This window comes from Carcharodon carcharias, chromosome 14 (assembly GCF_017639515.1).
Source record: "Carcharodon carcharias isolate sCarCar2 chromosome 14, sCarCar2.pri, whole genome shotgun sequence".
Classification (NCBI taxonomy): Eukaryota; Metazoa; Chordata; class Chondrichthyes; order Lamniformes; family Lamnidae; genus Carcharodon; species Carcharodon carcharias.
Window position 1 is genome coordinate 15,262,772 of NC_054480.1, and position 144,179 is coordinate 15,406,950.

At 44.9% G+C, this 144,179-nt stretch overlaps 1 protein-coding gene and 1 pseudogene across 1 annotated transcript; one reads left to right on the forward strand and one right to left on the reverse strand.

Moving 5' to 3' along the window:
* Nucleotides 1–48,699: 48,699 nt before the first annotated feature.
* slc52a3 (solute carrier family 52 member 3) lies at nt 48,700–103,157 on the reverse strand. Its single transcript, XM_041204470.1, has 3 exons — nt 102,088–103,157; nt 65,764–65,887; nt 48,700–48,912 (listed from the first exon to the last, which is right to left on the reverse strand). The coding sequence occupies exons 1-3, from the start codon at nt 103,155–103,157 to the stop codon at nt 48,700–48,702; spliced, it is 1,407 nt and encodes a 468-aa protein (XP_041060404.1).
* Nucleotides 103,158–142,683: 39,526 nt separating this feature from the next.
* LOC121287271 lies at nt 142,684–143,118 on the forward strand (annotated as a pseudogene).
* The last annotated feature ends 1,061 nt before the right edge of the window (nt 143,119–144,179 follow it).

The window sequence follows — 144,179 nt, forward strand, 5'->3', positions numbered from 1 at the left end:
TTTGGCACTGCAGAACAAAAACATCCAAAAACATGTTTGACTGCATTGATGATGAGACTGCACACACCAGAAAACAGCACACTAAGCAGAAAAAATCAGAGCTTTTCCGGCACTAAATCCAGGCCTTTTTCAAAGCCAACACAACGTAAACTATGAGCAGATGGAATAAGGATTTTTTTTTTTACTCTTTTACTGTCTGTTTCTTTTTATTTTGCATTTGAATCTGAAAACCAGAAAGTATCACATTGAAATGTTTTGTGGGCATATTGGGTTTCACAGAGATGCATTCATGTGGCAAATTGGGCCTTCTCAGCTATCAAGAAGCTCTGCTTAACCCAAATTTCAAAGCAGCTCTCCTGGGATTTGACTCATCAAGACTTCACTGTCTTTGAATAAATTTGAATCTGTCCTTGTTTGGCTCTACTCTAATTCAGAGATCATTCAGTGGTGAAAGCTTGCCCCTTAGCTAGGCTGGGGCATGCCACAAAAGGTTGAGAAAGGTGAGATCCAGGAAATTATAGCAAAAATACAGTCATTGCTGGAAATCTGAAATAAAAACAGCAAGTGCTGGAAATACTCAGCAGGTTCGGCAGCATCTGCGGAGAGAGAAACAGAGTTAATGTTTCAAGTCAAGGACCTCTCTTTGACTTGAAATGTTAACTCTTTTTCTCTATGCACAGATGCTGCCAACTTGCTCAGTGATTCCGGCATTTTCTATTTTTATTCCAGGAAATTATAGACCTGTTGGTCCAACATTTGCAATGGAAAGTTATTGGAATCAGTAATTAAGGCAAAGGTGACTGAACATTCAGCGGAAGCCAACAAGACTGAACTGAGAGAGCGAGCATGGATTTGTAACAGATAGGTGATATCTAACAAAAGTAATTGAATATTTTGAGGAAACAACTAAGGTAATAGACAAGGGAAACTCCACTGATGTAGTTTATATGGACTTCCAAAAAGTACACTTTTCAATATGGTTCCACATAAGAGGCTGTCAGCTAAAATTAAAATTCATAGAATTAAAAGCAGATTATTGGCTTTGTTATGACATAGGTGAGGCAGTAGAAGGTAGAGAGTATAAATAATAGGCATGTACTCAAATTGGAAATGACTAGTGGTATCATACAATGATCTGTGTTGGGGCCTCAACTATTCACGATATTTATTAATGACTTAGATAACACATATTCAAGTTTCCCTTTGATACAAATATAGGTGCCATAGTAAGTACTGTAAATGGAAGCGAAAAAATTACAGTGACATTCAGAGCTTGGGGCTGTATTTTCGTGGAGTCAGGGAGACTCCCCGGAATTTTAAAATGGCAGGTGGGACCCAATTCCAGGAATCCCGACCCCATTCCTGGTGCCACCAATTTCGTCAGTGTCGGATAAGGATGCAAGGTGGTGTGAGTCGTAAGCCCACACCCTGCACTCCCAACCTCACCGGTTCGATAGCGGGCATAGGCGTCTTCCAGACTCTCACAATTTTCATGGAGTCGGGCCAGCTTTTCAGGAGTCATGGTTCATGACCCATCACAGGTGGCATGGCCCATAGCCTGGATGAGGGAACCTTTTGAAAGGTAAGCTCAAATGGTCTTACTCATGCCAACATATGCCCCTCCACCCACCCGCAATAGCCTTTCACGCTCTTCATGAAATCTATGGCCCATTCACCCAGTCTGCCCTCTGTACAAAACCAATGAACCCTACTGTTAGAATGGCATGTGTGGGAAAGCTTAAAATAAGTCATTTATACATAGCTTCTATTAAAAAAAACTGTTGTTAACTACATAAAGCTGCAAATAGATCTAAGAGAAAGAGCTGTCAAGCAAACAATCTTTTCCCTCCTGTGAGGCTGCCTCAACAGATTAATGAAAGTCTGGGCTGTCAGCCAAGAATGCATAATGAGGCTTGAATGAGAGCCCAGATTTCCATTAGTCTGTAGAAACAGCTGCACCAAGGAAAAGCATTGCGTGATTGACAGCTTTTATGCTTAGCTCAATTTTTAAAATTGCTCAATGTTTACTGACACAAGAGAAAGAGGTTTGTTGTTTTTGCTGTTGGTATCTTAAAGGTCTGGATGGTTGGCACTTTTATGAGGCTTTAGTAAAAGTAGTTTTTTTAAAGAAAGTTATCAATGACTTTTTTAAAGCTTTTCCACACATGTCATTGTTACTATAGGGTTCATTGGCTCTGTGCAGAGCTTATACTGGCTGAATGGACATGGAGTGCCATAGGTCAGCATGGTGAGCATGGGGGCCATTGGGGTGGTGGAGGGGCATGAGATGACATGTATGGGGCATGAGGAATGTGTGGAGGAGTGAGGGGGTATGAGGGCTAGAGGGTCTAATGTTAAATAAAGCAAGCAGAATGAAGTCCCAGAGCACCAAAACCAGCATGCCTTGGCACTTGGCAGCTCCTGTGGCTGCCTCCAAACTATTTCCTGGGGTGGTGGGCCTGACTCCTATGAACAAATGCCTCTCCACTTGCTGCCTCTGTGAGCGCTTTCTCCAGAGGTGGGCATGCTAAGCCGGGAAATTTCCCAACTCCTGCCTCTAGGATGAAAATGCAGCCCTAAATGAGGGGAAGAAAAGTGTCAGCTGCAGCTTGGTTGGTAACACCATAACCTCCTGAGTCAGTAGGTTGTGGGATCAAGTCCCATTTAATTACTAAGCGTAAAAGCCTAAGCAAACGCTCCAGTGTAATACAGAGGGAGAGCTGCACTGTCAGAGGTGCTGTCTTTCCAATGGGATGCTAAACCAAGACCGTGTCTGCCCCCTCAGGTAAAAGATCCCATGGCAGTATTTTTAAGAAGAGCAGGGGAGTTATCCTGGTGTGCTGACCAATATTTAACCCACAACCAACATCACCAAAACAGACTAGCTGATAGTTATCACTTGCTCTTTGTAGGGTTTGCCGAAAACCTCCTTGCAATATTTCCTAAATTACAACAGGAGACAACTTCTTTAATTGGTATTATGGGTTTGCACTCTGGAAATAAGTCGGAAATAACCCCCATTGGATCAAACCTACTCCATTTTCAAATGGAAGAAACTGCACTTACTTATAAATTATGATGTCACATGCACTCTGCCCGAAGGTGGCTTCTTAGCTCATTGCCAGCTGATGCTTCATCCTGAACCATGCTCTTGGCAGTACGTGTCAGTGCTGGCCTGCCATTGCCTTCTACTCTCAGGGGCAGGGTGAGGGGGCAGGTTCCAAGTCTACCTCAGCCAGAATAGAAATCGAGCCCACGCTGTTGGCGTTATCTTAAACCGTGTGCTAGCCACCTCGCCGACGTAACTCAACCAACCTCAAAAATTTAGGATAACCTTTTAAAATAAATAATTTGTTCAGAAGGGTGATATTTCTTGGAGGGAATGGAAACTTAGTAACATTTTTGGAGAGCAGCGGAGCTTTGCAAGTGCTCAAATGTACAGTCTTCAGAATGCACTTATTTTCATTTCTTGATATTTGGGGTTTCTGTGCTTGTTTTATTACCCACTGATCAAGGAGGCAGTGTAGGCTCCATCAGAGATGTCATGGCTAAAACCCTGAAGGATTAGAAACTCCATCTCAGTTTGAACTGATGCACCTGCTGCTGATGTTATCAGTTAAGTCCATCTGCACCAGTTGAATATTTGATAAGTGAATATTTAAAGCTAAACAGGGACCACGGCTTTCCTTTAAAAAGCACAAAAACGCTCACTGCGTAGATTAGAGCGGAACATTTTCCTTGCTGTGTCGAAATTAATGGCATGAGGTTGCACTGTGATATTAGTGAAATGTGATAACACCTTTGTTGACAGTATACAAAAGAATTGGATAGGAATGCATTAATGTGTCAATCATTACTGTTGCAAAGTCACAGGTCCCATCATACTGACTCAATACTGAAGAACTCTATCCACGACCCAAGGTTACTGCAGTCACTTATAGAACACTTAAGTGACCTCATTTGAAATAAGCTGACTCAGAAAAATTCACCCATCGACCCAAGCCTTTTGGTATCTTGATCTCAATACCAGCCTAGACACAGGGCTGTCAGGGAAACTTAGTGGAATCTTTCTAAATGTTATCCATTAACTGCAACCACCAGAGCCTCCTGAATGTCTGGAGAAAAACTGAAACATTTGTAATAGAATGTTCTCTGGTGCACAGGCTGCAAGGTTATTAGATGCAAAACTGAAGTTGGCCAGTGCTACCATAAAGACATAAGAAATAGGAGCAAGAGAATGCCAGTCGGCCTTTTCAACCCACTCTGTCATTTAATAAGATCATGACTGATCTTCTACCTCTGTTAACGTTTTCGCACACCACCCCCCTATTGATTAATTCCCTTAGGATCCAAAAATCTGTCAGCGTCTCTCTTGAACATACTCAACAACTGAACGTCCACAGCCCTCCAGGGTAGAGAATTCCAAAGGTTCACCTCTGAGTGAAGAAATTTCTCCTCATCTCAGTGTCAATTGGCCTCGTTCTGCAACTTTGTCCCTTAGTTCTAGATTTCCCAGCCAAGGTGAACATCCTGCAGCATCTACCCTGTCAAGCCTCACAAGGATTTTACATACCTCAATGAGATCACCTCTCATTCTTCTAACTTCTGTGGAATATAGGGCTAGTTAAGGAGATAGACTGTTGTTCACTAATGTCTCATTAAGGCCGGGGAGAGGAAGGTGCACAAACACTTTGGCCAGTGATCAAGGTGGAGGGGGTGGGGCTGGGCTCAAGCAATGCCTCTTGCAACCTAGCAGCAGAAGAAAGAGGGGAATAAATTTAAAATGAATGTGGCCAATGGTGCTGGGGAACAGAAATCTCTGAAACACAGGAAGTCTGAGTGTTTGATGAACTGATCACAGGGATAATTGACTCCGGGGCTGGATGTATAAATGCATGTTGAAATTGGGACATAATGGAAAACTATGCCATTGTCGGGGTGCATGCGGGTGATGGGGGAGGGGGTGAATGCAACTGCTGACCGTGCTTGACCAGGAGGGCCACAGAAAGTCACCCAACACACCCACCACATGATTCGTAATGGCGATTCATATCCTGAACTGTAAATGCTTTCAGATATATTAATCCATAACTCACATTACAGTGCTGCAATTATATGTTTAACCTGGACCACACAAAAACAACTTTGTTCTCAACTGTTGACGAAGCAGAAGCTTTTTCTTTTTGCCATTTGCATGTCCTCTTCTCCACAGGTCAAAGATTTACCTTTCCTTAGTATTCCTATTTGGGGTATTAATGGAATGGTAGAGTTTGGGAAATTGGGCAGTAATTCTCACTGGATTTATGCCTTGCCCTTGACATCAAGGCTGCATTTGACTGAGTGTGGCATCAAGGAGCCCTAGCAAAACTGGAGTGAATGGCAATCAGGGGGGAAGCTCTCCGCTGCTTGGAGTCATACCTAGCACAAAGGAAGATAGTTGTGGTTGTTGTTGGTCAATCGTCTCAGCTCCACGACATCACTGCAGGAGTTCCGCTGGGTAGTGTCCTAGGCCCAACCATCTTCAACTGCTTCAGCAATGACCTTCCTTCCATCCGAAGACCAGAAGTAGGGATGTTCGCTGATGATTGCACTATGTTCAGCACCATTTGCAACTCCTCAGAAACTAAAACAGTCCATGTCCAAATGCAGCAAGACCTGGACAATATCCAGGCTTGAGCTGATAAGTGGCAAGTAACATTCATGCCACACAAGTGTCAGGCAATGACCATCTCCAACAAGAGAGAATCTAACCATCACCACTTGACATTCAAAGGTATTACCATCATTGAATCCCCCACTATCAACATCCTGAGGGTTACCATTGACCAGAAATGGAACTGGGCTAGCCATATAAATACTGTGGGTGCAAGAGCAGGTCAGAGTCTAGGAATTCTGTGATGAGTAACTCATCTCCTGACTCCCCAAAACCTGTCCACCATCTACAAAGCACAAGTCAGGAGTGTGATGGAATACTCCCCATTTGCCTGGATGAGTGCAGCTCCCACAGCACTCAAGAAACTTGACACCATCCAGAACATAGCAGCCCACTTGATTGGCACCACATCCACAAACATTCACTCCCTCCACCACCGACACACAATGGCAGTAGTGTGTACCGTCTAAAAGATGCACTGCAAAAATTCACCAAGGCTCCTTAGACAGCACCTTCCTAAGCCAGGCTAATGCCATCTAGAAGGGCAAGGGCAGCAGCTCGATGGGAACACCACCATCTGGAAGTTCCTCTCCAAGCCATTCACCATCCTAACTTGGGAATATATCGCCATTCCTTCACTGTCACTGGGTCAAAATCCTGGAACTCCCTTCCTAATAGCACTGTGGGTGTACCTACACCACATGGACTGCAGCATTTCAAGAAGGCAGCTCACCACCACCTTCTCAAGGGCAACTAGAGATGGGCAATAAATGCTGGTCCAGCCAGCGAAGCCCAGATTCCATGAATTATTTTTTTTAAAACTCCAAATGACCCCAAAAGGTTAAAAGCTTAAAACAGATAATAATTATGTCCATAAAAAGTAGGAAGAAAACAGCCCACAGCTGTTTTCCATTAAGATCCACCTCATTGATAGCACTTTCCTTAAGCCCATTAAAAAAGTGTTCACATAATTAACAATGCAATCCTGATCAAAAAATTGAGAAATTGTGAGGTAGATGTAATTTCGTAATTAATAGTGGTTTGGTAACAGAACTTGACCATTTCTGAAAAAAGAGACATGTTGGAGCTTTTCATCTTGCACTCATCAGGACACTCTACAAGAATACCAATATAAGGGAAAAAACAACATTTTATATTGTATGTGAAGAGGGTGTTGATTGGTTGGCAAGTGGTCTCTGATTGGTAGAGGCGTTGCCATGGAGAATGTACCAGTGATGGTGACTAACTGCTCCTGTTTCAGCTAAACAAAATAAGTGACAGCCATTCGCTGACTCATTCCTCAGGGCAATGCCTTGACCAATCAAACAATCAGGTTTAAATTTCAAACAATGCTTGGCAGTTAATTGTCAGTCACTGTCACTGGTGCATTCTCTATGGCAATGCCGCTACCAATCAGAATCCACTTGTTAACCAATCAGCAGTGTCTTCACATTCAGTATAAGTTGTTGTTTTACCCTTATATTGGTACTCTTGCGAAGTGTCCTGATGAGTGCAAGATGAAAAGCTTTGACATGTCTCTTTTTTCAGAAATTTAATTAGTAGTAATAAATTTTGGATATCTAATTGGGCTCACAGGTTGTTGCAAGATTTTATTTGAGCTTGCAAAGACAATTGGATTTCATAAATATCATTTGCCGTCTGCACAGCTTGGTTGTACGCATGGGGCATGGTATCCATGGTAGAATATCTCATGTGCTGCACCTTTAAAGGATTGCTCCTTGCAGTTAAAGCAAAACTGCATTTTGGAATTTTCCACAGTTACCCAGGGCTAGCAGTTGGGATTGACAGTAAGGAGGGATTGGAGCTTTGAGAATTCAATTCAGCAGATCTTACATCTTACTCCACGAGCTGCTCTAAAGGAGAATTGCCCACTTCGTAGCTAAGAGGCATCTTCTGCTAAGGACCAATGTTAAAGATGCCTGGATGGAGGTGGCCAATGGAGTAATATAATATCTCACATGCCCAAGCAGCGATGAGGGCAGATTGCCATGGGGCTGCTGCATGTTCCCCTTATTTGCAAAAGGTTTGCCCCCTGTTGACCTGAAACTGCTGCCCAGGGGGGAGGGGGCTCATGCAGGGAGGGGGGGAGGTCTCCCCGGAGTCCCCGGGCTCAGATGTGGCGGGGTGGGGGGGGGGGGGGGTGTGCAGAGATGTTGGACTTCTCCGGGATTCACGGTGACTCTTACAACGTGTGGCACTCCTGCCCTGCTCCTTTTTCGCACTCTTGCAGCTAAGCAAACTGTGTAGACTTGCGGAGACCCCTCCCCCGCCCCATTCATTGCTCATTTAACTCATCAACATGAGGCATCAGGGCGATGAAGAACACAATAAGTTCCAGACATGGGTTCAAATCTCACCACAGCAGCTGATGGAATTTAAATTCAGTTAGTACAATTTGGAATGGAAAGCTGGTCTCGGTAATGGTGACCACAAATCTATCATTGGCTTTCACAAAAAACACATCTGGTTCACTAATGTCCTTTAGGGAAGGAAATCTGCCACCACTACCTGGTCTGGCCTGCATGTGACTCCAGACCCACTGCAATGCGGTTGACTCTTAACTGCCCTTTGAAATGTCCTAGCAAGCAAATCAGTTCAAGGGCAATTAAGGATGGGCAACAAATGCTGGCCTCACCAGCGATGCCCACATCCCGTGAAAGAATTTTTTAAAAAATCACCCCTTTCTTTTTTTGGTTGAGACATTGTGGCATCTTAAAGGGAACATCCTCCTGAAAATAAGTGACCTGCAAACAATTTTCTTCTGAACTGATCTAAAGAGGCCGGAAAACAGGAGGAGCACCAGAGCCCATGACCTCTCTCACGGACCCTGCGTCTCACGCGCCCGCAGTTTTAAACTGAAAGGTAAGGAGACAAAGATCTAGCAGACAGGACAAGCTGTGAGATGCCCCACCCCAGCAAATTCTGGTCCAAGGTTTCACTGCAAAATTCACTGCCAGCCAACTATAACGTTATTTAATTCGGCAACAGTAAACCAGGAAGGGGCATTTTTAATGAGCAATTTTGAGCTATGCAGATTGCTCTGATACACCAGTGTTGAAGAAGACTGTGGGGGCTCAAAATTAGGTTGAAAATAAAAACACACCTCCCACTCCACAGTTACCATTAAATTATAGGCCTCCTTTTATTTTTAACTTTCATGGGGTTATATGTTGGTTTATTTTCAGCACCTGTCTCTTATTCTCCCAGCTTCACAGTGGGAGCTATGAATCAGGACAATGAAAGGGAGCTGGGACTGAATTAACTATCGAGAGGGTTACAGTGCCTGTAATAATTTAAAGATGAAGCTGAGTGTTACATCAGGTTGCCAACTCTCCAGGATTGCTCTGGAGTCTCCAGGAATTAAAGATTCATGTCCTGGACTCTGCTGTGCACAACATTCAGAAGAAGATTCACTGGGACACTAAAAAGAAACAGTTTTCCTTCAACAGTCTTATTTATTATTGCTGAAAAGAGAGACATCTTCTCAAAGCTTTTCATCTTGCACTCATCAGGACAAATGCAAGAATGCCAAATTTCAAATCATCACATTTTATACCACAGGAGAATAGAGTGCTGATTCTATGGCAAAGTGATTAGCAAGGTGATAGCTATGGGGAACAATAGATTTCCCAAACTTCCTGGTAATTTAGAAATGCACAAGGCTTGAACATATTCCTTACGTTTGCAGAGAATGGATCCCTGCACATGAATGTATATCACTTCGAGCAAGCATAAATGAACCACATTGCAAGCTCGATTGATTATCTTAAATTGGTTTTTAGCCTAGCTGCTGGCACACTCAGGATTACTCAGCAGGTGATGTCAAGTCGTACGATCACATCTAACAGTAGACATTTTGTTTTGGGGTTTGCTAACGCAGGCAGGTTGAGTACAGTCTGTACTCTGCCTGTCATGAACAACCAAGGAAACACGCTGATCATCAGTCAAACTCATGGGGCAGAATTTCCTGCCTGTCGGGCAGGCCGGTAGGGAGCGGGCATGGGTGGGCGTGGAGCTGATCGCCACTGGCAATTGGCTGCATGCCGCCATTTTATATGGGCGAGCCAATTAAGGCCCGCCCAGTGTGACGCACAGCCGGCAGCACTCAGTGCTGCCTGTGCAGGTTGGGGGAGGAGGGTGAGTTGGGGCCTGCACTCTTTTGCACATGCGTGTGAAAGAGCACAGAAATCTCCCTGAGGCACAGAGCTGCCTCAGGGAGTTTAAGTTCATATTGAAAGTGTTAAATAAAGAAATATTTAAATTGTTTAGACATGAGTTGGGACATGTTTATGAATTGTGAAAAGAATTTTTATTTATTTAATAAAATCTTCAGGAATTACGCAAAGGCCACTTAGGCTCTTCACCTGCCCGCCAACCTTAAGCTTGGACGAGCTGAGTTGATAATTACTTTGATTGCTTTTTTTAATGGCCTCAATAGGCCTTTGACAATTCGGCATGCGCACAGCCACTTCCGGTGCGCTTCCACTGAACAAAACATCTGAATGATGCACGGTGATGTCAGGAACTATGCCCGACGTCGCCACTCATAATTTTACACGTTGGCGTGCTGGTCCCGCCCCCACATGCCGATGTGAAAATTCTGGCCATAATGTGGCTTATTTATGCTTGCTAGAAGCAACATGCATCCATATGCAAGGAGCCATTCTCGATCAACAAAAGGAATATCCTCAAGCCTTATGCCTTTTTGAATAATCCAGGAGCTTGGGGAGCCTATAGTTCCTCTTGCTTTCCCCATGGCATCACTTTGGCCAATCTGAGTAGACTTGCAAACCAATGAGCACCCTTTTCTCCTGTAGTATAAATTGTTGTGATTGTTTGAAATTTGGCATTCTTGCATTTGTCTTATTGAGTGCAAGATGAAAATCTTCGACAACAAGTTTCTCTTTTCAACAATATTCAAGTTTAATTTATTAGTTGCTAAAGTATCAGAGATTGGGGGAAAAGGGCAATTTCACTGAGGGAGCAGTTGTTGACAAGGGGCCATGTGATGAAACTTCCAGGAATATATCCAACCATAGTTGGCAACCAAATGACTACAATAATAACTTTCATTGAAATATTGAATACCAAATCAAATTCACTGGCTTGTAAGGAAGTACTGGAGCGCAGGTATACGCTCAGCCTCATTTCAAAGAGAAGTAGTTTCAGCTGTGTGCTGATGGGAAAAGTGACAGTAAAACTCTCGTGTTGGGTCCAACGCAGATCATACTAATAACAAGTGGGCCAGGAATTTCCAGTCCCACTGTGTTGGGACCCAGTGCGGGGGGGATGCAGCGGGCAAGCCAAAAATCCATTGACTTTCGGCAGGACCGCTAGACCCTACTGGAGGGCAGGGCCTGAGAATCCTGGCCATGGTGTGAGATCCCATCCACTCCACAAGTTGTCTTGTAGTTGTATAGCTACTATCATGTTGTCAGCCAGATGTTATGGAGGTTTCTAAAACTTAATAGGTAATATTTTAACATTAGGCGAGGACACTCCTGCCCACACTCTCCAAGAATAAAAATCTGACCATAACCACTGGTCCCATTTGTTCAGTCAGCACTTATTGGCAAGTCATTTTCACCTCCTCTAGACCCATCTTTTGCTTCTTTTATTGCCCTATTACCACTTCCTTTTGCCTTGCATCATCACCTCTTTTGTCATCTCTCTGGCCTGCCATTCATTCAGATTTTCCCTTTTGTTCTTTCCTCTTCTCCTCCTCTCTCCACCCCAGCCACCCCCGTCCCCAACTCGAACACTTTCCCTTGCGCTGCTCTTGTTTAAAATCTGCTACTCTCTAAGCTTTTCCCGTTCTAACGAAAAGCCACTGACCTGAAATGTTAACTCTCTTTTTTTTAAATTCATTCACAGGATGTGGGCTTCATTGGCTGGGCCAGCATTTATTGCCCATGACTAGTTGCCCTTGGGAAAGTGGTGGTGAGCTGCCTTCTTGAACCACTGCAGTCCATGTGGTGTAGGTACACCCACTGTGCTGTTGGGAAGGGAGTTCCAGGATTTTGACCCAGCGGCAGTGTAGGAACGGCGATATATTTCTAAGTCAGAATGGTGAGTGACTTGGAGGGGAAATTCCAGGTGGCGGTGTTCCCTTCTATCTGCTGCCCTTGTCCTTCTAGGTGGCATTGGTCGTGAGTTTGGAAGGTGCTGTCTAAGGAGCCTTGGTGAATTCCTGCAGTGCATCTTGTAGACAATACACACTGCTGCTACTGTGCTTCAGTGGTGGAGGGAGTGAATGTTTGTGGATGTGGTGCCAATCAAGTGGGCTGCTATGTTCTGGATGGTGTCAAATTTCTTGAGTGTTGTGGGAGCTGCACTCATCCAGACAAATAGGGAGTATTCCATCACACTCCTGACTTGTGCTTTGTAGATGGTGGACAAGCTTTGGGAGTCAGGAGGTGAGTCACTCATTGCGCGATTCCTAGACTCTGACCTGCTCTTATAGCCACAGTATTTATATGGCTAGGATTTCTGGTCAATGGTAACTCCCAGGGTGTTGATTGTGAGGGATTCAGTGATGGTAATGCCATTGAATGTCAAGGATCAATGGTTAGATTCTCTTTTGCTGGAGATGGTCATTGCCTGGCACTTGTGTGGCACGAATGTTACTTGCCACTTGTCAACCCAAGCCTGGATATGGACTACTTCAGTAGCTGAGGAGTCACAAATGGTGCTGAACATTGTGTAATCATCAGCGAACATCCCCACTTCCGACCTAATGATAGAAGGAAGGTCATAAACGAAGCAGCTGAAAATTGTTGGGCTGAGGACACTACCTGAGGTACTCCAGCTATGATGTCCTGGAGCTGAGATGACTGACCTCCAACAACCACAACTATCTTCCTTTGTGCTAGATATGACTCCAACCAGTGGAGAGTTTTCCCCTGATTCCCATTGACTCTAGTTTTGCTAGGGCTCTTTGATGCCACACTCGGTCAAATGCAGCCTTGATGTCAAGGGCAGTCACTCTCACCTCATCTTGGGAGTTCAGCTCTTTTGTCCACGTTTGAACCAAGGCTGTAATGAGGTCAGGAGCTGAGTGGCCCTGGTGGAACACAATCTGTGCATCAGTGAGCAGGTTATTGCTAAGCAAGTGCCACTTGATAGCACTGCTGATGACCCCTTCCATTACTTTACTGAAGACCGAGAGTAGACTGATGGGGTGATATTTGGCCGGGTTGGATTTGTCCTGCTTTGTGTGTACAGGACATATCTGAGCAATTTTTCACATTGCTGGGTTGATGCCAGTGTTGTAGCTGTACTGGAACAGCTTAGCTAAGGGGGTAGCAAGTTCTAGAGCTCAAGTCTTCAGTACTATTGTCAGGGTCCTTAGCCTTTGCAGTATCCAGTGCCTTCAGCCGTTTCTTGATATCGTGTGGAGTGAATCGAGTTGGCTGAAGACTAGCATCTGTGATGCTGGGGCCCTCCAGAAGAGGCCGAGGTGGATCATCCACTTGGCACTTCTGGCTGAAGATTGTAGCAAATGCTTTATCTTTTGCACTGATGTTCTGGGCTCCTCCATCATTGAGGATGGAGATATTTGTGAAGCCGCCTGCTGCAGTGAATTGTTTAATTGTCCGTCACCATTCACGACTGGATGTGGCAGGACTGCAGCGCTTAGATCTGATCCGTCGGTTGTGGGATCGCTTAGCTCTGTCTATCACTTGTTGCTTATGCTCTTTGGCATGCAAGTTTGGCCCAAATGCTGCCTGGCTTACTAAGTGTTTCTAGCACTTTCTGTTTTTATTTGACATAAAAATCCAGCTGTTGGATGAGTGGGCCATGAAGAGAGTTCAAAGCAGATAACAGCAGATCTCTGTTCCATATGACTCTTCTTCTGAGTCTCTGAAGAAGAGTCATACGGACTCGAAACATTCACTCTGTTTCTCACTCCACAGATGAGGTCTTCGAATATTTTCCGTTTTTATTTCAGATTTCCAGCATCCGCAGTATCTTGCTTTTATTATGATGGCAGATTTCTGTTGTCCTGTTCACCCCACTTCTATGCTCGCTGACCTACATTGACTTCCACAATCGCCTCCATTTTAAAATTCTCATCCTCATATTAAAATCTCCCCATGGCCTTACCAACCCCCTCTCTATCAAGCGTTACCACCCAAGGTGAATCCCTGCATTCCTCCAACTTTGCCAATTTTTCTACAATTGTGGCTACAATTCAAACGTACTTCATTGGCTTTAAACCACTTTGGGGTGTCATGAGATCATGAAAGGCGCTTTAGAAATGCAAATCTTTCTTTTCTTTTCTGGCCCATCTGATTTTAATCACTCCATCATTGGCAGACGTGCTTCAGCCGTAAACTCTGGAATTACCTCCCTAAACCTCTTGATGGGACTTTGGTGAAATTGTTAGCCTTTCTACCTCTCTCTCTTATTCCTTAAGATGCACTTTAAAACCTAACCTCTTTGACTGGGCTCACGGGCACCTGTCTGAATGTTTCTTTATGTGTCTCAGTGTCTGAGCTTCTGTGAAATGCCAAGGGGCACTTTTACTGTGTTAAGGTGCTATATAAATGAAGGCAGTTGTCACTCCATTGCAATGCCAGCAGGACGGTTGTGAAGCAATATCCATCCTTGTTAAACATACAAGGCAGCTGGCAGAGAATTGATGGCTGCCAGTCTAATTGCAGTGTCAATTGCTTTTACATTTTCATAACTGCCTATGACTACAAGCAAAAAAGCTTGTAGTCATAGGCAGTTATGAAAATGTAAAAGGGCCTCTTCAGGCAGTGTTCAAATGCAAGTGAGTAGCTCCGGCAGACATCAGAATTTTCCCATATGTGCAACGTGCGGTTAGGATTCTAAATTCCACACTCCAAGTGGATTTTCCAGGAGCTCAGCCATGCTGCGCTGGCGCAGTTATACAGTCCCAACAGCCTGGACATTCTTGCCATAAGGCTGCGCTCTGATGCTCAACAGCCAAGTCCAGTTAAGGGAACTTTAAAGGTGAGCAGGTGGGTCACTTAAAGGGAATCAAGCCCATTTCCCTTTGCTGCCTATGGTCTGTTTGCACGCACTTCTGTATGATTACCCTGATCCCTTTCCTTGTTGTCTCCCCCACCCCTCGCACCTCCTCCCCAACCCCCAACCCTGCCCCCACACCCCCCCCCCACCCCCCATCCCCCACACACATACACACAGCTGTTGAGGACAGCAATCCATTGTCCCGGTTGCAGTGAAGTGTAAAATTGGGGTATTGAGCGAATTCACTCCAGAGACCTGTCATCCTTTACCGAGAACAGATAGGTCTTGACAGTCACAGTGTTAAAATTAACTGCTGTGATAGGACATGACTATTATGCTGTTCATCAAAAATATAAAAAAAAAATCGCAATGAACATCATGCCAAGCGTGTCAGGAAACCACCACTTGCCATTTATTATGAGTTGGTAGAATGGGCTGATAGACAGAACTACCCAAGACACAAAGAGATAAAAGCTTCAGGACGCTTCAGTTCAATATCGGTGGAATTGTTAGCTCTGTATACAGCTGATGCCATCTCATTTCATTTCCATAGAGGGAGAAAGAGAAAAGTCAACAAATGCCTCTTTCCCTTTGATAGTCTAGAGGGATCCAAATAGGAAGATATACACATCAATTGCTGAATTTGGCATCTAAATGCGGCACTCTACCCTACACAGAAACTGTTCCTTTATTGTCCTTGTCACTAGAAAGTTATCCAAGTTGTTACTCTCAATTGCCCACAGGTTATATTGTTGCACAGGATGCTTTCCTCTGGGGCCCAGGGTATGTATTTCTGATGGGAAGGGTTTGGAAACAAGCTGATGGGCAAGGTGATTGGGCCGGGAATTTCCTCCGCCGGTGGAAATCGACGGATGTGTGTCGGAAGCCCCGTTTATGCACAGGATTTACGCCGCGCTGCCGGTGAGGCTGTGGGAACGGCTCGGGTGAAATTCCCAGCAACTGTTTTCAGCCTGATTCCAGGAAAATGGATAAATCCGGAATTTGCCGGGACAGCACATCCCAATTAGTTAGACTTCTCCGTTGTCGCAAGCTGCTGGAAATGTGAGGCGATATGGGAAGTTCGTGAACGGCGGGATCAACAATCTATTTCCTTAACCAATGAGATTGAAGGATCGAGAATCAATAGAACAATGGAAAATGAAAGAGGGTGAGTTGGAGATGAATTAGGGAAAAATTGAGAAGTAGAGAGGGAATGAAAGATCACATGAGAGAAAAAAAGTGGAAAGGAAAATATTTAAAATGTAAAAACTCATCAAGAATAAATTACTAGCTGTAGGAAGGAGACTGTGGTTTTAATTGTTCCTTTTTCTGGGCCGGAGAGGTTGAGTGGAATGGCAGGAACATAAATCTCAAAATTGAAAGGGTCCTTACGCTGTTAAATGCTAGCCACTAAGTTTCTGCGGCAAGTTTCATTGGCAATGAATGCATGAACACAGCAATTCTTGCAACTTACAGAGAGGTTGATGAAAAACACGCATTTCCACAAAGCTAGCAGCAGAAGGGCACAAATTTCCCAGCAATCTGTGGAACTTTGCAACTGACGGAGCAGCTCGTCATCAACAGAAAATGGCACAAAATGTAATTGATGGGCCTTGTCCAGATCGGTTAGAGATCAGGCAAATTTTTTTTTAAACTGTAATTCCTTAAATATTGCTGAAAAGAGAGGCATGCAGCCGAAGCTTTTCATCTTGCACTCATCAGGACAAACACAAGAATGCCAAATTTCAAACAATCACAATAAATTATACTACCTGAGGAAAGGGTACTGATTGGTTAGCAGAGCAATAGTCAAGTTCTACACTATCAAGTAACTGTTTGTGATTCCTTCAGTAAAGTAGAATGTATTTTCTGTATCTCCCATGGAAAAATTAGATGTCGCTTGCTCTTAACAGATTTCTCACGCTTTTATTTAGGCGTAACACAGTAACCTGCTTGGCCTGGATTTTCTGTTGGAGATGGGAACAGGAGCTGAAAAGCTTTGAAAACAGCATTCCCAGATGGCGTGTCAGTGCCCTGATGCCGCCAGGAGTTTTGGTAATTTTCAAAGCGAGGACGAGGTGGTGGAGTTGGGAAACCACTCACCCCCAATTAATGGCCTGTTAAGTTCCTTGAGGGAGCTTGTTAATGGGCCAGGGAGGACCAGAAAGTGATTTTCAAATCAAGAATCACCAAACCCAAACAGTCTGGTGCACATTAGTGCACACTGTTGGGTTCAATGTGGAGAGCAGTTAAGTTTTTTTTTGATGATGAGAGATTTTTGGCATGAGGGGATTTTGTTCTGGATCAGGCACAATACCTTTTAGTTAACCATTTGACCATTTTTCTGCACAGTGAGGCTTCTGGCTCTCCGAGGTGCTGCTTCCTCTCTCCTGCAAGGCAACATCAGGCCCTAGCATGGCTGCAGTTAGCCTTTTCAGGTCATGCTCGGCAGGCAGCTCCTACCTCTTGGTAATGGTAAGCACCAGTCATTGGACGCCAAGCTCACTGCCAGCCTAACTGGGTCATGTATATTTGAAGATTGTGCTGCATGAGCTACGCAGAAGTGGCCCTGGGTCAGGACCGGGAAATCATTGAGCAATCAAGTTCCTGACCCCGGGTTGAAAATCAAGGCCCTCAATTGTGATGGACACACCACTTGCAGCATTTTTCATATATGAATTATAGATTGAGATTTTCAGGTAAAGGGCCATGCTAGACAATCAAGGTTAGAAAGAGAAGATGTGGTATATCAATAAATAGTGGTTAAGTAACACAAAGATTACATTAAAAATATTAGAAATTGTAGGACTAAGGGAAGTAGAAAACCCTTAAAAATTAAAAGTTACAAATAATACCGGTATAGTTCTCGATATTCAAATACCTGAGAGATTCAGACAAGGAAGAGTTAAAAAGGTCTCCTAGTCTGTCCCAAAGGCCCAGTGCATGAATGCGCGTTGGATATGGCATAAAACACACTAAGCTGAAAGATCCCAGGCTTGTTCCTGTGAGGGAGTGGTGCAGTGTCAGAGGCGCTGTCTTCCAGATAGAATATTAAACCAAGGCCCTGTCCACTCTCTCAGGTGATTGGACATTATCCCATGGCCTGTTCTGAGGAAGAGCGGAGACGTTATCCCTGGTGACCTGGCCAATATTTATCCCTCAAGCAACATCAGAGAAGATAAATTATCTGGTCGTTATCACATTTTTGTTTGTGGGATCTTGCTATATGCAAATTGGCTGTCAAGCTTCCTATATTACAACAGTGACTGTACTTCAAAAGCATTTCATTGGCTGTAAAGCGCTTTGTGGTGGTCTACGATCATGAAATACAAGTGTCTTTTTAAATGGCCTCCTCTCAGGTACTGATCTTATCACTTTCAAAACCATTGTCGTCACCCTGCTTCTCATAAAACCCACCCTTGACTGACATATGTTTGAAAATTACCACCTTCCTTTGCTTCCCAAAATCCTTGAAAACATTATTATAAAGCAAAATACCTCAAATGCTGGAAATCTGAAATAAAAACAGAAAGTGCCGGAAATACTCAGCAGGCCTAGCAGCAACTGTGAAGAGAGAAATAGAGTTAATGTTTTTGAGTTGAATTTTACTCTTCTTCAGAAGTGAGTTTTAGGACTTCAATTCTGAAAAAGCATCATATTTGGCTTGTTGCGGACAGAAGGAGGGTCCGTTCAAGCAGCACTAATTTCTCCTCTTACCACCTATCTGTAAAGAGAAAGGTATCTTGATTTGTTTCCCTTTTTAAGAAGTGGTGGCTTGTTTCCCAATCCCTCAGTTTTTGTGTGATCCAATTCCTACTAATAACCCCACAGCAAATCCAAGGTAAGATGAACTCAAAAGATTAGTTTATTGCACAAATTCCAAAACCGTGAAAAGGAGGGTCCACAATGTCCCCCTCCACACATGTACAGTAAAGAGAGGGATAGAGAAAAGAAAGTTTTACAGTACAGAGACCACAGAGAAAATAAATTTTGGCTCACCTGAGTTCCAAAGTCCAGAATCAAATACCCATGAGGAATTCCTTCATGGAGGTCGGTGGGCTAGAACAGGTGGTGTAAAATTCATTTTTCCGGTGGTATTGACTTCACAAGGTGAAATAGGCACACGGAGATGAATCAGTTTTGTAGGCGATGGTACAGAACTTTCAGCAGAGGGTGGGTGGATGGGTTAGTGGTCTAGCCTGACCAGGGTTCCTCCTGTGTGGCCTGCTGATCAGATGTTAAAGCAGCAGGCAGGCTTGCAGCTCAGGGAGGCAATATTAACATGTTCAAGAAGCCAGTCTTAGGCCATGTGGCCTTACCTCTCCACAAGGTCTTCAACGAAGGATGTTTATCCAGTGTCTGGAATTCAGCTTGGTCTCCAGGACTGCTAACATCCCCGCCATTATGGGTTAAACGGAATGTTTGATAGGCCATTGTCTGAGTAGACTCGCTGACTCTGCTGGCTGCACTATCAAATGCAAATGGCCTTTGTCTAGCTCCCTTTGAAGTTGGGCTGCGTAGCCCCCAGGCACCTGTTAGTAGCTTCTCAGAAATAAGAAGGCGTGACATTCTGGACACTGCAACATGGCTTCTTTTTTTCTGGTGAGTCACAGACAATAACTCACAGGCATAGGGTCAGCCATCTTAATGTTCTATGTTCAGCAAACAGTCCAGTTTAAAATTAAGAAATAGTAATAAGGATATATTTTTATAAACATATACAGTGTTAGATTCTGTTCTGTCACAGACTCAAAACATTAACTCTGTTTCTCTTTCCCTTGATGATGTGAGTCCTACTATTTCTAGCACTTTCTGTTTTTATCTTTGAGCACATTGTTGTCTCTCCAGTAGCTCTCAATTTGAAGCCTTTCACTCAAGCATCCCTTCCACCCGAGTGAATGTTTATCCAGTATCTGGAATTCAGCTTGGTCTCCAGGACTGCTAACATCCCCGCCATTATGGGTTAAACAGAATGTTTGACAGGCCATTGTCTGAGTAGCCTTGCTGACTCTGCTGTCTATCAACTGTGCTTTGTGCTCTCCTCAAGCTCTCTGCAGCCTTTGAATCGATTGACTAGTCTATCCACTGCATCTGCACCATTGTCCAGGCAGGGGTCATGTTACCCTGACCTTTTTTTAATTTGTTCAGGGATGCGGGTGTCGCTGGCTAGGTCAGCATGTGCCCATCCCTAATTGCGGGGTGGTGGTGAGCTGTCTTCTTGAACCACTGCAGTACCTGTGGTATAGGCACACCCACAGTGCTGCTAGGGAGGGAGTTCCGGGATTTTGATCCAGCGACAGCGAAGGAACGGCGATATATTTCCAAGTCAGGGTGGACTGTGACATGGAGGGGTATTTGCAGGTGGTGTTGTTCCCATTTATCTGCTGCCCTTGACCTTCCAGATGGTAGTGGTCGTTGGTTTGGAAGATGCTGTTGAAAGAACCTTGGTGAGTTGCAGTGCATCTTGTGTATGGTGCACACTGCTTCTACTGTGCGTCGGTGGTGGAGGCAGTGAATGGTTATTGTTGGTAGGCTGGGTGCCGATCCAGCAGGCTGCTTGTTCCTGGATGGTGTTGAGCTTCTTGAGTGTTGTGGGAGCTCCACTCATCCAAGCAAGTGGAGAGTATTCCATCACACTCCTGACTTGTGCTTTGTAGATGATGGATATGCTTTGGGGAGTCAGGAGGTGAGTTACTTTCTGCCAAATTCCCAGCCTCTGACCTGCTCTTGTAGCCACAGTATTTATATGGATGGCCCAGTTCAGTTTCTGGTCATTGGTAACCCCCAGGTTGTTGAGGGATTCAGTGATGGTAATGCCATTGAATGTCAAGGGGAGATGTTGAAAGTTGTTGAATGTGGTCACTGCCTGACACTTGTGTGGCTCAAATATTACTTGCCATTTATCTGCCCAAGCCTGGATGTTGTCCAGGCCTTGCTGCATTTGGACATGGGCTGCTCTCCTTGTGGGAGAATCTAGAACAAGGGGTCACTGTCTAAAAATAAGGAGTTGCCCATTTCAGACAGACATGAGGCAAAATTATTTCTCTCAAACGGTTGTGACACTTCGGAATTCTTTTCCTCAAAAGGTGTTTGAGGCAGAGTCTTTGAATATCTTTAAGGCAGAAGTTAGATGGATTTTTGATAATCAAGGCAGTGAAAAGTTATCGGGGATAGGCAGGAATGTGAAGTTGACGTTAAAATTAGATCAGCCATGACCTTATTGAATGACGGAGCAGGGTCAAGGGGCTGAGTGGCCTACTCCTGCTCCTAATTCATATGTTCATATGTATATTTAGTATCTGAGGAGTCACGAATGGTGCTGAACATTGTACAACCATCCGCAAACATCCCCACTTCTGACTTTATGATGGAGGGAAGGTCATTGATGAAGCAGCTGAAGATGGTTGGGCCTAGGACACTAACCTGAGGAACTCCAGCAGCGATGTCCTGAGACTGAGATGATTGACCCCCAACAACGAGAACCATCTTCCTTTGTGCTAGGTATGACACCAAACAGCAGAGAGCTTTCCCCTTGATTCCCATTGACTCGTTTTGTTAGGGTTTCTTGGTGCCACAATTGGTCAAATGCTGCCTTGATGTCAAGGGCAGTCACTCTCACCTCACCTCTGGAGTTCATGATTCGACCAAGCATTACAACTGTAGCCAATGTTATTTGCTGAGGAAGCCAAACCCCAGAGGGAAACTTACTTATCATAATTTTTTTTTGTATTTAGAAAACAAGGGGAAACTACTGATCCCAGAAGCATAGAATCCCAGTAACTCTTTTAGGATTTTAAAATTAGAAGATTTATTAACAAGAAGAAACAATCTTAAGCACACAAGATTAACATTACACAGCTAAAACAGTCTTACAAAACATTCCCCCCAAAAATCCTATTTGGTCAGAATGCACAAGAAAAGCACTTGGCTTTTGGGAGCACAAGCTCCCTTGTAGATTTTTAACCATAAAAATCCAGTAATATTACCCAAGGCAAAAACTGTCATCAATTTAGTAAAGATTTACCATATGACTTCTTGCTTTCTTCTACTCTGCTGTGGAAATCCAAGAAAGTTCAGAAAACAATCTGCTTTCTGGAAATTCTGGACAGTTCTGGAAATTCACAATTTTCACACCTTCTCCCAGCACAGATCTGGTGTCAGGGCATCGACCCCACACAGCCTCACAACTCAATTTAAACGCGTTTCCTTAAATATCTTTTCTTCCCTTTCATCTTAGATTCCATTACCCTAAGCACGTCTTTGAAATCAACTTTTCCAAAATATAAAAATCTTTCAAATAAAATTTAATAACCTTCCCTTATCCACTTATGAAACCTTTGGATGTTGTAATTGTCCTTCTCACTTCTAAAATCTCCTTTGAAATTCAACAGCTGAAAAGTGAAGTGCCTACTGAACTCATAAAGCAAATTTTATCCAACCTACTTACTTGCAAATTCAACCTCACCAACCTCTCATCACAAATGCATGAACCTAACACCTTTACCTTTCATCTCTCAGTTCCCATAGACAAGCTGTCTTTACTAACCTTCGCCCAAATTTAATTAATCATGGAAACACCCATATAGCCTCCTTTACAGAGTGCTACCATATTCTCAACAATATTTTTAAAAACAGCATTCATCTTCACACCAAGACTGTAATGAAGTCAAGAGCTGAGTGGCCCTGGCAGAACCCAAACTGAGCGTCAGTGCACATGTTCAATTGGTCCAGACATAATCATAATACCTCCAGCAATGGCTTCTTTTCCAATCCCCATGCCACTACTACATGAATCCCACAAGGATCTATCCCTGGTCCCCTCCACTTCCTCACCTACATGCCAACCTATGATGACTATCCACAAATATGGGGTTAGTTTGCACATGTATGCTGATAATCCTTTCTCTACCTCTCCACTACCTCTTTTCAGCTATGACTGCCTCTGTATTGCCAGACTGCTTGTTCGCCATCCAGTCTTGGCTGGTAGCAACTCCATCAATTGGACGTTGAGAGACCTGAAGCAATCATCTTCAGGCCCCACCACATATGCTGTCCCCTTGTCATAGATATTATAACCCCCTCTCTGGCCAGTGTCTCAGGTTGAGTCAGACTGTTTGTGACACCAGCATCTTATCCAACCCCAAGCTGGGGGTCTAACTACATATCAACTCTATCCCAAAGACCTCTTCCTTCACTTCCATAACACTGCCCATCTTCAGGCCTTCTTCAGCCTGTCTGCTGCTGAAGTCACTGTGCATGCCCCTGTCACCTCCAAACTTGTCAGGCAGCTATTCAGTGAAAACAGTCCACACTCAGCAGGCAGTCATGAATGATGATTATTTCAACATTATTAAAGACATTACATAAATTGTCTTTTTTTTCTACACTGGTTTAGTTTTGATGTCAATATAATAAAAGCAAAATACTGCGTATGCTGGAAATCTGAAACAAAAACAAAAATAGCTGGAAAAACTCAGCAGGTCCGACAGCGTCTGCGGAGAGGAACACAGTTAGCGTTTTGAGTCAGTATGACTCTTCATCAGAACCCTGATGAAGAGTCATATGGACTCGAAACATTAACTGTGTTCCTCTCTACCGATGCTGTCTGACCTGCTGAGTTTTTCCAGCTATTTTTGTTTGTGTTAGTTTTGATGGCAACTGGTTTACTACAGTTCGACTCAGTGTCTATAGACCTGGAGTCAGAATATTCAGCTGGAACATCCCTACTGGTTAGAAGTGAGTGTATCTAGATGTTGACTGAGAACAGGATTGGCTTGGCTTGGATTCTCTTGGTTTGCCTGTGATACCCCATCAGTGCAAGAACCCGCTCACTGATCTTTGCTGTTTAACCTCAGGTATGGTCACCCGGGGAAAGGGAACGGAGAACGGTCAGAGTCCATCGTCTGCCGAGCAAAAACCAGCTTCTTTAGGGGATGAGGGAGAAGAATTATCGGGGAGGAAAGAACAGGCTGCTTTCAGCTGATCTACCCCATTACTTCTAAGAAAAGGCCATCAACCTGAAACGTCAACTCTGTTTTTCTCTCTTTAAAGATGCTGCCAGACCTGCTGAGTGTTTCTAGCATTTTCTGTTCATCTTACTTAACTTTTTAGGCTTTCTTTATATTATGCAGGCGTGATTTCCATTAACGAGGTCTGCCAGTCGAGCAGACTGGGTCTCAGGCTCTCCTCAACACACTGAATCACTTCAGTATCGGAGTGATTGAATTTCACCTCTGTACCATGCAAAGAATGTCAAGCATATGCAGAATGTCACTCAATGAACAGCGAAGCAATGTAGATGAAAATTTATAGGCCAGACCCGTCCAGCAGGCATTTATACTCAAATCTAAATGGAAGTTTTGAAGCCTCTGAAAGGGTTGAAGCCATAACCTTGGAGTAAATTACCCCAAAGCTTAATTTTGATGCATGCTCTTTATTGCCAAGCATGCCAGGAATTCATAAGCAAGGTTAGAGGCCACTATCAGCCTCTTCTCATTGTCAAAAAGTGGCTGCAGTCATGTCGCAAAATGCTTGAATAATGCATTTCACGAATCTTGATACTCAGGACAGATTTGATTCTAATGAAGATTTCTCCTCATCATACTCTACCGGAAAATAAGTAATATGGTTTATAAATTGGGCATTTTCTGTTGAACGTAACAGAGAAAATCTTACTCATTTGACTCTAAAATATGTTTCTTCTTGTTCCTTTGCCTTTAAAGGGGTTTCATTTGAACCGATCTGCATATAATTCTGAATGTTTTAAATGAAGCTATTAATATAGTTACTGAGTGACTCTTAAGGGCTGGCATGAGGGAGAAAATCAGGTGGAGTGTAGATCAGGCTGTCGACTCACTGTTGCCTATTTAGTGTTACTATCCTTGAGCAAGTTCTTCTGCACATGCGATTCAAGGGATGGAGACACTAATTCACACACTCTGGCTGCTACTTTTTCACTAAAGCGTTAACCTTTATGAACCAAAAAGTCCAATAGCAACTTTAATATAATAGATAAAGGAATGTTTTAAAAAATAAAGGAGAGCCCTGCATTTGTTGACCACAGGATGTCCCAAAGCTTCTTACAGCCTACGAAGCATATCACTGTTATAATGCCAGTAACACAGAAGATAATTTGTGCACAGCAATCTTCCACAAACAACAATGTGATAACGGCCAGGTAATCTGTTTTTGTGATGTTGATTGAGACAGTAACGTCTTTACTTCCACTCAGCTGATCGCAATACAAGTCATGAATTAAAATGTCATCCACCCAAATGCCCTTCAGCTTCTTTAATGAGTGCAAGGAAAAAATATAATTTTCAACAAGCGCTTAAAGATTCGGTGGCTATATCTAAAACTGGCTTCACTCTTTTACCAAGATGTCCTCCTGCACTAACCACGGGCTAAACTTGGTATGTTCTTCTTTTCTTCGACATAAACATGCCAATCATACATAAGGACTGGTGAAACAGTGGGTTCTTTATATGAAGATAAGACTATGTATATAGATAATGCTCACTGCAAGACTGTGAGGGACATGTCTCACCTCGATCACTGGTGCTTGCCGGCTGACTGCAAGTCATGGGACTAATACATCATAGCCTGTCAAGGCGGTAATGATTGACAGCAGTTTAAAATACGCATCCTTAAAGGTATATGCGCATCATATCACAACAAAACCAATTTAGCAGCTTAAGACTCCATTTTGACCACCATAGAGGCGCTTTAGCACCTAAAATAACTGGGCAAAATTACCACCTATGATTCCACCAGCTCACATACGACCTGAAAGAAAACTGTAGCTCAGATGGTTTGACTTTTGTTTCTGTTCCAGGAAGTTGCAGGTTCAAGTCACACTCCAAGGGCTTGAGCAGAAAAATCTAGGCTGACTCATCAGTGGAGTACCGAGTGAGTGCTGCACTGTCAGAGTAGATGTTAACTAAGGTCTCGTCTGCCCTCCAGCTGAACAGTAAAGATCCCGTGGCACTATTTTGAAGAAGGGCAGAGGAGTTATATCCCAAGTGTCAACATCATTAAAATAACAAATTGTCTGGAAATACTACGTTGCTATTTGTGGGATCTGTGTGCACAACTGACTGCCACATTTCCTGCATCACAACCACCTTCAAAAGTACTTCATTGGCTGTAAAGCACTTTGGCACTTCCATAGGTCATAAAAAGCGCTACATAAATGCAAGTCTTTCCTCCTTCACGGATGATAATCAATTCTTCTTCTCATTCTGTTTTCCACAGGCTGACTAACTGGGACACGATACATTCTGCTTCTGCAAACTTCCCGGAATGGAAAGAATGAAACGTGTCGGACTACAGTGAGTTAAGTCTCGGAGCAGATGGAGGAGCTGTCCTTCTCACAGAGCGTTCCTTGTGGCAGGGACAGAACTTGTGGAAGGCGACAGGATTGCCAGGTGGTGCCAGCACCTCCCAGCCAGCTGGATGGGACTGGCCATCTGACAGCGCAGGGATCTCGGCAGGTCTGACTTTTTGCCGGCAATGTTCTGCATTACAATCAATGAATCCCAGGCAAAACTGGATTATTCGTTTGCGCCACTGCTCCCAATATCCTTTATCAGCGGCAACTGTTAAAGTGACGTCACCTCATTTGAGGGAGTTATGAAATGAGAGAGAGAGGGTGCCAAAGTAGAACCAGAAGAGGCATGGGACCTTGCTGATGGTGATGATGTCAGGCACAAAGGAGGCGATGACATATTCACAACTCAGGGATGTGCGTGAGCACAAGTCAGTGATTGGCAAGAACAATACAGTGAAATCTTTCCTTTCAATAATTTCATTACGAACAGTTTCATGGATGAAAGATTGGAGTTCCCTTTCTGTACTGTTGGGAGGAATTATCACAGTAGTTTTACTCCGAGTGTTGAAAGACAATATTAATAATGGAGATTCCATAAATAACAGCGAACATTTTAGTTAAAAAAACATTTCAAGATTATTCTTATCTAAGCGCAAAGAGAGAAGTTGCATTTATGTAGCACCTTTCATGACCTCATGATGCCCCAAAGTGTCTCACAGACAATAAACTACTTTTGAAGAGTGGCCACTGTTGCATCATACAGCAGCCAATTTTCACACAGCAAGATCCCATAAACTGCTAATGATTTACATGACCAGATAATCCATTTTTAAGTGATTTCTTTTGCTATCAGGGTTACACTGGCCAAACCACTGAGAAAATTCTCTTACGCAAAAGCAAAATATGCAGCTGCTGGAAATCTGAAATAAAAGCAGAAAATGCTGAAAATTCTCTGTAGGTCTGGCAGCATCTGTGGTGAGAGTGCTGTAAATGCTGGAAAATGTCCTTGCTTTTCTTTGAATGGTGACATGGGATGCCTTACATCCACCGAGAGAGCGGATGGGGGTCTCAGTTTAATGTCTCATCTGAAAGACAGCACCTCCGACAGTGCAGCACTCCTTCAGCTCTATGCAGACATCAGCCCAGATTGTTAATAGGAAATTTTTACGGAGTTTTCCCATTTCATCCATCATAATTTCGACAGAATCCCAAGAAAATTCCCACTGAATGTGTTGAAGTCTCCGAGGGGGAGAAGTGGGGGCTTGAACTCACAGCCCCCTGATTCTGAGGCAAATGCACTATCACTGAGTCACTGCCAACGCTCAAAGCTCTAGTTGCCACTGTTTTTAAAATGACAAATCTAAGATAACTGCAGCACAGCCCCATTAGGGGAAGTGTATCCAGTCCCTTTATACTTGCTAGAGTTTAGAAGGATAAGAGGAGATCGAATTGAGGTATATAAGATGCTAAAGGGGATAGACAAAGTAGACGTGGAGCAGATGCTACCCTTCTGAGGCATTCTAGAACGAGAGGCCATAGTTTTAGGCTAAGGGGTGGTAGATTTAAATCAGAGATGAGGAGGAATTACTTTTCTCAAAGGGTCGTGAATCTGTGGAGTTCACTACCTCAGAGTGCAGTGGATGCCGGGACGCTGGATAAATTTAAGGAGGAGATAGACAGATTTTTAATTAGTAACGGGTTGAAAGATTATGGGGAGAGGGCGGGAACTTGGAGTTGAGGCCGAAATGAGATCAGCCATGATCGTATTGAATGGTGGGGCAGGCTCGAGGGGCTGAATTGCCTACTCCTTACGTTCTTATGCACACCAATCCTGAGGCCTCTCCATCCATCGCTAGATTTAAAAGCTTCCAAATTGGAATAAAGTATTCATGCGCTTTGACTTGCTATTAGTGACAGCAACAAAAAGCAACAACAACTTACATTTATATAGGCCTGGATTTTCCAACCTTTGCCGTGGTGGGACCCGCCGCGGAGGATGCCGGTGGCCCAGCCAGAGGTCCATTGACTTTCGGCAGGACTGGATGATCCCGTCAGTGGGCAGGGCTGGAAAACCCCCACGCACGGAACCTTTCACATAGTAAATCATCCCAAGGTGCCTGGCTTGGAACTGGAGATCGATCTCCAGCCATCAGCTGTGAGCAAACCCAGGAGAACTATCGTTCAGGCGTTCAAGAAAATTACGTGCCTTTTAAAAATTTTCTCCGAACAATTTTGCTTGTCAGTCACCGAATAAAATTTGACCCTGAGCCGCATAAAGAGGTATCAGGATGTGTGACCGAATTCTCAGGGATAGGTTTTTAACAGCAGCTGAAGGGGAACAGAAAGATGTAGGGGAGGCAGAGACGTATAGAGAGGGGATTCCAGAGTTTAATGCCTAGGCAGCTGAAGGCACGGCCACCAACGCTGCGGGGGGGGGGGTGGGGGGGTGATTAAATTGGGGGTGTCGTGAGGCCAGAACTGGAAGAGTGCTGAGATATTGGAAGATTGGAAGAGCTGGAGGAGGTGACAGAGATAGGGAGGGTGAGGTCAGGAAAAGATGAAAATGTCAAAATCGAACATTTCTGGACGGGGGCCGAACACACACTAAAACAGCATAGGCCTGAATATAGCATAGGCGCGCACCTGACATGCCAGAACATAATATGACGCATACATCCCGACATCATTGCGCATTCGCGCAATATTTCACTCAGAGGACGTGTGCCAGAGTCGGGTGCGCATCCACCGATAACTGAAAGATCTATTAAGGCCATTACAGACTTAATTAACTTGAATTTCACGCTGCCACACCACAGCACCCCCCCCCCCCCCAAGCCTAACGGTAGATGGGCAGGCGAAAAGGCCAAGCGGCCTTTACATTTTTTCGGAAACCTCATCCACAAGCGAGATAAGGTTCCCTAAAGCATTTACAAATTGAATAAAAGCTTTCTTTTGAAATTGAAAACACGTCCCATCTCACGTGACACAGTCACACGGGCGACATGTTTCAATGAATTTTTATTGTATTTATTAACTTTTTCAGAAAGCGCTTCAATCTCCCTGAGGCACGGAGCTGCCTCAGGTAGACTGAAGCACTCTTTCGCGAGCTGTGCGCCAGTCCCGCTCTCCCTCTCTCCCCCCCCCCACACTGCCGGCACAGATAGCACTCTGTGCTCCCGCTCACGATCCACGCCTTAATTGGCCCGCCCGCATGAAATCGCGGTGTGGAGCCGATCGCGGACAGCGGTCAGCTCTCCAATTGCTCCCGCCAAGCCCGAACGATGCAGGAAAAATTCAGGCCATAGTTGTGTGGGATTGGACAATTTGGAGGCTGGGATTAATGTCAGTGTAGTGTATTGAGAAATGCATTGTGCATTTTGTCCACTTAAAGCTACCATACACATATACCAGCAGAGGGAGCCAAGAACGAGAATAAAGGAATCCATGCTTTCACAGCAAATGCAGCTCACTGAATCTTACTGATTCTCCCCAAGAACTTCACAGCCAGGAGCAGACTCCCCGGAACGTTCCACTTAAACGATGCTGTGTTGACATGAAGAGAAACCTTGTTCAATATGACAGGTGGTATATTAAGGATTGATATTTCAAACTAACCACAGGAATTAGAATAGTGGAAGTTTTCTAGTCTGTTCAGCTCTTCCTGTCACTAATCAACCCTCTATCCCTCTCTTACACCAAACGCATATCATTCTTCTCACTGTTGAACTAGGAAACCATCCAATTGCCTTCTCATTATGTCAATGTTTATGAAGCAGCCTGTTACATAAATTAACAACTTTAATAATGAAGAGTTTAGTCTTCGCTCACGTACGGCTAGTGTAATTTAAATAATACATTTCCGTAAATTTCATAACAGCATTCGTAGGGTTTGAGCCAAGAGCCCTCCGAATTTTTAAAGCTAACTTCCTGTCCCATATGGTAATCCAGCATCTGTGCCATCAATGCCTTGTCGTTTAAGACTGTCTGAAGAGGAAAATAGTATGAACAAAGGTGGGAAGGGGAGACAATTTGCTCACATTTCTGATGCCCGTCCAAAACTGATGTGCGATTTCATAGGTGCCAGTGCACCACCCCACCCCTTCCCCCACCAATAATTCCCAACCGTGCATATTCAAGTGGGGGGTTGGGGGGTGGGGAATGGCATGGGAGGGATGGAATGGGGGTGGGGTTGGCCTAGGGGATGGCATGGAAAGGGCCAGCATGGGAGGGCAAAATTGGGATGTGGAATGCGGTGAAGATGGGATGGTGTGCATGCGATGAAACAGGGGATGGGGTGGTAAAGGAAGAAGGGTGAGATGGGCAATTGGATGGGGATGATTTATGAGGGATAGTATGGGGAGGGTGGAATGGCATGGGATGGGAATTTAAAAGAAGTACTGATGCAATATAATACTAATTTCACCACAAATGTTTTGTGGGTCTCTGTTTGCACTCACCTAATCATCTACACTTTTTAACCAGGAAAACTAGGTAGTAATCCAATGAAATTGGATTGGGGTCATCCAGCTCATTATGGAGTGAAACAGGGTCTTTGTGCTCAACTGTACAGTAACTTGTACAGCAATTGAGCCGTGAATAGTCTCAGTGTAGTTATTGTAAGAGGAGAAATGCCATGGGCCATATGTTTGCTTTAAAGGTACTCCTCCATTTCTATGTCAAAATTATAGTTTTTTTTTTGGTTTTTGTACAAGTTCATTTATTTCAACTATCATGGACAGGCATGAGACTGTTTCAACTTGAAGAAACTTTCCACACATCAGTTTGCAGAAGGATGGCCAGCAAGGGTCTTGGCTGTGGGCAGACCGAAGCCTCTGGCGGGTGGCTATAGAGAGGAGGGAAGTGGTAGCAGAGCGGACAAACAGTTACAAAAGACCCAGGCAGGCCACCTGGACAGTGCCTCTGAGTCTGATAAGTAATGAGGAGAGGAAGATTTCCTTGGCGTCAGGGAGACAAGGTAATCAGGGTCACGTGATCACAGGAAAATTGCATTAGGAGCGCCACCAGCTGAACTCTGTTACCCAACTGATTCGAGATCGAAGTTGAGCTTTCGATGGTATCCTGCTGGACCTAGAGCATCGGCCGTGAATATCCATTGTGAATAGTCCGGTTCTCTAAGTTAAAACTTTTCCAGTCATTTTTATAAAGATTTGATGGCAGTGGAATAAATGACCCCTGTTTTACAATCTTTGTGTGGTCCATGTGCTTGAATCTTGCGTAACATAGAAACTTCGGGCACACCAATTTTTGGACCCACCCCGGGGTGCAGGCTGTATGCCCCACACCTGACTGCTGAGGTCTGAGATGCTCCTGATGTGGGCCTCAAACTTCATTATGGTGGAGCCTGTGCAGCCGTTTAAGAAGGCAGTTCACCACCATCTTCTCAAGGGCAATTAGAGATGGGCAATAAATGCTGGCCCAGCCAGCAACACCCACATCCCATGAAAGAATAAAAAAATACATGTGGCTCATGGCTAAGGTATGGTTCCAAATGTGAATCAGGGTCATGGTCCCATATCCCTAATTCTGTTCCCAATAATCTATAAGGCCTCTGCCTTGATCATACTCAATGACTAATCCACAGCTCTCTGGGCTACAAGATGCCTAAGCTTCACAATGCTTTGAGTGAAAATATTTCTCCTCACCTCAGTTCCACTTGGCGGACCCCTTATTCTGAGACTACGGCCCCCTGGTCTAGATTTCCCAACCAGGAGAAGCTTTTTCCTAACATCTATGCTGTCAAGCTCCTGATGAACTTTGTGGGCTGAATTTTGGGGGGTGAAGTTCGCGCATGCACAGGGGTGCGCGCAGTAAAAGCCCACCCCCACCCCCCCCGGGGCACAGAGCTGCCTCGGAGAGCTGAAGATTTTTAACCCACAAAAACAATATATTAAAAATAATGAAAGCGTGTCCCCTCATCTGACTCTGTCACATGAGCCGGGACGTGTTAAACTCAAGCGTTAAAAAAGTATAACATTTTTTTAAAAATCACCGGTCGGAACCCCATCCCGCTCGCGGGTGAGGTTTCGCCAAAAATGCGAAGGCCGCTTGGCCTTTTCACTCGCTGGACGGCCAGCGAAAAATTTGAGTCCATTGGGTCCTTAAGGGCCTTGACAGGCCGATTAATTAACAGTGGGCGTGGCTCCGACTCTCGCCGCGTGGACGCTTGTTCCAACGCCATCGCACGTCATTTGACACTCGTTCGGGTCAGATGTGCACCCACCCGATGAGCGAAAAATTCTCCCCCCGCACCCCCCCAGTTTGAATCAGATCACCTCTGACTCTTCTAAATCCCAGGAAACATAGGGTCTCGTCTGAAAGGCAGTGGAGGTGAGCATTGCTCGGGGTCCCAGTGAGGTCGTACCTGAATTCCAGCAGAACCCACGGAGGATCCCCCATTTCGGAATAAACCTCTGTCCAGCTACTGACTTGGGTACCCACGTCAGGTGTGCAGGTCTCAGGGTAAGGACACCCAAAGCTGGGAGTTTCAATGCCCCTGGCCTACAGAGTGCAGAGTACTCAAGCCCAAGGTTAGCCCTCCTCAGTGCAAGTGGACCTCCTGAAGATGAAGAGACCTTTTAGCTTTACCAAAAGAAAATGCAGTGCTCTTACAAAGGCCCCTCATTTTTGTTTCTCATAGGGAGAGCACAGCATATCCATTCATATCTAGTCATTTGCACCTCATTAAGTGGCCACTTCCTTCAGGTAGATACCCCTGAAGACTAAAGGCCCATCCTTCACTGTCATGAGTGTCAGTGGAACCAACAGCCGGCATCAGGCCGGGCGTCTCAGACGATGCAGCACTAACCCAGAACTGCACTGAGCTGTCACCCAGCCCCTGGAACTGGGTTTTGTGACTCATATCCTAGTCCAACACCAGGCCCCACCTCACTCATCAGCCCTGCCTCAATAAACTGTATTGGTTCCGAGTCACCCAACGCCTCAAGTTTTCATCCTTGCTTTCTCTTCCTTCCTTTCTCTCTCTACCTCTGCAACCTCATCCAGCCCTAAAACTATCCCCAGGTCATTACATTGCTCTGACTCTGGTCTTCTGCATCTCCTCTGGGATTCTATCCCTATCACCTCTGCCTCTTCACTTCCTCCTTTTCCTTTCAGATTCTCTTTAGAACCCTTTTGTTCATCTCCCCTAACAGCTTTCTTTCACTGTGTTAATTTTTCTCCCTTATGTCACTCTGAAGGACCTTAATTTGTTGATTTGCAACTTTAAAGACATAATATAAATATATGTTGCTGTTATTATTGAACCCATAAAGTTAGCCTTTTAATTCAGAGGTTCGAGTAGTATTAACTGAGCCAAATTGACTCTGACGTGAATTTTCACTCCCGGGTCAGGAACAGGGTTGGGAGAATTCCCAGCTCCATGAACCTAACTCCTGAAAAACATCCCTGGAAGTTCCAATTTTCATTCTGGGGGTGGAGTGTAATGGGAGTTGCGCCCTCTGACACTGGAATCAGTTCGATGGCATTACAGGGGCTGCCAGGCATGGAGGCGGACTGGGTGAAAGGCTGGCCTCACTGCTCCAGAACTGTGTCCCAACTGCAAAAACACAGTAACATAAAAATCAGCCCTCTAGCCCTCACCCCCTAAATACTCCCATGCCCCATCCATGCCGCCTCATCACCCCCACCCACCCCCAATGGCCTCTCATGACCTCCACGCAAACCTATTCCTCCACCCACCCCTATGGCCTTTTATAGCTCATGTGCTAACCTATGCACCTCCACTGGCCTCCATGGCCCTTCATACTCTCCATTCAACCTATGCCACTCTACCCACCCCTCATAGTCTTTATACCCTCCATGCCAACCCCAACCACCCCCATGGCCCTTTATAGCCCATATGCTAACTTAGAGTCAACTAATATCAACCCATGCCCTTCCACCCACCATCATTTGCCCTTACACCCTCCATGCCAACTCACCCAGTATGCAACATGGGCAGACCTCAGGACCCATGCTGAAAGGAAATAAAATAAAGTTCTGAATGTCGCTTAATGAATTCCTTATTTAAAAATACATTGTTAAAAGCCCATTCACTACATTTAAATTCCTTCAATCACTTAACCCCTTATTAAAACAAGCATTTGTCTTCACAGCCCCATATCAAAGACTTTATAAGCAGTTGGAGCTGCCAATCAAACTGTGAACTGAGAGGCACCCCACTGTGATAATAATAGGTTGTGAAATCAGTCATGCAGCACACACCTTAGAATGGTAGCCCTCAAGCTGATGACAACAAACAGAGTTAAATAGCAGGAACGTTATTTTTTTTAACTGCAGGCTGCTTTTTTTCAAAATTTAAAAGCCAGGAGATTTAATTCCCTTGATGGCTTGACAGCTCCCTTGACAATTCCATTGACAGCTTGGCAGTTCTAATGATTTTGACAATTCCCTTGACAGCTTGACAGTTCTAATGATTTTGACAATTCCAATGAGTTTATCCACTTTTTATGCATGTCTATGTCTACTTATAACAATCCCAAAGGCCACTTGACCTCTTCCAAAGGACACTTTACCTTTCCCAAAGGGCACCTTGCCTTTCCCAAAGATGTCCCTGGACCTATCCAAAAGGGTACCCAACCTGTTGGTAGTTCTAAAATCAGTAATTTTAGTGTGGCTTGACCATTTTGTAGTCTGATTCAATACATTATTGAACATAGTCCACTAACAGGGTAAAGAAGCCATTATGAATTAATCCAGGGGGCATTTTAAAATCTAACAAATTTATAATATGAAGCATTATTGGAAACCAGCCAGTGGACAACTAGTGAGCCTCAGTTGTGAGACAGTTGAAGAATAAGTAACTAGGTGTATTGGTAAAGGCTGTAATAGAAAGTGTGTAATGTTTTATGTTTCATAATTAACACTTGATTTTAAATATACTAATTTAATATTGTGAGAATTGTAAAATGATGGTTCTCAGTCCAGCCTGGAGGGATAAGGTGTGCTAAGCTGAAGCCCCCATGACCTTGGGGAATTACAATAAATGGGTAAAGATTGAGGCATTATTCAATTATGAAACATTTTGAGTAGCCTGATTGTATTACTATATGGGAAAGATGTTCATAGGTGTCAGGAACCAATTATAAATCAGCACAGTTAAGTTAACCAATCATTGTTTGACAGTTAGGCAAACTCGAGATAAGAAAATGTGAACTAGGAGTATAAACATGAAGGTTTCGGGAAGCCATTTTGTTAGCATGTTATCCACGTACTGAGCGATCAGAGGGCTATCATCACTCTACGCCTTTGGCCTGATTACCCGAGGAAGCTGTGAGAAGTTTGTTTAGTTGTAAAGTTAAGCTTTTTCCTTTTGCTGTTAATTGAAACTTTGGCCAGGATTTTCTGGCCCTATCGCGTGGGAGATTCAACGGCTCAGCCAAAAGCCCATTGACTCTCGGCATGACCGGGCAGGCGGAGCTGGAAAATCCCACCCCTTTGTCTTCTATTTTATTTTACTTTTTAGCTTTCTACCTTTTAATAAATCATTTGAATTTACCATCTGAATTGTTCAGCCTTGCCTGATGGTGAAGTCGAGTTTGGACCAAATGATTTATTGGATCATTCACAATTTGGGATTTATGGAAAACGAGGTGAACTCCATAAATCAAATTCAACATACCTCTCCAAAGAGTTCCGCTGACCTTAGACTCTCTCCTGATTGGTCTAAAGTGCACGAGTCGTGTTTTGGGCATCCCACGAGTGATAATTGGATCTGACTGAAGGCAGTTGCACTTTAACTTGTGCAGCTGCCTCCATGAATCAAACTACACCTCGCCTCCGCTCCCCTTCCCCCAGTGAAAATGGCAGATGTTGGCTTCGGGGGTGGGACTTCTGGAATCAGGCCTCCGGTGCCATTTTGGAAAAGCCAGAGGCCCTCTCCGGTGTGGTAAAAATTCAGGCCCCTGTTGGAAAATACACTAGGGAGGTACAATGTACTGCATTGGAAATACATTTCTCTCGCTGTTCTCCCTTAATCAATTTATGATATGAAGCACATGAATGAATGAGGGAAAAAAATCATATTTACACTAAATAATATCAGTGATTTATTAGCCACTGGGTTTACAACATGTAGCATTTTTTTTTTTTTGTTAGATTCGATTTCCAATACCTTGCAGTTGCAGTTAAAAGAGTCATCCATTTGGAGAGTGTGAAAGCCAGTCCAATATATTCAAAGGGCCAGGATCTGTTTTGGCTGTGACAGATACGATGCTAATTCTACCCAGAGCCAGGTATCTATTTGTCCATGGTGTGATCACCATCCTTGCTTCTGTTCCTGTACAATTCAGTTGGTGTTGCGATGTATTTTTCTCTTAGCGCAATCATATGGACACACGCACCACTCTTGGCCAGCTTGTCATTAAGTCTCCCCACCTCTATGCTGGGAACCCACCCAGCAAGCTGGGAATCTTTATCCAACCCAGAGGCTAACAACCGTCCATCACTGGTTGGTAGGAGACCTGGCCACTCTTGGTGTAGGCCGTGACTCTGATGGTAACACCCTGAGGTGAAAGTTTCTGTTCAAGCCCCACTGCAGGGCTTGTAACCAAAAATTTCCATTGACGCTTCAGTTGGAAGTGCGGTTTTTTCTGATTAGCTGTTAAACTGAGGCCCCATCTCCCTTCTAAGGAGGATGCCAAAGATCCTATGGCCACCATTTCGAAGAAGTGCTGGGGAGTTCTCCCTGGTATCCTGGCCATCCCTCAATCAACATAAAACCAGAATTACCTGGAAAAACTCAGCAGGTCTGGCAGCATCGGCGGAGAAGAAAAGAGTTGACGTTTCAACCTCAATCAACATCACAGAAACAGACTATCTGGCCATTACCACATCGCTATTTGTGGGAGCTTGCTGTGCATAATTTGGGTGCCACATTTCCTACATTACAAAGCTTCTCACTTCATTGGCTGTAAAGTGCTTTGAGATGGTTGTGAAAAGCACTATGTAAAGACGAGTCTTTCTTTCTTTCTCCCATCTCCTGTTCCTACTTGACACTGAGGCCAATCTCCCTAACTTCCCTCCCTTCCCCTCCAACCACCCTGCATGACTCCCACCAAGCCTTCCCCCCACCCCACCCCACCCCGCCACCTTTCAGTCTATAGCTTACAGAGGTAGACCCCAGTTTGAGATACATGAGGCAGTCAGCATTCCTCTTTAAACTTCAGAGAGCAGCATCATTGACTTTCAAGAACTCCAGCCTGAGTAAATTAAAGCTAGACTCAGCTATAAATGCGTATTGATTTGCCAAGCAGTTTACAATTCTCCCAGGCCTACAAGAGTACTCCTGCCCCACATCAATAACCATAACAAGGTTACTGTTTTCCAGTTTATTCACTGGATACCAGTCCAACTGTTGCATTCATGGTGCCTTTAAAGATATGTGGATTTACGTTCTGTGAGAAGATCGCTGTGAGAAAAAACCTTCCCTACAGCTTATCAAGTTGAGGAATGACAAAGCAGGAGGTTGAATGAAGCACTACATGCTTTACTGCACAGTCAGCGTTAATTCCTCCCTTCAACCAAGGAACAAGTCAAATACAAAGGCTGACTCTCTTTGCATACAAGATACTTCCAGAAGGCCACAGACTGTTGACCCTAACTGCACAAAGTCGCTTAGGTCAACCAATTCAAACAGAGTCAACAAAGGAAAAATAAAGCTTTCTAAACCGGCCCCACTTCTGCATAATTTTTCAACTTTCTGTTGCTAAATGGACCCAAATTTGGATACCGACCAAATCTGGAACAACCTGACTCATGCATCTCGCACAAGGTGGGGGTTTTAACAACCAGCACCTGCCCCCAAGAAAAGCTTGTGGTTTGTCTGCCAGCCGGTTGCTATGATACTATTGCACTTGCCAAACACAGGGGCAGCCATTTTGGCCGGGATTCTCCGCCCGGCAAATTCCCACCCGCAGTCAATGGGCCTTTGGCTGGTCCGTCAAATTTCATGTCCCACCTCCAATGATTCCTGCCGCAGACGGGACCAGAAAATCCGGGCCTTTGTGTCATCAAATTCTGGAACAATGAGCTTTCAGGATATTAGTCTTACTAAATTAAATCTGCTCCGTAAAGAGGACAACTGGTATGGTGTCGACAGGATGATGGAGGCTTCAGCGTGGGGCTAACAGTGGCTGGGAGACAAACACTAACAATGGGGTTTAAAGGCAGTTCCTAGGTTGGACTCCTCAGCTTTACGATGAATTAAGTTCCTTCTCAGCTCAGTGGTATATGACACCGGCCTGTCCCTCACCACAGGAAGCCCTGCGCCCCCTTCCATTATGTGGTCTGCAGTCAGATTCGCTGACCTGACTCCGGAGTTATACCGCAAGACGTGAATCCAAAAATAATTGGTACATTTCGCAAACCTGATGGCGGAACCTGTCAGTATAATAACGAACAGCAGCCGCCACAACATTTAAGCTACCTCACTGGGGTCCATGAAGCAATACTGATTCATATGGGAGAAATTTTAACTTAATTTTCCCATTGGAAATATGAAGGGATTGGGTGGTTTTACCCTGACTGGAAACAATATTGAATGGGTGAAAAATCAAAATTCCTCCTGAACCCTTGGGGATTCCCGTCTGGTTAAAATTAGGTTAAAATTGACCCCTATATATATTTACAGTGTTACAGCCATCTAGAGGTTAGGGTAGATATTGCACCAACTATGATTTCACTATGCATTCATAAACATTCTGGGCAATTGTAAGGGTAAGCCACCTTATATTTCCGTTCAGTTGGAATATAAAAAAATAAAATTACAAAAGGTTTGGAAATCAGGAAAAGAAACAAAACATCTCCAGTTCTGTAAGCGTCTGTGGGAGGGAGAAATGAACAGGTTAACATTCAGCTACAGATTCCAAAATACAACCTCAAAATGTCGTGTTTCCCTGGCACTCCGGATTCAGATTTCAGTTTGAGATTCCATTTGGCCTGTGATAAAGTTGGTAAACGATCCACCACCCCTGTACCCCTTACCAGCCAGCCTGCAGAGGGCACTGGGTTCATTGACCAACTGACTGACCACAGACAGCACCAAGTGCTGACAAACTCCTTCCAAGTACCACAGATGACTGAAGAATGGCTGCATTGTTCTCTCTGCTTTGACCTTTCTATTAAGCATCTTTATAGTCTTTCCTGTTTCATCAATGCTAATAGCCCTTGTTCCTCTTCAATTTCCTCTCTTGTTGTCATGAGCATCCTAATATTCTGCCCTACCTGCTTTTCTTCCTCCTTGCATCCTCACTGCATCAAAAGCAAGAGCCAGCACTCTTTCCCTGTCACTATTATATGGCTTCAAAACTTCTTCCCTCCATTACAAAGTCTACAACCTTTTCAAACCCCAAGCCTAATATCACTTTCCTGATCTATTGCATTTTCTCATCTACCCTTTACAATCTTGGTGAACAGCTGGAGGCCATTCAGCCCACTGCATCTGTGCCTGTGCTTGCCCTTCAACTGAAACTGTCATCCATGTCATCCCTTTCTCCAATTTCAAGACTGTGGCTAATTATCTGTTACCTGACTTTCTCACACTGATAGCTCATTTGTAAAGTGGCCATTATTTGACGTATGATATAACTTTACAGTTTTGTTGGGCAAGACAGAGAAGTAACAAATGTTTAATGGCTCCGCCCTCTCTAAAAATGTTTATTTTCATTCTCCTCATTTTAGTTTATTTTTCTCCCCTCAGTGATTATTTTTCAGTTAAAAATGTGAGCAGGGAAACTCCTCACTGGTTCCCCCCAAAATGTGTGGTGTATGCCCTCTGTGACTTCCTCCAACCTTTCATTAGACCACTTGACCTTCATTCACAGCTTCCTCCTGTGCAGCCATGTCCCTTGAAAAAGAAAGGGAAAGAAACTTGCATTTATATTGTGCCTTTCAACACCTCAGCCCAGCCCAAAGTACTTTGCAGTCAATGAAACCAATGCGATAATGTAGGAAACGTGCCAGCCAATTTGCGCACAGCAAGGTCCCCAAAACAGCAATGGTAATAGCCAGATGATCAGGCTTTTAGTGATATTGGCTGAGGAACAGCAGTTGGCCAGGATACCAGGGAGAACTTGCCGCACTTCTTTGAAATAGCGCCTGCAGGATTATCTTTCACTCCGCCTGAGAGGGCAAAAAAAGGCCTCAGTTGAACGTCTGCTCTGAAAGATGGCACCTCCGACAGTAGAGCAATAGTATCATTCTTTAATCCCACTTGAGAGCGTTCCATTTCACTTTTCCCTTCATGTTATTCTTGGAGCAGTTAAGCAATAAAAAAAAAGAGAATTTGGGAAGTGTTTGAAGAGCGTTCAAGGTGTCAAATGTTAGCAGGGCAGCTGGTACTGAATTATGAATCACATTTTAGAATGGGAGGCAGCATAATGATAAATTACAAGGTGATAGGACCAGGCATATGTTTGTTGCCATTATTTCCTGCACAGATAGTTCACAGGATTGTCAAGCTGGGAGGCAGTAAACAGAACAGGACCATTTATCCTGGGACTGCTCCGAGACACCAGCTAGTGGCTAAATCAAGAACTGACAGAGGTCAAGGATCAGGTTTAACATCGCAAGGTTGGTACCTCTCATGGAGGGTGAAGGTGAGATGGGGGGAAACTATGTTTGAAGGCTGAGGAAGTCTAGATAGAAAATAGATCTAAAACACAATAGGTTCAAGGAAAATAAGTGTTCTGCAGGATAGAAAATATCTTTTTCCCAGCCATTATGGATTTTTATATTACATTTTCTTCCCTCTTCTGCTCATGCCATATTGCAAAGGTTAAAAGGAAATCCTGATGATCTGAAATAAGTGTTGGAAAGCCTGATAAAGACAATATAACTTCATGTTCCAGAGATAACCCTTCATCGAACAATAGCATGCAGTACCAAAGGCAGACTCAAAACATTAACAGAACAAAGATACCTCAAACAGCATTAAACAATGATGTGCACTCAGGAGGTTTGAGTGTAGAAGTGGCTCGGGGTACGGGTACCTATATCAGAAAATCGCTGGTCCTCTGGCTCACTGGGGGTGACTTTTTTTTATTCATTCATGGGTGTGGGCTTAACTGGCTTGACCAGCATTTATTGCCCCTCTCTAATTGCCCTTGAGAAGGTGGTGGTGAGCTGCCTTCTTGCATGCGGTGCAGGTACACCCACAGTGCTGTTAGGAAGTTCCAGGATTTCCAGGATTTTGACCCAATGACAGTGAAGGAACGGCGATATATTCCCAAGTCGGGTGGTGAGTGGTTTGGAGGGGAACTTCCAGGTGGTGGTGTTCCCATGTGTCTGCTGCCCTTGTCCTTCTCAATGGTAGTGATCATGAGTTTGGAAGGTGATGTCTAAGGAGCCCTGGTGAGTTCCTGCAGTGCATCTTGTAGATGGTATACATTGCTTTTAGTGTGTGTCAGTGGTGGAGGGAGTGAATGTTTGTGGATGTGGAGCCAATCAAATGAGCTGCTTTGTCATAAATAGTGTCGAGTTTCTTGAGTGCCGTGGGAGCTGCACTCATCCGGGTAAATGGGGAGTATTCCATCACACTCCTGACTTGTGCCTTGTAGATGGTAGACAGGCTGTGGGGAGTCAAGAGGTGAGTTACTTGCCGCAGGATTCCTAGCCTCTGACCTTTGACATTGGCCAATAGCATAAATTAGGAGATAGGAATTCAGCCACCAGTTATACATCTGTCCCTATGTTCAGGAGAGGTGTATAGCTGGCACATGATTGATATTGTCCAAATTAGGCTACCAGCCGTGGGAAAAATGGCACTCAGTGAGTCATTAACAATCTGAAGTGGATAGAATGTCTGATCCCCTGGTTTGTAGCTTTCGCCTCATCCTCCAGCTTCAATGGGAGGACTGTCAAACAAAGGCTAGTGTCCTTCTTGAAGCCCAACTCCACAAGCATTCAGACAAATCTTCTACAAAATCAACTTCGATGGACTGTCCCCTGTGTTCAGAGGCCCAAAAACCATCTCCCGCATCAGGTTCTGTTCACTCAACTCTCAAATGGCCAACATTCCAGGGGAGGGCAAAGAAAATGCTTCAAAGACACTCTGAGAGTCTCCTTGAAGCATGCAGCATTGACATTAATGAATGGGAGGAGCTTGCTACCAAATCATTAAAAATGGCAACAGCTTGCCCATCAGCTGCATCACACTTTGAGTCCAAACACCTTAGTGATGAGGCAGAGCGATGGCAGAGAAGGAAAGAAAAGGAAGCAAATCCTGCACTCTGGACTCCACCACCCCACATACCCCGTGTACCCACACCCTGCCCCATGTTCCCAAAGACCTGCAGGTGTAGAATCGGCCTGTTCAGTCACATGAAACATAGAAAATAGGAGCAGGAGTAGGTCATTCAGCCCTTCGAGCCTGCCCCCCCATTCAGTATGATCATGGTTGATCCTCTATCTCAATGCCATGCTCCCACTCAGTGACTTGGCCTCCACAGGCTTCCGTGGTAGAGAATCCCACAGGTTCACCACCCTCTGAGTGAAGATGTTTCTCCTCATCTCAGTCCTAAATGGTCTACCCCATATCCTGAGACTGTGACCCCTTGTTCTAGATACCCCCCACCCCACCCCCCACAGCCAGAGGAAACATCATCCCTGCATCCAGTCTGTCCATCCCTGTCAGAATTTTAAACATTTCAATGCGATCCCCCCTCATTCTTCTAAGCTCCAGTGAATACAGGCCTAGTCGGCCCAATCTCTCCTCACACGACAATCCTGCCATCCCAGGAATGAAGACCCATGGCAGAAACTCGCAGCCCTGATAGACGTCATCCTCGAAGTGAGGGACAGTCGACGATGCTTTTACCAGCTACGGGGCTCCAGCTGTTCTCAGTCCCTTTTTTGTTACATTTGAGAAAAATTGCCCTGCGTCCCCTGCGCTCCTGCTCTTAATCCAGTTTGACGCGTGGCCGAGAAATAAGGACTGGATCGAGTTCGGACGTGCAACCTGCCACTGCTCAGGTTAAGAGCTCAGCCATTTAGGACTGAAATGAGGAGAAATCTCTTCCTTTGCGTTCTCCACCCCGGGAGGCTGGGGATGCCCATCTGTTGAGCATATTTGCGATTGAGGCTGATACATTTTTGGACGCTAAGGGATATGGGGGTAGTGCAGGACAGCAGAGTTGAATTGAATCATTCATGATTTGATTGAGTGGCAGAACAGGCTCAAAGGGCTGAATGGCCTGTTCCTGCTTCTATTTCTTATGTTCATTGTCAGGGTTACTCATGAATAGTGGCTGCTGGGCAAAGTACTGGAGGGGGTGGGGGGGGGGGAGAGAAAAAAATGGGGAAGAGCAACTGGCAAGAAAAGAGAAACACGCACTGAAATAAGTTCTTTACTGAGTATTGAGGTATTTTTGATCAGCAGAACTGGCCTATGTTGAAATCCCTCATTCAGAAGAGTGTAGGAGCCCTCTGTTGGTCATCTCTGCAACTGCATCACCAGGATACTGTGGGAGCAATTTTAGTCCAAACTGAGAGGGACAGTACAATGGGGGAAAAGTTACCTTGAATTAATGCTTAAACATTCACTCCCTCCTCCACCATCAGCGCATCATGGCTGCAGTCTGCACCATCTACAAGATGCACTGCAGCCACTCACCAAGGATCCTTCGACAGCACCTTCCAAGCCCATGAACCTCTACCATCCAGAACAACAAGACGCAGAGGAACACCGCCACCTGCAAACATTTTCTGTACTTTGAGTAGAGGTTCCTTGCTTATATTTATTACAGCTATACATTTCACTAATTCCTACATACACCCTCTCCTTAAAAGTGAACGCATTGGAGAGAGCGCAGAAGAGGTTTACGAGAATGGTTCCTGGGATGAGACACTTCAGTTATGAGGAAAGAATGGAGAAGTTGGGAGTGTTTTCCTTGGAGAGGGGAAGGCTGAGAGGAAACTTGATAGAGGTTTTCAAAATCGTGAGGGTTCTGAACAGAGTAGATAGGGAGAAACTGTTCCCGCTCGTAAACAGATCGAGAACCAGAGGGCAGAGTTTTAAAGAGTTTCGCAAAAGAAGCAAATGTGAGGTGAGAAAAAACTTTTTCACACAGCGAGTAGTTAGGGTTTGGAATGCACTGCCTGGAAGTGTGGTGGAGGCAGGTTCAATTGAGACATTCAAGGCATTGGATGATTATTTAAATACGAACAATGTGCAGGGTTATGAGGAAAAGGCAGGAGATTGGCACTAAATTAAAATGCTCAGTGAGCCGGTGCAGACACAATGGGCTGAATGGCCGCCTTCTGCACTGTAACAAGTGCATCAATTAGATTCCAACAGGCGATTTCCCCATAAAAACCTGAACGTTTTGCATTCTGGAAGCTTACTATCCCACTCTATGGTTGCCAACCCTCCTGGATTGCCCTGGACTGTCTAGAAACTCCAGAAAATCTAGAAACTGGATTGGCCTGGAATCTCCAGGGTTCTGTGCTTCACCTGTTTTAGTTGTGTTGGTGTCACAGAGTAGCAACAGCATTCTGCCAACATTCTTTTAAGAATGTGGCTAATAATGTAACAATGACCAGGCAACCTTTTTTTTTGGGATGTTGACTGAGGGATAGATAAGGGCCAGGGCACTTGGAAGAACTCCCCGGCTCTTCTTCGAAACAGTGCTAAGGGATCTTTTACACCAACCTGGGCGAGCAGATGGGACCTTGGTTTAACATCTCAACCGAAGGACGGCACCTCTGACAGTGCAGCACTCCCTCAAGTGTCAAGTGGCAGTCCCTCAAGTGGAGTGCCGGCCTTGATATCTTTTTTTTGTACTCGAGCCCTGGAGTGGGGACTGGGACACAAAACCTTGTCTTTCAGGGATAAGAGTGCAACCAACTGAACCACAGCTGACACTCTGAGCAGCTTAGGTGAAAACTCATCGGAGTGTTAACCGAAATGAAGTGTTCTCTGAATGTATTTTTGTTGTAGAGATATTGGAAATGGGGTAAAAAGACTGTTTGACTGGGCTGGCCTGTTTGAAGGTGGAAAAAGATGTAACAAAATCTCCAGAAATATACCCGACCAAAGTGGGCAACCCCACGTAGATGGCCGGCAAAGTTAATTAATCAATGAATGGGCCACCCCTTTTCTTCCTTAATCTTGGCCCATTAGTTTCGGAAACTTTTCTTCCAATGGAACACTTTGAATGACCTGGAGAAACTGTCGGAGCTTGTGGTTCAAACTTGTGTTGAAGTAAAATAACAAAAAAGCAGCTCAGTTGTTGACCAGGCAACAACTTCATGGTATGATGGAATGATACGATGCACAACTTGGCCCATTGTGCCCTTGCCTGTATTGAGGGAAATGCACAGGAACAAGGGAATAACAACAACAACTTGCATTTATAAAGCGCCTGTAATGTAAGAAAATGGTCCAATGTGCTTCACAGGGACATAATAAAGCAAAAATAAGACACCAAGCCAGATAAGGAGGTATTAGAGCAATTGATCAAAAGCTCAGTCAAAGACGTAGCTTTTAAGGGAAACCTTAAAGAAGGTAAGTGTGGCAGAGAGATGGAGAGGGAATTCCAGAGCTTGGGGCCCAGGTTAAATTCAGAGATGCTCAAGAGGCCAGAATTAGTGGAGCGCAGATATCTCAGAGGTTTGAGGAGGTAATGACGAGGAGGAGAGAGGCCACGGAGGGATTTGGAAACAGGGATGAGAAGTTTAAAAGCGAGGTGTTGCTTAACCAGGAGCCAATGTAGGGCAGTGATCACAGGGATGATGGACAAATGGAATTTATCCAAGTTAGGGGATGAGCAGCAGAGCTTTGGTCAACTGCAGAGGGTGTGAATGCGAGAGACCAGGCAGGGGTGTGTTGGAATAGTCAAGTCTAGAGGTTGTAAAGGCATGATTGAGGCCCTCAGCAGTAGATGAGCTGAGGCAGGGGTGAAGTCGGTGACGTTATGGAGGTGGATACAGGCAGCCGGGTGTTGGAAACTCTTCTCAGGGTCTGGATAGGTAATTAAGTGAAGGGAATTTTTTTTCCCATCAGCTCCTAAAGGAGTGGTCATTTGCCATTAGGTAGGGCAGACCAGACTGACTGGAACACCATCACAACATCCCAAATCAGTGTCCAAGTGCCTCATAAGCATCTGCCCCTGACCTCACCCAACATCAGCCACCCTCTCGGTGACAAAGCACTCAAATGCCAATGACGGCTTAAACCACACGAAACGGTGGAAGAAAAATTAAAATCTTTCCATCTTGTTTTGCTACTTAAGGCTCGCGGTAAATACTCATTGGGCTGAATTTTGCGCATGCCCGGCCCGATCGGGTGTAAAAATCACGCAAGGAGGCGTGGGGCGAGCATGCCGGCCTCACTGGGCACTCGCCCGATATTTCACTCACAGGCGTACAGGAAAATCAGAAGCCCGCCGGCCCGCCGACAATTAAAAGGGCAATTAAGCCCATTAACGGCCCAATAGTCTCTGATTATTTTTTTTTTTGGTGGCCCGTCCAACCTTCCGCTTGACGGACGGGCTATTCAGCCAAGGTGGGCTTTCCATTTTTCATCCGACCTCATCCGAGGGCGGGGTGAGATTTCCGGTGTGAATTTTAAGCAGTCCAAGCGCGGGGGCAGCTTTTTTTTTTTTTTCCTAACCGGGTGTGTTTTCGGGTGCCCGAGGGTGGTGGGCGGACGTTCTTTTCCTGGTGTTTAGAACTTGGTTTCAGTGATTTTCAGCTCTGCAGCTCCGTCCGCCTTCAGGGAGCTTCCTCTGGCAGCGCTCGCTCCTGCCCCCGCGGTGACATCATCACCCACCCTCTTCCCGCCCCGCCCCCGCCCCCATCCCACCCCCGCCCCGCCCCGCCCCGCCCCCATCCCACCCCCGCGCTGAGTTTTTCAGCGCGAGTTTCAGCAGTTAACGATCAGGAGGCCCATCGCAGCCGGAAGTCCACAGCGCGTGCACTGAAGCGACGTTCAAAAAGAGTGAACACCGCGACTCCCACACTCTGGACGGAACTCTAAGCCTCCGTCGTGGTGGTGGTGGTGGTGGGGGGGGGGGGGTGGGGGTGGGGGGGGAGGGGGGGGGGTGGGGGTGGGGGGGAGGGGGGGGGGTGGGGGGGAGGGGGGGGAGGGGGGGGGGTGGGGGTGGGGGGGAGGGGGGGGTGGAGGTGGGGGGGAGGGGGGGGGTGGAGGGGGGGGGGGAGGGGGGGGGGGTGGGGGGGGAGGGGGGGGGTGGAGGGGGGGGGGGAGGGGGGGGGTTGGGGGTTGGGGGGGGGGTTGGGGGGGGGTGAGGGGGGGTTGGGGGTTGGGGTGAGGGGGGGTTGGGGGGATGGGGTGAGGGGGGGTTGGGGGGATGGGGGGGGTTGGGGGGGGGTTGGGGTGAGGGGGGGTTGGGGGGATGGGGGGGGTTGGGGGGGGGTTGGGGTGAGGGGGGTTGGGGGGATGGGGGGGGTTGGGGGTGGGGGTGGGGGGGGTTGGGGGATGGGGGTTGGGGGATGAGGGTGGGGGAGGAGGGGGGATGGGGGGGGGGGGGGGAGGAGGGGGGATGGGGGGGGGGGGGGGGGGAGGAGGGGGGATGGGGGGGGGGGGGGGGGAGGAGGGGGGATGGGGGGGGGGGGGGGGAGGAGGGGGGATGGGGGGGGGGGGCGAGGCCATAAAATGCTCCATCGGCTTCGGCGGGCGTGGAAGATCCAGCCGGCCGGCCGGCCGGAGGGGCCATAAAATTCCGCCTCCATCTCTCCTACGCGCAAAGCTTGGCTGCAGCTGCTGTCAATTCAATTCCCGGAACCCAAGCCTCAGGCCAAACCTTCAGCTGAACCCTTCAGCATCTTGAGAGAAGCGCTGAGGTGTCCGGGTGAAAGCTCTCACACGTCAGCCGTTCTAACGGTAAACAACCAGTTTTGTTGGGCAGGTTACGTTTGTTTTGAATGGATTACATCAGGTTCTGCCTTGTAAACGTTATCTTGGACTGCGTACAGGCATTTAAACAAGCAACAGTCCAAATCCCATATCAGCACCTCCTCTTTTCTACCAAACACCCGTCCAGCCTATTCTTAAATGTTAACATGACCTCCGCCACTGTCAGCAAACCTGAGAGTGTATTACTTGCCCTCACAACCCTCCGTAGAAAAAAAATTCCTGTTGCTCTCTGCCCTAAATCGCCTGCATTTAATCTTACCTTTACGTACTTTTACCAGACCGGTCAACTATTGGAAACAGTCTGTTTCTATCTATCCTGCTCAGCGAGCAGTTATGTGTTGGCATTCAGCAGAGGAAAGGGGGGAGAAAACCCCAAGATTCTAGCCGAAGGTTACTACAAAGCAAAATCTATTTTTTCTGTGATCGGTGAATGAAATTATGAAACGATTCTTTAAGGCAGTTTGTGCGTTGACACAAAGACATCCCGAGAACACTCAATCAGTGTGAAATAAAAACAAACAAAACAAAAAAAAAAAAAGATGCTGGAAATACTCGGCAGGCCTGGCAGCATCTGTGGAGAGAGAAACAGAGTCAACGTTTCAAGTCAATGACCTTTCATCAGCACTAACAGCCCGAATCGGATTTCTTTTTCTGTTCCTTCATCGCCGTGGCCTCTTTTCTTTCTTCATGCTTTTTTTTTGAGGTTGGGTGGGGGTTTGGGGGTTTGGGGTTTGGGGGTTGGGTGGGTGGAGTGGTGGGGGGGGGGGGGGGGAGGGGGAAGAGTTAGAAGGGGCAATTCATGTTGCAGCTGTCCCCGGCCTTGAAAATGTCATACACGTTTACGAGCGGGAACATGGTCAAGGCGCCACACATGGATCCCAGCTGCACTGCTGCTCCACACCACACGAGGGCGCTGTGACTCTTATCGCGAAAAATCACTCCAATCATGACCTTGACGTATGACAAGGTCCCGGAAAACAAAATCCACGAAAGGACCTGCATGATTAGGGAAAAAAAACAGGTGGACATACAAACGAACCAGTCAGTTCAATGAAACGATCGCAGTATTAATTCACTCAACAACGCAAACGTCGTAGAAAAGACTTACATTTATAAGGTGCCTTTCATGGCCCCAGGATTTCCCAAAGCACTTCCCAGCCACTTAAGTAGATTGGAAATGTAGCCGCCATTGTAATGTGGGAAATGCAGGGGACAATTTGCACACAGCAAGCTCCCAGAAACTGCAGTACAATAGTGAGCGGGTAACCTGTTTTTGGCGATGCCAGCATGAGCACCCTGTGGTTCCACAGCCATTGAAATTGCCATGGAATTTAGCATCTGGTCTGGGATTGGCCCCAGGTCATTCTTTGCCTTCGTCTCCCTTCCTCAAGCAGTTTCTCAAGTGAGCACTCGAGTGAGTGCTGGGACAGCAGCAGCTAGAATTCTAAGTCCAAAGGTTCTCTGGTGACACCAGTTTCCCAATGTCCGTTGTCACACAGCTCCTTAATCGCCACAGGTTTACATCTTGCACACTCCACCAGCAGACCCAATAAGCAAGGTGGGAAATGCTTGGACTTTTTTTTTATTCATTCATGGGATGTGGGCTTCATTGGCTGGGCCAGCATTTATTGCCCATCCCTAGTTGCCCTGGAGAAGGTGGTGGTGAGCTGCCTTCTTGAACAGCTGCAGTCCATGTGCTGTTAGGAAGGGTTTTGACCCAGCGACAGCGAAGGAACAGTGATATATTTCTAAATCAGGATGGTGAGTGACTTGGAGGGGAACTTACAGGTGGTGGTGTTCCCATCTGTCTGCTGCCCTTGTCCTTCTAGATGGTAGTGGTCATGGTTTGGAAGGTACTATCTAAGGAGCCTTGGTGAGTTCCTGCAGTGCATCTTGTAGATGGTACACACTGCTGCTCCTGTGCATCAGTAGTGGAGGGAGTGAATGTTTGTGGATGCTTTGCCAGTCAAGTGGGCTACTTTGTCCTGGATGGTGTCAAGCTTCTTGAGTGTTGTGGGAACTGCACTCATCCCGGCAAGTGGAGAGTATTCCATCACACTCCTGACTTGTGCCTTGTAGATGGTGGACAGGCTTTGGGGAGACAGGAGGTGAGTTACTCATCACAGGATTCCTAGCCTCTGACCTGCTCTTGTAGCCACAGTATTTATAAGGCTGGTCCAGTTCCATTTCTGGTCAATGGTAACCTCCAAGATGTTGATAGTGGGGTTTCAGTGATGGTAATGCCATTGAACGTCAAGGATCGATGGTTAGATTCTCTCTTGTTGGAAATGGCCATTGCCTGGCACTTGTGTGGTGCGAATGTTACTTGCCACTTTTCAATCCAAGCCTGGATATTGTCCAGGTCTTGCTGCATTTGGACATGGACTGCTTCAGTATCTGAGGAGTCGTGAATGGTGCTGAACATTGTGCAATCATCAGTGAAAATCCCCATTTCTGATATTATGTTGGAAGGAAGGTCACTGATGGAGCAGCTGAAGATGGTTGGGCCTAGGACACCACCCTGAGGAACTCCTGCAGTGATGTCCTGGAGCTGAGATGACTGACCTCCAACAACCACAACCATCTTCCTTTGTGCTAGGTATGACTCCAACCAGTGGAGAGTTTTCCTCCTGATTCCCATTGACTCCAGTTTTTCTAGGGCTCCTTGATGCCAAACTTGGTCAAATGCTGCCTTGATGTCAAGGGCAGTCACTCTCACCTCACCTCTGGAGCTCGGCTCTTTTGTCCATGTTTGAACCAAGGCTGTAATGAGGTCAGGAGCTGAGTGGCCCTGGCAAAACCCAAACTGGGCGTCAGTGAGCAGGTTATTGCTGAGATGGTGCTGCTTGATGTCACTGTTGACGACCCCTTCCATTAGTTTACTGATGATTGAGAGTAGATTGATGGGTTGGTAATAGGCTGGGGTGGATTTGTCCTGCTTTGTGTGTACAGGACATACCTGGGCAATTTTCCACATAGCCGGGTAGATGCCAGTGTTGCAGCTGTACTGGAAAACTAGGGGCGCGGCAAGTTCTGGAGCCCAAGTCTTCAGTACTATTGCCAGAATATCGTCAGGGCCCAGAGCCTTTGCAGTGTCCAGTGCCTTCAGCCATTACTTGATATCATGTGGAGTGAACCAAACAGACTGAAGACTGGCATCTGTGATGCTGGGGACCTCTGGAGGAGGCCCAGATAGATCATCCACTTGGCACTTCTGCTGTGAATGCTTCGGCCTTATCTTTTGCACTGATTTGTGCCCCCCACCCCCCCCCCCCCCCCCACCCCACCCCAACCATCGAGGATGGGGATATTTGTGCAGCCTCCTCCTCCAGTGAGTTGTTTAATTGTCCACCACCATTCACGACTGGATGTGGCAGGACTGCAGAGCTTAGATCTGATCTGTTGGTTGTAGGATCACTTAGCTCTGTTTATCACTTGCTGCTTATGCTGTTTGGCTTGCAAGTAGTCCTGTATTGTGGCTTCACCAGGTTGAAACCACATTTTATGCCTGGTGCTGCTCCTGGCATGCCCTCCTGCACTCTTCATTGAACCAGGGTTGATCCCCTGGCTTGATGGTAAAGGTAGAATGGGGGATATGCCGGGCCATGAGGTTACAGATTATGCTTGAATACAATTCTGCTGCTGCTGATGGCCCACAGTGCCTCATGGATGCCCAGTCTGACATTGTTAGATCTGTTTGAAATCTATCCCATTTAACATGGTGGTAATAAAATAAAAGAGGGTATCCTCAATGTGAAAACAGGTTACTTCATCTCCATAACAACTGTGCAGTGGTCACTGCTACCAACACTGGCATGGACAGATGCATCTGCAGCAGGCAGGTTGGTGAGGATGAGGTCAAGTATGTTTTTCCCTCACCACCTGCTGCAGACCCAGTCTAGCAGCTATGTCATTTAGGGTTCAGCTGGTAGAGGTGCTACAGAGCCACTCTTTGTGATGAACCTTGAAGTCCCCCAACCAGAGTACATTCTGCACTCTTGCCACCCTCAGTCCTTCCTCCAAGGAGTATTCAACATGGTGGGGAGCACTGATTCTATCAGCTGAGGGAGGGCAGTACATGGTAATCAGCAGGAGGTTTCCTTGTCCATGTTTGACCTAATGCCATGAGACATCCAGAGTCAATATTGAGAACTCTCAGGGCAACTCCCCCCTGACTGTATGGAACTGTGCTGCTGGGACAGGACATACCCAGGGATGGTGATGATGCTATGTGGGACACTATCTGATTCCAGGAGGATGACTACGTCAGGCTGTTGTTTGACTGGTCTGTTAGACAGCTCTCACAATTTTGGCACGAGCAAGGACTTTGGGTCAACAGGACTGAGATTGCTGTCGTTGTTTCTGGTGCCTAGGTCAATGCTGGGTAGTCTGTCTGGTTTCATTCTTTTTTTAAGGTTTGATAGGGGCAGCCATTTCAGACGGCATCTAAAGAGTCAACCACACCATTTCTGTGGGGTCTGAAGTCACATGTCAACCAGACCAGGTAAGGATGTCAGATTTCCTTCCTTAAAGGGGCATTAGTGAACCAGGTGGGTTTTTAACAACAATGGTCATCATTAGACTCTTAATTCCAGATTTTTATTGAATTCTAATTCCACCATTTGCTATGGCAGGATTTGAACCCACATCCCCAGAGGATTACCCTGGGTCTCTATATTACCAGTCAAGCGACAATACAGTCAAGTGCCATCGCCTCCCCCATCAAAATGAGGAACCATTTCAGGTGTTGGAGTCAGATCAGGTTGTAGATTCCAAGTCCCACTCTAGAGACTTGAGTGCAAAATCTATGCTGACGCTCCTGCGCAGTGCTGAAGGGCAGCTGCACTGTCAGAGGTGCTGTCTTTTGGATGGGGCCCATCTGCCCTGTCCATCGCTGCAACAAAAGCATTACATAGAGTGAAGCATCAGAAAGGGGAGGGAAGTGCAGCATCAAATTGGAAAATGTGAAGGGAATTGCTTGTTGGAACAAATTCCGCTCGTATAAAAAAATTGAATATCATGAAATCAATCTGTACGTAACCTAGAATCATGAAAATTATGATTATATAATTAGTATTTTATGGCCAGAAGTAATAACTCTTTAAACCACAAAAGTGCTGATGTATAAATGTATTAAATGAAGTCTAATTGGAATAATGTTTTTAGATTGAACAATTGATGCCCCAGGGGAGCAGGCAAGTTCTCAGCTTCAGCCTCTGTTGATTTAAAAGCCTATTAATCTTGGAAGGCTGGCGTTGTAGCATCAAATGATATTTTAAAATAAAAGGTAAAGAGAACAGTATTCTCCTCGGGCCTCCTTTTACAGAATCATTCACTGGTGCAGCGTGGGAGAAGGCCATTCAGCCCACTGTGCCCCTGCTGGTCCTTCGAAAGAGCTGCCTGATTAGTCCCATTTCCACTGCTCTTTCCCCATTGCCCCGCAACTTTTCAATTAATTTCAGTCCAATTAGCCAACCCCTCAAGTATTGATCTAACTTCCTTTCGGAGGTTATGATTGAATTTACTTCCACCACCCTCTCAGGCAGCGCATTCCAAATTAAACGTTGCTGAGTAAAACCAGCACCTCATCTGCCCCTCTGCTCCTTTTTGAAAATTACCTTCAATTGCCATCCCCTTCCACAGGAAATAGTTTCTCTTCATTCAATCTATCAAAAGCCTTCGTGATTGTGAACAACTCTATTAAATCTCTCCTTAGTCTTCGCTGTTCTAGGAAGACTTGTGTGCATTGCAGCTCCCTTCCACCTTAGAACATAGGATCAGACAAAGGCCATTCGGCTCGAGTCTGTTCCACCGTTCAATGAGATCATGGCTGACCTGTGCCCTAATTCACCCGACTCCATATCTTTAATAGCCTTGACCAACAAAAATCTATCTTAAGAGCTACTATCCACTGCCTCTTAAAGCAGAATGTTGCATACTGCACCACCCTTTGTGTGAAGAAGTGTTTCTTAACTTCACTCCTAAACTCCTAAAAAGCCTGGCTCTGATTTTAAGGATATGCCTCCTTGTCCTATAGTCCCCACCAGTTGGAAACATTTCTCTCTACTTATCCTATCAATTCCTTTCAAAGTTCTAATATCTCCAATCAATTGGGATTGGCGGGATTGCTCTATAGAGAATTGGCATGGTGACCTGAATGGCCTCTTTCTTTGCTGTCCAAATCCTCCAAATCATCGCTAATCTTCTATATTCCAGGAACACAACACTAGTTTAGGTAGTCTCTCCTGATAATCCAACCCTTGGAGCCCTCCTATCATTCTCGTAGATCTTCACTACACTCCTTCCAAGGCCACAAGGTTCACAATGCTCCAGATGTGGTTGAAGAAGGGCTTTCTACAGTTGTAGTGAAACCTCCCCCTCCCCATTTATATCCTAACCCTCTAGTTAAAAAGACTAACATTTCATTGTCCTTTTAGATTCATTTTTTGTGCCTGATTGCTACATTTTAGTGATCTGTGTACGTATGTCCATAGATCTCTTTGGATCTCCACTGTTCCCAGCTATTCACCATTGACAAAATACTCAGATCTATCCTGTTTTGGGCCAAAAATGGATGACCCCACCTGAGCTGAACTGCATCGGCCACAGTTTATTCCCATTCACTTAATCAATCATTGTCTCTTTGTAATTTTATGCTTCCATTTACGTTACTTATCATCCCATTTACCTTTATGTCATTGGAGAGCTTGCACTTTGTGGCTCTCTATTGCATTATAAGTCTATCAACAAATATAATAAATATTTGAGGCCCCAGCACAGATCCTTCCGAAACTCCTTGTGGGACAGCTCCTTCTAATTCCAGTACATATCCATTATCTCCAATTCTCCATCTTCTAAAGGCTCACCTGCTAACCAGGCCAATAATTTGCTTTCAATTCTTTGAGCTTTAATTTTAGCTAATAGTCTTTTATGTGGAGCCATATCAAATGCCTCTGGAGTTCCATATAAACTATAACCCGGACAATCCTCTGTCTACCACTTTAGTTAACTCCTCAAAAGAATCAATCATGTCCATTAGGCATGATCTACCCTTTACCCTACCCTACCCCAGGAGCTCCAGTGCTTGATTCATCATTTCTTTCCCTGGATTGTCAGGTATGTTATGCTCTTCCTCTGCTTAAACGTTCACACATGGTAACTGTTCAGCAAGATGGCCATTTCTTTATTTCCATCTGCAATATTAGCCACATCTGTTTTCAAGGACCCACATCACATTTGACTATTTTTTTCCTTGTGTTATAATTCTGAAAACTTCGTGTACACCTCAATATCCCTCACAAGCTTCTTTTCATATTCTATTTTTTAACTAATGCTTTCGTGGAATGTGGGCATGCTAGCTAGGTAAGTATTTGTTGCCTATCCCTAATTAACTAACTCAGCGTTGAATATAGTCAATGACCCAGCCTCCAACGCTGGCCGGGGGAACTGAATTCCAGTCACTAACAACCCTCTGAGAGTACATATTCCTCCTCATCTCCATTTTCAATGGGACACCCCTTATTTTCAAACTGTGTCCCCTAGCTCTAGATTCCCCCAAGACAGTAACACCATCTCAGCATCTACCCTGTCAAACCCCTTCAGAATCTAATATGTTTCAATAGGATCACCTCTCATTCTTCTAAACTCCAATGAGTATAGGCCCAATTTGCTCATTCTTTCCTCATAAGACAAACTGCTCACCCCAGCAATCAGCTTAGTGAATCTCCTCTTAATTGCTTCCAGCGCAAGTATGTCCCTCCTTAAGTAAGGCGACCAAAACAGTTCACAGTGTTCTAGGTGTGAAACATAGAAAAATAGAAAAGTAGAAGCAGGAGTAGGTCATTCAGCCCTTCAAGCCTGCTCCACCAGTCAATATGATCATGGCTGGTCCTCTATCTCAACACCATACTCCTGCTCTTTCCCCTTACCCCTTGATGCCTTTAGAGTCTATAGGTTTTGACCAATGCCCCAGAATTGTAGTAAGACTTTTCTACTTTTATACTCCATCCACATTGCAATAAAGGCCAACGTTCTGCTTGCCTTCTAATTACTTGCTGCACCTGCATGCTGATCTTTTGTGATTCATGAAAAAAGATATGCAGGTCCCTCTGTCCCTCTGCAGAATTCTGTAGACTTTCTCCATTTAAAAAATATTCTGCTTTTTTATTCTTCCCAACAAAGTGGACAACTTCATACTTTCCCATCGGCCAACTGTTTGACCACTCACTTAACCTATCTATATCCCCTTGCAGACCCTTTCTATGGAACTATTCACAGGGACACACACAAAATCTCTCAATTTCCCACGTCCATCCCTGGGTGATCAATAATTTTCCACAATCTATTATCAAAAAAGGGCACCTCGAACAGTGCAGCGCTCCCTCAGCAATGCACTGGAGTGTCAGCCTAGGTTTTTCACTCCAGGGAGTTGTCCACATAATCCAATGCTGAGGGAATTCTGCACTGTAGCAGGCGCAGTCTTTCAGATGAGATGCTAAACACTGCCCTCTCAGGTGGATGTAAAAGATCTGATGGCACCATTTTAGAGGGCGTACGAACATATGAATTAGGAGCAGGAGTAGGCCACTCAGCCCTTCAAGCCTGCTCCGCCATTCAATAAGATCATGGCTGATCTGATTGTGGCTTCAACTCCACATTACTCCCAGTAACCTTTCACCCCCTTGCTAATTAAGGACCTATCTGTCTCTGCCTTAAAAAGACCCTGCTTCCAGCACATTTTGAAGAAGAGAATTCCAAAGATTCACAAAGATCTGAGACACAAAGGTTTCTCCTCATCTCTGTCCTAACTGGGTGACCCCTTATTTTTAAACTATGGCCCCTAGTACTAGATTCTGCCACAGGGAAGTTCTTGCCAGTGTCCTAGTCAATATTTATCCCTCAACCAACATTATATCCCTGTTTGTGGGACGAGGCTTTGTGCAAATTGGCTGCCTCTTTTCCTACATTGAAACACATCAAGAAGTCCTTCGTTGGCTATACAGTGCTTAGGGATGTTCTGAGGTCTTGAAAGAGGCTATATAAATGCAAGTTCATTCTTTTTGTTAAAAGCCAAAAAATTCAGTCGCTGGAAATCCAAAACAAAAACAAAAATACCTGGAAAAACTCAGCAGGTCCGGCAGCATCTGCGGAGAGGGACATAGTTAACGTTTCGAGTCCGAATGACCCTTCAACAGAACTAAGTAAAAATAGAATAGAGGTGAAATATAAGCTGGTTTAAGGGGGGGTGGGACAAGTAGAGCTGGATAGAGGGCCAGTGATAGGTGGAGATAACCAAAAGATGTCACAAAAAAAAGGACAAAGAGGTGTTGAAGGTGGTGATATTATCTAAGGAATGTGCTAATTAAGGGTAGAAAGCAGGACAAGCAAGGTGCAGATAGCCCTAGTGGGAGTGGGGTGGGGTGAAGGAATCAAAAAAGGCTTAAAAGTAGAGATAAAACAATGGATGGAAATACATTTAAAAATAATGGAAATAGGTGGGAAAAGAAAAATCTATATAAATTATTGGAAAAGAGGGGGGATCAGAAAGGGGGTGGGGATGGAGGAGAGAGTTCATGATCTAAAATTGTTGAACTCAATATTCAGTCCGGAAGGCTGTAAAGTGCCTAGTCGGAAGGTGCTGTTCCTCCAGTTTGCATTGAGCTTCATTGGAACAATGCAGCAGGCCAAGGACGGACATGTGGGCATGAAAGCAGGGTGGAGTGTTAAAATGGCAAGCGACAGGGAGGTCTGGGTAATGCTTGAGGATAGACCGAAGGTGTTCTGCAAAGTGGTCATCCAGTCTGCATTTGGTCTCTCCAATGTAGAGGAAACTGCATTGGGAGCAACGAATGCAGTAGACTAAATTGAGGGAAGTGCAAGTGAAATGCTGCTTCACTTGAAAGGAGTGTTGGGCCCTTGGATGGTGAGGAGAGGGGAAGTGAAGGGGCAGGTGTTGCACCTTCTGCGGTAGCATGGGAAGGTGCCGTGAGAGAGGGTTGAGGTGTAGGGGGTGATGGAGGAGTGGACCAAGGTGTCCCTGTGGAATGCCGCTGGGGGGGTGAAGGGAAGATATGTTTGGTGGTGGCATCATGCTGGAGTTGGCGGAGGATGATCCTTTGAATGTGGAGGCTGGTGGGGTGATAAGTGAGGACAAGGGGGACCCTATCATGTTTCTGGGAGGGAGAGGAAGGTGTGAGGGCGGATGCGCGGGATATGGGCCGGACACGGTTGAGGACCCTGTCAACCACCATGGGTGGAAAACCTCGCTTAAGGAAGAAGGAAGACATGTCAGAGGAACTGCTTTTGCAAGTGGCATCATCAGAACAGATGCGACGGAGGCGAAGGAACTGAAAGAATGGGATGGAGTCCTTACATTCATTCTTTTTGTTCTTACTGGAGCTGGAGCCACATTTGACCACGGCCCTGAAAGAATCAAATGCGTTTACAGTTCTTGAATAGTAGGATGACAATGTTAATTGTACTGACTGGACTCATTATGTTAGCGCGTTGATTCACCAGAGAGATTCAAAAGCAATTGATTCACAACTTAAACAGAGGTCAAATCTCACGACCTACAGCCTACAGGAACCTAGCAAACAATGGGGGGGGGGTGGTGGGGGGGTGGGTTCATGTTTCTCAAAACTGCCTTACAAAGCACAGGCCAGGAAATTAGGAATGAGTAGGAGAGAACAGGAATGCAGAGGGGTATTCACCGTAATGAAAGACTCTGAAAAATTGGCTAGCAAGAGGCAGCAATTAAAGGATTTGGAACAGCTGAAATAATCTGCTTAAAGCCACCACAGGGCTTAATTTAATGATCCCAAATTGAGAACCGGCGGGGAACCAACCTCACTACCCTGGGGGAGCACTGACCAAATTAGGTGCCTTTCTAACTTGCCCGCATTAGGCCTTCCCCAGGATTTAGCACCCTGGCAGCGCAAATCCTGCCCGCCAAGAGCTGATGCCAAGCAGAGGCCACCAGCTCTCCAGTGTCAGCAATGCCACCAGGAGCAGTGGCTGCTGCTGTTAATGCTGCAGGGACGTCCCCAGGGGTCGTCTCTGGTGCCCTGGACCCAGGTGGGTGAGGGCGGATTGCGGGCCCCAGGGAGGGGGTTGTGGGATTGGGGGGTGGAGGCGTCAGAGGCAAGGGCAGCGGGACGGCTTTTAGCAGCGCCTCACCACAACCACCCCCCACCCCCACCACCCTTCCCCATGCCAGGCCCCTCAGTCGAGCACAGAGTGCCTGACAATAGGAGGGGATGGGCGGTCTTCAGGAAGCCAGGGAAAGTCATGCAAATCCCATTTAGTTCCTGATCAAGCCACCACTAAAATTCTGACTCAGACATAGTGGGTGTCAATTGGCTCAATTGAACGAGTTTCCCGCATAGGCCCATTCCTGCCTCCAACCTAATGGCAGGAGGTTTCCCCGCCAACGGGAGACTGAGGTACAGCCTCTCCCGCGATTAAGTGCCATGTCCCCCACCATGACAGGTTGGGTTAAATTCTGCCTTCTGGAAAATGGTTCATGGCTTTTTATGAATCCCCCGGAAGTGTGAGAAAATATCACACATTCAGTCACAAACCTCCACTGCTCCGACTGAATATCTAAAATTTATTTCGCCAATCAGCAGGAAGGCAGCTTTGCAAAGGGAGGGTAAATGAAACAGCCACAACTAGTCCCAAATGTTAAGACTGAACAAGGGCAAGGCCATTGTGCAGGGCAGCAGAAATATAACTAGAGAAAAAAATGTCAAGACTAGCAATTAAAAACAGCAGAAACGCATCAATCCTCTGGCCCACCTCAGCATTCAGCAACAGAGCACACAATTCATTGCTTAAACCATTCAATGCTTGGAAATTCCTTACTAAAATTACTCATGATACCAGTCTAAAGTACCACCTGGGCAGTCTATTCTAAACATTCCCCACCTTCTGTGTTGAATAGTTATTTCCAAACTGTTTATTCCCCTGTATCCCTCTGTGTACAGTATTTTTATCTTCATTATTTATTCATTCTTGGTAAGTGGGTATTGTTGGCAAGGCAAGCTTTTGTTGCCCATTCCAAATCACTATTGAGAAGGTGGAAGTGAGCCACCTTTCAGAACCTCTGCAATCTGTCCTGTCTATTCACTATCCTTCTACGTGCTGTTGCTGGATCTGGTCTGTCCATTCATTATCCCTCTCCCGAGCTTCACCTCATGACCTCTGTTTTAGAATCGTAGAAAGTTTACAGCACAGAAAGAGGCCACACATCGTGGCTGCACCGGCCAAAAAAGTAACAAGCCACCCCCAACCTGATCCCACTTTCCAGCATTTGGTCCATATCCCGGCAGGTTATGGCACCTGAGGTGAATATCCAGGCACTTTTAAATGAGTTGAGGGTTTCTGCCTCTACTCCCCTTTCGGCCAGTGAGTTCCAGGCCCTTACAACCATCCAGGTGAAAAAAACTTTCCACATCACCCCTCTAATCCTCCTATTAATCAGTTTAAATCTATGTCCTCCCTGCTAAAGTAAATAGGCCCTTCCCATCCACTCTATCCAGGCCCCTCACAATTTTGCATATCTTGGGGATGTCAAGCAGTCTTTGATGTCAGGCAAGACCTTGTCAGCCTTGGAGACATGATACACAGTTTCCCAGGATGCACCTTGCCAATACACTTGTGTATCTTCAATTCCTCAGTAAGATTTCTCGCAGTCTTTTGCACGGTAAACAAACTCCACTTCTGTAGCGCTTGCCCATAGCTCAGGTGCCTGATATCAGTTTATCAGTCCGCAAACCATTTGCTGCACTGTGCCCAGTGACCCTAATGTAGTTCCTGTAATTTGGCAACTTGGTCCTCAAACCGTGCCAAAGTATACAAGGAAATTCTGACGGTGTAGTCACCAGAGGAGAAAGCCAGTGTCAATAACTCCACACCTCTGCAGGTTGACAATTACTGAGCTACATGTCAAATTCCTCACTCCATCATTTTAACAAAGCTTACTTTAAATGTGCAACCCAAATAGGCACATCACAGCAATAACAAGTTTTATTGAACTGAATACTCTTGAGAGGATTTGTCTATGGTATACCTCAGAGAAGCCGCTACTGCCTTAATTAGTATTGATTTTTTTTATCAATAATGAAGTAGACTCCTGGCAGAAATAAATTCACAACATTGCTCATAGAAGCCTCCAACATGGTCAAGGGGGAAATGGAACTGCATTTGGGACATCACTGGGTGCCTGAATTGGAAAGTGTTCCGTTTTCTGTAGTAGAAGGATCTGGTACATTAAGGGTTAACCTGGGACTGAGTGCAGCTAGGTAGCGACATGTAAGGACATGTCAGGGAGTCCACTCCATAGCTGCGCTCTCTACTGTAAAAACTTCTTGGTAACTTCTATAAGACTGCTAGTGACAATCTAGCAAACCATAGTGGCAGCAAGGGATAAAAACTCCAATTCCTCTCTACAATGCTGAAGAACTCAAGAAAAGGACATCTGCAATGATTTCTGCACTGAAACAACCTAACTCCAGAACCAAGATGCTGAGAAAACTCACTAGAGAAGCTCCAGAGACACAAGAGCCTGGCAGCAGAAAAAAAGGTAGAAGATAAACTCAAGCAGGAGACTCCATTGAATCCCTGTGGAAGCTCAACTTCAACAAAGCAGAGCCAGCCCCCCCACCAGCCTGCAGGGTGAGGTAACAACCTTGTAATGTTCCTGGAAAACCAGTCCTGTGCATCTTTTCTCAAATTCAATGAGGCAGAAACACCATTGTGCAGTTCAGCCGCCAGCCACACTCCGACTTGGCGTCCTACCGACATGGCGTCTAAGTCCCGAACAAATAAAAAAGAATATGGAGGAAATTTTTCTTTAGAAAAAAAGGTCAAGTATCTCGCAAATCTTGGTCCCTCCCCACCAGTGAAAATTCTGCCCTCCCGACTCATTCCTGGCCCACAGCAAGCCATCGTGGAGCACAAACCCCATCAGCAGCCCTCTGACCCTGCAGCCATTTTGGGGTTCTCTTTCCTCTTTGGAGCCCCACCGCCATTTTAAAATTTGCGTCAAAACACGCCAAGCATGGGAACCCCCCTTTGTCTCTGAGGAGACCAGCGCTGCCATGTTGGAACTCCTGGGGAGCTGAAGCAAGCTCCATCGGTTAAAAAAACAGAAAAAAACTTCTTAAACAAACAACAGCCTGAGTTAAGTAATCACACCAGCCTCTTGCCTCTGCTACAAAACTCCCCAGACCGCCATTTTAAGACAGCTCCTGGAGGTGCAGAGCTTTGAGGATACCAGCAGCCATTTGAAAAAGGAAGACCTGCATAGGCATTCTTAAAAGGGTAACAAGCTTTAAAACAGAAACGTCAAGAAACAAATGGTAAATGGCCATGGATTGGAAATGTAAACTTCCATTTTGGCTAAGGGAACGGCAAAACCAAGCCCAAGATTGGGGGTCCCGGAGCAGCCAATTTCTAAATTAATGGAGAGCATCAGGTCTCAGTAAGAAATCAGGAGAAGTCCTGGTGAACGCTTTGTGTACTCCTCTGACAAATTTGCTGACCAGGTAATCCTGATGTAGTCCATCAATGAGGCCCCAATCACCTCTAATGGAATATTATCAGCCTTTCACAGATAATTTAACCTTAAAGCTGAGGAGAGTGCAGAGCTTGAAAAGAAATATAGAAGACCCCCTCAGCAAAACGGCGAAAAGACAAAAGACAGTGCTGGAACACACCAGACGAGGACTTCACCGAGACACATCACTGGCCAGAACCCCAGCTAATTTACCTTTATGGGAAGCCGGAGGCCCATAATGATAAACATACTCATTAATACACAGCTCAAGAAAATGAGTTGAACAAGAAAGTAGCCAATTGAAGGAGCAGCTAGTTCTCCTTCAGGGTCAGATTCAAACTCAGTCCATTACCCTTTGGCAATATGACAAAACACGGAATACCTTCAGCAGCAGAATGGCAGAACAGCAGAACAAATTCAATGAGAAAAAAGGACTCAAGACGAACTGCTTGAACTTAGCAATGAAAAGGAAAGCCTGCGGGAAAAATCTTTTTCACGCAGCGAGTAGTTAGCCTCTGGAATGCACTGCCTGGAAGTGTGGTGGAGGCAGGTTCAATTGAGGCATTCAAGACGGCATCGGATGATTATCTAAATAGAAACAATGTGCAGGGTTACGGGGAAAAGGCAGGAGGTTGGCAGCAGTTAAAATGCTCAGAGAGCTGGTGAAGAAATGATGGGCTGAATGTCCTCCTTCTACAGTGTAACAGTTCTGTGATTCTGTAAAGGGTCTTCACAAGCTATAAGGATCTCTGAGGTCTGAGCTTGTCCCTTTGGAACTTTACAAAGTGAAGCAAAATGAATTTCCTGCCACTCTGAATGAACTGACGACCCAGGTTTCACAGAAGACCCAAGTATATTCATTATTCCAGGAAGAGGCCAAAAGGTACAGGAATGAGACTGTAGTCTTGAAGGAAACAGTTGCACTTCTGGAAGGAACCCTGGGACAAAATTACATTCACAAAGACATATACGAAGAGATGAAGATCAAGAACATAGAATGACAAGCGAAGGTTGAAATTCTCACTAAACAGCCTGTCTTGCAAAACCAATTGACAGAAGAGCAATTACAGAATGTGACCTTGAAAGCTCGCATGGAGGAATTATACTCCACCAAGGAATGATCTTTCTGTAGAGAAAACACTTCATGGGGAAGAAACCAACCCTCAGTCGTTAGCCAACCAAAACAGCATTCAAGTGTTGATTTCAAGTGTAACCTCTCTTCTTTTTTCCTGGAGCAAACTGTCTCTTCTCCTTTTCAGGTCCTTGATCTGAACCAAGGGTCAGAACAGCCCAGAACGCAGGAAGTTACCACAAGTGGTGGTTACACCAGAGCCAGAATGACTTCCAGAAGAGCCTCAGCCTCCACAGGCGACCACGATCCAGTTGGTGGAGATGCCAACCACTGCACAAATCCAAAGCCCTCCAGCCAGCGTGCCAGAACCTCAGTATCTGCTGGAACGAGGTAGCAGCCTCACACAACAAACACAACTCCACACAGGTGAACTAGCTCCCCACTCTTCTCCTACCCACAGGGCAGCTGTCCTTCAATGGCAGAGAGCTTCCAGAAAAGGACAAAGAAGAAACGATACCAACAACCTGATGGATACCAGTTTCGTCCACACTGAAAGAAACAATCACCACACACAGAACCAAACCACAGCCGCAGCAACCCGACTGACCAGGAGTGGTGCAACACCACCAATGGGAAAAGTGCACAAAGCCATGCCTGCACCCGGCTCTAACCAACAATCCCCCACCAGGATCAACAACCCTGAGATCCTACCACTCTCCTGACCAGACAGCAAATGGCACATGGCAGGGGTACAAAACCTCCAGACCGCCTCAAACCCTGATTTCATCTTGAAGGGTGAATATGGGATAGTTTGAATTCTAATAATGCATGCTGTTGATGTTGCAATGTTAATCACTAAGTAGTTTAGAGTTAGAGTAGTTACAATTGCAGCACTACAGTTAAGTATACAAGCCTTATGACAATACAAGACATGAACCAAACTGTAAATAATTATTGTTAGTCTATATCCAGGGGATAAAGACTTGGAGCGGGGGAGGTGTAGTAAAAGGATCTGGTACATTAAGGGTTAACCTGGGACTGAGTACAGTATCGCCCAGTGATGCAAGAAGGCACCTGATCTAGAGTTTAGGTTAGCAGTGTAGAGCTAGACAGTAACATGTAAAGACATGCCATGGAGTCCTCTCCATAACTGTTCTCTCTACTGTAAATATGGATATTGTTCAGTAATGTTAATAAAGACTTCTGGGTAACTTCTACAAGACTGCTGCTTCATGAGGCAGAAACTGCACCCCCCCCCCACCCAGGTCGGGGAGTTGTGTGGGGGGGTGGGTGGGGGCCGGCACGAACCTGATCAGCGCCCTCGATCGGGGCTGCGCCGCCATTTTATGTGGGCAGACCAATTAAGGCCCGCCCATTGTGACGCACACCCAGAAGAGCGCTCCATGTGCGGATGGGTGGCGGGGGGTGGGGGGGGGATTCCCTGAGTGATCCCCATGAGCGCAAAAGAGCGCAGAGATCTCCCCGAGGCACAGAGATGCCTCAGGGAGATTTGTTTCAGTCTTAAACTTTTAAATAAAGGATTTTTAAAAAACCTTTAAAACATGTCCCCTCACGTGACACTATCACATGAGCTGGGACACATCAAAGAATAAATGTATAAATTTTTTATCAGATTTTAAAACCCTTCATGGAACCTCATCCCGTCCGTAGATGGGGCTTCATGATAAATACGAAGGCCGCCTGGGCTCTTTGCCTGCCGCCACCCTTAAGGTCGGACGGGCAGCTCATCAAATTGAGTGAATTAGTTTTTAACAGGACTTAATAGGCCTTCGACAGTTCAGCAGGCGTGCAGCCGACTCAGCTGTGCGCTCGCTGAACTGACAATCTAAATGACGTGCGGTGATGTCAGGACATTTTACGCGTTGGCGAGCAGGCCCCATCCCCCCTCCCCCCCCACCACTCGCCAACGGGAAAATCCTGCCCGTAGTGTCTGAGCTGTACACACTGTACACACCACGGGTGATGACAACCCAGCCAAACATTTTCCAACACTGGTATCCTTCACCTTGATCAACAGAAACTTCACAAAACACATGCAAAACAATCCATTGAACAAAGGGCACATTAATGGTGTCAAGACTTTGTAGATTTTAGAAGGTAACTCTGATGTTGAGAATCCCTCTTTAATGTTCACACACTCCCCGACATTCCATTTCCTGACAATGCTTATTCTCCCTTCTTATTCCATACTCACAATCAGGAACGCTCCAGCTTCCGAATGTTGCAGTAAAGGACAGGGGCTCAAGGCAGCCATTGCCATGTTATAGGCACCAAACACTGTGCCAACCAAAGACAGGGATCCCAGCAACACCAAGGACCTGAAAAATAGAGGGGCAGGGAGTAAAAACATCAGCTTGAAGCTTGGCCACTTCTCATTGCAACAATTCTCAATGAGCTGTTGCTTCAAAGTTAGTTATCACACCAGAGAACCTAGTTTTTTATTATTATTCTTTCATGGGATATGAGCATCGCTGGCAACACCAGAATTTGCTGCCCATTCCTAATTGCCCCAGGAGATGGCAGTGAGAAACCTTCTTGAGCTACTGCAGTAGATCTGCTGTGGCACATTTACAGTGTTGTTAAAGTGCACACTCACAGAGGGGAGACTTCAGCCTGAGTGAGACAGAGACCGAGTGAGTACATTTGGGAATTTGGTTCAAAGTGGGAGATCCCCTTACCCGCCTCACTTGCAGTCACACCCTCCTGTCCCTGACCACTGACCAAATCAGAAGATTCCATTCTAAGGGGTGTGGCTGCCTCCTGGAATAAAGTGTCCAGGTAACTTTCCCTCTCCTTGATGTGCCGCAGTGTCTGCAGCTCAGCCTCCAGCTCAATAAGGGGAAAGAGGTGCTTTACATAAGGTTTACTGCAAGGAGTAAAGTGTGCCGAGTGGGCAGTTTGGTGAAGGGTGGGGAGGAGGTGGGTTTTTCCCTTCTACTCTTTTTCAGCCTCCAGTATTTGATTTCCACTTTGGTGCAGCAGAAGGAGCAGGTAAACAAGTAACTGGTGTTATTAGTTTTATCAGTATTGTAAGTGCTGTATGTTTTATCAATATTGTAAAGTTTACTGGCAGTGCCAAAACCTATTGGGAAGTGTTATCTTTATTAATTATAATTTATTAGCAATTAATTAATTAACACATATTGGAGAAAGCAGGGCAAGTGATGTGCTGTGACTACAGGATGTGGGAGCTTCTGGATTCCAGTGTGATCCAGGGCAAACACACCTGCAGTAAGTGTTTGTGGCTGCAGGAACATTGGTTCCAAGTTATTGAGCTGGAGGCTGAGCTGCAGACACTGCGGCACATCAAGGAGAGGGAAAGTTACCTGGACACTTTATTCCAGGAGGCAGTCACACCCCTTAGGATGGAGTCTTCTGATTTGGTCAGTGGTCAGGGACAGGAGGGTGTGACTGCTAGTGAGGCAGGTAAGGGGACCCAGAGGGTAGGAATGCAGGAGCCTCAGCCCTTGCAATTGTCCAACAGGTTTGAGGGTTTTTCAGCTTGCTTGGATAAGAGTGGGGGCTTCAGGGTGGATGAGCTAACTGGCCATGGCACCATGGTACAGGAAGCCATTCAAGATGGGGGCGTTACAAGGAATGTAGTGGTAGTAGGGGACAGTATAGTCAGAGGGATTGACACTGTTCTCCGCAGCAAAGAGCGTGAGTCCAGATGGCTGTGTTGCCTGCCCGGTGTTCAGGACCTCAGTTCAAGGCTGGAGAGGAACTTGGAGTGGGAGTGGGACGACCCAGTCATTGTGGTCTCCATTGGTACCAATGACATGGGCATGACAAAGGGGAAGGTTCATAGTCAGTATGGGAAGCTTGGCACCAAATTAAGAAGCAGAACCTCAAAGGTCATAATCTCTGGATAATTACCTGACCCACGTGCAAATTGGCATAGGACAAATCAGTTTAGGGAGATGAATGCGTGTCTCAAAGCCTGGAGTTGGAGAAGTGGGTTCTGGTTAGTGAGGCACTGGCACCAGTATTGGGGAAAGTGGGATCTGTACCATTGGGACGGTCTACACCTGAACCATGCTGGGGCTGGTGATCTTGTGAGCCACATAACTAGGGAAGTAGAGAGGGTTTTAAAGTAAATAGTGGGGCAAAGAGATCAAATTTGGGAAGATGTGGTAAATCAAAGAGTAGAGAAAAGATAAAAGTGAAAGGTATTATTACAGAAAATGAAAAACAGACCATGGTAGGGAGGTATAGAGAGAACAAATCTAACAGTAAATCAACAAATGAGACTAAAGGTTATAAAATAATAAAAGGATAAAACTAAAGGCGCTGTACCTGAATGCATGAAGCATTCGAAACAAAACAGCTGAATTGAACGTGCACATAGAAATAAATAAATACAATTTGATAGCCATTACAGAGACATGGCTGCAGGAGGACATGGATTGGGACCTGAATATTAAAGGGTATAGGACATTTAGGGAGGACAGGGAGTGAGGAAAAGGTGGACGAGTGGCTCTGTTAGTTAATGATGCATGATAGCACAAAAGAGAGGAATGACCTAAGTTCAGGAAACCAGGATGTGGAAACAGTTTGCGTAGAGATGAGAAATGACAAAGGCAAGAAGTCACTTATGAGAGTCATGTACAGGCCCCTTAATAGTAACCAAATGGTAGAATGGAGCATAAAGGAAGAAATAATGGGAGCTTGTCAGAAAGGCACGGCTATGATCATGGGAGATTCTGGAAAAGTCAGATGGGCAGAAGTAGCCGAGATGAGTACATTGAATGTTTCAGGGATAGTTTCTTAGAACAGCATGTTCTGGAGCCAACCAGAGAGCAGGCTATACTAGACCTGGTATTGCACAACGAGATGGGATTAATTAATGATCTGATAGTGAAGACACCCCAAGGTAGCAGCAATCATAATATGATTGAATTTTATATTCAGTTTGAGGGAGAGAGGAGTGGGTCCCAAGACTATGATTTTAAACTTAAATAAGGGCAATTATGAGGGCATGAAAGCAGAGCTGGCTAAAGTGAATTGGCAACTTAGGTTAAGGGATAGGTCAATAGAGATGCAGGGGCAAATATTTAAGAGGATATTTCAGAATACACAGAATAGATACATTCTAATGAGTAAGAAAAAGTTCAAGGGACAGATACACTGTCTGTGGTTAACTAGAAAGGTTAAAGATAGTATAAAACTTAAAGAAAAAGTATATAATTATGCAAAAATAGGTAAAAGGCCAGAAGATTGGACAGAATATAATGAACAGCAAAGGATGACTAAAAGATTAATAAGGTGAGGAAAATCAGATTAGTGGAGAAAACTAGCCAGAAATATAAAAACAGATAGTAAGAGTCATCATAAATATTTTAAAAAGAACCGAGTTAACAAAGTGAGTGTTGGTCCTATACAAAGTGAGTCTGGAGAATTAATAATGGAAAAGAAGGAAATGGCAAATGAATTGAGCAGGTATTTTGCATTAGTCTTCACTATAGTGGGTATAAGTAACATCACAGAAGCAACTATAAATCAGCAAATAGAAGGGAGGGAGGAACTCAGGAAAATTACAATCGCCAGAGAAGTGGTACTGAGTAAATTAAAAACAAAAACAGAATTACCTGGAAAAACTCAGCAGGTCTGGCAGCATCGGCGGAGAAGAAAAGAGTTGACGTTTCGAGTCCTCGTCAACTCTTTTCTTCTCTGCCGATGCTGCCAAACCTGCTGAGTTTTTCCAGGTAATTCTGTTTTTGTTTTGGATTTCCAGCATCAGCAGTTTTTTTGTTTTTGTACTGAGTAAATTGTTGGAGCTGAGGGCTGACAAGTGCCTGGGTCCTGATGGACTTCATCCTAGGGTCTTACAAGAAGTGGCTAATGAGATAGCTGATGTGTTGGTTTTAATTTTCCAAAACTGCCTAGATTCGGGAAAGGTTCCATCAGAGTGGGAGATAGCAAATGCAACTCCATTATTCAAAAAGGGACGGAGACAGAAAGCGGTAAACTACAGGCCAGTTAGCTTAACATCTGTCATAGGTAAAACGTTAGAAGCTATTATTAAAGAAGCTATAGCAGGGCACTTGGATAAGTTCAAGTTAATCAGGCAGAGTCAACATGGTTTTATGAAAGGGAAATCATGTTTAGCCAACTTATTGGAGTTCTTTGAGGAAATAACATGTGCTGTAGATTAAGGGGGATGTACTGCACTTAGATTTCCAGAAGGCATTTGACAAAGTGCCACATCAAAGGTTATTGCGGGAAATAAAACCTCATGGTATGGAGGTAACATACAGGCATGGATAGAAAATTGGCTGGCTAACAAGAAGCAGAGAAGAGGCATAATTTTTCACATTGTTAAGATGTAATGAGTGGTGTGCCACAGGGATCAGTGCTGGGGCCTCGACTGTTTACAATTTATATAAATGACTTGGATGAAGAGATTGAAGGTATGGTTGCCAAATTTGCTGATGACAAAGACAGGTAGGAAAGTAAATTGTGAAGAGGACATAAGGAGGTTACAAAAAAGTATAGCCAGGTTAAGTGAGTTGTCAAAAATCTGGCAAATGGAGCATAACGTGGGAAAATGTGAAATTGTCCATTTTGGCAGGAGGAATAAAAGAGAGGCATATTATCTAAATGGTGAGAGATTGCAGAGCTCTGAGGTGCAGAGAGATCTGGGTGCCCTAGTACATGAATCACAAAAGGCTAGAATGCAAGTACAGCAAGTAATTAGGAACGCAATAGAATGTTATCATTTATTGCGAGGGGAATTGAATACAAAAGTAGGGAGGTTATGCTTCAGCCATTCAAAGCACTAGTGAGACCACATCTGGAGTACTGTTTACAGTATTGGTCACCATGTTTAAGGAAGGATATAAATGCTTTGGAAGCAGTTCAGAGGCTTACCAGACTAATACTTGGAATGGGTGGGTTGTCTTATGAGGAAAGGTTGGACAGACTAGGCTTGTATCTGCTGGAGTTTAGAAGCATATAAGATCCTGAAGGGATTTGACAGGGTGGATGTGGAGAGCATGTTTCCTCTTGTGGGAGAATCTAGAACCAGGGGTCACTGTTTAAAAATGAGGGATCGCCCATTTAAAACAGAGATGAGGCAAAAAATTTTCTCTGAGGGTTGGGAGTCTTTGGAACTCTCTTCCTGAAAAGGTGGTGGAAGCAGAGTCTTTGAATATTATTTTTTAATAAGCACTTAGATTTGGAAGAGAAAGAGAAAGAAAAATAGAAGCAGGAGGAAGAAGAAAAAGGAAAGAGAGAAAAAAAACCCCTCCCCAATCCCCAAAAAATAAATAATAATAAAATCAACAAAAATCGTAGGCCAGATATAATTTCACCTGATATAACACATACAACCTAATTAGTGTCAGTTATATGAAAGTAGAGAGCTGTAGTTCCTCAAAGTAATCTAAGAAAGGTTGCCAAGCCACATAAAATCCGTCAATGGAGTCTCTTAGAGTGTACTTTATTTTCTCAAGTTTAAGATTCTGCAAAGATCATGTATCCAATTGGTAAAAGAAGGCAGGGCAGACTGTTTCCAATTTAATAGAATAATCAGTCTAGCCAATAATGTTGAAAAGGCAAGTGCATCAGTCTAAATTTTTGTAAGAGGGGTGCCGGTTGGCTCCAATCCAAAGAGCGCTGTAATAGGAGAGGGTTCAATATTACTGCTGAAAATATGAGAGTGAGCTAAACATTTTTGTCTAAAACAAAGCCAACTTAGGACACAGCCAGTACATATGAATTAGAGAGGCTGGGGCAATATGAGATTTATCAAAGGCTGGATCAAAATTTAGATAAATCTAAGATAATTTCAGCTTGGATAGATGGATACGATGTAAGATTTTAAACTGCAGCAGCCCCTGCCTTGCACATACAGATGAGGAATGTACACGAGTGAGAATCGGCTTCCAGTTATCTTCTGATAAATCTTGAGTTAAAATCTTGCTCCCAGAGAGTTTTTAAGGTAGTAAGCGAAAGGCAGTATAGTTAAAAAAATTAAAGAATACAATTTGGAAATGAACCCCCGAGCATAAGAATTTAATTCTAACATGACGGGCAGGATTTTTCACTTAGCGTAAGATGACGCGCGATGGCATCGGGCATGCGTCCCGAAGGCATCGCGCAGTCCTACCATATTTCGTTTGGTGGGTGGGCGCCGGAGTCGGCTGCGTGCCCACCAATATGTAAATGGCTTATTAAGGCCATTAAAGGAGTAATTGACGTAATTGTTAACACTGCCCGTCCAACCTTACGGTCGGCGGGGCAGGCGAAAAGGCCAAGCAGCCTTCACGTTTTTTTAGGAAACCTCATCCACGAGCGGGATAAGGTTTCCTAAAGCTTTTATTAAATAAACAAAATTTATTGTTGATAAGCATGACTCATATCAAGCTTCGTGTAGGTAGTTCCGCCTGCCAGTTTAGCGTACCAGTCTTCAATTTTTGGTATGGTGTGTCGGTACAACTTAACCACTTTATTGACTGTTAATTTGTAATCACCACAAATTTGAACGCTTCAGTCATGTTTGAGAACAGGTACAGCTGGTGCCGCCCATTTTGAAAACTGCACTTTTTTTTTATTCATTCACAGGATGTGGGTGTCACTGGCTGGGCCAGCATTTATTGCCCATCCCTATGTGCCCCTGAGAAGGTGGTGGTGAGCTGCCTTCTTGAACCGCTGCAGTCCATGTGGTGTAGGTACACCCACAGTGCTGTTAGGAAGGGAGTTCCAGGATTTTGGCCCAGCGACAGTGAAGGAACGGTGATATATTTCCAAGTCAGGATGGTGAGTGACTTGGAGGGGAACACCCAGGTGGTGGTGTTCCCATGAATCTGCTGCCCTTGTCCTTCTAGATGATAGTGGTCATGGGTTTCGAAGGTGCAGTTGAAGGAGCCTTGGTGAATTCCTGCAGTGCATCTTGTAGATGGTACATACTGCTACTACTGTGCGTCAGTGGTGGAGGGAGTGAATGTTTGTGCATGTGGTTTTATCTCTCCCAGTTTTCCTAATCTGTCCAGTTCAGCATCTACCATTTCCCGCATTGCATAAGTCTTGCCTTCATGAATCTTGGTGTTGCCTCCGGATCTACATGAATTTTTGCTTGTGGCCCCTCAATCTTTCCAAGCTCATCCTTGAAGACTGAGGCATATTTTTGTAGTTGCTCTGATAGCTCATTAGTTCTGAGTTGGAAGATTTCAGTCCATTCCAATGCAACTTCTTTCAACCAGTTTCACCCATGGACAGTAGGGCTGGGATTTTCTGGCCCTGTTGCGGGTGGGACCCGCTGCAGGTGAGGCAGTGCCTCAGCCAGAAGTCCATTGACTTGCGGCGGGACTGGAAGATCCCACTGGCAGGCAGGTACAGAAAAATCCCGTCCTAGATCCTTCGCCTGCTATCACCATCAAGGGTAATCTCACTGAGTGTATTGTGACTTCACATATGCCCTTGACTTGTATGTCTTCTCCCATGTAAGTTTTCAAGATGGCATCAGTTTCTTCCAAATTTAGCTAACTTTCCCCATGATTCAGGTGTTTACAAGTATGCCCATTTATCACTGTAGTGACTGTTCCAGTATCCACCTCAATTCTGATAGGCCTCTCATTCACTCTCATAGGTAGGTTGTGTTCTTCCTACCTTTAAATTATATAACAAGTAAATAGCTGAACCTATTTCTTTAGGCTTTTCAACGCTGTTAATCTCATTGGATTTTTGCTTTTGTCTGACAGTCTGCCTGATTCTATCTTTACAATGCCTCATGAAGTGTCCATATCGATGACAGAAGAAACATTCAATCTTTTTAAACTGTGATTCATTACAAGGTTGTCTGCTTCCACCTCTGTTACCAGTATGCCATGTTTTTGCTGCTAAATTATCTCTTTTAATTTGTCTGCTAGTAAGACCATAAGAACATAAGACATAGAAGCGGAAATTAGGCCATTCAGCCCATTGAGTCTGCTCCGCCATTCAATCATGGCTGATAATTTTCTCAACCCCATTCTCCCGCCTTCTCCTCGTAACCTTTGATCCCCTTACCAATCAAGAACCTATCTATCTCGGTCTTAAATACACTCAATGACCTGGCCTCCACAGCCTTCGGCGGCAATGAATTCCATAGATTCACCACTCTCTGGCTAAAGAAGTTTCTCCTCATCTCTGTTCTAAAAGCAGTAGCGGCTGCTTCCCACTTCTGAGTAAAGCTTTGCACTTTGGCACTCTTTTTGGCTGAGGCTCACGCGCAACATGGAGGATGGTGCGGTGCCATTTTGCGCTCTCTGTATGGCTTTTGGGCCTGGCACTGCACCTTCCATTGCCAGAATAATTTCGAATGTCTTCTGAAAATCTAAATTTGTTTCGGACAGTAATCCCTTCTGAACTGCATCTTCATTTATACCGCACACCAAACGATCTCTAAGCATATCATCGACAGATGTACCAAACTCACAATATTCTGTTAATTGTTTCAGACTTGCCACATAACAAGCAACTATCTCCCCCCGCGGCTCTATTCCGTGAGTTAAATTTGAACCGTTGCATCATCACCGACGGCTTGGGCTGGTAATGGTTCTTTACGAGGTTCACTAAGTCAACAAAACTTTTCGAGGCTGGGGCACTGGGCACCAACAAATTTCTAATTAATCCATATGTCTTACTCCCACATGTGGATAACAGGGTCACGTGCTTCTTCTCCTCCCCCGCGATGTCATTCGCCTGGAAGAAGTACACGAGACATTCAACATAGTGAGACCAGTCGTCCAAGGCTGGATCAAAAGGTCCAACTCTTCCAAATTGCAGCATGCTCTGAGGGGATTGCTTCGACGATCAGGAAGGAAATTTTTCTTTACTTTACAATTACCATGCGAGATACAGCCCGAGTTGGGTTCTTCTGACTTCCTTCATTCTTTTTTGCATTTTTTAATACCTTGTCCTTTCGTGTCTTTTCTTGCTTTTTACCCTCGTTGCCAGTTTGTTGGATCCAGTGCCCTGGCTGGTTGGGACTGGGTTGCACTCTTGTTTCAGGGTGACCGAGTTGGCACCAAGACAGTGAAGATCGTAAACCATTCTTAGAAAAAACACAATCTGTTTATTTACAAAAGGAACTCAGCAGCTACACCCCTGTGCTTACACCTCAAAACTCTGTCTTTAATCTTCAAACTCTAACTCAAGACTACTGACTGCAGATGTAGCCCGCGCTACTCTGCTATTAGGTATCAAGATCATGTGATCTTACATTACAACATTTGTCTTAAAGTTACATTACACACCAGATTACTACACCAACCCAACCCTTCCACATTCGAAAGTGGTCAGTGTATGTAGGTGAGTTTCCTCCAGGAATGGCAATGCCTACCTTCAAATGATGTCAATGAGAGAGAACTTTATTTCTTTTAACTGGGTGATTTAGACCTTTCACATTCCAGGTGATAAAATGGATTGGACAGTCACCCTGTGAGGCCTTAATATTAGTCGACATTATGATAATAAAAGCGCATCAAAACAAATGGCCCCCGTAGGTTAACCATTGCTAACGAAGGATTAAATATTTTTGATCCAGAGCTTATCCACCTAAAGAATGTTAAAAACTGACTAAAAGGAAAGTATTTATGTATATTTGGAAAAGAATGAGGAAAAGAGAAACAAGAAGATAGAGGAAAAGGGAGAAGAAACAAAAGAAAGGGAAGAAGGAAAGAAAAGTTTACATCACCTCCCCAAACGAGGTGAATGCTCCCCCTCACAGCTAGTGTACTATTCATATCTGTCCTACCAATGTGTCTTAAAAAGACAGCCCATATTAAAGCAACATACAATCAAATATCGCAAACAAAAGTATTGTAAAGCTCAGCATATGCTAAACAAGGTGCAGAATCTGTCTGAAGCAGCAGTTTTGTAATAGAGTACTCAACAAGAGAGGGAGAATATAAAGAGAGATTCAACTCTCAAAGAATTCAATTGCACACGTGGTACAAGGTAAAAAATAAACACCCAAAGGGTTTATGTAAAACTTCCTGCTATTAGTGCAGTTTGGACGTAAGGTACAAAGAGATCGGTATAACCAACAAAACTTATTGTGTAACAGAATCATCACACATAGTTACCTAATTAAGCATTGAGTACTGTTTTCTCCTGGGTGAAGTCACGATCTGACTTATTAAGAGAAGGTACAACTGTATCCTTGAAAAAGGTGAAGCTTCTTGTGGCTTGTTGAGAATCTTATTCACTCTATTGAAAGTCACACGCAGGCGAGCAGGGGGAGACAGCCATATTTAAGTCCGGCTTCATGAAGTTGGGCATCGACAAATTTATATTCTCCATGATGCTGGGCTGGATCCATGCTAAGGTCAGGGTAGATGAATATTTTGCTTCCACGAAAGTATAGTTGACCCTTTTCTCTAGATGGACATGTAATTTGCTCCTTCACTCTGTAGTGATGCAGTCTTAGTACTATTGGCCTTAGGGGCTTGCCATGCTGTGACCACAACATCAAACAGCGATGGGCTCAATCCACTACCAGCGGTGAATCGAAACTCTCCTTGCCAAAAACCTCCAAAAGAAGTGCCTCAGTAAAAGTTGTAGGGTTTCCCTGTTCTGTACCTTTGGGCACTGAGAGAGTCCTTACATTTTGTCTTCTGTTGTGATTGCCCAGGTCGTCCACCTCCATTAACAATTTAGTATTTTGGGCTTTCAGCTGGGTGCATCAGGTCTCCAGGGCCACAATTCTGTCGCTCGAGTCCGTAGCTGATTTCTCAACATCCCCGCAGCCTTTGATTGAGGGAGGTGACAGAGGCTTGTAGAGTAGCAACACAGGCTTGTACAATAGCAACAGAGGAACACAGTTCTAAACGGAGTCCAGCAAATTAAGCGAGAATATTGCTCTGTAAGTCAGCAAGTGTGCCGACAGAATTCAATTCAGCATGGGAAACTGCCATGTTGTTATTAGCTGTAGTATCGGACACCACAGTCGATAAAGCACCAGGGCCCAGTTTCATTCTGATTGCGTTTGTCTCTGGGTTTAGATACTTCGAATGTATGTTGAGTAGCGGAGCAAACCCCAAAACACTGACAGTCAAAAAGCTGAACCATTCAACCCAACATCAGCAACTTCCACAGGGATAAACCACAGAAATCATGGGAGCCGTCTTCAGCCACCTCTTACTCCATTCCCATCACATGACCCAACACTCCTCCTACTGACCTCTCGGTCAGGTGCCTTGGCATCTTTTGCATCCGGGAAAGACTCTTGAGAGTCATGTGCAGTGTAACACATTATACTGATTCACTATGAGCCCTGTCTTTGAATATTTTTAAGGCCAAGGTGGATAAATTCTTGGTAAGCAAGGGGGTGATAGGTTATTGGGGGCAGGCAGGGAGCTGATTTGAGGTTACTGCAGATCAGCCATGATCTTATTAAATGGCAGAGCAGGCTTGAGGGGCCGAATGGCCAACTCCTGCTCCTTGTTTGTTCGTATGTTCGTACTCAGATAACAAACCAGAACTTTCTTTATAACCTTTAATAACCTTTCAATGGACATGAGAGAGACAAGTTATAAGTTAGAATGAATGACACATTTTTATATCCTAAATATGTTGCTTTATAATGATTGTGTCTGACCACAGACACAATCCATTGGGTAGGGCTTTAGCGCCCCTCCCCTGAGAGCAGGCTGGGAGGGGGAATGGCTCGTACCAGTGGCGAGGGAGGCATTGGGCAGCCTGCCCACTCATGGACCAATTGAGGCCTTTAAGTGGCCAATTAATGGCTATACATGGCATAGCTGCCAAGTGAAACCTAGCGGCCTTGTTGGGGGCTCCAGGTGGATGTCCCACCTGTCCAACAGACCCCATGGTTGTACCCACCCCCACGTGTTCCCCCAACTTGCCCCCCCGGATCAGTGTTACGGTCATTCCTGTAAGGGAACCTTATGCCCCTTATAATCTAGAGTGTTTTTTTACAGCCCAATATTTTGTTAAACATCAGTATGACCCTGGGATCATATCACAAGCAACTTATTGTGTATATAGGTATCAAAATCTCACATATGTCCCTAGATGCACTGCCTTGTCATTTTGGAAGGACTGAAAAATAAATTGTGAGACAAGGACAATTGTAAGCCGACCAATTGTTAAATATTCCAGGTTACAAGGTGCTCAGAAAAGATAGGAAAGGGAAAAAAGGAGGAGGGGTGGTATTTTTGGTTAAGGAGAGTATTGCAGCACTGGAGAAAGAGGAAGTGTCAGAGGATTCAAAGACAGAGTCGATTTAGCTAAAACTAAGGAATAAGAAGGATGCAATTATATTTCTCGGTGTAATATATAGACCACCAGCTAGTGGGAAGGATATAGAGGAACAAAGCTGCAAGGAAATTACAGAGAGGAGTAAACATCATAGAGTAATTATAATGGGGGACTTTAATTACCCGTATATAGACTGGGATATTGCTAGTGTAAGGGGCAGTGAGGGACAAGCGTTCCTAGGTTTTTTCAGGAGGATTTCCTACAGCAATTTGTGTCCAGTCCAGCAAGAAAGGAGGCACTGCTAGACCTGGTTCTTGGGAATAAGGTGGGCCAATTAGATCAAGTGACAGTGAGGGAAACATTTAGGGGACAGTGATCATTGTCTCATAAGGTTTAGGATTACAGTGGAAATCTAGATTGACATTGGTCAATCTAGAGTAAGAATAATCACAGGCACAGAGCGGACTTCAATGGGTCAAGGACGGAGCTGGGCCAGATAGACTGGAACCAAAGGTTGGCGGGAAAATCAGTAGCTGAACAATGGACCACCTTCAAAGAGGAGATGGTTTGGTTACAGTCAAGGTATGTTTCCTCAAAAGGGAAGGGTAGAACAAACAAGTCCAGAGCTCTCTGGATGACAAAGGAGATAGAAATTAAGTTAGAGAAGAAAATTTGTGCTTGCGACAGGTGTCAGGGAGCAAATACAATTGAGAACCAAGCTGAATACAGAAGGTTCAGAAGGGATGTGTAAAAGCAAATATGAGGAGCAAAGAGGGATTATGAAAAAAGACTGGCAGTTAAGATAAAAGGAAATCCCAAAGTATCCTATAAGCACATCATTACTAAAAGGGTGGTAAAAGGAGGAGTAGGGCCGATTAGGGAGATAAAAGGGGATTTACACATTGAGGCATCAGGCACGGCTGAGGTGTTAAATGAATACTTTGCATCTGTCTTTACCTACGAGGTAGATGCTGCCCAGGCCATGGTGACAGAGGAGGAAACTCAGTCACTAGAAGGGTTTAAAATTGATAAGGAGGAGGCATTGGATAAACTGTTGGTATTTAAAGTTGATAAGGCACCAGGACCGGATGAGATGTATCCAAGATTATTGAAGAAAGTGAGAGTGGAAATTGCAGAGGCACTGGCAATAATCTTTCATTGTTCCCTGGATTCAGGGGAGGTGCCAGAGGACTGGAGAATTGCAAACATTACGCCCTTGTTCAAAAAAGGTAATAAAGATCTGCCCCTGCAATTACAGACCAGTCAGTTTAACTTTGGTAGTGGGAAAAATTCAAGAAACAATTATTCAGTGTGGAATTAATAGTTACATGGAAAAATGTGGATTGATTTGGAAGAGTCAGCAAGGATTTGTTAAAGGAAAATTGTATCTAACTAACTTGCTGGAGTTTTTTGAAGCAGTAACAGAAATGGTTGCTAAGGGTAAGGCCGTTGATGTATATGGACTTCCAAAGGCGTTTGATACAGTGCCATACAACAGACTTGTGAGGAAAGTTATAGGTCATGGAATAAAAGGAACAGTAGCAACATGGATACAAAATTGGCTGAGGGATAGGAAACAGAGAGTGATGGGTATTTTTCAGGCTGGAAGAATGTTTGTAGTGGAGTTCCCCAGGGACCCTTGCTTTTCCTGATATATATAAATGATTTAGATCTTGGTGTGCAGGGGACAATTTCAAAGTTTGCGGATGACACAAAACTTGGGAGAATTATAAACTGTGAGGAGGACAGTGTAGAACTTCAAAAGGACATTGATACATTGGTGGAGTGGGCAGATAGGTGGCAGATGAAGTTCAATGTGGAGAAGTGTGAGGTGATACACTTTGGTACAAAGAACATGGAGACACGGTATAAAATAAAGGATTCTATTCTAAAGGGTGGGCAGGAGCAGAGAGACCTGGGTGTATATGTACATTAGTCATTAAGAGTGGCTGGACAGGTAGAAAGAGCAGTTTCTAAAGCATACAATATTCTAGGCTTCATTAATAGGGGCATAGAGTACAAGAACAGGGAGGTTATGATGAACTTATATAGGACACTGGTTAGACTTCAACTGTGCACATTTCTGGGCGCCACGCTATAGGAAAGATATGAATGCATTGGAGAGAGTGCAGAAGAGGCTTACGAGAATGGTTCCAGGGATGAGACACTTCAGTCCTGAGGAAATACTGGAGAAGTTGAGACTGTTTTCCTTGGAGAGGAGGAGGCTAAGAGGAAACTTGATAGAAGTTTTCAAAATCATGAGAGGTCTGGACAGAGTAGACAGGGAAAAACTGCTCCTGCTCCTAAATGGATCACGAACTGTTTTAAATTGTTTTGCAAACAAAGCAAATGCGAGGTGAGAAAAAACTTTTTCACACAGCGAGTAGTTAGGGTTTGGAATGCACTGTCTGGAAGTGTGGTGGAGGCAGGTTCGATTGAGGCATTCAAGAGGGAATTGGATGATTATTTAAATCAAAACAACGTGTAGAGTTACGGGGAAAAGGCAGGAGAAGTTAAAATGCTCAGAGAGCCGGCACAGACACGATGGGCTGAATGGTCTCTTTCTACACCGTAAAAATTCTGAGATTCTGTGATTTTTCCACGTAAAGTATTTGAATCAATAAAATATTGTTTTGTAGTGAGATGCATGTGTTTCCTTGTGTTCCTTATGTGGAGTAAAAATCATATACAATGTCTCTACTTTCCAGCCAGAACCTACTTCCAAACTAGTTGTCCCTAGACTAGTTGGATTGACATACCATATTAATCCACGTTCAAACCTCAAACCAGACTCTCAGTGCCTCAGAGCTCCCCTCTCCAGAGGCGGAGAGAGAGAGAGAGAAAGAGATGGAAAAGAAAAGACAAGAGAAAGAATAAAGGACTGAGAGGGAAAGGGAGAGAGCTAGAGAAAAAGACAGAAAAAAAAGAGACATATACTGTGAGGGTTGGCACACTGAGCGACCAATTAAAGTTATCACCCTGATCAAAAAACCATCCGTTGGCATGTTAGCTCCAGGCGCCTGCTTATGGCTTCTTTTGACTGTCCCATATCCCTTAAGGGATGCCTTTTCCTGCTTATTTCTGGGATAGTCTGTGGGAAACTGAGCCAGGGAGTCTCCAGGGTGAGTTTGAGTGATTCGAGTGGGACTGTAAGTGAGTGGGTTGACCAGCAGAGAGGTGATAATGTTGGGACTCAACAAGATAAGTTGTAAGTTTTAGTTGATTTTTAAAACCCTCCTCCTTTTGCCTGATTGTGATGCTTGGACATTTTTTTCCTGATTTTAAAAACTTCATTTCTCAAGGTTCGGTCTTAACATTCCCCCCATCCCTCGCCCCCACCACCCACTCTCACAGTCACTAGTAAATCCCCCAATCCTCACCTGGTTCCATGGTCAACGTGTCCCTTGTTTTATTTCACAAGAGTTGGTCCCCTTGGCTTGGGGCATGATGACGTTCTATAAAAGACACCCCTTATGTTGCCTTGTCCACTGGAGAAACCGTACAGTGCATATCCTTTATAACACATTTCTCATTAGAACATTTTTTTGGCATAGCTCCAAAGAAAGTTCCATAGACAGCGTCTATTGCAAGTTCCAAACTGATACTAGTCAGTACAGATAAACATACACACGCCCTGCAGACAATCCATTCACCACAATGTTTACTCAGCTCCCTTGGTGATCTCACCCATCAACCAGATCACCTGAGAGTTTCAGAGAGAAATTTTCCAGAATATTTCTTTCCCCTATTGGACCTGAGTTTTTTTTTCCTCTGTTGCTTTTATACTTTCAACAGAGGTGGGGGCGGGGGTTGGGTGGTAGGAGAGTGAAATAAAGCTGAAGGGTGGCCTAATAGGAGTCTTTACAATTGTGAAAGAATACAGTAGGATAGGTGCAAGTAAAATATTTCCTTTGTAGGAAGAGTCCAATCTAGGAAACATAAATATGGAGCAGCCTTGATGCCCATCAGTCTCGTCTGCTGACATTCCAGCCCCCTCTATGAAAATATTGTAGCCTATGCCTATCTGGCAGTTACCAACTCTCCGCAATCAGAACTGGACAATTCATGTTTACAACCGCTGTCTGATCCATTCACATAATAGCTTTGCCAGCTTTTTCCGGCCCCTCCGACATAATTGATTCTTTCCATACGTTTGTGAACCTTGCACCTGTGCAGTAACAGTGAACAGCTTTGCTGGCAGCAAGCGGCATGAATGGATGCCAACAGAAGTTTGTTCAGAAGTCTGAATGAGGAGGGAGGGAAACAATTCTATTAACATGGGGGGTGGGTGGGAGTGGGGTGGAGGGGGGGTAGTGGTGGGGGTGGGGTTATGTCTTAAGGAACCATGGAAAATGTGAGGGCACCACCATAAAATCATCCCCAAGTACCCTGTTGAGGTAATACTCCATCGAGCTGGACTCTGTGCTACTATAATGCCACTGTGAAGTGCTTTGGGATGTTTTATGTCATATGTTACAGACAGGAGGGCGTTTAATTGAAACAGAGACAGAAAATGCTGGAAAAATTCAGCAGGCCTAACAGCATCAGTGAAGAGAAAGACAGAGGGGAGAATCTTCTCCCCGTCGTGTGGGCTGGGCGGGAGCAGTCACGGGCGGGCACGCAGCCAATTGCAGCCCGCGATCGGCTGCACGCCGCCATTTTACGCGGGCGGGCACCTGGCAGTGCTTAGCCCTCCCTGTGCGGGCGGGAGGACGGGAGAGAGTCGGGGCCTGTGCTTTTCCGCGCACGCGCCTGAAAGAGCGCAGAAATCTCCCTGATGCAGCTCCGTGCCTCAGGGAGATTAATCTGATTGTGTAAACTTGGGGCTGAATTTTTCCCCCGTTGGGGGGGATTGTATGGGGGTGGGCAGGAGCCAATTAAGGTCCACCCAGCAGGATGCACACCCGGAAGCGCTGAGCGCTCCCTATGTGGGTTGTGGGGGGGTTGTGGGGGGGGGGGGTGTTCTCTGAGTGGGGGCCTGTGCTCTTTCACTCATGTGCGCAAAAGAGTGCAGAAATCTCCCTGAGGCACCTCCATGCCTCAGGGAGATTAGTTTAAGTCTTGAAAAATGTAATAAAGGTGAAAAAAAAAATTTTAAGGACATGTCCTCTCGTGTGAAACTGTCACATGAGCTGGGACATGTCCGTTAATTTTATTAAAATTTTTTATTGAAGTTATAAAGCCTTCATGAACCCTCATCCCACCGGTGGATGAGGTTCCATGGAAAATGTGAAGGCCGCCCGGGGTCTTCGCCTGCGCCCACGCCAACCTTCAGGTTGGACGGGCAGCCCTTATAAGTGCCTCAATTAGTTTATTAATGGCCTTAATAGGCCTTTGACAGTCCGGCGGGCACACAGCCAACTCCGGTGCGCACCCAACGAACTGAAGATCAGAATGATGCCTGCCCCCACCCGCCGACCAGAAGATTCAGGCCAGCGTTAACAGTTCGAGTCCTTGTGACTCTTCTTCAGAGCTAAGAGGACTCGAAACGTTAACTCTGTCTTTCTCCCAACAGATGCTGTTAGGCCTGCTGTGTTTTTCCAGCATTTTCTGTCTCTGTTTCAGATCTCCAGCATCCGCCGTATTTTGCTTTAATTTTCATTTAAACAGGCCCTGATTTCTCACCACCATCCGTAAACAGAAAGGTGTTTTCTCCCTTTATAAGTGGCACATATTTTTCCCAACCCTTCATGTTTTGGAGTGATCCAATCCTCTATGAAGAACCCCATATCAACTAGAGATAAGGTAAGTAAGGGGGATAGTTTATTTCACACACACACACACACACACACACACATAAACACAACACAAGAAGGGATTTTGCAATGTCTGCCCCTTTTTGTTCATACAGCAAAAGAGGGATAAGGGAGAGAAAGTCATTCAGGGCAAAGCCCATGATGAGAATAAGATTTATGGTTTCACATGAGTCCAAAGTCCAGAATCAAGAAGTCCAATGGTGTACTCCTTCAGGAGTTAGCAGGTTGAAACTGTTGCAGGGTGATCCGCTTCTCCAGAAGCGATGACTTCCACGATGGAAGAAGACACATAGAGATGAACTGGTTTTCTAGGCTCAAGTGCAGAAGTTCAAAACAAAAATAAAAATAAAAATACCTGGAAAAACTCAGCAGGTCTGGCAGCATCTGCGGAGAGGAACACAGTTAACGTTTCGAGTCCGAATGACCCTTCAACAGAATTAAGTAAAAATAGAAGAGAGGGGAAATATAGGATGGCTTAATGGGGGGTGGGACAAGTAGAGCTGGATAGAGGGCCAGTGATAGGTGGAGATAACCAAAAGATGTCACAGACAAAAGGACAAAGAGGTGTTGAAGGTGGTGATATTATCTAAGGAATGTGCTAATTAAGGGTAGAAAGCAGGACAAGCAAGGTACAGATAGCCCTAGGCGGGGTGGGGTGAAGGAATTGAAAAAGGCTAAAAGGTACAGATAAAACAATGGCTGGAAATACATTTAAAAATAAAGGGAATAGGTGGGAAAAGATGTCATAGACAAAAGGACAAAGAGGTGTTGATGGTGGTGATATTATCTAAGGAATGTGCTAATAAGTGACATTAAGGGTAGAAAGCAGGATGAGCAAGGTACAGATAACCCTCGTGGGGTGGGGTGGGGGGAAGGGATCAAAATAGGCTAAAAGGTAGAGATAAAACAATGGATGGAAATGCATTTAAAAATAATGGAAATAGGTGGGAAAAGAAAAATCTATATAAATTATTGGAAAAAAAGGGGGGGATCGGAAAGGGGGTGGGGATGGAGGAGAGAGTTCATGATCTAAAATTGTTGAACTCAATATTCAGCCGGAAGGCTGTAAAGTGCCTAGTCGGAAGATGAGGTGCTGTTCCTTCAGTTTGCGTTGAGCTTCACTGGAACATTGCAGCAGGCCAAGGACGGACATGTGGGCATGAGAGCAGGGTGGAGTGTTGAAATGGCAAGCGAAAGGGAGGTCTGGGTAATGCTTGTGGACAGACCGAAGGTGTTCTGCAAAGCGGTTACCCAGTCTGCGTTTGATCTCTCCAATGTAGAGGAAACCGCATTGGGAGCAGTGAATGCAGTAGACTAAATTGAGGGAAGTGCAAGTGAAATGCTGCTTCACTTGAAAGGAATGTTTGGGCCCTTGGATGGTGAGGAGAAGGGAAGTAAAGGGGCAGGTGTTGCACGTTCTGTGGCTGCATGGGAAGGTGCCGTGGGAGGGGGTTGAGGAGTAGGGGGTGATGGAGGAGTGGACCAGGGTGTCCCGGAGGGAGCGATCCCTACGGAATACCGATAAGGGGGGTGAAGGGAAGATGTGTTTGGTGGTGGCATCATGCTGGAGTTGGCGGAAATGGCGGAGGATGATCCTTTGAATCCGGAGGGTGGTGGGGTGAAAAATGAGGACAAGAGGGACCCTATCATGTGAGGAAGGTGTGAGGGCGAATGTGTGGGAGGTGGGCTAGACATGGTTGAGGGCCCTGTCAACCACCATGGGTGGAAAACCTCAGTTAAGGAAGAAGGAGGACATGTCAGAGGAACTGTTTTTGAAAGTGGCATCATTGGAACAGTTGCAACGGAGGCGAAGGAACTGAGAGAATGGGATGGAGTCCTTACAGGAAGCGGGATGTGAGGAGCTGTAGTCGAGGTAGCTGTGGGAGTTGATAGGCTTGTAATGGATATTGGTGGACAGTCTATCACCAGAAATTGAGACAGAGAGGTCAAGGAAGGGAAGGGAAGTGTCAGAGATGGACCATGTGAAAATGATGGAGGGGTGGAGATTGGAAGCAAAATTAATAAATTTTTCCAGGTCCAGATGAGAGCATGAAGCAGCACTGAAGTAATCATCGATGTACCGGAGAAAGAGTTGTGGGAGGGGGCCGGAGTAGGACTGGAATAAAGAATGTTCCACCTACCCCATAAAGAGACAGGTATAGCTGGGGCCCATGCCCCACAGCCACACCTTTTATTTGGAGGAAGTGAGAGGAGTTAAAGGAGAAATTGTTCAGTGTGAGAACAAGTTCAGCCAGACAGAGGAGAGTAGTGGTGGATGGGGATTGTTCAGGCCTCTGTTGGAGGAAGAAGCTAAGGGCCTTCAGACCATCCTGGTGGGGGATGGAGGTGTAGAGGGATTGGACGTCCATGGTGAAAAGGAAGCGGTTGGGGCCAGGGATGTGGAAATTGTTGATATGATGTAGGGTGTCAGAGGAATCACGGATGTAGGTGGGAAGGGACTGGACAAGGGAACAGAGAATGGAGTCAAGATAGCAAGAAATGAGTTCCGTGGGGCAGGAACAAGCTGACACGATCGGTCTGCCAGGGCAGTCCTGATTGTGGATTTTGTGTAGGAGGTAGAAGCGGGCCATCTGAGGTTGGGCGACTATCAGGTTGGAAGCTGTGGATGGAAGATCTCCAGAGGAGATGAGGTCAGTAATAGTCCTGGAAACAATGGTTTGGTGTTCAGTGGTGGGGTCATGGTCCAGGGAGAGGTAGGATGAAGTGTCTGCGAGGTAGAGGTCACTGCGCCAGACAACAACAGCACCATCCCAGCTGGATGGGGGCGTGGCCAATCGCCACCAGCGATCAGCTGCGCACCGCCATTTTACATAGGTGACCAATTAAGGCCCAACCAGCATGACGTGCACCCGGAAGCTTCAGCGCTCCCAGTGCTGGCAGGGGGAAGAAGGGGGAGTCGGGGCCTACGCAGGTTTGATGACAATGTCAGGGTTGGACCTGAGAGAACGGAGTCCAGCAAGTTCCGAGAGACACAGGTTAGATTGCGTGAGAGGAGCAGAGAAATTGAGACAACTAATGTCACGCCGACAGTTCTCAATGAAAAGATCAAGAGAAAGTAAGAATCCAGAGGGAGGGGTCCAGGTGGAGGGAGAATATTGGAGGTGGGTGAAAGGATCCATTGAATGGGGAGAGGACTCCTGCCCAAAGAAGTGAGCACGGAGACGATGGCGGTGGAAGAAGAGTTCAGCATCATGCCAAGCCCGAAATTCTTTGAGACGAGGGCATAAGGGTATGAAACTAAGTCCTTTGCTGAGCACTGAACGTTCAGCATCAGAGAGGGGAAGGTCAGGGGGTATGGTGAATACAGAAGTTCAGATGTTCCAGTAGTGCAAAGTGTAGACGAAGTCCAGGTAATTTAAAACCTGAACAGACATCTGGTTCCATCGCTGCTTTGTTGTGCAGTCAATGTCAGACAGAGACTGGAGTCCTGTTTTTCTTCTGAGGTTAAACACTGATGGAAGTTAAACCCAAAAGCTGGTTAATTAAAGCAATTTAACCAGCTCAAGTCTCAGTCATGTGGCAGGGTGGTTTTGGGTCAAGCTAACAAGGCCCCTTGTTAAAACCCCCATTGTGTTTTGAGCAGGTAGCTGTAGAACATTGGAGATGAGGAGTCACAAATAACTTTGCCTTGGTCCAAAGCTGGCTGATGCAGACATCTCACCTACGATCCTTTATGTCGGCTTGTCTGGAGTGTTTATACAATGCAAGGACTATCTGTCTAGGGCAGACAGAGACTGGTGTCCTGGGGGAAATGTTCTCCCCGTGGTGCCAGCTGGGTGGGGGCGTGGCCAATCGCCACCAGCGATCGGCTGCGTGCCGCCATTTTACATAGGTGACCAATTAAGGCCCACCCAGCGTGACGTGCATCCGGAAGCACTCAGCGCTCCCAGTGCTGGCGGGGGGAAAAAGGGGGAGTCGGGGCCTACGCTCTTTAGCTCGGGCATGTTTATGTATTTCAATAAAAATTTTTATTTAATTTGTAAAGCCTTCATGAAACCTCATCCCGCCCGTGGATGAGGTTTCATGAGGAATGCGAAGGCCGCCTGGGCTCCTCACTTGCCCGCCAACCTTAAGGTTGGACGGGCAGCCCTGTTAATGTTTTCAATTGGTTTTTAAATGGCCTTAACAGGCCTCTGACAGTCCGGCGGGCGTGCTGCTGACTCCGGTACACGCCCACCGAACGGAAGAACGGAATGACACGCATTGACATCGGGACGCACGCTCGATGTTACCGTGCATCATTTTACACTTCAGCGTGCGGGGCTCGCTCCCCCACCCCCACACACACTGACATTAAAATTCTCACCATTGTGTTTTGAGCAGGTAACTGTAGTACCATTAGCACAACATTGGAGATGAGGAGTCACAAATAGCTTTGCCTTTGTCCAAAGCTGGCTGGTGGAGATGCCTCACCTGCTATCCTCTGCGTTGGCTTGGCTGGAATGATTATACAATGCAAGGAGTATTACACTGTTAGTCTTTGTCAATTTTTTTTAAAACTGCTCAGAAACTTCTAGGCCTACCGACATGTGGTCAGCGGCGGCCATTTTATCAGTTCAGCCATTTGTCCATTTAAAAAAGAAGAATTTAAGCAAGAGAATATGGAAGAGAAACAAATTTATTTTAGTTTTTTTTCCTTCTTCATGTTGTCTTGGCAGGGCACCTAGAAACATAGAATGGTTACAATGCCATTCAAACCATCATGTCTGTGCCAGTGTTCTGCAAGAGCAACTCAGCTAGTCCCACTACCCTGCCTTTTCCCCATAGCTCTGCATTTTCTCTTGTTTCAATCCAATTCCCTTTTGAAAGCCATGACTGAATCTGCTTCCACCACACTCTTGGGCAATGCCTCCCAGGTCCTAACTTCTTGCTGCATAAAAGCTTTTTTGCCAATGTTACCTTAGATTAGGCCTCAGATTGGTGAGAATGAGAACAGTCTCTCACTATCTACTCTGTCTAGACCGCTCATGATTTACAAACACAAGTTATCGTTGTGGTTGCTGATTAAACCTTTTATCTGTTTCGCCTCGGGTAATGGAATTTGCCAAGAAAGCTTGTAATTGTTTACAGTGTACAAGCATTTAAAGGGTCCAAGGTGGAGATAAGGCAAGAGAAGCTGAGATAGAATTAGAAGTTAAAATGCTAGTACAATGAGCTGCCTCAGAGAGATCAGTTTGATATGTTAAGATTTAAATAAAGGAAGAAAACATTTTTTAAGACATGTCCCCGAATGTGGCAGTGTCACTTGAGCTGGGACGTGTCATTGGATGTTTTTGAAAGATTCTACTGAAGTTTAAAAACCCTCATGAAACCTCATCCCGCCCACAGCTGAGGTTTCATGATAAGTGCGAAGGCCGCCTGGGCTCTTTGCCTGCCCCACCCCCCACCACCGCCCCACCCCCCCCCCACCCCCCCCTCCCCCCCACCCACCCCGCCAACATTAAGGTTGGAAGGGCAGCTCCGTTAATTATTTGAATTGGAATTCAAATGGCCTTAATAGGCCTTTGACAGTTCAGTGGGCGCGCGGCCAACTCTGAGGTGTAACCAACTCCGGTGCGCATCCGCTGAACTAAAATTCTAAATGACGTGCGGTGACATCGTGACACACACCCAACATCACCACGCATCATTTTACTCATCGGCGAGCAGGTCCCGCCCCCACTTGCCGAACTGAAGATTCTGCCCATAGAGTACAAGAGCAGGGAGGTTATGCTGGAACCGCATAAAACGCTGGTTAGGCCACAAGTGGAGTACTGCGTGCAGTTCTGGTCACCACATTATAGGAAGGATATGATTGCACTGGAGAGGGTGCAGAGGAGATTTACCAGGATGCTGCCTGGGCTGGAAGGTCTGAGCTATGAGGAAAGATTGGATAGGCCGGGGTTGGTTTCCTTGGAGCAACGCAGGTTGAGAGGGGACCTGATGGAGGTGTATAAGATTATGAGGGGCATAGATAGGGTGGATAGGAAGGCACTTTTTCCATTAGTAGAAGAGTCAATAACCAGGGGGCATAGATTAAAGGTAAGAGGTAGAAGGCTAAGAGGGGAGTTGAGGAGAAATCTTTTCACGCAGAGGGTGGTGGGAGTCTGGAATTCACTGCCTAAAAGGGTGGTTGAGTCAGAAACTTTTGTAACATTTAAAAAGTATTTAGATATTCACTTGTGTTGCCATAGCCGCCAGGGCTATGGGCCAAGCACTGGAAAATGGGATTCGTGTCATCAGATCTTTGCTGACCAGCGTGGATGCAATGGGCCGAATGGCCTCCTTCTGTGCTGTAGACATCTATGGGCCCCTGTGATTATGAGAATGATTGCAAAGGTAAGCAAGAGAGCTGACAGGCAGCACCCAGGAAGCTCTCCCTACAAACCTGAAATGCCCATTTGCACAGCTTCCGATTTCAACCAATTTTGGACATTTGAGAACATTGTGCTGCAAAACAATTAAACACTTCAATCTTCGATAAATCCTGAACTGCTGGCCACGCATTGCTGCTTTCAAAACATATTGATAAATGAGAGTTTGTTTTGTTCTCTGTTTGAATTCAAAGTGAGTCTTTATTCCTCATTTAAAGTAGCTTTTTAAAAAAATATATATTTGGAGTTGGAAAAAAATCGAAATCTGGAACCAAACTTGCTAAGTGCCCATCGTGCCAGTTCTGATGCTGTTGACTTGGTGCTTGTCTTTGATACCTAATGGAATAAGGGAAGCAGATGGCTGCTACCCAGTGATGTTCGACAAATCCAAGGAGCCTATCTTTCACAAGTTCTTGCAGTGCATCGTTTTCTGTGTGCTTTTTCCAATTTAAGAATGCACAGATGTAGTTTGCAGCAGGTGTATAGGCTTATGCCAACACAGTAAAAAGTTCACACACTGTGCCATGATTTCGCAAGATATTTTTGTCCTCCTGTCTAGAGCTAAGACATCCACATTGACAGTGATGAGGCCTCCACATGTCGCAATTCTCATTCATTACTCATAAGTGCATAGGTTCTCTGAGTCATAAATCAAAGAATAAAATGAATGCACCTTTGGAGATATTCCACAAACCTAGTGCCCTTGGTTGCTACCAAGGTTACCATGATGCATAGTTGGCAACTGTGCGCATTATATCAAGCTTGAGAATCTTGTCATTTTTTTCTTTACCCGCTCATGGAATGTAGGTGTTGCTGGCAAGGCCAGCATTTGTTGCTCATCTCCTTTTATCTTTGAGAAGGTGGTGTTGAACCACCGTTCTTGAATGGCTGCGTCCATGTATTGTCTATCTCTGGTTCTGTTTCAACTCATCTGTTTCTGAAAGCCACATCCATAATTTTCTTACCTCCAGGCTCAGCCATTCCAATGCTCTCCTGGTCAGCCTCCCTTTTTCCACCCTGGATAAACTTCAGCTCTACTGCACTCCACCAAAACTCTAGCATATGTACCCTGACTCATACCAAGTCCCATTCACCCATCGCCCATGTGCTTGCTAACCTACATTGGTCTCTGGTCTACACATACCTCCATTTTAAAATTCTCAACTCACCACAATGCCTCCCCCTATCACTATAACTTCCTCCAATCCTACAGCCCCCCAAGATCTCCACTTTCCTCCAACTCTGGCTCCGAGGCACCCCAATATCCTTCATGCTATCATTAATGCCCATGCCTTCAATCATCTAGTCCCAAGCTCCACTTAACCCATCCCCATACCTCTCACTTCTTTTTAGATTGCTTTTAAAACATCTCTCTTTCATCTTAATGTCACCTTGTTTGGCTTGGATTCAATTTTTGCTGAGTTGTGCCCCTTTGACTTGCCTTGGGAAGCTTTTGCACATTAGAAGCAAATTGTTGTTGAAAAATTGGCTTATTTGGCCATAGTTTAAGTTATGTTTAAATTGCCTAACAATGCATTGTGCCTCATCTTTTTGCGCATCTATAATATTTCAATGCACACGCTGAAGAGGGAGTTAACTTCGTTGCTGACTTACATTTAAAAAACAATTTAATAATCAAATGAAGAGGAAATTTGTGACTGTAAACTTGTCTTTAAACCAAAATGTAAATTGAATATTTTTTTGAAAGGAAAACAAAAAGAATGCACCTAATCTGAGAAAAGCCAGGAATGTGGAGGAATACATTCCACTTGCCTGGATGAGTGTGTTTCCAGTAACACTTGAGAAGCTCGATACCATCCAGGACAAAACAACCTGCTTGATCAGCACCTCATCCACCAGCTTAAACATTCACTCCCTCCACCACTGAAGCATAGTCAGGGCAGTTTGTACCATCTAAAGCAGCAGCTCACCAAGGCTCCTCCCACAGCAACTTCCAATCTCACGAGTTAGTAAGTTTGTCCTCCTTACTAACATCTGGGGGCTTGTGCCAAAATTGGGAGAGCTGTCTCACAGACTAGTTAAGCAGCAGCCTGACATAGTCATCCTCACGGAATCATACCTTAAAGATAATGTCCCAGACACCACCATCACCATCCCTGGGTACATCATGTCCCACCAGCAGGACGGCCCCAGCAGAGGTGGCAGCACAGTGGTACACAGTCGGCAGGGAATTGTCCTGGGAGTCCTCAACATCAGCTCCGGATCCCATGAAGTCTCATGGCATCAGGTCAAACATGGACAAGGAAATCATGAACCATCCCCCCTCAGCTGATGAATCAGTGCTCGTCCATGTTGAACACCACTTGGAGGAAGTACTGAGGGTGGCAAGGGCACAGAATGTACAATGGGTGGGGGACTTCAACGACCAACACCAAGTATGACTCAGTAGCACCACTACTGACCAAGCTGCTAGACTGGGTCTGCAGCATTTGGTGAGGGAACCAAATAAGAGGAAAAACAAACTTGACCTCATCCTCACCAACCTGCCTGCCGCAGATGCATCTGTCCATGACAGTACCGGTAGGAGTGACCACCGAACAGTCCTTGTGGAGACAAAGTCCCACCTTCACATTGAGGATACCCTCTATCATGTTGTGTGGCACTACCACCATGCTAAATGGGATAGATTTAGAACAGATCTAGCAACTCAAGGCTGGGCTTGCATGAGGTGCTGTGGGCCATCAGCAGCAGCAGAATTGTACTCGAACACAATCTGTAGCCCATGGTCCGACATATCTCCCACTCCACCATCACCATCAATCCAGGGGATCAACCCAGGTTCAATGAAGGGTGCAGGAGAGCATGCCAGGAGCAGCATCAGTTATACCTAAAAATGAGGTGTCTACATGGTGAAGTAATAACACAGGACTACTTGCGTGCCAAACAGCAGCAAGTGATAGACAGAGCTAAGCGATCCCAAAATCAATGGATCAGATCTAAGCTCTGCCACATCCAGTCGTGAATGCTGGTGGACAATTAAACAACTCACTGATGGGGGAGTCTAGCAGATCAGTGCAAAAGGTAAGGCTGAAGAATTTGCTACAATCTTCAACCAGAAGTGCTGAGTGGGTGATTCATCTCAGCCTCCTCCGGAGGTCCCCAGCATCACAGATGCCAGTCTGCTTCCAATTCAATTCACTCCACCTGATATAGAGAAACGGCTGAAGGCATGGGATAGGGCAAAGGCTATGAGCTCTGACAATATTCCAGCAACAGTGCTGAAGTCTTGCGCTCCAGAAATTGCCACCCCCCTAGCCAAGCTGTTCCAGTACAGCTACAACACTGGCATCTACCCGACTATGTGGAAAATTGCCCAGGTATGTTCTGTACACAAAAAGCAGGACAAATCCAACCTGGCCAATTACAGCCCCATCAGTCTACTCTCCATCATCAGTAAAGTAATGGAAGGGATCATCAACAGTGCTATCCAGCGGCACTTGCTTAGCAATAATTTGTGCAATGACACTCAGTTCGGGGTCCACCAGGATCACTCAGCTCCTGACCTCATTACAACCTTGGTTCAAACATGGACAAAAGAGCTGAACTCCAGAGGTGAGGTGAGAGTGACTGCCCTTAACATCAAGGCCACATTTGACTGTGTGGCATCAAGGAGCCCTAGCAAAACTGGAGTTAATGGGAATCAGGGAAAACTCTCTGCTGGTTGGATTCATACCTAGCACAAAGGAAGGTGGTTGTGGTTGTTGGAGGTCAATCAACTCAGCTCCAGGACATCACTGCAGGAGTTCCTCAGGGTAGTGCCTTCGACCCAACCATCTTCAATTGCTTCATCAATGACCTTTCTTCCATCCTAAGGTCAGAAGTGGGGATGTTCGCTGATGATTGCACAATGTTCAGCACCATTCGCGACCCCTCAGGTACTGAAGCAGTCCATGTCCAAATGCAGCAAGACCTGGACAATATGCAGGCTTGGGCTGACAAGTGGCAAGTAACATTCGCGCCATACACGTGGCAGGCAATGACCATCTCTAACAAGAGAGAATCTAACCATCACCCCTTGACATTCAATGGCATTACCACCACTCTAGCCCCTCAATCAACATCCTGGGAGTTACCATTGACCAGAAAATAAACTGGACTAGTATTTTAAATACTGTGGCTACAAGTGCAGGTCCGAGGCTAGGAATCCTGCAACCGGTAACTCACCTCCTGACTCCTCAAAACCTGTCCACCATCTACAAGGCACAAGTCAGGAGTGTGATGGAATACTCCTCACTTGCCTGGATGAGTGCTACTCCCACAACACTCAAGAAGATTGACACCATCCAGGACAAAGCAGCCCACTTGATTGGCATTACATCCACAAACATTCACTCCCTCCACCACCGACGCACAGTAGCAGCAGTGTGTACCATCTACAAGCTGCACTTCAGGAATTCACTAAGGTTCCTTGGACAGCACCTTCCAAACTCATGGCCACTACCATCTAGAAGGTCAAGGGCAGTAGATATATCACTGTTCATTTACTGTCACTGGCTCAAGGTCCTGGGACTCCCTTCCTAACAGCACTGTGGGTGAACCTACACCACATGGGCTGCAGCAGTTCAAGAAGGCAGCTCAAGACCACCTTCTGAAAGGCAACTAGGGATGGCCAATAAATTCTGGTCCAGCCAGCAAAGCCCACATCCCGTGAATGAATTAAAAAAAGCCTTTACCACCTAGAAGGACAAGGGCAGCAGATGCATGGGAACACAAGCATCTGCAAGTTCCTTCCAAGCCAGTCACCATCCTGACTTGGAAATATATCACTGTTCTTTCACTGTCGCTGGGTCAAAACCCTGGAAATCTCTCCCTAACAACACTGTGGGTGCACCTAAACCATGTGGGCTGTAGCAGTTCAAGAAGACAGTTCATCACCATCTCAAGGACAACTAGGGATGGACAATAAATGCTAATCTAGCCAGTAATACCCACAACACATAGAAGAATGAAAACAATCCCAGATCTAGTCTCCAAAAAGGGAAATGCTGGTTACTGGTCAGTAAAAGGCAGAAAAAAAGACCAAAGACATCTATTCCAGAAATAATGAACCAAATTGTCAAATAATGGAAAATTTGAGCTGAATGCCAGTGAATGATTGTGTGTTTGTGATTGCAACACTTTCCTATGTTTACACCCAGTTCACCTTATAAGATTGTCATGTCATACCGGTCAGCTATAGGGTAAAATTCATATCACTCTGCCCTGCAATGGTTCTTAATATGGTCTGCAGTGCTTAGAATGGGCACTTTGGTGTTAGCATGTGTCCATAATACAAATAGGTAGTAAAATCAAAGAGTAACGTAATCTGACAGGAAACCTCCATGTAGCAACTGCCAGTTAGAACCATAGAAAAGTTACAGCACAGAAGGAGGCCATTCGGCCCATCTTGTCCATGCCAGCCCGAGGACACAGAGGTGCCCTTTCTAATCCCGCCTCCCTGCACCCGACCCATAGCCCTGCAGCTTACAGCACCTTAGGTGCAGATCCTGGTACTTTTTAAAAGAGTTTAGAGTTTCTGCCTCTACCACCAACTTGGGCAGCGAATTTCAGACGCCCACTACCCTCTGCGTAATAAAGTTCTTCCTCATGTTGCCCCTACACCTTCTGCTACTTATCTTGAATCTATGTCCCCTGGTTCTAGAATTCTCCACCAAGGGAAACAATTTCATCCTGTCCACTCTATCTATTCCCCTCATAATTTTGTACACCTCAATCAAGTCACCTCTCAGCCTTCTTTGTTTCAAGGAAAATAACGCCAACCGATCCAATCTCTCCTCGTAGCTACACTTCTCTAACCCTGGCAACATTCTTGTAAACCTCCTCTGCACTCTCTCCAGAGCTATTACGTCCTTCCTGCAATGTGGTGACCAGAACTGCACACAATACTCCAGTTGTGGCCTCACCAGTTGTTAGCAGTTACGCCCAGAATTTCATCATTGAGTTAACTGTGCTTTAGCCAGGTGTGAACAGCTGTTTGGAAGGCGTTGGAAGACCCTTTAATGCGGAGGGCTTTTTATAATTGGTAAGTACAGGGCAAATACTTATTGAACCATCCAAAATAGTCGGCCTGCTTAATATAGTATAAGTGGTGCCTTTAATTGTGATCGATTCCTGTCGTAATGGAAAAGGGCCAGAGCCATTTACCAGAGATGGGCATCTGTCTGTGTTAAAAGTGGATGGTGTAATTGGTGCAGACTACATTTTCAATGTACATTTTTTTTTTGCTCACCGCCTAGACAGATCTCTTTTCTCATGTAAGATTGTTGATGAAGCGCTGATGCCCGTACCTTTGCCTTCTTGATCAATATTTTATCTTTAAAGGAGAGCTAAAACCAAATGATGTGTTCACGAGCAGAGGGACTTGTTTTTTTGCCAGCTGAATTCAGCTCAGAAACCCGAAGCATCCAATTTAGATTTCCTTTAAAAAAAAACAGCTGTTTTGCTGCTTTCTGTTCAAAATATTTTAGGGTGTAAGATTCCTGTTGCAGACACTTTGTGATGTGCGGAGCTGTCTGGTTCATTTTGCCATCTGTTTTATCAGCAATTAACTTTATTAAATAGAAAAGCTTCTTTATGGGCAACCTATTATAAACAGAGCCTCAGTATAGTTCAAAATGCATTGGAAAAAGTGCCAAAAATCTAAATTGCTGTCAGGTCTTACTCGAAAATGCATTCTGTACCACCAAAGTTAATATCCCTTTCAAACATTTGTAAAACCACCACTACAAAAACTGCACTTTTGGGCAGTTCAGTGTTTTTCCCGGGATACAGCTATAGCTTAAATCATGGCAATTGGAATTTAACTTGTTCAGCCCACGAGGTATTTTTCAGTTGTACAGTGAGTTTCGCCCATAAGTTGTCAGCTTTTGGGGCCAGTGTCAGCTTTTTCTTTTGAGCATTTCCGAGTGCTGCAGTTATGAAAGCCCAATGACATGGTTACACCTGAGTTCAGTGACTGCATCTTTCATTCAGTAATAGCTACGCAGGTTATACTGCACTAGCCCAGTTTAGGTGATTATCAAAGTGTCTGTGTATTCAAAAGTTTGCGGACAATTATGACATGATAGATGCACCGCACAATGATGGAGGTGCAACAGTGACATTTCATGCTTTAGGGACCATGCTTTATGTTTGCCTATCATTTTGCTAATTTTAATTTTTAATAGCATTTCACAATACCCATTCGAAAAGGTTGGATGTCCATGTCAAAAGACAGGATTAGCTCTCCACTTCTACACTATTAGCACCATGATTCAAACCCAACCAAGCAATGAAACATCTCATCCTAATGACTGAAATGAGCTTGGGGCAGATATAAATTAGGAGCAGGAGTAGGCCATTCAGCCCCTCAAGGCTGTTCTACCATTCAATAAGATTGTGGCTAATCTGATTGCGGCCTCAGCTCTACCTTCGTTCCTCCCCACTATAACCTTTGACTCCCTTGTCAGTCAAGAATCTATCTAATTCAGCCTTAAAAATATTCATTGACTCTGCCTCCACCCCTCTGAGGAAGAGAGTTCCACACTCACAGATTCATGCCGGTCGCTAGCCAGTACCAGTGAACAGCACATAAGAGCTTGCAATTCAGCACAAATTCAACTTAAATGGCCATTCACTGTCAGAGACACCATTAGAAAGCAAAAGCCTGGTGTGCTGTGCTGTGCATTTGTTGGTAAAAGTAAATTTAACTTCAACACAGCAGGAGTAGGCCCATGAGTAGGCCCCATGAGTCTGTTACACCATTCTATTAGATCATGGCTGACTTTTACCTCAAGCCCATTTGCTTGCCTTTATTACATATCCTTGATCCTTCCCTATTGCAAATCTATTGATCCAAATCTTTAGATTTTCAACTGACATAGGATTTTAGGGAATGCATTCTAGGTTTCTATTACTCATTGTATGAAGAAATACTTACTGATTTTCACCCTCAAATAGTCCTGCTCTAATTTTAAGATTGTACTCTCTTGTTCTGAAATTCCCCACCATCAGAAAAAGGTTTATAACTCTTTCTGAGAGAAAAAGATTTATATATCTCCCCTTGCAAATCAACAATGCCAGCTGTATTTATTTAATGTCATTAATGTACTTAAGCATCCCAAGGTGCTTCACATGAGTGTTAATCAAACAAGAATTGACACTGAGCTACATAAGGAGATACTACAGCACATGACCATAAACTTTGTCAAAGAGGTAGGTTTTAAGGAGTGTCTCAAAGAAGGAAAGAGGTAGAAAAGCAGAGAGGTTTATAGCGGGAATGAACTTAGGGTCTAAGCGGCTGAGGGCCAACGGTTGAGTGTTCAAAATTGGGAATGCTCAAGAGGCCAGAATTGGTGGAGTGTTGATATCTTAAGAGTATTGTAGGACTGGATGAGATTACAGAAACAGGGACAGACAAGGCCATGGAGGGATTTGAAAACAAGGACGGGAATTTTAAAATTGAGACATTGCTAGACCAGAAGCCACTGTAGGTCAGTGAGCACAGGACTGATGGTTAAATGGGTCTTGGTGCGAGTTAGGACACAGGATAGTCCCAAATTTATAGAGGGTGCAAAATAAGAGGCCATCCCAGAGAGTGTTGGAATAGTCAAGTCCAGTGTCATGAGGAAATATTAATGTATGTAATGTTATTGGAAATTATTTTAAATTAGACTTGAAATAGAGTTTATGTCTGTGAGTGTGTCTGTCTATGTCTTAATTGGATTAAAGCCAGATAGCCTGGGTGCTTTAATATATAGTAGTTTTGAGATATTAAATGCTAAATTAATAAATGTTTAATTTAATTTATATAAAAACCACCGGTGGTTTTATTCCTGAATTCAGAGCTGTATCTCAAACATACCAATTGAAAATATTAGTTATGACAGTTGTTTGAAGTTTCCCTCCGGGATTTTAAATAACTCAGCCTTTACAAACTGCTGTGTCTTAACACCTAGAGGTAACAAAGGCATGAATGAGGATAGCAGCAGATGAGCTGAGGCAGGAGTGGAGTCAGGTGATGTTACAAAGGTGGAACTAGAACATCTTAGTGATGGTGTGGATCATGTCAGAATTCTTTTTGGGATCAAATATGACCAGATATCTGACCAAAACTGATAAGAAATTAAACATCTTTCTGCTTTGATTCTTCAGAAGAAGGTCAACACCATCCAAAATAAAGCAGCCCACTTGATCAGCACCCTATCTACCACCTTAAATGTTCATTCTCTCTACCACTGGTCCACAATGGCAGCCGTGTGTCCCAACTTGCCACGGTTCCTTTGACAGAACCTTCCAAACCCAGGATCTCTACCGCCTAGAAGGACAAGGGTGAACATACGGGAACACCATCACTTGTAAGTTCCCCCCGCCAATCATAAATCATCCTGACATGAAACTATATCATCATTCCTTCATTGTCGCTAGTTCGAAATCTTGGAACTCCTGGAGCACTGTGGGTGTACCTACACTAGATGAACTGCAACGATTCTAGAAGGTGGTTCACTACCACCTTCTCAAGCACAACTAGGGATGGGCCACAAATGGTGGCCTCGCCAGTGACACTCACCCCCCCCATCAAAAAATAAATAAAAAACGCAGATCTGGCATCTTCAAAGGCCCAGCAATACCAGAACCATCATATTACATGGAATATTTGATTAGATTTGTCTATTGCTGCTAATTAATTCCCCAGTCATATTCCCAAGCAGACATTCATTGATCCATAAAACACACCACACAGCGCCCTCAGGACTCAGCAACAGCATTTCTCTCAGAATAACAGGTCTATTATTAAACTTCCCGCAAAGCAGGACCATTTATTCTGATTAAAATGTACCTTTTGCTTGCAGGCAAATTTCATTGCTTTATTTTTCTGGATGATGTAATAGATTATCTGATAAAAATCTAAAACCCAAGCCCAGTGAATGCACTATACCATATGGTTGGAGGAGGCCATTCAGCCCCTCAAAACTGTTCAGTTCAGTTAGATAATGGCTGACCTAGACTTCAACTCTATTTGCCCTCTCTAGCTCCATATCTCTTGATACCCTTATTCTGATATCTGTCTTGAAAACTACAATTGCTCCACCAGCCATTGATTTTTGGGGTCTTGACAGGGTGGATGTGGAGAGGATGTTTCCTCTTGTGGGAGGATCAAGAACAAGAGGTCACTATTTAAAATAAGGGGTCACCCATTTAAAACAGAGAAGAGGTGAATTTTTTTCACTCAGAGGGTTGTGAGTCTTTGGATCTCTCTTCCTGAAAAGGCAGTGGAAGCAGAGTCTTTGAATATTTTTAAGGCAGAGGTTCTTGGTAATCAAGGGGCTGATAGGTTATTGGGGGTAGGTGGGATGCAGATTTTAGGTTACTATCAGATCAGCCATGATCTTATTAAATGATGGAGCACGCTCAAGGTACTGAATGGCTTACTTCTGCTCCTTGTTTGTAAAAGAATTCTGGATTTCTACTACGCTTTGCGAGAAAATATTGCTTCATGATTTCCCTCCTAAATGATCTAGTTCTAATTTTAAGATTATGTGCCCTCTCTCAGAATCCCCCCTCAGATTCACTAAATTCCTTCAAGGGAGAGCTGGACCTGTTCCTGTCCTCAGCCAAAAAGACTCAGTGCATCGAGGAAGTACCAGGGGCCACAGTGATCTCCGAGTCAAGTTTTGATTCCCTGGGGTGGTCACTGAAGAACTTGCCAGCTCTTTCTGCCAAATCACCTTGGGTGTTTATCTGATTTGTTTTTCCCGCTTTCAGAAGATTGCATGTTGTTTTGTGGGATGGGAATGGGATACATATTGTGATGTACTAGGTACCACCATTGTGTGGGACAGGCTGGCTTGGAGTTTTTCCCTATCCATCATTATTTACATGTTTGTGTGTATGTAACCTGTCCACGTAATTTCAACCCTCAAGCCCATATAACAAGGGAGAGAAGATGAGTGAAAAATAAAAATGGAGAAAAAGATAACACAAAATTTGGCTCAATTCTATCAACTCCAAACTCATGCTATGCTTAAGTGGTGAAACGTTGCTTCATTGCAATGTAAATAGGAGCCTCATTTTTCACTGCACATAGAATTACTTACATTGGGCTGGATTTTATGCCCCCCACCCCCCCCCCCCCCCCCCCCCGCCCCCCACCACCACCTTCCCACCCACCCCAGATTCATTCAGATTATACAGTGGGTGGGTGAGGTGCCCTCTAGCCAGCCCTCCCTTAGGCCTACTGAGGCCCTTAACTGCTCAATTAGGGGAAGGCAGATGAGAGTGGGCAGGCTGTTTTTCACCAACCCCACCCCCCTCCAACCCATCCCTCCCTAGGGTGCCTGATCCCTCCCCACCCAAAAATCCTGGACTTACCTTAGAATGGTGTCCATGTTACCATCTTTCTCTGTGGACTGGGCTCAGACTGTCCCAGTACTAAATTGATTGAAATTGTGTCTGTTTTCTGCCAGAAAGATGGATGCAATGTATATGGAGATATAGGTGGCTTCCCTTTCTTTTCTCACCAATTCAATTCCCAATGCTTTGCCTGCCTAAACCTGACTGCACATCCACCCAATTACTATGCATTGCATCCATTTTTCTGGCAGTAGACAGACACAATTCAAATCAGGTTAGTACTGGGACAGTCTGAGCCCAATCTGCAGAGGTGTGAGTCCTAATAATAAATGTGTGGGGGTCATCTTGTTGTGAGAGAGAGCAGTGAGATCGGATTTGACTTACTCCTAGCAAACAGTAAGAACAGATGTGATGGGCCAAATAGCTCCCTTCCATGCTAGAAAGTTTTACAATTCTACAGGTGTCATTGGGTTGCCTTTGTCTACGGCATTGCACCTCACTGCTGGTTGGTATCTTCCCTAGGAGTGTAAGAAACACAGGTGTAAGCCATGAGAATTGCTATTCTTGTTGAGCTATTTATCCTATAAATCATTTGGAAAATTACCAAAATTTGAACCCATGAGGATTTCTTTCCAGGAATTGCTAGGCATTGGCTCCTAGATGGAGTCATTTCCCAGCAAGTTGGTTCCAAACTGTACCAAGGCAGTAGATGTCACATTGCAGTTCATGTTTTGTTCTAACTCAGTTCAGCTGCAATTTAGAAGACATTAGAATGGATCCACTACAACAATCTCCCAATCTCCAAATTCCATTACATTCTGCATAGCCTACCTGTTGGGTAAAAACAAAGCAATAATGCAGGCGACAGGATTAGCCATGGAACTCAGAGCGGCAGACAGGTGGTAAGCAACGCTTCCATAGGGTAAGCATGAATAAGTCTGCACTGATGGTAGAAAACCATTGGTCAATGAATTCACCCAGGCAACCAGAAAATAAATGAAGAAAAGCTGGTGCTTGGAGTACTTAATGAATGTACTGGTTGCCACATTTTGTGTTTCAGCTGTGAACATAGCTTTATCCATTGCCTTTGTAGGACTATTGAGGCTGAAGCTTTGTGGATCTGTTGGTCGCTCGGAGGTGTATTTATTCAGTTCTAATTCAGTGGTTGAGGCGTGCACCATTTGGTTAGACACTTGCTCTTCATTAAGCTCCGTGTGTGGTAAACATGGAATCCGTGTGAGGAGAAAAAAAGCCACCAAGCAGAAAACCATCATAACTGTGAGGAAAGCTAAGAATGCTTCTGTAGAGAAGTTGGCAGGAGAGTAATGAGTTTCAATCTGGTAAATACTTGCCCCCTCTGTGAAATTATCAATGGTCACATTAACTGGTTTTGAAACATTCACACACTTGATCATCCCAACACCCTGGCCTAATGCCACAAGACCAGGGATAAAGCCACTCAGGCCCTCTCCAATGAAATAGGTAGTCATGTACTTTGTTGGGAGTCTCATCATGAAAGGCAGAAAGGTCACAGATGATGTACAGTCTACTAGTGACAAAAAGAAGGCCAGTATAAGAAACACTGTACTGTGAGGTGTACCTTCCAGTAGCGTGGTTTTCTTCCAGAAGAATACCATCAGTAAGCTGGCCATGATCCCGATGCTGATAATAATGTAGATGGCAACAATCTCTTTCATCTTCCCTGGTGCAAACTTGTGCATGAGAGTGACAAACAGAGGTCCCACATTGGCCAGTTGAATGATGACAGTGAGGTAAGAGGGCAAGTCCCAGCCTTCAGGCAACACGTTCACAATAAGTGGAAGCTCCACCCATAGACCATTGATGGCAACCCATGAGCCTGTGCCAAATATACAGGCCAGTGCGTGGATGGCGAGGGTCATGGTGCTGTGGTACAGGCCCGTCTGATGGACGGTGTTCATTTACATTAGACAGTACAAGGCTGATTGGAGCTATGAGTCGTCTCCTGAAATACAAAGCAACAATATAATAATCTTGTGATTATTAAATAAAGCACTACAAAATCAGAGTGAGATTCGTATTTGTATTCTTTGCTTATTGAGTGCATCCAGGGTAAAAAGGTACTATATTCTCAAGGTCCAGAACTCAACCTCTCACATTATATCAAGAATAACAACAACACCAACAACAACTTGTACTTATAGGAATGTAGGAGCATAGGAGCAGGAGTAGGCCATTCGGCCCTTCGAGTCTGCTCCGCCATTCAATAAGATCATGGCTGGTTGTGTTCTCAACTCCACCTTCTTATCTGTCAACCCATAACCCATGACTCTCTGTCTAACTCCGCCTTGAATATATTCAATGACCGAGCTCCACTGCTCTCTGGGGAAGAGAATTCCACAGACTAATGACCCTCTGAGAGAAAAAAATTCTCCTCATCGCTGTCTTAAATGAGAGACCTCTTATTCTTAAACCGTGTCCCCTAGTCTCCCCTACAAGCGGAAACATCCTCCTGGTATTTACCTTGTCAAGTCCCCTCGAGATCTTCTATGTTTCAATAAGATCATCTCTCATTCTTCTAAACCCCAATGGACATTGGTCTAACCTGCTCAATCTTTCTTCATAGAATGAGTCCTTCATCCCAGGAATGAGTAGATTGATCCTTCTCTGAACTGCTTCTAATGCAATTATATCTTTTTTCAAATAAGGAGAACAAAATTGTATATAGTATTCTGGATAAAATCAAAAAACTGCAGATGCTGGAATCCAAAATAAAAATAAAAATACCTGGAAAAACTCAGCAGGTCTGGCAGCATCTGCGGAGAGGAACACAGTTAACGTTTTGAGTCCATAAGACTCTTCAACAGAACTAAGGAAAAATAGAAGAGAGGTGAAATATAAGCTGGTTTAAGGGGGAGTAGGACAAGTAGAGCTGGATAGAGGGCCAGTGATAGGTGGAGATAACCAAAAGATGTCATAGACAAAAGGACAAAGAGGTGTTGACAGTGGTGATATTATCTAAGGAATGTACTAATAGGTGACATTAAGGGTAGAAAGCAGGATGAGCAAGGTACAGATAACCCTAGTGGGGTGGGGTGTCCTCTTAACCCCACTAGGGCTATCTGTACCTTGCTAGTCCTGCTTTCTACCCTTAATGTCACCTATTAGCACATTCCTTAGATAATATCACCACCATCAACACCCCTTTGTCCTTTTGTCTATCTCCACCTATCACTGGCCCTCTATCCAGCTCTACTTGTCCCACTCCCCCTTAAACCAGCTTATATTTCACCTCCCTTCTATTTTTCCTTAGTTCTGTTGAAGAGTCATACAGACTTGAAACATTAACTGTGTTCCTCTCCACAGATGCTGTCAGACCTGCTGAGTTTTTCCAGGTATTTTTATTTTTGTTATAGTATTCTGGATGTGGTCTCACTAATGCCCTGTACAGCTGCAGTGAAACTTCCTGGCTTTTATATTCCATTGCCCTTGCAATAATGCCAACATTCCATTTGCTTTCCTAATCGCTTGCTGTATCTGCATCCTAATTTTTTGTGATTCATGTACCAGGACACCCAGATCCCTCAGTACCATCAAGTTTCGCAATCTCTCTCCATTTAAATAGTATACTGTTTTTCCATTCTTCCTACCAAAGTGCACAAGTTCACATTTTCCCACATTTTACCCCATCTGCCAAATTTTTGCCCAGTCACTTAGCATGTTTATATCCTTTTGCAGACTCTCTGCATCCTCTTGACAACTTACTTTCCTACCACTCTTGGTGTCATTGGTAAATTTAGCTATCATTCATACAGTCCCTTCATCCAAATCATTGATGTAGATTGTATATAGTTGAGGCCCCAGCCCTGATCCCTGTGGCCCTCAAATAGTTACAGCTTGCCAATGTGAAAAAAACCATTTATCCATTCTCTCTACTTCCCGTTATTTAACCAATCCTTTATCCGTGCTAATACGTTAATCCCTAAACCATGTTCTCTTATCTTTTGCCGTAAGCTTTGATGTGGCACCTTAAGAAATGCCTTTTGGAAACCCAAATGCACCACATCTACATGTTCCCCTTTATCCACCTTGCTTGTTACTTCCTCAAACAACTAATAAATTAGTTGAACACAATTTTCCTTTCATAAAACCTTGTTGGCTCTATCTGATCACATTATGATTTTCTAAGTATCCTCCTATATCTTCTTAATAATAGATTATAGCAATTTCCCTATGACAGATGTTAGGCTAACTGGCCTGTAGTTTCCTGCTTTCTGTCTCCCTCCTTTCTTGAATAAAGACATTTCATTAGCTATTTTCCAACCCCCTGGAACCCTTACAGAATCTAAAGAATTTTGGAATATCTTGACCAATGCACCCACTGTCTCTGCAGCCACTTTTTTAAGACACTAGGATGCAGGCCATCTGGCCTTGGGGACTTGTCAGCCTTTAGGTCTAATAGTTTTTCCAGCACCTTTTTCCTAGTGATGGTGATTGTTTTAAGTTCCCCACCACCCCCAACACCCCAAGTCACCTTTTGAATTTCAAGTATCTTTAGGAAGTTTTCTAAGGCTTCCGCAGTGAAGGCAGACACAAAATATCTGTTCAACACCTCCACCATTTCCTTGTTTCCATTACCTATTTCCAAACTCACTCTCTAGAGGACCAACACTAGTTTTAGTTACTCTTTTCCTATTTGAATATGTGTAAAAGCTCTCACTATCTGTTCTTCTATTACTAGCCAGCTTTCTCTCATACTCAACTTTCTTCCTCTTTATAAATATTTTTAGTCATTCTTTGTTGGTTCTTAAAATCTGACTAAACTTCTGACCAAAACAAATCTTTACAGATTTGTACAGTATTTCTTTCACTTTGATACAATCCCTAAATTCTTTATTTAACCACAGATGATGCATCCTTCTCAAAGAGTCTTCCTTTCTTACTTGGATAAATCTTTGCTGAGAGTTATTAAGTATCTGCTTAATTGTCTGCCACAGCATTTCTACTATCCTACCTTTTAAACCAGTTTCGCAGTTCACTTTAGCTAGCTTTGTGTTTATACCCTGATGATTACCTTTATTTCAGTTTAAAACATCAGTCTTAGATCCGCATTTCACCCCTTCAGACTGAATATGAAATTCTAACACGTTATGACTGCTGTCACCTAAAGGTTCCTTTACCATGAGATTATTGATTAATCCTGTCTCATTGCTCATTGACAGGTCTAGAATAAACTGCTCCCTGGTTGGCCCTAGAACATACTGCTTTAAGAAATTGTCCTGCATACTCCATAAACTCACTTTCCAGGCTACATTTACCAATCTGATTCATCCAATCTACATGTAGATTAAAGTCTCCCATGATTATTGTGGTACTTTTCCAACATGCCCTATTTATTTCTTCCTGTATACTCTGTCCTGCGTGTAACTACTATTAGGGGCCTATAAAATACACCCACAAGTGACCTTTGACCTATCCTATTTCTTATCTCTACCTAAACTGATTTCATGTCTTACTTATTTGGGCTAAAGTCAGCTCTCACTCCTATACTAATGACATCCTTAACTAACATAAAAGATATGCCACTATCTTTTCCTAGCTTCCTATCTTTTCGAAATGTCAAATACCCTTCAATATTCAGCTCCTAGCCTTAGTCAACCTGCAACCACGTCTCTGTCAGGTTATAAGTATTTATTTCTGTGCTAACAATTCATCCATTTTGTTACGAATGCTGCACGCATTCAGTTACAGAGCCTTTAACTCTGTCTTTTTACTATTTTTGCAATCTCTAGTATCAACTGATGGTGCACTCTTAAATTTGTACTCTCTCTCTCTCTCTGTCTCCCTTCCTGCCTCACTCTGGTTATCTTTATACAAATCGCTACCTTCTCTAGTACCTCATTGATAAGCTTTGATTTACTACATCTCCACTCACGCAATCTCTTTCACCCACTATTTAGCTTAAAGCTCTCTCTACCATCTTAGTTATATAATTCGCCAGAACACTGGCCCCAGCACAGTTCAGGTGAAGCCCGTCCCAACAGTGCAGCTCCCATTTCCCCCAGTACTGGTGCCAGTGCCCCATAAATCAAAACCCACTTCTCCCACACCAGTCTCTGAGCCATGCATTCATCTCTTTAATCTTACTTACCCAGAGATTATTACCTTTGAGGTTCTGCTTTTTAATTTAGCCCCTAGCTGCTCACAATTCCTAAGCAGAACCCCTTTCCAAGTCCTATCAATGTCGTTGGTACCAGTATGGATCACAACAGCTAGATCCTCCCCCTCCCACTGCAAGGTTCTCTCCAGCCCAGAGCAGATGTCCCAAAACCTGGCACCAGGCAGGGAACACAGCTATATGGACTTTTATTCTCAGCTGCAGAGAACTGTGTCAACCCCCTGACTATATTGTCCCCTACTACCACTACATTCATATCAACTCACCCCCGACTTGAATGGCTTCCTGCACCATGGTGCCATGGTCAGTTCACTCAGCCGCCCTGCAGCTCCCACTTTCATTTCCACAGGATGCAAGAACCTCGAACCTATTGGGAAATTGCAAGGGCAGAGGCTCCTCCACTTCTGCCTTCATAAATCCCATACCTGCCTCACTTAAAGTCACACGCCCCTGTCCCTGACTCCTGACAAAAATAGGAAGACCCTAATTTAAGAGGTGTGACTGCCTCCTGGAACTAAGTGTCCAGGTGACTTTCCCCCTCCCTGATGCATCGTGGTGTCTGCAGCTCAGCCTCCAGTTCAATGACTCTGGGCTGAAGCTCCTCAAGGTGCTGACACTTGCTAAAGAAATGTTTGCCCTGGATCACTCTGGTGTCCAGGAGCTCCTACTTTCTGTAGTCACAACACATTGCTTGCCCTGCCATTGTTATTACTTTTTAATTTATTTATTATTTTCTTAACTGATTTGTAATTAATAAACCCTACTACTCCCAATCAGCTTTACTACTACTAATAAACCTTATCACTGCTAATAAAACCTTACAATTACTGCCAAATTACCCAAATTTTGAAAGATAGATAGATTCTGGGAGCCAATTTAGGTGAGTCAGCACAGGAACGATGGGTGAATGGGATTTGGTCTGAGTTAGAATTTTGGATGGCCTCAGATGTTTAAGGAGGGTAGAATGTAGATGGCCGGTCAGGGGACTGTTGAAATAGTTAAGTCTAATGGTAGCAAAAGCATGAATTAATGTTTCATCAGCAATTGAGATTAGGTGGAGTCCGGTGATTTTATGGAGGTGGAAATTGGCAATCTTAGTGACAGCCTGGATATGTAGTCACAAACTCATCTCAGGGTCAAACATGATACCAAGACTAGGAACAGACTGCTTCATTAATTTAAATCTCATTCCCTATTACCCCTTTACCCGTCCATCTCCATTAGCTTCCCATTACACCACTCCCTCCCCCATCTTTGATTAATCATCCTCTTCCAAATTTACAGATTGCTCCTTGACCTTGTTCCATTTTACAGAGATTAGCAAAAGAACGAGGGACAACATGTGGCTTCAGTTTTTTTTACCCTGCAAGTTGTGATGATCTGAAATACACCATCTAAAATGGTAATGGAAGCAGATTCAAAAGTAACTTCCAACAGGAAATTAGATCAAGGTAAAATTTGCTGAACTATGATGAAAGATCAGGGGAGTGGGACTGACTGAAGAACTCTTTCAGTCAAGAGTTAACACAAGCATGATGGGATGAATGGCCTCCTTCGGTGCTGTTTCATTCCACAATTCTGTGGGTCTCGTGGTGCAACCCTTCTGTCTTCCTGCTCAAACTCTGCACTCTTCCGGTGTTAGCCTACTGCGTAGTCCTTCCTTTCTCCACTTTAGCACTGTTAGCACATCCACCGCCCTTCCTGCACTCCGGTACTCACTTTCGAAATCCCTCTGCCTTGCTGCACCTCTCTCCTGGTTGTTCTCCTGCAGAAATTTCCTTCAAATCTACCTCCTCAACCACACCTGAAGGTTGGAGGGGCAGTGGAGGGGTTGGGGGTGATGGAGGGCTGTAACTCCTCTCAGTCAATGAAAACGTGATGATGGCATTTAAATCAACTTATCCACTGGCTTCTCACCTTAATCCAGCAAAGATTAATTATGAGCTGCAAGTGACAATGACACCCACCCTAAATGGACAAAGGTAAGCTTTACATTTTTAAGGTCCTATTTTTCCCAGGACAGAACAGGAGAGGCTCCTCTGGACTTCACAAGGAGTCTCTACTGCTTCGGGTTTCCCCCCAGCCGCTCCCTCCCTTACCCATAAACAGATCTGGACTTCGACCCTAAATTAGTGCGGGGGTCCCTAAATGAGTCCTTGGTGACCACCTGAGATCCCACTGCCACCGGTCAGCCTGCAGGTACTGAGTCTGAACTTCCTCATTAAAATGAGGTGTAGGAGCTAGAACTTCGCTGAAATACACGCAAGCTTGCCACTCTCCCTTGATGTCACCCTCCCCCTCCCTTATGTGTTGATCCAACCATTTGTCAAAATCAACCCCTGCTTCAGTCTGCGCTCCTGTCCCTCCTTTCACCTCTTGCAACGTGACCAACCCCTTTCAGACATGTTAAAGGTGCTGTGTTAAGTTGTTCATCCATTTTACTGGCTCCAACTCTCACTTTTGGAAACATTCCAAGGTCAATGGCAATCAAGAATATCTGCTCCATTATCATGCTGAGCAGATGAATGATTAACAAGGACTCTGTAGGAGTTTTTCAAGTGCATTTGTTTTGTGTACAAGTTGAGAAAGAGGAGAAACCACAAAGGGCCTACCTATCTTAACATTCATAGGAACCATTTCCAAAGTTTATTTCTCCTTTAATGGCACATTTCTGAAAAAAATACTTATATTTTTGCTGAAGGGCCGATGTCCTTTACAGAAACATAGGAACAGGAGCAGGTCATTCAGTCCCTCAAGCCTGTTCCATCATTCAATGAGATTATGGTTGACCTGTTGACAATGAGGTATATCTCCATGGCAACAGTTACTCGACTGTGCCTGGCTAAGTAGACACTAATCATGTCAGCAGGATATTTGATGAAGGAGTGGCGTGGGGCCAACACAGTCAACTCAACCCTGTCCTCTTTCGACTTCACCTGCTTGGACTTTCCAACAGGTCATTGAATATATTCAAGGCTGAGTTAGATTCTTGATGGACGAGGAGGTCAAGGGTTATGGGAGCAAGACAAGAAAATAGAGTTGAGGCCACAATCAGAGCAGCCATGATCTTATTGAATGGTGGAGCAGGCTCAAAGGGCCGAAGGGACTAATCAAGCTCCTAAATCCCTATGTTCTTGTGATAGGAATCGGAAGCAAGAAACCTGGCTGACATTTGCCTCTATTTTGCTGAGGGGCAGTAAAGCTCATTGTGGAGGAGCTACAGCCATCATGACAGAATCCTCGACTCAAGGGACTGAACTAGAGGCCTTCCTGCTTTGACAAATAGCAGGGGCTAGGATTTTACAGTGCCCTGGGGTGCATAAAATCGGGTGGACGTTTGGGGGGGGGTGGCCTGCGTGTCACCTTCCCACCACCATTAGCACTTCACCAGCAGTAAGGAAGTTGGCAAACAGCCCACCCACCTCCAGGCCAAATGAGGCCCTTAAGTGGATGATTACACCCCATAAAATGCCGGTCTGATGGTGGTATTTTGATAAGAGCATAGGTACAAGAGGAGGCCATTCAGCCCCTCAACCCTGGTGGACCATTCAATTAGATCATGACTGGCTGGCATCTCAACTCTCTCAGCTTGCCTTGGTTCCATATCACAGTTTTGAAATTTTCAGTTGAGTCCCAGCCTGAACAATCTTTCTGGGGAGAGAGTTCCAGAATTCCATGACTCTTTCTGTGAAGAATTGCTTCCTGACATCACCCTGAATGGCCTAATCCTAATTTTAAGGTTATGTCCGCTTGTTCTGTGCGGGGAGGCAGTGGTGCAGAGGCTTGTCACTGGACTAGTAATCCAGAGACCTAGGGTAATGCTCTGGTGACCCGGGTTCAAACCCACCACGGCAGATGGTGGAATTTGAATTCAATAAAAACCTGTAATTAAAAGTCCAATGATCTAATAATGTCTCACTCCCATAGTCATATGGAATCATACCTTATAGATAATGTCCCAGACACCACCATACCCACAACTATACAGTCAGGAGGGAGTTGCCCTGGGAGTCCTCAACATAGACTCCAGACTGATGTCTCAAGGCACCAGGTCAAACATGGACAAGGAAACCTCCTGCTGATGACCATATACCGCCCTCCCTCAGCTGATGAATCAGTGCTCCTCCGTGTTGAACACCACTTGGAGGAAACACCAAGGGTGGCAAGGGTGCAGAATGTACTCTGGGTGGGAGACTTCAATGTCCATCACCAAGATTGGCTTGTTAGCACCTCTACTGACCGTCCTAAAGGATATAGCTGCTAGACTGGTTCTGCAGCAGGTGGTGAAGGAACTAACAAGAGGGAAAAACATACTTGACCTCATCCTCACCAATGTGCCTGCTGCAGGTGCATCTGTCCATGACAGCATTGGTAGGAGTAACCACCGCATTGTCCCTGTGGAGACAAGGTCCCATCTTCACGTTAAGGATACCTCCATCATGTTGTGTGGCACTAGCACTGTGCTAAGTGGGATAGATTTTGAACAGATCTAGAAACTCAAGACTAGGAATCCATGAGGCGCTGAGGGCCATCAGCAGCAGCAGAATTGTACTGTAACACAATCTGTAACCTCATGGCCTGACATATCCCCCACTCTACTATTACCATCAAGCCAGGGGATCAACCCTGGCTCAGTGAAGAGTGCAGGAGAGCATGCCAGGAGCAGCATCAGGCATACCTAAAAATGAGGTGTCAACCTGGCGAAGCTACAGCTCAGGACTATTTTCATGCCAAACAGCATAAGCAGCAAGCGATAGATAGGGCTAATTGACTCCACAACCAACGGATCAGATCTAAGTTCTGCAGTCCTGTTACATCCAGTCGTGAATGATGGTGGACAATTAAACAACTCACTGGAGAAGGAGGCTCCACAAATATCCCCATCCTCAATGATGGAAGAGCCCAGCACAGGAGTAAAAGATAAGGCTGAAGCACTTGCTACAATCTTTAGCCAGAAGTGCCGAGTGGATGATGCAGTTCGACCTCCTTCAAAGGTCCCCAGCATCACAGATGTCAGTCTTCAGCCAATTCGATTCTTGCTATGTGATAACAAGAATCAGCTGAAGGCACTGGATACTGCAAAGGCTGATAATGTTCTGGCAATAATACCTCTGCTCTACAACTTCCCATGCCTTTAGCCAAGCTGTTCCAGTACAGCTACAACACTGGCATCTACCCGGCTATGTGGAAAATTGCCCAGGTATGTCCTGTACACAAAAAACAGGACAAATCCAACCCAGCCAATTACTGCCCCATAAGCCTGCTCTCAATTACTGTCAAAGTGATGCAAGGGGTCGTCAACAATTCTATCAAGTGGCACATTCTTGGCAATAACCAGTTTGGGTTCCGCCAGGATCACTCAGCTCCTGACCTCATTACAGCCATGGTTCAAACATGGACAAAAGAGCTGAACTCCAGAGATGAGGTGAGAGTGACTGCCCTTGATATCGCGGAAGCATTTGGCCGAGTGTGGCATCAAGGAGCCCTAGCAAAACTGGAGTCAGTGGGAATCGGGGGAAAACTCTCCACTGGTTGGAGTCATACCTAGCACAAAGGAAGATGGTTGTGGTCGTTGGAGGTCAATCATCTCAGCTCCAGGACAGCACTGCAGGAGTTCCTCAGGGTAGTGTCCTAGGCCCAACCATCTTCAGCTGCTTCATCAATGAACTTCCTTCATCATAAGGTCAGAAATGGGGATGTTCGCTGATGATTGCAGGATGTTCAGAACCATTCGCGACTCCTCAGATACCGAAGCAGCAGTCCATGTCCAAATACAGCAAGACCTGGACAATATTCAGGCTTGGGCTGACAAGTTGCAAGTAACATTCGTGCCACACAAGTGCCAGGCAATGACCATCTCCAACAAGAGAGAATCCAATCATTGCCCCTTGACATTCAATGGCATTACCATCACTGAACACCCCATTATCAACATCCTGGGGGGTTACCATTGACCAGAAAATGAACTGGACTGGTCATATAAATACTGTGGCTACAAGAGCAGGTCAGATGGCAGAAATCCTGAATTGAGTAATTCACCTCCTGAATCCCAAGAGCCTGCCCTCCATCTACAAGGCAGAAGTCAGGAGTGTGATGGAATACTACCCACTTGCCTGGATGAGTGCAGCTCCAACAATATTCAAGAATCTCAACACCGTCCGGGACAAAGCAGCCCACTTGATTGGCACCACATCCACAAACATTCACTCCCTCCACCACCGACGGACAGTGGCAGCAGTGTATACCATCTACAAGATGCGCTGCAGGAACTGAACAAGGCTCCTTAGACAGAAGGACAAGGGCAGCAGATAGATGGGAACACCACCAACTGGAAGCTCCCCTCCAAGCCACTCACCACCCTGACTTGGAAATATATCGTCATTCCTTCACTGTCGCTGGATCAAAATCCTGGAACTCCCTCCCTAACAGCACTGTGAGTGTAAACACCCCACAGGGACTGCAGCGGTTCAAGAAGGGAGCTCACCATCACCTTCTCAAGGGCAATAAATGCTGACCTTGCCAGTGCTGCCACATCCCATCAATGAATTAAAAAAAAACTCCCCACCAAAGGAAACAGGTTTTCTCTTCTACCCAACCAAGTCCATTAATTATTTTAAACACCTTTATTATATCACCCCTTAATCTTCTATACCCAAGGAAACTGCTGTAGTCTGGCTTTATTCTGGTGAATCTGTGCTGCATCCCCAAGGTGCATCACCAAGGCCAATATATCCTTCCTGTGGTTCAGTGCCCAGGACTAATTGAATAAACAGAGCTTTCAGCCTCTAAACCTAGAAGTGACAAATATAGGATAAGTACTAATAAATTTAAAACAAAAACAAAAATACCTGGAAAAACTCAGCAGGTCTGGCAGCATCTGCGGAGAGGGACACAGTTAACGTTTCGAGTCCGTATGTCTCTTCAACAGAACTAAGTAAGAATAGAAAAGAGGTGAACTATAGGTTGGTTTAAGGGAGGGGGGTGGTGGGACAAGAAGAGCTGGATAGAGGACCAGTGATAGGTGGAGATAACCAAAAGATGTCACAGACAAAAGGACAAAGAGGTGTTGAAGGTGGTGATATTATCTAAAGGAATGTGCTAATTAAGGGTAGAAAGCAGGACTAGGCACTTTACAGCCTTCCAGACTGAATATTGAGTTCAACAATTTTAGATCATGAACTCTCTCCTCCATCCCCACTCCCTTTACGAATTTTCCCCCTCCTTTTTGTTTTTTCCAATAATTTATATAGATTTTTCTTTTCCCACCTACTTCCATTATTTTTAAGTATATTTCCATCCATTGTTCTATCTCCTTACCTTGTAGCCTATTTCGATCCCTTACCACCCACCGCCCCCCCCCCCCCCATACCCCACTAGGGCTATCTGTACCTTGCTCGTCCTGCTTTCTACCCTTAATTAGCACATTCCTTAGATAGTATCACCACCTTCAACACCTCTTTGTCCTTTTGTCTGTGACATCTTTTGGTTATCTCCATCTATCACTGGCCCCACCCACCACCACCCCGCCCCCCCAACCCCCTCACCCCCCCACCCTTAAACCAACTTATATTTCACCTCTTTTCTAGTTTTACTTAGTTCTGTTGAAGGGTCATTCGGACTCGAAACATTAACTTTGTTCTTCTCCGCCGATGCTGCCAGACCTGCTGAGTTTTTCCAGGTATTTTTGTTTTTGTTCTGGATTTCCAGCATCCGCAGTTTTTTGCTTTTACTAATAAATTTAATTCAATAGTGAATCAAGAAGAAACTTCTTTTGCCAGAACGTGGAACTCGCTATACAATGCGGAGAGCTTGAGGTGAATCGGTGGCATGGTGATATTGTCACTGGACTAGTATTCCAGCAACCCAGGATAATGCTCAGAGGATGGGTTGAAATCCCAACATGGCAGATGGCGAAATTTGAATTCAATAGAAAAATCTGGAATGAAGTCTGGTGGTCACCATGAAACCATTGCTGATTATGGTAAAACCCACCTGTTTCGCTAATGCCCTTTAAGGGAAGGAAATCTGCTGGTCTGACCTACATGTGACTCCAGACCCACAGCAATGTGGTTGACTCTTAAATGCCCTCTGAACAAACACCAGTTAGGGATGAGCAATATAGGGATGCTGGCCCAGCAAGAAAAGCATAGATGCATTTAAAGATATGCATCTGAGCGAGAAAGGAACAGAAGGATCTGCTGATAGGGTTTGGTGAAGAGGGGTGGGAGGAGGCTGGCATGAATCTGTTGGGTTGAATGGCCTGTGTCAATGCTGTAGGCTCAATATCGACAGATATACACAGAGGAGAACATCCACCTCATCAAGCAAGAAAGTGTCATATCTGGCTGCATTAGAACCATCCACTCCATTGCCATTTTCCTGTTGTTTCCCTGTACTATAAGGTTCCTTACAAAACGTTTTCCTAACTCCCTCTTATATATTTAGATCCTTTGTTTGTTTTTTAAAAAATGCCATAAAGCTTTTAGTTAAACAAAAAGTTAGTCTTTAAAGAAAAAGATTGTGTATGACACTGCTGCTTTCAAACAATCCTATCTTTGCACCTTCTATCCCTTCATTTCAGATGGAGGAAAATACCCCTTCAGCATCTTTCACATTAATGACCTGATTCCCTAAGTGCAAAACATAGGTTTTGAGTTTAATCAGTCTACCATTGGCAACTGTGCCTTCAGATGCCGAGATCAAAAGCTCTGAAATTCCCTCCCTAAGTCTCTCCACCTCTCTACTTCTCTACCCCTCTTTCCTCCTCCACCACTCTCCCTAAACCCATCTTTTTGATCAAACTTTTGGTCATCTGTCTTCTTGCCTCCTTATGTTCTCAGTGTCAAATTTTGTTTGACAGCGCTAAGTGCCTTGTGATGGTTTACTATGTTAAAGGTGCTATACAAATGCAAGTTTTTGCTGTTGAAAGACTTGGCTGCACATTATGCAGCTCGAAAAGTATCTGAAGGTGGTCAGATTGAGGAAAGGCTTTAAGTTACTTTTCTTTCTCCCACGTGACAAACAAACATAAAACAGTATCCAGAAAATGTAGAAAAAGAGCCCAAAACAATCAGAGTTCTTTACCTAAAGAGAAAAAAGATGAGAGAGCTTCTTACCTGCAGAAAGAAATGGGCAAATTCCTGTAATCTGGAGTCTAACCCCAATGGGACTGTACACTCCTTAGATGTCAGAACTCAAGGGCACAACTCCAAAGCACAACCCCCATGTCAGCTTTAACCAATAACCTGCCCCTGCCATCACTTTGTACTCTGGCTACATTCCAAGCCATTCTTACCCAATAAGATTAAGGTGTGTTTTATGAGTTTGAGCACCAAAGAATGAATCGTTTTAATCTTCGTGCCTCACTTTCACACGTTAAAAAACTTCTTTATGAATTAACTTCATTTAAATTTTTTAAAAAATAACTATGACTAAAAGTTGCTTGGTCACACAGTGAGACCAGTCCAACATGCACCCAGATCACACTAATGCTTTTAAAGTTCAAGATAATTCTTGTTCTAAAAGAATGTGGGTCATCTAATAATTTTAATCAGGCAAGTAAAGTACAGGATAGTCAGAATTTAAGGTTTAAAGCATTTGAATTATTAGATATTTTGAATTAAGCAACTTTCAATTGAGCGTTGGATGTATCCTCTTGAAGAGTTTACAATTGAAACAGCAGTGCCCTCCAGTGATCACATAGATCATTACAATGTAATTAACTAGAGGCCTGGAGAAGCACCTTGTGCCTTCACAAGATCCTCCAAATCCAGCGACAAGAAAGGCAGTCCAACAGCAGAGTCCTCTCCCATGCCAACATGCCCAACATCAAGGTGCTAATCCCTCAAAACCAGCTCTGCTGGACAGGACATGAACAACATATAAAAGCAAAAATCTGCGGATGCTGGAAATCCAAAACAAAAACAAAAATACCTGGAAAAACTCAGCAGGTCTGACAGCATCTGCGGAGAGGAACACAGTTAACGTTTCGAGCCCGTATGACTCTTCAACAGAACTAAGGAAAATAGAAAAGAGGTGAAATATAAGCTGGTTTAAGGGGGGGTGGGACAGGTAGAGCTGGATAGAGGGCCAGCGATAGGTGGAGATAACCAAAAGATGTCATAGACAAAAGGACAAAGGTGCTTCCAATTTCGACCCCTCCATCATTTTCACTTGATCCATCTCTGACACTTCGCTTCCCTTCCTTGACCTCTCTGTCTCAATTTCTGGTGATAGACTGTCCACCAATATTCATTACAAGTCTACCGACTCCCACAGCTACCTCGACTACAGCTCCTCACACCACTTTGAGGACATCACTGTCCTCCTGCGAGTCTCCTGGCATGACTGAATTCTGACTGGACCAGTTGCTTTGGGAATCTGGTATCAGGCATATGATTGACATGAACAAAAATAAAAATACCTGGAAAGATGCAGCAGGTCGGACAGCATCTGCGGAGAGGAACACAGTTAATGTTTCGAGTCCGTATGACTCTTCAACCAGAACTAAGGAAAAATAGAAAAGAGGTGAAATATAAGCTGGTTTAAGGGAGGGTGGGACAAGTAGAGCTGGATACAGGGCCAGCGATAGGTGGAGAGAGCCAAAAGATGTCATAGACAAAAGGACAAAGAGGTGTTGAAGGTGGTGATATTATCTAAGGAATGTGCTAATAGGTGACATTAAGGATAGAAAGCAGGACGAGCAAGGTACAGATAGCCCTAAACAAAAACAGAAATACCTGGAAAAACTCAGCAGGTCTGGCAGCATCGGCGGAGAAGAATAAAGTTGATGTTTCGAGTCCTCATGATGCTTCAACAGAAATAAGTAAAAATAGGAGAGGGGTGAAATATAAGCCCGTATAAGGTGGAGGGGTGGGGGGAGAAGTGGGGGGTGCGGGTAGTGGTTGTAGAGATATGCAAGCAGTGATAGGAGCAGATAACCAAAAGATGTCACAGACAAAAGAACAAAGAGGTGTTGAAGGTGGTGATATTATTTAAAAGAATGTGCTAATTAAGAATGGATAGCAGGACACGCAAGATACAGATAGCTCTAGTGGGGTGGGGTGAAATAAGACTAAAAGGGCATAAAAGGTATAGATTTAAAAATAATTGGGAAAAGAAAAATCTATATAAATTATTGGAAAAAACAAAAGGAAGGGGGAAGAAACAGAAAGGGGATGGGGATGGAGGAGGGAGTTCAAGATCTAAAGTTGTTGAACTCAATATTCAGTCCGGAAGGCTGTAAAGTGCCTAGTCGGAAGATGAGGTGCTGTTTCTCAAGTTTGCGTTGAGCTTCACTGGAACAATGCAGCAAGTCAAGGACAGACATGTGGGCAAGAGAGCAGGGTGTAGTGTTAAAATGGCAAGCGACAGGGAGATCTGGGTAATGCTTGCGGACAGACCGAAGGTGTTCTGCAAAGCAGTCATCCAGTTTACGTTTGGTCTCTCCAATGTAGAGGATACCACATTGGGAGCAACGAATGCAGTAGACTAAGTTGGGGGAAATGCAAGTGAAATGCTGCTTCACTTGAAAGGAGTGTTTGGGCCCTTGGATAGTAAGGAGAGAGGAAGTGAAGGGGCAGGTGTTGCATCTTTTGCGTGGGCATGGGGAGGTGCTATAGGTGGGGGTTGAGGAGTAAGGGGTGATGGAGGAGTGGACCAGGGTGTCACGGAGGGAACGATCCCTACAGAATGCCGCCGGGGGGGTGAAAGGAAGATGTGTCTGGTGGTGGCATCATGCTGGAGTTGGTAGAAATGGCAGAGGATGATTCTTTGAATGCAGAGGCTGGTGGGGTGATAGGTGAGGACAAGGGGGACCCTAGCATGTTTCTGGGAGGGAGGAGAACGCGTGAGGGCAGATGTGCAGGAGATGGGCCAGACACAGTTGAGGGCCCGGTCAACTACAGTGGGTAGAAAACCTCAGTTAAGGAAGAAGGAGGACATTTCAGAGGAACTGGTTTTAAAGTAGCATCATCAGAACAGATGTGACAGAGGCGAAGGAACTGAGAGAATGGGATGGTGTCCTTACAGGAAGCGGGGTGTGAGGAGCTGTAGTCGAGGTAGCTGTGGGAGTCGGTAGGCCTGTAATGAATATTGGTGGACAGTCTATCATCAGAAATTGAGACAGAGAGGTCAAGGAAGGGAAGGGAAGTGTCAGAGATGGACCATGTGAAAATGATGGAGGGGTGGAGATTGGAAGCACAATTAATAAATTTTTCCAGGTCCTGACGAGAGCATGAAGCAGCACCGAAGCAATCATCGATGTACCGGACAAAGAGTTGTGGGAGGGGGCCGGAGTAGGACTGGAACAAGGAATGTTCCACATACCCCATAAAGAGACAGGCATAACTGGGGCCCATGCGGGTACCCATAGCCACACCTTTTACTTGCAGGAAGTGAGAGGAGTTTAAGGAGGAATTGTTCAGTGTGAGAACAAATTCAGCCAGACGGAGGAGAGTAGTGGTGGATGGGGATTTTTCAGGCCTCTGTTCAAGGAAGAAGCGGAGTGCCCTCAGACCATCCTGGTGGGGGATGGAGGTATAGAGGGATTGGACGTCCATGGTGAAAAGGAGGCGGTTAGGGCCAGGGAACTGGAAATTATTGATGTGACGTCAGGTGTCAGAGGTATCACGGATGTAGGTGGGAAGGACTGGACAAGGGGAGAGGGAAGGGAGTCAAGATAGCAAGAAATGAGTTCCGTGGGGCAGGAACAGGCTGACACGATCGGTCTGCCGGGACAGTCCTGTTTGTGGATTTTGGGTAGGAGGTTGGGTGACTATCAGGTTGGAAGCTGTGGTAGGAAGATCTCCAGAGGAGATAAGGTCAGTGACAGACCTGGAAACAATGGCTTGATGTTCAGTGGTGGGGACATGGTCCAGGGAGAGGTAGGAGGAAGTGTCCACGAGTTGACGCTCAGCCTCCGTGAGGTAGAGGTCAGTGCGCCAGACAACAACAGCACCACCCTTGTCAGCGGGTTTGATGACAATGTCAGGGTTGGCCCTGAGAAAACGGAATGCAGTAAGTTCAGAGAGACACAGCTTAGAATGGGTGAGAGGAGCAGAGAAATTGAGATGACTAATGTCACGCCGACAGTTACAGATAGCCCTGGTGGGGGTGGGTGGGGGGAAGGGATCGAAAAAGTCTAAAAGGTAGAGATAAAACAATGGATAGAAATACATTTAAAAATAATGGAAATAGGTGGGGAATGAAAAATCTATATAAATTATTGGAAAAAAGGGGGATCAGAAAGGGGGTGGGGATGGAGGAAAGAGTTCATGATCTAAAATTTTTGAACTCAATATTCAGCCGGAAAGCTGTAAAGTGCCTAATCGGAAGATGAGGTATTGTTCCTCCAGTTTGTGTTGAGCTTCACTGGAACAATGCAGCAGGCCAAGGACAGACATGTGGGCATGAGAGCAGGGTAGAGTGTTGAAATGGCAAGCAACAGGGAGGTCAAGGTCATGCTTGCGGACAGAACGAAGGTGTTCCGCAAAGGGGTCACCCAGTCTGCGTTTGGTCTCTCCAATGTAGAGGAAACCGTATTGCGAGCAGCGCATGCAGTAGACTAAATTGAGGGAAGTGCAAGTGAAATGCAGCTTCACTTGAAAGGAGTGTTTGGGCCTTGGACGGTGAGGAGAGGGGAAGTAAAGGGGCAGGTGTTGTACCTTCTGCGGTTGCATGGGAAGGTGGCGTGGGAGGGGCTTGAGGGGTAGGGGGTGAAGGAGGAGTGGACCAGGGTGTCCCGGAGGGAACGATCCCTGCGGAATGCCGCCGGGGGGTGGTGAAGGGAAGATGTGTTTGGTGGTGGCATCATGCTGGAGTTGGCGGAAATGGCGGAGAATGATCCTTTGAATGTAGGGGCTGGTGGGGTGATAAGTGAAGACAAGGGGGAACCCTATGATGTTTCTGGGAGGGAGAGGAAGGGGTGAGGGCAGATGCCTGGGAGATAGGCCGGACACGGTTGAGGGCCCTGTCCACCACCGTGGGTGGAAAACATCGGTTAAGGAAAAAGGAAGACATGTCAGAGGAACTGTTTTTGAAAGTGGCATCATCAGAACAGATGAGATGGAGGCGAAGGAACTAATAGAATGGGATGGAGTCCTTACAGGAAGCAGGGTGTAAGGAGCTGTAGTCAATGGTCTGAGGGCTCTCAGCTTCTTCCTCGTACAGAGGCCCAGACAATCCCCATCCGCCACTACTCTCCTCCGTCTGGCTGAACTTGTTCTCTCACTGAACAATTTCTCCTTAAACTCCTCTCACTTCCTCCAAATAAAAGGTGTGGCTATGGGTACTCGCATGGGCCCCAGCTATGCCTGTCTCTTTATGGGGTATGTGGAACATTCCTTGTTCCAGTCCTAGTCCGGCCCCCTCCCACAACTCTTTGTCCGGTACATCGATGATTACTTCAGTGCTGCTTCACGCTCTCGTCGGGACCTGGAAAAATTTATTAATTTTGCTTCCAATTTCCACCCCTCCATTATTTTCACATGGTCCATCTCTGACACTTCCCTTCCCTTCCTTGACCTCTCTGTCTCAATCTCTGGTGATAGTCTGTCCACCAATATCCATTACAAGCCTACCAACTCCCACAGCTACCTCGACTACAGCTCCTCATACCCCGCTTCCTGTAAGGACTCCATCTCATTCCTTCAGTTCCTTCACCTCCGTCGCATCTGTTCTGTTGATGCCACTTGCAAAAACAGTTCCTCTGACATGTCTTCCTTCTTCCTTAACCGAGGTTTTCCAGCCACGGTGGTTCACAGGGCCCTCAACGATGTCCGGCCCATTTCCCGCGCATCCACCCTCCCACCTTCCTCTCCCTCCTAGAAACATGAAAGGGTCCCCCTTGTCCTCACTTATCACCCCACCAGCCTCTACATTCAAAGGATCATCCTCTGCCATTTCCACCAACTCCAGCATGATGCCAACACCAAACATATCTTCCCTTCGCCCCCCCCCGGCGGCATTCTGTAGGGATCGTTCCCTCCGGGACACCCTGGTCCACTCCTCCATCACGCCCTACATCTCAACCCCCTCCCACACCACCTTCCCATGCAACCGCAAAAGGTACAACACCTGCCCCTTTACTTCCCCTCTCCTCACCGTACAAGGGCCCAAACACTCCTTTCAAGTGAAGCAGCATTTCACTTGCACTTCCCTCAATTTAGTCTACTGCATGCGCTGCTCACAATGCGGTTTCCTCTACATTGGGGAGACCAAACGCAGACTGGGTGACCCCTTTGCAGAACACCTTTGGTCTGTCCGCAAGCATTACCCAGACCTCCCTGTCACTTGCCATTTCAACACTCCACCCTGCTCTCATGCCCACATGTCCGTCCTTGGCCTGCTGCAATGTTCCAGTGAAGCTCAACACAAACTGGAGGAACAGCACCTCATCTTCCGACTAGGCACTTTACAGCCTTCTGGACTGAATATTGAGTTCAAAAATTTTAGATCATGAACTCTCTCCTCCATCCCCACCCCCTTTCCAATCCCCCTTTTTTCTAATAACTTATATTTTTCTTTTCCCACCTATTCCATTATTTTTAAATGTATTTCTATCTGTTGTTTTATCTCTACCTTTTAGCCTATTTCGATCCCTTCCCCACACCCCACCCCACTTGGGCTATCTGTACCTTGCTTGTCCTGCTTTCTACCCTTAATGTCACCTATTAGCACATTCCTTAGATAATATCACCACTGTCAACACCTCTTTGTCCTTTTGTCTATGACATCGTTTGGCTCTCTCCACCTATCACTGGCCCTCTATCCAGCTCTACTTGTCCCACCACCCCCCCCTTAAACCAGCTTATATTTCACCTCTTTTCTATTTTTCCTTTGTTCTGTTGAAGAGTCATATGAACTCGAAACGTTAACTGTGTCCCTCTTCGCAGATGCTGCCAGACCTGCTGAGTTTTTCCAAATATTTTTATTTTTGTTCATGTCAATCATATGCCTGACACCAGATTCAGTCAGAATTCAGTCATGGTAGGAGGACAGTGACGCCCTCAAAGCATCCCTGAAGAGGTCAAACATCCCCACCGACTGGCTTGTGACCAACCAAAATGAAGAAGGCTCATTTGGGAAGCCACCAAACACATCGCGAGACTTTGTCGGGAACATTCAGAGGTGAAGTCAAGGCAGCAGAGGGAGCGAACAAGTTCCAAACAACCTATCTATCCAACTCTTCAAGCACTCTACCACACATGGGACAGTCTGCAAATCCCACATTGGACTTAACAGCCAGCTAGGAACCTTTTGAACTGGAGTGGAAGCAGGTCATCACTGATCCTGAGGGACTACCTAAGAAGAAGAAGAAGAATTAGCCAGATCAGGTCAATTAAAGGACATTCCCAAAAGAAAGCTTTTCATGGACTCTGGATGCCTCACAGCCAATGAAATGAGGCACGGTCATTCTTGTAACATAGGAAACAAAGCATCCAATTTACACAGTGCAATCCCCCACAAACAGCAATGTGATAATGACTAGATAATCTGTTTATGTGATGTTGGTTGATGGATAAAAATCAGCCATGACACAAAAACCAAGTTCCTGCTCTTCTTCAAAGTAGCTCTTGAAAATTTGAAAAAAAAACTTCACCTGCTCCCTTCCATTGATGACAGGCACTCTGCTTTAAAATGGAAATGGGATACCATTCTGTCCTGTCAGTTTCAGGCAATAAAACTGGAAGATAAAGGCAAAATGCTGCAGATGCTGGAAATCTGAATCAAAAACAAAAAATGCTGGAAAAACTCAGCAGGTCTGACAGCATCTCTGGAGAGAAAGACAGAGTTAACGTTTCCAGTCCATATGACTCTTCTTCAGAGCATAAAAGAGAATAAAACTGGAAGCTTTTATTATGATGCTTATAGCCATTATGAATGCTTGCCTGGATTTCAAAAGCTAATTATGGCTTCAGCTCAGCAGGTGATCTATCTGTCCAAGAACAACTGGAACTTTTAGGTGGCTGCAATATCAGCATATCCCTTTGCTGTATTTTCTTGTTTATTTAAAAACCCTAATAGGCATTTAAAGGATTACTTTTTTCACTGGAGTAGGATTTTTTTTTTTACTTTCCAGCATTTGACCAAGATTGGCATCAAGGAGCCCTAGCAAAACAGGAGTCAAAGGGAATCAGCAGGAAAAAAATCTCCACTGTCTGGAGTCATACTTAGCACAAGGGAAGATGGTTGTGGTTGTTGAAGGTCAATCATCTCGGTTCCAGGACATCACTGCAGGAGTTCCTCAGGGTAGTGTCCTAGGCCCAACCATCTTCACTTACTTCATTAATGACCTCCCTTCCATCATAGTGTCAGAAGTGGGGGTGTTCACTGATGATTGCACAGTGTTACAATGTTCAGCACCATTCACAACTCCTCAGATACTAAAACAGTCCATGTCTAAATGCAGCAAGACCTTGACAATATCCAGGGTTGGGCTGACAAGTGCCAAGTAACATTCATGGCACAAAAGTGCCAGGCAATGACAAGAGAGAATCTAACCCTGATGACATTCAATACCCACTATCAACATCCTGGAGGTTACCATTGACCAGAAACTGAACTGGACTAGCCATATAAATTCTGTGGCTACAAGACCAGGCCAGGTGCTAGGAATTCTGTGTTGAGTAACTCACCTCCTGACTCCCCAAAGCCTGTCCACCAACTACAAGGCACAAGTCAGGAGTGTGATGGAATACTCTCCACTTGCCTGAATGAATGCAGCTCCAATAACACTCAAGTAGTTCAACACCACCCAGGACAAAGCAGCCCACTTGATTGGCACCACATCCCCAAAATTTCACTCCCTCCGCCACTGATGTACAGTGGCAGCAGTGTGTGCCATCTACAAGATGCACTGCAGCAACTCACCAAGGCTCCTTAAGCAGCACCTTCCAAACCCACATCCGCTACCAGCTAGAAGGACAAGGCCGGCAGACACATGGAACACCACCCCTGGAAGTTCCCCTCCAAGCCACTCACCATCCTGACTTGGAAATATATTGTTGTTTCTTCACTGTCACTGGTTCAAAAGCCTGGAACTCCCTCCCTAACAGCACTGTGGGTGTACCTACACCACAAGGACTGCAGAGGTTCAAGAAGGTAGCTCACCACCACCTTCTCAAGGACAATTAGGAATGGGCAATAAATGCTGGCCCAGCCAGTAATACCCACATCCCATGAATGAATTTTTTAAACACTGGTAGCGTATTTGAATTCAGTGTTTTATTAGATGGTTAGAGATTTAATGTTTTTCCAATGTTTTAAAATAATTCCCATTGCTAGGGCATGGATTTCTAGGATTGTACACAGTGTATTCTAGATGAGTGGCTATGAGGATACATCAGGACGGTATGGAGGTTGCATGGGCGATTTGAGATGGCATAGGCGATTTGGTTGGGGGGTGAGGGGATGAGGCGCGAGACTTAGGGGAACTTTGAACATTGTTGGGAGACTTCTAACAGGCCTTTTAACCAGCCCATCTCCACACTCACACCCCTCACACGCTCCAACACAGCTAGCAAAATGCAATGTGAACCCGGTCCCTGTGTGAAAAGGTGAAAATTGCAGGTGAAATCACACGTGGGTCAGGTGTGCATTTCGGAAGTTGCAAAAGTGAGCAGGTCGGGTTTTCCCGAGCCCACTGCAAAATCCAGCTCTTGAGGTCGAATGTGGCAGCATAAATTGAGTTAAATCATACGAGTATCATTTCTGTTCTGCTTGTGTTGGCAAGGTGAATACTGGCAGCTTATTCAGCTGTACCTCAGACAAGCTAAGCAGCTTGTCAGCCATCAGCCACTTACACACCCAGTAGAGATCAATGAGACAGAGGAATGTGAGCTGATTTTCACTCTCCCTTGCTCACATGTACAGAAGTTAATCTCCCTGCTTCAGTTGAAGCTTGGGCTGCCATCAGCTTACAGGTTGGAACGTGAACCATTGACCTTCTGATATGGAGGAGCAGTGTCCATATACTGTAGCTCATTTTCATGACAGGGGGATAGGAAGAACTCAAATACATCCTTAACCATCCAATACTTACATTTACAATGAAATCTCCTGGAGCAAATTGGACATCCAAAGGTGTCGATGGGATAGCTGCAGCGACTTGATGATTCAGCTCATTGGCCTCTTCCCAAAAGAGACAAACAGGTTGTGACAGTTTGTCCTAAAGCTGCTTTTATACAGAAATGCACTCAGTTTACAATAAAACACCCATCATAATTTGATAGCGAAAGATAAACACTGCAATCATCACATTATAAAGGTTTTCATGGTTATTGCAGAATATAAAAGCTCATGGTGCAGAGGGTAACATATTGGCATGGATAGAAGATTGGCTAGCTAACAGGAAACAGAGAGTAGGCATAAATGGCTCATTTTCTGTTTGGCCGGATGCAGTGAGTGGTTTGCCACAGGGATCAGTGCTGGGGCCTCAGATTTCTACAATTTATATAAATGACTTGGATGAAGGGACCAAAGGTATGGTTGCTAACTTCGATGATGAAACAAAGATAGTTAGGAAAGTAAGCTGTGAGGAGGACATAAGGAGGCTGCAAGGGGATATAGATAGGTTACTTGATTGGGCAAAGCTCTGGCAAGTAGAGTATAATGTGGGAAAATGTGAAATTGGCTATTTTGGCAGTAAGAATAAAAAAGAAGCATATTATCTAATTGATAAGAGATTTCAGAGCTCTGAGATGCGGAGCGATCTGGGTAAAAACAAAACCAGAAATACCTGGAAAAGCTCAGCAGGTCTGGCAGCATTGGTGGAGAAGAACACAGTTGACGTTTCGAGTCTTCATGACCCTTCAACAGAACTAAGTAAAATAGGAAAGGGGTGAAAGGTGGGGGGTGGGGGTGTTGGGACAAGAAGAGCTAAAGGGCCAGTGATGGGTGGAGATAAACAAAAGATGTCACAGACAAAAGGACAAAGAGGTGTTGAAGGTGGTGATATTATATGATCTGGGTATCCTGGTGCATGAATCGCAAAAGGTTAGTAAGCAGGTACAGCAAGTAATTAGGAAAGTGAATAGAATGTTACTGCTTATTGTGAGGGGAATTGAATACAAAAGTAAAGAGGTTATGCTTCAGTTATACAGGGCACTAGTGAGATCACATCTGGAGGACTGTGTACAGTATTGGTCTCCTTATTAGAGGAAAGATGTAAATGCAGGGTGTCCCAGAGGGAATGATCCCTGCGGAAAGCCACCAGGGGGGGTGAAGGGAAGATGTGTTTGGTGGTGGCATCATGCTGGAGTTGGCAGAAATGAAGGAGGATGATCCTTTGAATGCGGAGGCTGGTGGGGTGATAAGTGAGGACAATGGGACCCTATCATGTTTCTGGGAGGGAGAGGAAGGTGTGAGGGTGGATGCACGGGAGATGGGCCGGACACAATTGAGGGCCCTGTCAACCACCGTGGGTGGAAAACCTCGGTTAAAGAAGAGGGAAGACATGTCAGAGGAACCGTTTTGGAAAGTGGCATAATCAGAACAGATGCGACGGAGGCGAAGGAACTGAGAGAATGGGATGGAGTCCTTACAGGAAGCGGGGTGTGAGGAGCTGTAGTCGAGGTAGCTGTGGGAGTCGGTAGGCTTGTAATGGATATTGGTGGACAGTCTATCATCAGAAATTGAGACAGAGAGGTCAAGGAAGGGAAGGGAAGTGTCAGAGATGGACCACGTGAAAATGGTGGAGGCGTGGAAATTGGAAGCAAAATTAATAATTTTTTCCAGATCCAGACGAGAGCATGAAGCAGCACCGAAGTAATCATCGATGTACCAGAGAAAGAGTTGTGGGAGAGGCTGGTATAGGACTGGAACCAGGAATGTTCCACATACCCCATAAAGAGACAGGCATAGCTGGGGCCCATGTGGATACCCATAGCCACACCTTTTATTTGGAGGAAGTCTTGAAACAGGGGGCTCAGTCTCCAAATAAGGAGCAGGTCACTTGGGGCTGAGATGAGGAGGAATTTTTTCACTCAGAGGGTGGTAAATATTTAGAATTCTTTACCCCAGAAGAACGTGGGTGCTCAGTCATTAAGTATGTTCAAGACTGGGATCAATAGATTTCTACACATTAAAAAAATCAAGGGATACAGAGATAATGCAGGAAAATTGTGTTGAAGTAGAAGGTCAGTCATGATCTCATTGAATGGTGGAGCGGGTTCAAAGGGCTAAATGGCCTATGCCTGCTCCTATTTCTTCTGTTCTTATGACAGGGTGGATGCTGGGAAGATATTTCTCCTTGTGGGGAAGTCTAAAACTAAGGGGCACAGTTTAAAAATAAGGGTCTCCCATTAAAAAACAAAGATGAGGAGAAATACTTTCCCTCAGAGGGTCATTAGACTTTGGAACTCTATTCTACAGAGAGCAGCAGAGGTTGGGTCATTGAATATATTCAAGGCTGAGTTAGATTTTTCATCAATGAGGGAGTCAAGGGTTAGGGGAGATTATCAGGAAAGTGGCGCTCAGGCCACAATCAGATCAGCCATGATCTTATTGAATGACGGAACAGGCTTGAGGGGCCAAATGGCCTACTTCTGCTCCTTTTTCTTGTGATCTAATGATATTCTCTCTAACCAGAAGGACAGGAATTACCACAATTAAATAAAGTGGTCAATTAAAGCTAGAATTCAAATAGAGAAACACAATGTTTACTTATGTGGAACAATGCAACCAATAAAGCCCTCCCAGGTGAATGATTAATACCAGACTCCTGGGATACTTATTATAAACAATTCCTCATTAGCAGTAACTCATTCTCCTGCGAAAGCATCTGCCCTTAATTCAGGGATTGTGAATATCACTTAATAGATTCAGACTGCCAGGGAGTAAAGAAATCAGTTTAACCTTGTCAATGTATCTTGGCAAGCTGTCAACTTTGAGAACAAAGTATTAAAAGTGGAACACTTCAGGATTTGCAATGAGATGGACCTCTGAGTCATTCTAACTGCCATCAATAAAATCAGAGCAATTATCATCAACCACAACTATAAGAGTTACAGACAACCCCAAAATGTTTTTAAACCATTTTCCTGATATACCCACTATATATAGAAACAGTAAAACAGCTTGGACCAATCATTCTAAAATCTCATATCAGGATTCATATGGCTCACATTCTAGTCTGTGGTGTCAGCTCATCATGATCTTGAAACCACTCACAGTATCTATTATTTATCTCTCTCTTTGTACATATGTATCTGTACCCACAATTAGATCACAGCAAACTGATGTGATAACCCAACCTAGAAGGACAAGTTAGCAGATGTATGGGAACACCATCACCTCCAAGTCACACATCAACATGACCTGGACATATATCACCTACCTAACAGCACTCTGGGAGTACTTTCAACACATGAATGCAGTGGTTCAAGAGCGAGGTCAACACCACCTTTTGAAAAGCAAATACAGCCCATCCTGCCAACTACATCCTCTGAATAAATCTTAATAAAATTAAATTTGCTTTGAGGTTGTAGGTCACTAATTCTGGCCCACAATTCCTTATGCTGTAAGTTTCTATGATGTGCCATGTCTTCCGAGCGGCTCCAAGAGGCAGGTAGACAAAAAGGAAATAATTGAGAGCGTCATATTGAGTTAATGGAGGTCTGCTCAGGTGTTGTAATAGGTTTTAGTGCATCTGTGCTAAGCGAAAAATCAGCCAGGGCTTTCAAAAAAGTCTAATATGACTCTCCATTCATCTCACAATATATGTTACCTTATCTAGTATTAAAACATGCTTCTTTTTGCTAACTCCACAAACTTGAGCAATCTTGAGGAAGTGTGCAAAGTCAAAGTTATTCTGGATTCCTAACCTAATATCAGTGGTGGGAAAATTATTTAAAACCCAACAGGTACAAAATAGGCGTTTTAATCTGGAAAGAGACAAGTTAATCAAGGCGAGCCAGCACGGATTTGTATAAGGCAAATCATGACTTGATTGACTGATCTGATCTGGTAACCGAGGAGGTTGATCAGTGGATGTTGTATATATTGTTGCAAGTGGGAAGTTTATATAATTATTATGTTTTAGGACTATATCTTTTAGTTTGTAAGATTACCATGGTTTGGGACTGTATCTTTAAATGTAGGTTAACTGAATGGAGTCGTGTGACCTGTGCTGGAGTCTATCTTTCTGTAAACCTGGGTGGTTTAATTGATCAAAGGGAGAGCAAGATTGTTCTATTGAAATGGAGGTGCCGGATGATTACAAGGCAATGAAAGCTGTTTCTAGGTCAACAATAAAAAGACCCAAGATTCCTAAGACCAGAAAGGTGTAATCAATATCAGGTTGTAAATAGTTGTAGCTGAACATGTCACATTCCTGAGGTGAAAGGTAGTGGTGATCAGAGATACCCGATTAACATTTCTACTTGTGTACAAAGTTAATGCGTTTCATATTGCTATGGAGAAGGGGTTAGAGGGAGTGTAGTAATTGTAAGTAAAACCTTTCATCCTGTTATGAGGATCATGTGACTGTACAGAAGAACCAGCCCTAAACGTGGGTAATCTTAGGGATGGATATTTCTAGCCTTGGTCTTGGTACAAGCATGTAGCTGCATCAAAAGCCCTGTAAATAAAGTTTCTGTTTTTAACAAGAAACTTGTCTGGTACCCCAAGTTTATTACAGGGAGCCATTTTGAGAACAGGTTACAGTACAGGCTTCCTTATATACCCAGAAATATCACAGAGAGGGGGCAGTTGCAGTTTTGGCCTTGGGTGATCTGCAGCCGACTGGGAGGGGGAGAGCCTGGCAAAAGGCCAGGCCTGTACATGAAGATGAAAATGCTGACTCTATCATTCACCACAGGGAATGCGGCTGGGAGCTCACACGGTTTGAAAATCACATACGTGAGGAGTTAATACAAGGGCTTGTCTAGCTGGGGCTAGAGGGAGAATCTCCAGGAAAACTCTTACTGTGGAATTTAGTATTGCGAAAGCAAAAAAGAACAAAGTCAAACCCTTGGGAAACATTTTGGATTGGTCCCAGGAGAAATGAATTTCTACTGAATAGACCGAATAATGTAAAAAAATTAGGTTTCAGTTGTCAGTGAAGGTAAAAATGCGCAAATTCTGGTTGTTGTTTAAAGTTTAAGGTACCTATGAAAAGAATGTGGTGTTTAATAAATGGGGTTTTGTCTTTAGTCATTGATGAAGTTAAAATTCTTTTAAAACGAGAAATCTTGGTATGTCATCCCTTCAGCTAATGAATTTAAATTTCCCTTTAAATTATTATTGGTCTCAATGGAGATTGTAACAATAAGGGCCTTTGGGAGGCATTAAGGCTTATTGAGAAGACGGAAGCCTATGGAATTAAGGGGAAAATGCTGGGATGGCTACAAAATTAGCTCCATGACAGGAAGTAAAAGGTAGATGCATATTTTTTCAGACAGGAGAGTGTTCGCAGTGGTGTTCTCCAAGGGTCAGTTTGAGGTCCATTTTATCCTTTTCAAGTTTTATAAATGACCTGAGCCCTGGTGTAGAGAGCAGCATTACAAGGTTTGCAGATGACAAGAAACTTGACAAAGTAATAGACTGTGATGAGGATAGTTACAGGCTTGGTGAAATGAGCGGTGGTATGGTAAGTGGAGTACATTGCAGAGAAGGATGAAATGATGCACTTTGGGAGGATTGATATGGAAAGGCAGTGTACTGGAGAGATTGTGAAATGTGTAGATGAAAAGGGAGATTTTTGTGTTCACATGCACAAATCCTTAACAAGGTAGCAGTGCGATTTGATAAGTTGGTTAAAAATAGCGTATGGGTTTCTTATAAATCTGGGTTTATAAACAGGGAAATAGCATATAAAATCAAAGGAATCCTAATAGAGGTTTATAAATCTCCAGTTAGGAGTACTTCAGCTGAAGTACTCAGGAAAATTCTGGCCACAACGCTTTAAGAAAGATGTAAATGACTTAAAAGGATTACAGGGAAGGTTTACCAAGGTGTTACCAGGATGAGGAACTTCAGTTATGAGGAAAGGTTGAAAAAGTTGGGACAAATCCCACAGAGTGATGATACAAAATTTCCATCATTAAACTCAACCATAAGGGCTGAAGAGCATTTCAGTGGTGAGTAAAACAGAAAGCCCCACAAGTAACCCTGCAAAATTAAGGACACATGGAGACAGTTACTTGAATTTCAGTGTGTTGGTGCTGGAAGGGGGGATGTACCTCAGCCACATTGTCAAATTTGTTCACACTTCCCTCCAATGAATATTTGACACCCTCCACATTACAGAGACTTTAAACGATAAAACATTACATATATAAGGACAAACGATGTTTGGTTTTTTGAAGGAAATGTGAACAAACTGCTCGATACTAAAGCAAGAAGACAGCTCACCACCATCTTCTCAAGGGCAATTAGGGATGGGCAATAAATGCTGGCCCAGCCGGCGAAGCCCACATCCCGTGAACTAATTTTAAAAAACCCTACGACTGTTGATAAGAAATTTGCCACATGCTAAGCCATGTACAGAAAACTACTAAAACCCAAAAAAAAAGCCTCGTGTTGTTTGTGATGTTGATGATGTCGGGTGTCACTGCAATGATAAGGGAAAGGTTTGAAGGGCAGACAGCCAAGGAGCTGGAAAAAATATCAAATCAACAGATTGATTTTTTTTTTTGTTTATTTTTTTCACAGGATGCAGGCATCGCTGGCTAGGCCTACATTTATTGTCCATCCCTAATTGCCCTTGAGAAGGTTGTGCTGAGCCCCCTTCTCGATCCGTGTGGTGTAGGTACACCCACAGTGCTGTTAGGGAGGGAGTTCCAGGATTTTAACCCAGCGACAGTGAAGGAACGGCGATATATTTCCAAATCAGGATGACGAGTGACTTGGAGGGAACTTGTAGGTGATGGTGTTCCCATGCATCCAGAGTTTTGCAGTGTATTGATCGACTGCCTGACAATGTCTTTGCCATCGAACTGGATTATACCACAAATAATTCTAAACTCTCTCATTTACTCACGTTTGTTCAGTATGTGTGGAATATGGAAATAGAAGAAATGTTTTTAATTTGCAAAAAGCTCAAACCACGTCAGGTGATATTTTCAACGTGTTTATTGATTTAATGACTTCAGCAGTAATCAGTTGGACCAATCGGTGCTCTGAATGTTTGGGAGCCTGTCCACGAAAAAGCCAGCTGCACACCCCCCCCCTCCACCCCGCCATTTCACACTGTATGGGGTGTTTATTGACCCAGGGCGAGGCTTCTGGCCCAATCTGGGGAGGAAGTCCCACCTCAGAGACCTGCCAGCCAATTGTAGTTCCAGCAGCGCCGGATTCAAGTGGTGGTCGCTGCTGGGACTACAAAAAAGCCTCAGGTTGTTTGAGGAGTTGATACTGTCGGGTGTCACTGCAATGGTAAGGAAAAGGTTTGGAGGGCAGACAGCCAAGGAGCTGAAAAAGATATCAAATCAACAGATTGATTTCTTTTTTTGTTTATTGTTTTCACAGGATGCAGGCATCGCTGGCTAGGCCTACATTTATTGTCCATCCCTAATTGCCCTTGAGAAGGTTGTGCTGAGCCCCCTTCTCGATCCGTGTGGTGTAGGTACACCCACAGTGCTGTTAGGGAGGGAGTTCCTAACCCAAAAACGGAGGAGGTTATGGAAGCCGGACTGAAGGTAAGTCTGGGATATTGGCAGGGCCCAGCTGGCAGGAGTGAAGGAGGTGGGGCCGGGTTTGAGAGTCCTGTGGGGGTGGGATAAAGTGAAGGTATGACCTTAGGGGGAGGATACCTCTGATAGGAACAGGGACCCCCCCATTAAAGAACATCCCATCACTTCTTGCCCAACACCAGCGCAGCCAGCAAAAGCTGTTGGGTTACCTGCTTGGCCTAGGCCACCCCCACTGTGGGTAAAATAGCAGCAGGGATGGGATAGGGCACTTAAATGGCCATTAGTTGGCCACTTAAATGCCTCAATAGGCCCAAGGGCGAGCAGGCCACACGGCATCTTCGCTGCCCCCCATCAAATGGGAGATAGGTTGGGCAGACCACCCGAATGGTGCACTAGGAATACCTGCCAGAAAGCCTACATTCAATGTCAAGGAGCATGGGGGAATCCAGCTCCAACTTGGCACAGAAATTTGCGCAGAGTTTGAAGATCATCTTTTCCAACGTGGAACGGTGGCCAAATTCATCATCACACCTCTGGAACCAATCATGATGCAGCAGCCGATGGTCAATGTCTCAGCTTCTATTACATACTATCCCCTTGTACCTACTCCTCTAGCTAGAAAGGTCACTATGATTATTTTCAATTTTGCCTGTTCGCTTAAGGTATTTGTAATTTTATGCTTCTAGCCACACTGCTGCCCATCTTTGTATCATCAGTAAATTTGGAAATGTGACTTTCTATTTCATCATCCAGATCATTCAGAAATGAAGTGAGTAGTTGAGACTCCAAAACGGATCCTGGTGAGACACCATTAGCCACACCCTGCCAATTAGACTAATCAGGCCATTCACCCTCCAATGATCATTTCTGCCACTCAGCCGATGTCACAACCAGCTCATTAATTTGCCTTCAATTCCATTGGTTTCAACTTTAATTAAAATATAAGGGACTTTATCAAAGGCTTTCTCAAAGTCCATGACATCCATATACATTGTCTGTCCAATGCTTTAGTCACCTCTGTAAAAAAGTTCAGTCAGATTCATCAGGCTCCTTTCCAACTCCTTTCTGGCTCTCTCTGTTTATCTGAAAATTTCCAAGGCACTTAGTCACCTTATCCTTAATCACGGACTGAAGCAATTCCCTAAGAACAGGAGCTAGGCTGACTGGTCTATAATTCTTTGTTTTCCAGCAGTCACCTTTCTTAAACATCAAAGTGAAGTAGGCCATTTTTGAATCTGGAGCAAAGGAAAGGCATATGGAAGAGAGAGTAAGGGCATGTACAAGGATGATGAATTTATTTTCCCATGTTCCAAGATTTTATTTCTAAATTTAGATTGGAATGTAAATGTTCTGTTGGTTTTTATTTTTACACTGTCTAATGGTCAGCGACAGGTGAAATATGAGGAATGAGGGGCTGTTGGTGACTGGAGAATTGGGATGAAGCTATTGGTTTTACTCATGGATATTTTTGTTCATGTAGAGCCCTGGTAGCCATGGGCTTTCTAGGTTACAGTCTCCCTACCTCTTCCCCTTCCTAGTCTTCTTCCTTTCCCTCTTCCTTATCCTCCTCCTTGTGCTGCTGTTCCTCAGCTTCTCGCCTGACAGCTATTGACACAGGCTGTTCGCTCATGGTAATAAGTTTGGGCAACATACCACGACCAATCCTTGTACACACGCAGCCGTGTTCTGCGAGGTTCCTCCACACTGATGTTGACAACATACAGTACTTCAGGGCCAATGGGCTGCTCTGAAAGATTCCTTGTGGCTCCATGTCTCTCTTGTAGGCCTGCTCTGCACGTGTGCATTGGCTCTGGACAAGAGTCCTCAGCCATGTCATGAGTGGAGCCTTGTAGCCCTGTAGACACCCTTTGGTTTGCGGTGATGCTTGAAATGCAGCCGGCATGGGGCCCGTTGCAGAATGAATGCATCGTAACTGCTGACAGGATGCTGATATGACATGCGCGACATGATGTGGTCACATGCCAGCTGCATACTGAGGGAGTGGAATGCCTTTTGCTTTCGGTAGATGGCTGTGTTTACATGAGGCACGGGTTAATCAATGTGCATGCTGTCAGTAGCACCATGCAGCACGGGGAAGCCTACAATCTTTGTGCTCGTTCTGCCAGCTTATCTCTGTCAAGAGGGAATAATTTGAAGTTGTCTTTCTTTGCATAGAAAGCCTCAGTGGCCTCCCTTATAAAGCAGTGTATTACACACAGAGAGACATTGCTTATATCCCTAGGAGCAGTCTGAAAAAAGCTAGATGGGTAACAGCTGTAGACGGGGTTTTCTTTACAGCCATAGCCAATGCTCTGAGGTTGGAATTGTGAATGTAGCAGTTGGCAGAGAGATCAGTTACAACCCCGGTACCAAAGAGCTGAAGCCTCAAGGATTGGCCATTGCAGACGTCAGGTAGAAGAATTTCTCCCCAAACATCCAGATATGGCCTCCTGCTTAGAGCCCTTATTCCCCTCCTCCTGATCCTCCCTCTTCCAGAAACCTTTTCTGCTCAGTGTGGCCTCTGCTCAAATCATCCTCAATGCCAAAACCTATCAAAAACCCATGGTAACCAGACCTGGAAGCAACTGGTTTATGCACAAGCCTTCAAGTCACCAAAAAAGCACTTCAGCATCGACCAGAGAATTTCCTGTTAATCATTGAAATTTTTAGAAAATATGGATAGTTCATGAAATGTGTAGAATTGTAAAAACAGTCAAAAGAAATAATCCATCAACTTACTTGTAAATAGTTCATGATCCCTTTAAATAGTGCTGCTGGGGTTCCTTCATACAGCATAACATTGTGTTCAGCTGTGCAAGGTTAAATGAGGCTTAGACTCGAGCACGGATATCCAAAATGGAAGTGTGTGCTTCAAATCAACATTATACGCTGATTAACATCATGATCAAAGGACTCTGTAAGCTGCCAGTGGTTACTAGGTGGTCATAGGAAACCCATACAAACATGGCATTGAGCGAACTTCTCACTGATAGTGTGCACACATCAAGCTGATGACATTTTAGTAGTTTAAGAGATCTTATAGTACCCAAAGAACAGCCATTCAGAGTCCAATTTCACCCCACACAAATTGACAGCCTTTCTTCAAAGTAAAAAATGGATTTAGAGGGACATGAATGGAAAACTATCAGGAATCTATTTGCTAAACAACAAATTAATCCACTTACGGTGAAGCATTTTAAAGGTTTATAATAATCCAAAATTTCAAAGTTAGTTACACATTTGAGTGGATTTTCTGCTATACATTGGAGTGTATAGAGTAGCACAGGATGGAACAGGCTTGAGGAGCTAAGTGGCCTTTGATCCTATCATTAAGTGAGTGAAGTTTTACCTAAGGGGATATACCCTGTTGCCTGCGCTGAGGGTGAGAAACAACACGACAGAATATCACCAAAAGCTTTTTCACTCTGTGCAGAAAATATTTGCTTCAGACAAATAGTAAATGATAGTGACAAAACGCAATATGTGTTTACATGTGCTGTGACTCAGATCCAAAGTCCCTTCACTCAATATCAGGTGTCTGGCCTCACTCACTACCAAGCTACAGTCCATGAACACGAACATTGCACAATTATGGATCAAAACCATTAACGTAGCAGAAAACGTACACATCTCATTCAGAACAGGAGTGCAACATAACCTCGACTCAAAAACTGTTAAGAGACAGGTATTGCAGGTATTTTTAGAAAAGAGAAGGATGAGGGTTGTCCTGATAGACAATTTTTAGAAACAGCAATGTTGGAAATATTCATCAGGTTAGTTAACAACTGTAGCTAGAACAGACAAGTTCTGACAAAAGATAATCTTGTCTCTTCTCCCCACAGAATGCTGTCTGACCTGCTGACAGTTTGATGAGATTTATTGTTTTGTGGCAGTTCCCAGCATCTTCACTTCTGTTTTCCTGGCTGGGTGTAGCCAAGACACTTTTTAATTAGTTTTAAACAACATATGTAAAACATTAGGCAGAATTTTGCCGTCGGCGAGCAAGGAGCGGGGCCCACTCACTGACCCAAAAAATGACGTGGGATGATGTCGGACAGAAGCCCCACGATGTCATCCCGGCCCATTTAAATTTTCAGGAAGGTGGGGGCGCAGCAAAATCAGCTGCAGGCCCGCCGACCTGTCAATGGCCAACTGGCAGGATCAATTATACAATTAAAGGACCTGCCCGTCCAACCTTAAGGTTATCGGGCAGGCCAGGAGCCCTGGCGGGCAATAGTAAAAACAGGAAACCTCATCCAGCGGCGGGATGAGGTTTCGTGTAGGGTTTTAAAGAGTTTAATAAAGTTGTTATGTAAATTATGAACGTGTCCCAACTCATGTGACATTGTCACATGAGGGGGCCATGTTAGAGAATTTATTTTTTTCTATTTTTAATATTTTTAGAAGTGTCAGCTATCTCCCTGAGGCAGCACTTAGCCTCAGGGAGATGTGCGCTCTTTTGTGCACATGCATGAAAGAGCGCACTCTCGCTTTTGGGGAATCTCCCCCCGCTCGCATAGGGAGCGCATAGCGCTTCCCGCCGGATGTCACACTGGGTGGGCCTTCATTGGCCCGCCCACGTAAAATGGCGGCGGGGCCTGCTTCTCCGGTGGGGATCGGCTCCCCGCCCACCGGAGATTGGGTCAGGCCTGACAGGCAGAAAATTCTGCCCGTTATGTTTTTTGCAAGTGAGATGGGTTTTGATAGGAAATCAGTTCTGTATAAGTGAGAGATTGCAACCTATAATGATAGTTTAACCATGCTCTGTATTATACCAAAATCACCCAGCCACTGTCAAAGCCTGTGTCCCAGCCTCACCGCCAGAACTCCTCAGATCCTGGCCTGAGCCCCAAGAATGTCTCCTTTTTGGTCTTCCATCCCAGGGAGAATTTTTCTCAATGTTAAGGCTCTCATCCTTATTTTTAGATCCCCTCCCTTCAATCTCTGTAACCCCCTCCACCCCTAAACCTTTCTGAGGTCACTGTCCTCTTTGAATTCTGGCCCCTTGCAGATTCCTGATTTGCATTATTCCAGCTTTGGGGGCCGTGCCTTCAGCTGCTACAGTCCCAAGCTTTTGGACTCTCCCTCTAAATCTCTCTGCCTCTTTACCGCTCTCGACCATATGATGCTTCTTAAAACCTCCTTCTTCCACCAAGGTACCTGTTGGTATCTCCTTATGTGGTCCATTATCTTTTTTTATATAACACTCCTGTGAATTGTCTTGCGAATTTTTCCCATTAAAGTCATCATACAATTGCAAATTATTGTTGCTGTATTCTTACTACAAAACAGCTTCACATGCGTCATTACTTGCTCCTCATCAGCTGCATATGTGTAGTAATGCAGCTCAGGGTGGGAGTGTGGCACTCTTAAACAACCATGCGGGTGAAGACACCTTTGGAGAGTCTGCACCATATCTACTGCACTGTGAGGCAAATAATTGTACAGGGGCACAGCAAGTTGTAGAAAGGCAGTATTCATAGGGGAGTGGATACTCAGGGGGATGGTCTAGAATTTCTGCAGCCACCAACTTGACCCCCACATGGGGTGTTTTCCCCCAGGTCCCAGGGTAAAGGAGAGCACTGAGAGGACAGCACCAGAGAGCAAAGACTGACGCAGCTACAAATATCCATGCACTGATCCAAACAGACTGTACACATCGAGTACCTTCAAATAATTTGCCACTTGCCTGGATGAGTGCAGCTCCAACAACACTCAAGAAGCTTTACACCGACCAGGACACAGCAGTCCGCTTGATTGGCACCCCATTTACAAACATTCACTCCCTCCACCACCGATACACAGTAGCAGCAGTGTGTACCATCTACAAGATGCACAGCAGGAGTTCACCAAGGCTCCTTAGACAACACCTTCCAAACGCACAGCCACTAACATCCAGAAGGACAAGGGCAGCAGATAGATGGGAACACCACCACCTGGGAGCTCCCCTCCAAGTCACTCACCATCTTGGCTTGGAAATATATCGCCATTCCTTCACTGTCGCTGAGTCAAAACCCTGGAACTCCCTCCCTAAAGGCACTGTGTGTGTACCCATGATAGTTGGAGGCAAAGAAGAGATTTCCAAAGGTGTCATAGACAGAAGGACAAAGAGGTGTTGATGGTGGTGATATTATCTAAGGAATGTGCTAATAGGTGACATTAAGGGTAGAAAGCAGGACAAGCGAGATACAGATAGCCCTAGTGGGGGTGGGGTGGGGGGGAAGGAACCAAATAGGCTAAAAGTTGGAGATAAAATAATGGATGGAAATAAATTTAAAAATAATAGAAATAGGTGAGAAGAGAAAAATATATAAAAAAATATATTTTTTTAAAATTGTAAATTATTGGAAAAAGGGGGATCGGAAAGGGAGTGGGGATGGAGGAGAGAGTTCATGATCTGAAGCTGTTGAACTCAATGTTAAGTCCGGAAGGCTGTAAAGTGCCTAATCGGAAGATGAGGTGCTGTTCCTCCAGTTTGCATTAAGCTTCACTGGAACATTGCAGCAGGCCAAGGACAGACATGTGGGCATGAGAGCAGGGTGGAGTGTTGAAATGGCAAGCAACAGGGAGGTCTGGGTCATGCTTGCAGACAGACCGAAGGTGTTCCACAAAGCGGTCACCCAGTCTGCGTTTGGTTTCTCCAATGTAGAGGAAACTGCATTGGGAGCAGCGAATGCAGTAGACTAATTTGAGGGAAGTGCAAGTGAAATGCTGCTTCACTTGAAAGGAGTGTTTGGGCCCTTGGACGGTGAGGAGAGGGGAAGTAAAGGGGCAGGTGTTGTACCTTCTGCGATTCCATGGGAAAGTGCCGTGGGAGGGGGTTGAGGTGTAGGGGGTGATGGAGGAGTGGACCAGGGTGTCCTGGAGGGAACAATCCCTGCGGAATGCCACCGTGGGGGGTGAAGGGAAGATGTGTTTGGTGGTGGCATCATGCTGGAGTTGGCGGAAATTGCGGAGGATGATCTTTCGAATGCGGAGGCTGATGGGGTGATAAGTGAGGACAAGGGGGTCCCTATCATGGTTCTGGGAGGGAGACGAAGGTGTGAAGGTGGATGCGCGGGAGATGGGCCGGACATGGTTGAGGGCCCTGTCAACCACCGTGGCTGGAAAACCTCGGTTAAGGAAGAAGGAAGACATGTCAGAGGAACTGTTTTGGAAAGTGGCATCATCAGAACTGATGCGACGGAGGCAAAGGAACTGAGGGAATGGGATGGTGTCCTTACAGGAAGCGGGGTGTGAGGAGCTGTAGTCGAGGTAGCTGTAGGAGTCAGTAGGCTTGTAATGAATATTGGTGGACAGTGTATCACCAGAAATTGAGACAGAGAGGTCAAGGAAGGGAAGGGAAGTGTCAGCGAAGGACCATGTGAAAATGATGGAGGGGTGGAGATTGGATGCAAAATTAATAAGTTTTTCCAAGTCCCTCGAGAGCACGAAGCAGCACCGAAGCAGTCTTCAATGTACCGGAGAAAGAGTTGTGGAAGGGGGCCGGAGTAGGACTGGATCAAGGAATGTTCCACATACCCCATAAAGAGACAGGCATAACAGGGGCCCATGCGGGTAGCCATAGCCACACCTTTTATTTGAAGGAAGTGAGATGAGTTTAAGGAGAAATTGTTCAGTGAGTGAAAAGTTCAGCCAGACCGAGGACAGTGGTGGTGGATGGTCTCATTCAATACAGGAATGCAATATAAACTCTACTGGGGTCCAGGTACATAGATCATTAAAATAATCCACTATCCTCGATCGTCTCATCCTACGCAGTGGGACAGAAAATAGCTAAAATAAAAAATCACAAACACTTCCTGAAGATTTAACAATGCCGTGTGTCATTGGAATGGTAAAGGAAAAGTCTGGATATAAGCAAGCTAAGCAGCTAGAAAAACAATGTCAACTGATGCACACTGTCAAACAATGAGATTGAATTATGGCCAGGAGACATAGTCTTGCAGGGCGTTGATTGACTGTGAGATAATAATTTTGGCATATTTACTCACATGTTCAGTATATGTGGACTAAGGAAATACAATAAAAGTTTGCAAAGAGCTAAAGTCAGCAAAGAGTAAAGTCTGCTGATGTGTTCAAAGTGCTGATTGATTTATTGCTTTCAGCAGTAATCAGCTGGTCCAATTGTATTGTCTGCACTGATGGGGGTGGAGAAATGACCAGAAAATATTGTAGTGTTATACAAAAAAAAACACCTTGTGCAACGGGCCACATTGTTTTTACGTCAAAGTCAATGTTTATTCTTGAATGATAGAATGTAAGAGCTGAAACACATGCATAGTCTCCCTGCAGAGAAGAACTGTGCAGAGTTGCAGTTCTATTTTGATAGCGCCAATCTTTTCATGCACCTATAGTTTCAGTCGGTTTATTCATTTCACTGATTATGTCTGTGAGATTATCCAGTTTCGCCAGCTAAACTTCACCATTCACTCTCTCGGAAAGTTCTTCGTAGTGTTCTCAACACAGTCAGCAGAAACACCAGGTATTACGCTGCACTTAATGAGGAAGTGGGTGCACAGCACAGTTCGGTGCTCCAGTTACAGAGGTGAAATGGTTATGAGTAGGTAGAATGCTTATCCGTATATTTCATTTCAGGGATAAGATAAGGCAGAGGCCGTGGACACAGGTAGAGCCATGGCCAAGAATAAAGGTAAGGGAGGTAAGAACAGGTGACATGGTAAGAATGAAAATGAGTCTGAGAAACGTGAGCTGGTGTTTAAAGAAGATGGTCAGGACTTTGCCCAGGTGATTAAGATACTGGGCAATGGACGTTTGGAAGCCACGTGTTTTGATGGTGTGAAGAGGCTTTCCCTTATTTGAGGGAATCTGAGAAAGAAGGTTTGGATAGACACGCCGGACATTATATTGGTTGGGTTGAGAGATTACCAGGATAATAAGGCTGATGTTATCCTGAAACACAATGCGGATGAGGCAAGAAGTTTAAAAGCCTAAGGTGAACTTCCAGAGCATGCCAAAATCAATGAAACAGACACCTTTGGACCTGGTGATGATGATGAAATCCAGTTTGATGATATTGGGGATGATGATGAGGACACTGATGATATCTAAAGTGGGATTCCAACCTTGTACCAAGCTTCCTTGTATCTAATGTATCTAAGAATCCCATTCTGTAACTTTTTTTTGTTTTAAAAATCTTTTAGTGTATTTATATTCTTTGTCACAAGAGAATAAAAAGGCTTTGGTGTGAGAAAAAAAAATTCAGGGATAAGATATATACATTCTTAGCTGATAAAATCCTAAACTTTCCGAGATAGTGAATGGTGAAGTTTAGCTGGCGAAACTGGATAATCTCACAGACATAATCAGTGAAATGAATAAACCGACTGAAACTGTGGTGCATGAAAAGATTGGCGCTATCAAAATAGAACTGCAACTCTGCACAGTTCTTCTCTGCAGGGAGACTATGCATGTGTTTCAGCTCTTACATTCTATCATTCAAGAATAAACATTGACTTTGACATAATCAAACCATAACCATTACTTTATTTTACAAGTGCATTAAGAGTAAGAAGATCACTAGGGAAAGAGTAGGGCCCATTAAGGACCATAGTGGTAATTTGTGTGTGGAGCCGGAAGACATAGGTAGGGTTCCAAATAAATACTTTGTGTCGGTGTTCACAAGTGAGAGGGACGACTTTGGTATGGAAATCAGGCAGTACTGTGATATAATTAAAGAAATTAGCCTCAAAAGGGAGGAGGTTCTAAGTGGTCTGGCAGGCTTAAAAGTAGATAAATCTCCAGGCCCAGATGAAATATATCCCAGGCTGTTGAGTGAGGGAGGAGATAGCAGGGACCCTGGCAATAATTTTCAATACCTCTATGGCCACAGGAGAGGTGCCAGAGGACTGGAGGACAGCCAATGTGGTACCGTTATTCAAGATGGGAGGAAGGGATAAATCAGGGAATTACAGGCCAGTCAGTTTAATCTCAGTGGTGGGGAAACTATTGGAAGCAATTCTGACATACAGAATTAATCTATACTTGGAGAGGCAGGGGCAGTCGGCATGGTTTTGTTTAGCGGGAGGTCATGTCTGACCAATTTGACTGAATTTTCGAAGGGGTGATCAGGTGTGTAGATGAGGGCAACACATTTCACATGGTCTACTTGA

Bases quoted from the DNA above. Each gene is read 5' to 3' on its own strand.
- slc52a3 (XM_041204470.1), bottom strand. From the start codon at position 103,157: ATGACCCTCGCCATCCACGCACTGGCCTGTATATTTGGCACAGGCTCA. The intron at 65,888-102,087 runs GTAGGCTATGCA...TCTATTTTTCAG, and splicing joins GCTTTGTTTTTACCCAACAG to GTCCTTGGTGTTGCTGGGAT. The intron at 48,913-65,763 runs GTGAGTATGGAA...CTAATCATGCAG, and splicing joins AAGCTGGAGCGTTCCTGATT to GTCCTTTCGTGGATTTTGTT.